The sequence below is a fragment of the Lissotriton vulgaris genome, chromosome 9, assembly GCF_964263255.1.
Source record: "Lissotriton vulgaris chromosome 9, aLisVul1.2, whole genome shotgun sequence".
Lineage (NCBI taxonomy): Eukaryota > Metazoa > Chordata > Amphibia > Caudata > Salamandridae > Lissotriton > Lissotriton vulgaris.
Window position 1 is genome coordinate 5,833,253 of NC_141697.1, and position 144,179 is coordinate 5,977,431.

Sequence of the window (144,179 nt, forward strand, 5' to 3'; positions counted from 1 at the left end):
GTGAGCCCCGTTCGTGTCCTTGATGGAACTTGGGACAGACGAGGGGGCTTATTTACGGGGATATTGCACCACCGGAGCATCACTTTTACCAGCGTTCCTGCGGCGCAACGCCCTGCTCCATATTTACAAAGTGACTTTAAGGAACTTTTTGTGGCTGAACGCCGCTTTGTAAATATGGTATCCTTTCACAAATCTTTTTGCATGAAAGGGGCATGCAATGGGTGTCATAGGGGGGTCTAAATCACAACACCTGTTGCTTTTAACGCTGCCCCTGATTTACAAGGAGGTGTGAATCTGAGGCAGCGGCAACAACGAACGCCATACAAGAACAGGCATTAGATTGGCGCAAGGAGGAGAAATATTTTAATTTCTCCTCATTTTTGATTTTTCTATGAGTGCTGCATTCTGGGGAGATGTGAAGGGAGGGGAAGAGAGGTGAAGGGAGGGGGAGAGAGGTGGAGGAAGGGGAGAGAGGTAAAGGGAGGGGCCGGGAGGTGAAGGGAGGGGAGAGAGCTGAAGGAAGAGGGAGGTGAAGGGAGAGGAAAAGAGGTGAAGGAAGGAGAGAGAGGTGAAGGGAGGAGAGAGAGGTGAAGGGAGAGGAGAGAGGTGAAGGGAGAGGAGAGAGGTGAAGGGAGGGGACAGAGGTGAAGGGAGGGGGCGGGAGGTGAAGGGAGGGGAGAGAGGTGAAGGGAGGGGGCGGGAGGTGAATGGAGGGGGAACGAGGTGAAGGAGAGGGATGAAGGGAGGAGAGAGAGAGGTGAAGGGAGAGGAGAGAGGTGAAGGGAGAGGAGAGAGGTGAAGGGAGGGGAGAGAGGTGAAGGGAGGGGGCGGGAGGTGAAGGGAGGGGAGAGAGGTGAAGGGAGGGGGCGGGAGGTGAATGGAGGGGGAAAGAGGTGAAGGAGAGGGATGAAGGGAGGAGAGAGAGGTGAAGGGAGAGGAGAGAGGTGAAGGGAGGGGAGAGATGTGAAGGGAGAGGAGAGAGGTGAAGGGAGAGGAGAGAGGTGAAGGGAGGGGAGAGAGGTGAAGGGAGGGGGCGGGAGGTGAAGGGAGGGGAGAGAGGTGAAGGGAGGGGGCGGGAGGTGAATGGAGGGGGAAAGGGGTGAAGGAGAGGGATGAAGGGAGGAGAGAGAGGTGAAGGGAGAGGAGAGAGGTGAAGGGAGGGGAGAGATGTGAAGGAAGGGGAGAGAGGTAAAGGGAGGGGCCGGGAGGTGAAGGGAGGGGAGAGAGCTGAAGGAAGAGGGAGGTGAAGGGAGAGGAAAAGAGGTGAAGGAAGGAGAGAGAGGTGAAGGAAGGAGAGAGAGGTGAAGGGAGAGGAGAGAGGTGAAGGGAGAGGAGAGAGGTGAAGGGAGGGGACAGAGGTGAAGGGAGGGGGCGGGAGGTGAAGGGAGGGGAGAGAGGTGAAGGGAGGGGGCGGGAGGTGAATGGAGGGGGAAAGAGGTGAAGGAGAGGGATGAAGGGAGGAGAGAGAGAGGTGAAGGGAGAGGAGAGAGGTGAAGGGAGGGGAGAGATGTGAAGGGAGAGGAGAGAGGTGAAGGGAGAGGAGAGAGGTGAAGGGAGAGGAGAGAGGTGAAGGGAGGGGAGAGAGGTGAAGGGAGGGGGCGGGAGGTGAAGGGAGGGGAGAGAGGTGAAGGGAGGGGGCGGGAGGTGAATGGAGGGGGAAAGAGGTGAAGGAGAGGGATGAAGGGAGGAGAGAGAGGTGAAGGGAGAGGAGAGAGGTGAAGGGAGGGGAGAGATGTGAAGGGAGAGGAGAGAGGTGAAGGGAGAGGAGAGAGGTGAAGGGAGGGGAGAGAGGTGAAGAGAGGGGGCGGGAGGTGAAGGGAGGGGAGAGAGGTGAAGGGAGGGGGCGGGAGGTGAATGGAGGGGGAAAGAGGTGAAGGAGAGGGATGAAGGGAGGAGAGAGAGGTGAAGGGAGAGGAGAGAGGTGAAGGGAGGGGAGAGATGTGAAGGGAGGAAAAAGAGATGAAGGGAAGGATGAGAGGTAAAAGGAGGTGAGAGAGGTGAAGGGAGGGGGAGAGAGGTGAAGGGAGGGGGCGGGAGGTGAAGGAAGGAGAGAGAGGTGAAAGGAAGAAAGAGAGGTGAAAGGAGGTAAGAGAGGTGAAGAGAGGGGGGTAGAGGTGAAAGGATGGGGAGGGAGGTGAAGGGAGGGGAAAAAGGTAAAGGCAGGGGAGAAATGGTGAAGGGAGGTGAGAGAGGTGAAGGGAGGGGGCGGGAGTTGAAGGGAGGGGAGAGAGCTGAAGGAAGAGGGAGGTGAAGGGAGAGGAAAAGAGGTGAAGGGGAGGGGTGAAGGGAGGAGCGAGAGGTGAAGGGAGAGGAGAGAGGTGAAGGGAGAGGAGAGAGGTGAAGGGAGGGGAGAGAGGTGAAGGGAGGGAAGAGAGATGAAGGGAAGGATGAGAGGTGAAAGGAGGTGAAGAGAGGGAGGGGGATAGAGGTGAAAGGTGGGGGAGTGAGGTGAAGGGAGGGGGAATAAGGTAAAGGGAGAGGAAAGAGGTGAAGGGAGGGGAAAAGGGTAAAGGGAGGGGAAAGAGCTGAAGGGGGTGAGAGAGGTGAAAGGAAGGGAAGAGAGGTGCAGGGAGGGGGGAGGTGAAGGGAAAGTGGAAGAGGGGAGGGAATGGGTGAAGGGAGGGTAGAGAGGTGAAGGGGAGAGGTGAAGGGAGGGATAGAGGTGAAGGAAGGGGAAGGTGAAGGGAGAGGGGAAGAGGTGAAGGGGATAGGTGAAGGAAGGGGAGGGGAGAGAGGTGAAGGGAGGGTAGAGAGGTGAATGGAAGGAAAGGGGAAGAGGTGAAGGGAGAGAGGTGAAGGGAGGGGGAGAGAGGTGAAGGAAAGGGGGAGAGGTGAAGGGAGAGAGGTGAAGCGAGGGGGAGAGAGGTGAAAGGGGTTTTACACACTGAGGTCCTGAGGTGACCTCTAGAAAGGGGTTTTACATAATGAGCTTCAGTGGTGACCTCTAGGAAGGAGTTTTACATAGTGAGCTCCTGGAGTGACCTCTAGGAAGGGGTTTTACATAGTGAGCTCCTGGAGTGACCTCTAGGAAGGAGTTTTACATATTGAGCTCCCGTGGTGACCTCTAGGAAGGGGTTTCACATAGTGAGCTCCTGTGGTGACCTCTAGGAAGGGACGTTTACACAGTGAGCTCCTGGAGTGACCTCTGGGAAGGGGTTTTACATGGAGAGCTCTGGAGTGGCCTCTGGTAAGGGTTTTACATAGAGAGGTCCTGGAGTGAGTGACCTCTAGGAAGGGGTTTTACACAGTGAGCTCCTGGAGTGACCTCTAGGAAGTGGTTTTACATAGTTAGCTCCTGGAGTGACCTCTAGGAAGTGGTTTTACATAGTTAGCTCCTGGAGTGACTTCTAGGAAGGGGTTTTACATAGTGAGCTCATGGAGTGACCTCTAGGAAGTGGTTTTACATAGTTAGCTCCTGGGGTGACCTCTAGGAAGGGGTTTTACATAGTGACCTCCTGGAGTGACCTCTAGGAAGGGGTTTTACATGGAGAGCTCTGGAGTGACCTCTGGTAAGGGGTTTTACATAGTGAGCTCCTGGAGTGAGTGACCTCTAGGAAGGGGTTTTACATAGTGAGGTCCTGGGTCGACCTCTAGGGAGGGGTGTTACATAGTGAGCTCCTGTGGCGACTTATAGGAAAGAACTTTACTTTGTTTACCACTGAGTGACCTTCTCTCACTGGGGGAATTAGGGGGGCCCGGTTTCTATGACATAGAACAATATACAATGTGTTGGCAGACGGTCCCAACCCTTGCACCATCGCTGCTGTGCCTCTGCCAAGGTCTGCGGAAGCGTGTTTACTCCATGGAGTAGCTATCATCTGTGGCAGGGCGAGGACCCTCTGTGGCGGACAGTGGTCATTGCGGGCCTTCTCCATACACGGTGTACCCCTCCCATGTGTCCTTGCTGTTTTCAGTGAGTAGTGTGCATTACACCCGCTCTGTCTGCAGTAGCGCGTGCATTGCACCGTCTGGTGTATAGATTTGTAATTGTTCTATGAAGATATCTTCTTAGCAGATGCCACAGGAGCCAACTTCTTCTCAGAGACTGGCTCTGGGGCGTCCAGCGTCTGGACACGCGTGAGTCTGGTCTGTGATGGTGCCCCTGGTGACTGCTACCAAGAGCACATTATAAACCAGACCCCCCTGCTCCCACACCTTAAACCCATCCAACTCTCCTTCCCTCTCCCAACTCCAGAATATGAGCAGCTTCTGAAAGACTGTGAACTTAATTCACAACAAGCCGTGACTGAAGGAACCGCGGCTGCAGCTGGGAAGGCGATCAAAGCGCTGCGACGTGTGAGCTTGGGCAGCCAACCTCGAGCAGACGGAAGAGCTGCCAGAGACATGCGAGAAATGAAAAATATCCAGTCTGTAAAGAGAACTATAAACACACCGAGTATGAAAGCGCTATAAATACATCCAGGATATTGGAAATCATAGGCACGTTCCACGCGCGAGCAGACATATAAACACTCCCCAAACCTGTGTCCAGCCTATTAAAAGTCCACAAACATAGGATAAAAAAAGACTTAAATAAGTACAGCTGCAAAGAGAAAGGAAAAAGGCCCTCCCATCCAGGAAAACAGACCCGAGGCGCCCCATTGATGGATGAGATATGAACTAGGCATGTTGTCATAGGTCGGGGCGAGCTGTGTCCCCATGACCCTCCTACCACAGACCGCCGATGACATCTTGGAACTTTACTACCCGATACATTATACACTGACAGTCAAACGTACACCTGACAGAGCACAGAAGGACAGTGGTGCAGACAGTCTGTCCTAGTGTAGGAAGGACAGAGCCCCCCTAGTTTGTACAATGAAATACAGCAATACTCTGGGTTCAGTGGCTCTGCAGGCATCTAGGTGCTGGCGCCACTGCACCTGCCGAACCAATGGAAGGTACAACCCTGAGCAGGACATAGGGGCCGATTCACAGAACTAACTTAAGACAAAATCCTAAACGTACTACTTTTGGTATTCACAGAAGGCATTTAGTAGTAGTAAAGTTAGGATTTTGTCTTAAGTTTGACTTAAGACAAACTTAAGACATACTTAAGACAGACTTAAGACAGTCTTAAGAAAGACTTAAGACAAACTTAAGACAGACTTAAGACAGACTTAAGACAGATTTAAGACAAAATCCTAACTTAAGTCTGTCTTAAGTCTGTCTTAAGTTTGTCTTAAGTCAGTCTTAAGTCTGTCTTAAGTTTGTCTTAAGTCAAACTTAAGACAAAATCCTAACTTTACTACTACTAAATGCTTTCTGTGAATACCAAAAGTAGTAAGTTTAGGATTTTGTCTTAAGTTAGTTCTGTGAATTGGGCCCAAAGTCCCTTTAATATCACATTACAGAGGTGCTGAACTCACCCCAGGCCAGGGGAGCTAGTCAAGGTGTCCCAGTCAGGAGGGTTGTTTCTGGGGCCGTGCCTTACGGCTTGATCCAAACCTGAGGACCAAGGAATACCCCCTTAGCACCTGACCCTCAGAGAGGCGCGGTCAAACAAATCTGTGCTTACTCAGGGAGGTGATGTGGAGCAGACGCTCAGAACTCAGTATGGAAGACAGCAGTTAAAGAATCACTGTCCTGTGGAAACGGACAGCACTTTACTGGAGCACACAGCTAAATACTACACATTTAAGAACATCAATGCCAAGTGCAGTTACCCCCACGGAGTCAACACTTCTGTGTGGTTACTCACAGACTCACACAAATGGCACACTGATGTTTGTGCACCGCCGAGTTAACACTTCTGTGTGGTTAGTTACTCGCAGACTCACACAGATAGCTCCCCGGTGTTTATTCACCGCGGAGTCAACACTTCTGTGTGGTTACTCATAGACTCACAGAGGTAGCACACCGGTATCTGTGCACTGCGGAGTCAACACTAGTGTGTGGTTAATTTCAGACTCACACAGGTAGCACAGCAGTGTTTCTGCACCGTGGAGTCAACACTTCTGTGTGGTTACTTGCAGACTCACACAGATACCCCACCAGTGTTTGTGCACCACAGAGTTAACACTTCTGTGTGGTTAGTTACTCGCAGACTCACACAGATAGCATGCCGGTGTTTGTGCACAGTGGAATCAACACTTCTGTGTGGTTACTCGCAGACTCACACAGATAGCACATCGGTGTTTGTGCACCGCGGAGTCAACACTACTGTGTGGTGACTCGCAGATTCATACAGATAGCAATCCTGTGTTTGTGCACCGCGGAGTGAACACTACTGTGTGGTTAGTTACTTGCAGACTCACACAGATGGCACACCAGTGCTTGTGCACCACAGAGTCAATACTTCTGTGTAAAATGTAAATTGTAAATTGATACTTGTATAGCGCACTACTCACCCGCAAGGGCTTCAAGGTGCTTGTACGAATACCGCTGTGGAACCCATCCTGGCTTTCCCTGTGAGGCGTCCACTCCTGGGCACCCCCAAGGTGGAGGCCAGGCATCCTTAGCGTTGTGGGGGCCGTTGTGGAGATTAAGCAAGCTATTGCCCAGAGTTGCAGAGTGGGACTCCATGATTGGAATAGGCACCAAGGCGAGAATTATCAGGTCCGTGGAATTTTGAGCCCAAGACCCGCCGAGGCGGGGAATTGAACCCTCTTCCCGGGCTAGACCTCTGCATCAGGGTCTGCCGCTCTAACCATTGAGCCACACTTCTCCTGTGTGGTTAGTTACTCGCAGACTCACACAGATAGCATGCCGGTGTTTGTGCACAGTGGAATCAACACTTCTGTGTGGTTACTCGCAGACTCACACAGAGAGCACACCAGTGTTTGTGCACCACAGAGTCAACACTTCTGTGTGGTTAGTTACTCGCAGACTCACACAGATAGCATGCTGGTGTTTGTGCACAGTGGAGTCAGCACTTCTGTGTGGTTACTCGCAGACTCACACAGATAGCACACCAGTGTTTGTGCCCTGCGGAGTGAACACTACTGTGTGGTTACTCGCAGACTCACACAGATAGCACACCGGTGTTTTTGCACCATGGAGTCAACACTTCTGTGTGGTTACTTGCAGACTCACACAGATAGCACACCAGTGTTTGTACACCGCCGAGTCAACATTTCTGTGTGATTAGTTACTCACAGACTCACCCAGATAGCACACCGGTGTCTGTGCACCGTGGAGCCAACACTTCTGTGTGGTTACTTGCAGACTCACACAGATAGCATGCCGGTGTTTGTGCACAGTGGAGTCAAAGTCAAAGTCAAAAGATTTATATAGCGCGCTACATACCCATAGGGTCTCAAGGCGCTTGAGGGGGGGGGGGGGGGAATTACTTGTCGAATATCCAAGTTTTAAGTTGCTTTCTGAATGCTAGGTGGTTCTGAGTGAGGCGAAGATGAGTAGGAAGAGAGTTCCAAGTTTTAGCTGCCAGGTAGGAGGAGGATCTGCCTCCCATGGTGGTTTTGTTGATGCGAGGTACAGTGGCAAGAGCTTGGTTGGAGGATCGTAGCTGACGGGAGGGGGTGTAGAAGGATAGTCGTGTGTTGAGGCATTCAGGTCCAAGTTCATAAAGTGCTTTGTGTGCGTGGGTTAGGAGGCGGAAAGTAATCCTCTTATTTACGGGGAGTCAGTGGAGGTTTTTCAGGTGAGCAGAGATGTGTTCTTTACGCGGGATGTCTAGTATGAGCCTGGCTGAAGCGTTCTGGATGCGTTGGAGTTTTTTCTGGAGCTTTGCGGTGGTACCGGCGTAGAGGGTGTTTCCGTAGTCCAGGCGGCTAGTGACCAGTGCGTGGGTGACCGTTTTTCGAGTTTTGGTGGGGATCCAGCGGAATGTTTTTTTGAGCATGCGAAGAATGTTGAAACAAGATGATGAAACGGCGTTGACTTGTCTGGTCATCGAGAGTGAGGAGTCCAGGATGACGCCCAGGTTCCGTGCGTGGTCTGTCGGGATGGGTGCTTTTCCAAGGGCCTCTGGCCACCAAGAGTCGTCCCAGGCAGAAGGGAAGGTGCCTAAGATGAGGACTTCTGTTTTGTCGGAGTTCAGTTTCAGACGGCTGTGCTTCATCCATTCGGCTACTTCTTTCATTCCTTCGTGTAAGTTGGTTTTGGCGGTGTTAGGGTCTTTGGTGAGTGATAGGATCAATTGAGTGTCGTCAGCGTAGGAGATGATGTTGAGGTTGTGTTGGCGAGCGATGGTCGCAAGGGGGCTCATGTAAACGTTGAAGAGGGTGGGGCTGAGAGAAGATCCTTGTGGCACACCACAAATGACTTCAGTGGCCTCTGACTTGAATGGTGGGAGGCGGACTCTCTGGGTTCTTCCGGTGAGGAACGAGGTGATCCATTCCAGTGCTTTTCCTTGGATTCCGACGTTACTGAGGCGATGTAGAAGGGTGCTGTGGCAGACTGTGTCGAAGGCAGCGGAGAGGTCGAGGAGGATGAGGGCGACCATGTCTCCGTTGTCCAGTAGAGTTCGAATGTCGTCAGTTGCAGCGATGAGTACGGTCTCAGTGCTGTGTTTGGCTCGGAAGCCGGACTGTGAGGAGTCAAGGGATTTGTTGGTTTCGAGGAAGGTGGCGAGCTGGTTGTTGACAGCTTTCTCTATGACTTTGGCCGGGAATGGAAGAAGCGAGATGGGGCGGTAGTTTTTGAGTTTGGTGGGGTCAGCTGTGGGTTTTTTCAGAAGGGCGCTGAGTTCTGCGTGTTTCCAGCTTTCCGGGAAGGTGGCGGAGTTGAGGGAACAGTTGATGACATCTCGGAGGTGTGGTGCTATGATGGAGTCTGCTTTGTTGAAGATGTGATGAGGGCATGGGTCAGTTGGGGATCCTGAGTGGATGGAGTTCATGAGGCGGATGGTGTCCTCAGTGGAGATTGGGTTCCAGTCGTTGAGGATGTTCAGGGGGGTGAAGGTCCTGCAGAAGGTTGGGTGGGTTGGTCTCCGGGTCGGTTGTCGAAGCTGTTGTGGATGTCTGCGATTTTGTTGTGGAAGAAGGAAGCTAGGGAGTCGCAGAGGGCTTGGGAAGGGGTGATGTCGTTGGAGTTGGCTGATGGGTTGGTGAATTCTTTGACGATGTTGAATAGTTCCTTGCTGTTGTGGGCGTTGTTGTTTAGTCGGTCTTGGAATGCGGCTTTCTTGGCAGATCGGATTAGTTGGTGGTGTATGCGGGTGGCGTTTTTGAAGGCGTCCCTGGTGCTGGAGTTTGGGTCTTTTTTCCAGGCCTTCTCGAGGGAGCGACAGAGTTTCTTCGATTTCTTAAGATCATCGTTGAACTAGGAGGCGTTTTTGTTGCCTGGTTTGCTTTGACGTTTTTTCAGTGGGGCTAGGATGTCGGCGCTGTTGGATATCCATTGGGTGAGGTTAGTGGCTGCTTGGTCGGGGTTTGAGGAGTGGACAGGAGGGATTTGAAGAAGCGATGAGGAGATCTGGTTGATGGTGATTTTGTTCCAGTCTCTTCGCATGGTGGGTTGAGGATGGTTGTAGATTGTGGACTTATTGTATGTGAAGTGAACGCAGCTGTGGTCCGTCCAGTGAAGAGCTGTGGTGTGACTGAAGGAGACATGTTTGCTGGAAGTGAAGATAGGGTCTAGTGTGTGGCCAGCAATGTGGGTGGGGGTAGTGACCAGTTGTTTGAGTCCGACGTTGGCAAAATTGTCCAGAAGGGTGGTGGTGCTGCTGTCGTTGCTCTTTTCCAGGTGGAAATTGAGGTCTCCTAATAGAATGTAGTCCTCGGAGGGGAGGGCGTGTGGGGTGATAAAGTCAGTGATGTCGTCACTGAATTGTGCACGGGGTCCTGGACGCCGGTAGAGGAGGGTGCCTCTGAGTGTGGTTTTGGGGTCGATGTGGATCTGGAAGTGGAGGTGTTCGGCGTTGACGAGGTTGGCGTCAGAGCTGGTTGAGATGCGGATGGAGTTCTTATGGACGATAGCGATGCCTCCTCCTGTTTGGTCGGTGCGGTCCTTACGGATGATCTTGTAGCCGTCCGGGATGGCAATGGTGATGTCTGGGGCTGAGGAGGCGTTCATGCATGTTTCTGTAAGGAAGGCAACGTCTGGTGAGATGGTGTCGAGTAGGTTCCAGAGGTCGATGGCGTGTCTGTGGACCGAGCGGGTATTGAGCAGGATGCATTTTAGGTGGTTGGTGTCAGGTCTCTGATTGGTGTTGGTAGATGAGGATCTGGATTTGGTGCCGTCGAACTTGCAGGAGTTGCAAGAGTAGGGTCCATGGGTGAGTCCAGGAGCGGCTTGGACGCAGTTGGGTGAGCGGCCGGGGTTAAGGGCTAGGAGAGTGGAGGCGTCGTAAGTAATGCGGGAGGGCTGGGCAATGCGAGGGCCAGGGGGTATGGTGCTGGACGCGGTCCATCCGGTGTTTGTGCACCGCGGAGTCAACACTACTGTGTGGTTAGTTACTTGCAGACTCACACAGATAGCACACCAGTGTTTGTGCACCACAAAGTCAACACTTCTGTGTGGTTAGTTACTCACAGACTCACACAGATAGCACGCTGGTGTTTGTGCACCCCAGAGTCAACACTACTATGTGGTTATTCTCAGACTCACACAGATAGCACACCGGTGTTTGTGCACAGTGGAGTTGTTGGACAGGCCACGTGAAGGGCCGCTCCCCCTCTGTCCGACCAGGCCCGAGCCCGGCCCCTCAAGTGTCACACACCACCACTTCACGTTTTCCGTCCCCTCTGGGACCCTTGCCTCTGAACATATCGACCTCGTGGGCCCGATCCACTACCGGCCCGCGCACCCAGCCTGGGCGCCATCTTGGACCCTCCACCACGAGGCCGCGTGGCTCCCGATCGACCCCAACCCTGGGCCTGGCCAGGCCTCAGACATCCCGGCACCACCACCCACCCAGGAGGTGAGCGGACTACTTGGCAGGTCAATGGGAGAAAGAGGTGTCGATGGCTCTCCCCCGCCAGGTACCGCTCGCCCACAACCTCCCCGGGCGCTGGCTCCAACCCCCTGCTGGGTGTCTGGACTCCTACATCCCGGACCCCCCGACCTCCAAGTGCGAGGGTCCGGACATCAAAGGGCACCAGCCCTATAACTGGGGCAGCTCCAGAGCAGGAAGGCAGTTGTATCCTGGAGTCGAGAGACGCAGAGAAGAACTCATCCTTGACGGGCTATTGGCGCTGCCGTAGCTCTGCCTTGCGAACTATCGTCCTGCCTGCTGGCGCTGCCGCAACCTTCGTAAACCTTCATCGTCGTCGGGACCTGCTGGCGTGGCCGCGGACCGTTTGTAACCACCATCTTCATCGGGACCAGCTGGCTCCGCCGCGGACCGTCGCTTCCTTCAATCATCTCGGGACCTGCTGGCTCCGCCGCGGCCCGTCCATCTAGAACGCCGAGCTCGATGATTGAGAGCTATTCCATCCATTTGGTAACAAGACTGTCCCGCTACCCTTTTCCCCATCCAGAGACCAGAATCGAGGGGACCCCTGAGTCCAGACCTCCTTGTATCATTTCACCGTACAGAGAATTGCTTATAAAGTATCGTTAAACCTTAACCTGGTGTGGTGTCCGTCTGTGGGGGGGAAGTTACTTGTCTGTACGATCGCTGGAGACGGCTCTCCCCGGAGACCTCTCCCCTTATCCTCGGCCGACCCTCCCGGTCCGTCTAACATTGGTGGCCAGCGGCGCGATCCGAATCACCGCATAATCGTACAGAAAGTAGCTCACCCCACGACGAAATCACGATGACAACCAAAGAAAGCGGATCCACCGAGAAATTTCAGATGGAGAAATTGGACGAGTACAGCCATCGTGAATTAAAACAATTCTGCATCGAACTAGGTATCGCTACCACCGGTCTCAGTACCAAAGATGATTTCAAACATGCCCTAGAGTCCTGGGCAGAAACCGGGACCATCGGAACCACCGACCAAAGCATCGCAGCAGTAGAAAAAAACACCACGGCCCCCGAGGAGCAAAGAAAGGGTCTCTCGCAAGACGAGATCCAGGAACGAGAAAAAACACGGCTACATGAGCTAGAAATGGCCCGGCTCAAAATGGACGTTGAACTTAAGTTGGCCGAACAAAAGCTGAGCTTAGAGCACCTGCGTCTCCGAGAAGAAAGAGAGGAAAAACAGAGACAAAGGGAGCTCGAGGAAAAGAGACTGGCATATGAACACGAGCGCAAGTTAGCTGAGATAGACTTACGCAAGCAGAACAAAGAATTAGGAGTGCCCGAGCAACCCCTCACCCCAGGGCCAACAGTTAAGAAGGTACACATCCCCAAGGATGTCGTTCGAGAATACTTCCGAGAGGACGACATCCAGCAATGGTTCAAGGCCTACGAAATCGCTATGACCGCCCACCGGATCGATCGAAGCGACTGGGGAGCCGGTCTATGGGGGAGATTCCTCAATGAAGGCCGCGATACCCTGCTACAGCTCCCGGACCACCAGATGACCTCCTATGACCACATGAAAGCTGCCCTCCTCACCCGCTATGGGCTCACACCCGAGATGTACCGTCAGAGGTTCCGAGACTGCACCCGCATCCCGGGTACAACTTGGGTGGACTACGTGAACTATTTTAGCCGAGCCTTCGAGGGCTGGATCAAAGGAAGCAATGTCACAACTTATGAACAACTATTCAATCTCATGGTGTGGGAACATCTATCAAACAATTGCTTCATTGAGCTCCGGCAGCACCTCCTCGACACCAAATTGACTGATCCACGGCAGCTCGCAGCCGAAGCTGACCGGTGGGAAATCACCAGAGTGGGCCGAAATGGATCCTATGAACAGAACCGGAACAACAACGGTCAGCACCGTCCCCGAGGAGGAGGAGGGGGCCAAGGGCGAGGAAGAGACAACGCTCCGGCGCGACCGGGATACAGAGCCAATGTCACGTGTCACCGATGCCAACGAGTCGGCCACTATGCAAACGACCCAAATTGCCCACAGTACCAGAGCCCAAGACCCCGCCAGGTGGCCGCTGCTGCCCTGGGGGAAGAACAGATCTCCGAGGAACAGGAAGAATATGAGCAAGAGCATCAAGAATGGGAGCCAGCCGCCATGGCTCTAGCATGCTTAGGGGGGAAAGACATGGTCCCGCGGGTCCCCCTACCCGCTAACACCCGGAAGTACAGCCAATGGGTGAGCATCAATGGACGCCAGGCCGAAGCTCTCCGTGACACCGGGGCCAGTGTAACAGCCGTCCGCTGTCACCTGGTGACCCCAGAACAGTTCCTACCAAACATTCTCTGCCCTGTCCGTTCAGCCGATAACTCGGAAAGTCTGTGTCGGATGGCCTGCGTCCCTTTCGAATGGGGAGGGGTCTCCGGCATGTTGAAAGTGACAGTCCGGGATGATGCCCCCGTAGACTGCCTCCTGGGAAATGACCTTGAAAGTTCTCCGTGGGCAGCCGTAGAGCGAAGAGAACACCTGGGGATGTTGGGCGTCCCGGACTGGGCGTGCGTCACCACCCGGTCCATGGCCGCCCGTGCCAACCCCCGAGCGGAGGAACTCGAATGGCCGGCGCCTCCTCCCCCAGTCACCCCAGTCGAAGACACCGACCGTGCCGTCCCCCCAGAACCAGCTCAACCTCCGGACCTCGCTGGCCTCGACCAGTGGCATCAAGAGGGGGGGCCCACTCAGGAGCAGTTTCGACAAGAGCAGAAGACCTGTCCCTCCCTCGAGGGACTCCGCCAACAAGCCCTCGCCCAGAGCGCAGGGGATACCTCCGGAACACATTGGATTTACTGGGACAATGATCTGCTATACAGTGAGCAAAGGATCGCGGAGCTGGGGGCCAGCCGAGTGCTAGTGGTGCCCCTCCGTTTTAGAGACTTCTTGCTAAACCTGGCCCACGATGTCCCCCTGGCTGGACACCTGGGTCAGGATAAAACCTACAGCCGCCTAGTGACTCACTTCTTCTGGCCCAAAATGAGGAATGATGTACTCCAGCATTGCCGATCTTGCCCCACGTGCCAAGCCAGTGGAAAGAGCGGCCGCAAACTAAAAGCCCCCCTGCAACCATTTCCCGTGGTCACCACCCCGTTCGAGAGGGTCGGGATAGACATTGTGGGGCCCCTGGACCCCCGTACAAGACAAGGACATCGGTTCATCCTGGTACTGGTGGACCACGCCACCCGCTACCCCGAGGCTGTTCCCCTGCGAACCGTGACAGCCCCGGTGGTCGGCCGGGCCCTGATGGGGATCTTCTCCCGTGTGGAGGTCCCCCAGAAGTCCCTCGGCTTCAGCCCGTTTGAACTATTGTATGGACACCCCGTACGGGGACCGCTCAGCCTAGTCAAGGAAGGCTGGGAAATGCCCCCTCTAAAGAACCCTCCAGATGTCTTCAAATACCTCCTAACCCTCCGCAACCAGACCCGCCGGTTCAGAGAGCTGGCAAAAGCAAACTTGGAGACCAGTCAAGAGGACATGAAAAAGTGGTATGACCAAAACGCCTCCTCCATTGAATTTGAACCCGGACAACAGGTATGGGTGATGTCCCCCACCGAACCCTGCGCCTTGCAAGACAGGTGGACGGGGCCCTTCAAAGTAGTCGAGCGCAAGGGGCCCGTCACCTATCTCATCGACATGGAATCTTCACGGAACCCCCTCCGAGTCCTCCACGCTAACAGACTGAAACCCCACTTTGTACGTTCAGAACTCAGCCTCCTGATGGCCACAGACAATGGAGCCGAAGGAGACTCCGAACCCCTCCCTGACCTCCTACGGACTCGGGAGAAAGATGGCTCTGTGGATGGGGTCCGACTCTCGGAGGCCCTCACCCTGGAACAACGCCAAGAATGCCGAGACCTTCTGTTGCAGTTCGCCGGCCTGTTTTCCCTCACCCCAGGTGTCACGTCCTGGTGTGTGCACGACGTGGACACGGGGGACAGCCCCCCTATCCGCCACCGGGCCTACCGCGTACCAGATCGGGTACGGGCCTGCATCCAGGAAGAAATAACCAAGATGCTCACGCTCGGGGTCATTGAGCCCTCAGACAGCCCCTGGGCCAGCCCAGTAGTACTGGTACCCAAAGCAGCCCCTCCCGGCACCACACCGGAACTCCGGTTCTGCATCGACTACCGGGGCTTGAATGCGGTCACTAAAACGGATGCACACCCCATCCCCCGGGCAGACGAGCTAATCGACCGCATGGGAGCTGCCCGCTACCTCAGTATTTTCGACCTGACGGCGGGCTATTGGCAGATCGGCCTCACACCCCGGGCCCAAGAACGATCTGCATTTTCCACTCCTGATGGCCATTATCATTTCAAGGTCATGCCCTTCGGCATGAAGAATGCCCCAGCAACATTTCAGCGGCTCGTCAATCAGGTCTTGGCCGGGCTCGAAGGATTCAGCGCCGCCTACCTAGACGACATCGCTGTGTACAGCCACCATTGGTCCGACCACCTCCACCACCTCCGAGCGGTGCTACAGGCCCTTCAGCGAGCTGGCCTCACGATCAAGGCCAGCAAATGCCAAATTGGTCAGGGGTCCGTAACCTACCTCGGACACCAGGTGGGAAGCGGCCTGGTGGCCCCTCTGCAGCTCAAGATTGCCGCCATCCAGTCCTGGCAGCCCCCCAGCACCCAGACCGAGGTACGCGCCTTTCTGGGACTCACGGGCTATTACAGACGGTTCGTGAAAGACTATGGTACCATCGTGGGGCCCCTCACAGAACTCACGTCCAAAAATCAACCCAAGAAGGTCAACTGGACCCCAGCTTGCCAAACAGCCTTCGAACAACTGAAGGCCGCCATGTGCTCCGCTCCTGTGCTCCAGGCCCCCGACTACAGCCGGGAATTCGTCGTCCAGACGGATGCCTCCGACCACGGCATTGGAGCGGTCCTGTCTCAATTGAACACCGAAGGCCTTGATCAGCCAGTGGCCTTCATCAGCCGGCGACTCCTACCTCGAGAACAACGCTGGAGCACCATCGAGAGGGAGGCCTTCGCTGTGGTGTGGGCCCTCAAGAAGCTCCGGCCCTACCTCTTCGGCACACACTTCCGGGTGCAGACCGACCATCGACCCCTGCAGTGGCTGATGCAGATGCGGGGGGAGAACCCAAAACTACTACGTTGGTCCATCTCCCTACAAGGGATGGACTTCACTGTTGAACACCGGCCTGGGCCAGATCACGCCAACGCGGATGGCCTGTCCCGCTTTTTCCGCCTCGACGAGGAGAGTCCCCAAGAGGATGGGTGACTCTCCCCGCCTTCAGCTGGGGGGGACGCATGTTGGACAGGCCACGTGAAGGGCCGCTCCCCCTCTGTCCGACCAGGCCCGAGCCCGGCCCCTCAAGTGTCACACACCACCACTTCACGTTTTCCGTCCCCTCTGGGACCCTTGCCTCTGAACATATCGACCTCGTGGGCCCGATCCACTACCGGCCCGCGCACCCAGCCTGGGCGCCATCTTGGACCCTCCACCACGAGGCCGCGTGGCTCCCGAACGACCCCAACCCTGGGCCTGGCCAGGCCTCAGACATCCCGGCACCACCACCCACCCAGGAGGTGAGCGGACTACTTGGCAGGTCAATGGGAGAAAGAGGTGTCGATGGCTCTCCCCCGCCAGGTACCGCTCGCCCACAACCTCCCCGGGCGCTGGCTCCAACCCCCTGCTGGGTGTCTGGACTCCTACATCCCGGACCCCCCGACCTCCAAGTGCGAGGGTCCGGACATCAAAGGGCACCAGCCCTATAACTGGGGCAGCTCCAGAGCAGGAAGGCAGTTGTATCCTGGAGTCGAGAGACGCAGAGAAGAACTCATCCTTGACGGGCTATTGGCGCTGCCGTAGCTCTGCCTTGCGAACTATCGTCCTGCCTGCTGGCGCTACCGCAACCTTCGTAAACCTTCATCGTCGTCGGGACCTGCTGGCGTGGCCGCGGACCGTTTGTAACCACCATCTTCATCGGGACCAGCTGGCTCCGCCGCGGACCGTCGCTTCCTTCAATCATCTCGGGACCTGCTGGCTCCGCCGCGGCCCGTCCATCTAGAACGCCGAGCTCGAGGATTGAGAGCTATTCCATCCATTTGGTAACAAGACTGTCCCGCTACCCTTTTCCCCATCCAGAGACCAGAATCGAGGGGACCCCTGAGTCCAGACCTCCTTGTATCATTTCACCGTACAGAGAATTGCTTATAAAGTATCGTTAAACCTTAACCTGGTGTGGTGTCCGTCTGTGGGGGGGAAGTTACTTGTCTGTACGATCGCTGGAGACGGCTCTCCCCGGAGACCTCTCCCCTTATCCTCGGCCGACCCTCCCGGTCCGTCCAACAGGAGTCAACACTTCTGTGTGGTTACTCGCAGACACACACAGATAGCACACCGGTGTTTGTGCACTGCGGAGTCAACACTACTGTGTGGTTATTCGCAGACTCACACAGATGGCACACCGGTGTTTGTGCCGGAGTACAATCAGGCTACCCCTCGGGGTTAGGGTAAGAACAGTTTCCTTTTGCTTCAAGTCTAAGGCAGTAGATATACAAAGTCAATGAGCTTCATATGTGAAGGTGGTCTCTCTGCCCCGGTGTCAGTCACAAGGTTGCAGGTCATGCAGTCACTTATGTTTGGGGGTGCTGTTCCTGTAGTGGTATGTGCCTCCGGCATGAGGTTGGAGAGCCTACGTGTGCAGAGTTCCCAAGATTGAGCGGGGTCTACATGTGCCCAATTAACAAGCAGGAGGAGGGCCTACATGTGCACACTTCACAAGAGGGAGGAGGTCTGCATGTGCAGAGTTCACAAGAGGGTGGAGAGTCTGCATGTACACAGTTCACAAGAGGGAGGGGTGTTTACATCTGCATAGTTCACAAGAGGGAGGACGGTCTGCAAGTGAATAGTTCACAAGAGGGAGGAGGGCCTACATGTGCGGAGTTCACAAGATGGAGGAGGGTCTGCATGTGCACAGTTCACCAAAGGGAGGAGGGTCTGCATGTGCACAGTTCACAAGAGGGTGGAGGGTTTGTAGGTGCACAGTTGACAAGAGGGAGGAGGGCCTGCAGGTGCACAGTTCACAAGAGGGAGGAGGGTCTGCATGTGCACAGTTCACAAGAGGGAGGAGGGTCTGCATGTGCAGAGTTCACAAGAGGGAGGAGGGCCTGCATGTGCACAGTTCACAAGAGGGTTGTGGGCCTACATGTGCAGAGTTCACAATACGGAGGAGGGTATGCATGTGCACAGTTCACCAGAGGGAGGAGGGTCTGCATGTGCGCACTTCACAAGAAGAAGGAGTGCCTACATGTGCACAGTTCATAAGAGGGAGGAGGGTCTGCATGTGCACCATTCACAAGAGGGAGGAGGGTCCCCATGTGCACAGTTCACAAGATGGAGGAGAGTCTACATGTACACAGTTCACAAAAGGAAAGAGTGCCTACATGTTCACAGTTCACAAGAGGCAGGAGGGTCTGCATGTGCACAGTTCACAAGATGGAGGAGGGTCTACATGTGCAAAGTTCACAAGAGGAAGAAGTGTCTACATGTTCACAAGAGGCAGGAGGGTCTGCATATGCACCGTTCACAAGAGGGAGGGGGACTGCATGTGCACAGTTTACAAGAGGGAGGGGGGCTGCATGTGCACAGTTCACAAGAGGGAGGAGGGTCTGCATGTGCACAGTTCACAAGAGGGAGGAGTGCGTACAGGTGCACAGTTCAAAAGAAGGAGGAGGGTCTGCATGTGCAAAGTTCACAAGAGGGAGGAGGGTCAACATGTGCACAGTTCACAAGAGGGAGGAGGGCCTGCAGGTGCAAGGTTCACAATATGGAGGAGGGTCTGCATGTGCACAGTTCACAAGAGAGAGGAGGGTCTGCATTTGCGCATTTCACAAGAAGGAGGAGTGCCTACATGTGCATCGTTCACAAGAGGAGGAGGGCCTGCATGTGCGCAACTCACAAGAGGGAGAGGGTCTGCATATGCGCAGTTCACAAGAGGGAGAGGGTCTGCATATGCACAGTTCACAAAAGGGAGGAGAGTCCTCATGTGCACAGTTCAGAAGATGGAGGAGGGTCTACATGTACACAGTTCACAAGAAGGAGTGCCTATATGTTCACAGTTTGCAAGAGGAAGGAGGGTCTGCATGTCCACAGTTCCCAAGAGGAAGATGGCTTTCCTGTGCACAGTTCACAAGAGGGAGGAGGACCTGCATGTGCACAGTTTACAAGAGAGAGGAGGGTCTGCATGTGCACAGTTCAAAAGAGGGAGGAGGGTCTGCATGTGCACAGTTCACAAGATGGAGGAGGGTCTACATGTTCACCGTTCACAAGAGGCAGGAGGGTCTGCATGTACACAGTTCACAAGATGGATGAGGGTCTACATGTGCACAGTTCACAAGAGTTAGCGGGCCTTCATGTGCACAGTTCACAAGAGGGAGGAGGGTCTGCATGTGCACAGTTCACAAGAGGGAGGGGGTCTGCATGTGCACAGTTCACAAGAGGGAGGGGGGCTGCATGTGCACAGTTCACAAGAGGAAGGGGGTCTGCATGTGCACAGTTCAAAAGAGGGAGAAGGGTCTGCATGGGCACAGTTCATAAGAGGGAGAAGGGTCTACATGTGCACAGTTCACAAGGGGGAGGAGGGCCTGCATGTGCAGAACTCACAATATGGAGGAGGGTTTGCATGTGCACAGTTCAGCAGAGGGAGGAGGGTCTGCATGTGCGCACTGCACAAGAAGGAGGAGTGCCTACATGTGCACAGTACATAAGAGAGAGGAGGGTCTGCATGTGCACCGTTCACACGAGGGAGGAGGGCCTGCATATGCACAGCTCACAAGAGGGAGAGGGTCTGCATGTGCACAGTTCTGCAGAGGGGGGGGGGCCTGCAGGAGCACAGTTCACAAGAGGGAGGAGGGTCTGCATGTGCACAGTTCACAAGAGGGAGGAGGGTCCTCATGTGCACAGTTCACAAGATGGAGGAGGGTCTACATGTGCACAGTTCACAAGAAGGAGGGTCTGCATGTGCACAGTTCACAAGATGGAGGAGGGTCTACATGTACACAGTTCACAAGAGGAATGAGTGCCTATATGTTCACAATTCACAAGAGGCAGGAGGGTCTGCATGTGCACAGTTAACAAGAGGGAGCAGGCCTTCATGTGCACAGTTCACAAGAGGGAGGAGGGCCTTCAGGTGCACAGATCACAAGTTGGAGGAGTTCCTACATGCTCACCATTCACAAGAGGCAGGAGGGTCTGCATGTGCACAGTTCACAAGAGGGACGAGGTCTCCATGTGCACAGTTGACAAGAGGGAGGAGGGCCTGCAGGTGCACAGTTGACAAGAGGGATGAGGGTCTGTATGTGCACAGTCCACAAGAGGGAGGGGGTCTGCATGTGCACAGTACACAAGAGGGAGGAGGGCCTGCATGTGCAGAGTTCACAATATGGAGGAGGGTCTGCATGTGCACAGTTCACCAGAGGGAGGAGGGTCTGCATGTGCGCACTTCACAAGAAGGAGTGCCTACATGTGCACAGTTCATAAGAGGGAGGAGGGTCTGCATGTGCACAGTTCACAAGAGGGAGGAGGGCCTGCATGTGCAAAGTTCACAAGAGGGAGGAGGGTCTACATGTGCACAGTTCACAAGAGGGAGGAGGGCCTGCATGTGCAGAGTTCACAATGTGGAGGAGGGTCTGCATGTGCACAGTTCACCAGAGGGAGGAGGGTCTGCATGTGCGCACTTCACAAGAAGGAGTGCCTACATGTGCACAGTTCATAAGAGGGAGGAGGGTCTGCATGTGCACCGTTCACAACAGGGAGGAGGGCCTGCATGTGCACAGCTCACAAGACGGAGAGGGTCTGCATGTGCACAATTCGCAGGAGGGCCTGCAGGAGCACAGTTCACAAGAGGGAGGAGGGTCTGCATGTGCACAGTTCACAAGAGGGAGGAGGGTCCTCATGTGCACAGTTCACAAGATGGAGGAGGGTCTACATGTGCACAGTTCACAAGAAGGAGGGTCTGCATGTGCACAGTTCACAAGATGGAGGAGGGTCTACATGTACACAGTTCACAAGAGGAATAAGTGCCTATATGTTCACAATTCACAAGAGGCAGGAGGGTCTGTATGTGCACAGTTCACAAGAGGGAGCAGGCCTTCATGTGCACAGTTCACAAGAGGGAGGAGGGCCTTCAGGTGCACAGATCACAAGTTGGAGGAGTTCCTACATGCTCACCATTCACAAGAGGCAGGAGGGTCTGCATGTGCACAGTTGACAAGAGGGAGGAGGGCCTGCAGGTACACAGTTGACAAGAGGGATGAGGGTCTGTATGTGCACAGTTCACAAGAGGGAGGAGGGTCTACATGGGCACCGTTCACAAGAGGAAAGGGGGATGCATGTGCACAGTTCACAAGACGGAGGGGGTCTGCATGTGCACAGTACACAAGAGGGAGAAGGGTCTGCATGGGCACAGTTCATAAGAGGGAGAAGGGTCTACATGTGCACAGTTCACAAGGGGGAGGAGGGCCTGCATGTGCAGAACTCACAATATGGAGGAGGGTTTGCATGTGCACCGTTCAGCAGAGGGAGGAGGGTCTGCATGTGCGCACTGCACAAGAAGGAGGAGTGCCTACATGTGCACAGTACATAAGAGAGAGGAGGGTCTGCATGTGCACCGTTCACACGAGGGAGGAGGGCCTGCATATGCACAGCTCACAAGAGGGAGAGGGTCTGCATGTGCACAGTTCTCCAGAGGGGGGGGGCCTGCAGGAGCACAGTTCACAAGAGGGAGGAGGGTCTGCATGTGCACAATTCACAAGAGGGAGGAGGGTCCTCATGTGCACAGTTCACAAGATGGAGGAGGGTCTACATGTGCACAGTTCACAAGAAGGAGGGTCTGCATGTGCACAGTTCACAAGATGGAGGAGGGTCTACATGTACACAGTTCACAAGAGGAATGAGTGCCTATATGTTCACAATTCACAAGAGGCAGGAGGGTCTGCATGTGCACAGTTAACAAGAGGGAGCAGGCCTTCATGTGCACAGTTCACAAGAGGGAGGAGGGCCTTCAGGTGCACAGATCACAAGTTGGAGGAGTTCCTACATGCTCACCATTCACAAGAGGCAGGAGGGTCTGCATGTGCACAGTTCACAAGAGGGACGAGGTCTCCATGTGCACAGTTGACAAGAGGGAGGAGGGCCTGCAGGTGCACAGTTGACAAGAGGGATGAGGGTCTGTATGTGCACAGTCCACAAGAGGGAGGAGGGTCTACATGGGCACCGTTCACAAGAGGAAGGGGGGATGCATGTGCACAGTTCACAAGAGGGAGGGGGTCTGCATGTGCACAGTACACAAGAGGGAGGAGGGCCTGCATGTGCAGAGTTCACAATATGGAGGAGGGTCTGCATGTGCACAGTTCACCAGAGGGAGGAGGGTCTGCATGTGCGCACTTCACAAGAAGGAGTGCCTACATGTGCACAGTTCATAAGAGGGAGGAGGGTCTGCATGTGCACAGTTCACAAGAGGGAGGAGGGCCTGCATGTGCAAAGTTCACAAGAGGGAGGAGGGTCTACATGTGCACAGTTCACAAGAGGGAGGAGGGCCTGCATGTGCAGAGTTCACAATATGGAGGAGGGTCTGCATGTGCACAGTTCACCAGAGGGAGGAGGGTCTGCATGTGCGCACTTCACAAGAAGGAGTGCCTACATGTGCACAGTTCATAAGAGGGAGGAGGGTCTGCATGTGCACCGTTCACAACAGGGAGGAGGGCCTGCATGTGCACAGCTCACAAGAGGGAGAGGGTCTGCATGTGCACAATTCGCAGGAGGGCCTGCAGGAGCACAGTTCACACGAGGGAGGAGGGTCTGCATGTGCACAGTTCACAAGAGGGAGGAGCGTCCTCATGTGCACAGTTCACAAGATGGAGGAGGGTCTACATGTGCACAGTTCACAAGAAGGAGGGTCTGCATGTGCACAGTTCACAAGATGGAGGAGGGTCTACATGTACACAGTTCACAAGAGGAATAAGTGCCTATATGTTCACAATTCACAAGAGGCAGGAGGGTCTGTATGTGCACAGTTCACAAGAGGGAGCAGGCCTTCATGTGCACAGTTAACAAGAGGGAGGAGGGCCTTCAGGTGCACAGATCACAAGTTGGAGGAGTTCCTACATGCTCACCATTCACAAGAGGCAGGAGGGTCTGCATGTGCACAGTTGACAAGAGGGAGGAGGGCCTGCAGGTACACAGTTGACAAGAGGGATGAGGGTCTGTATGTGCACAGTTCACAAGAGGGAGGAGGGTCTACATGGGCACCGTTCACAAGAGGAAAGGGGGATGCATGTGCACAGTTCACAAGAGGGAGGGGGTCTGCATGTGCACAGTACACAAGAGGGAGGAGTATCTGCATGTGCACAGTTCACAAGAGGGAGGAGGGCCTGCATGTGCAAAGTTCACAAGAGGGAGTTGGGTCTACATGTGCACAGTTCACAAGAGGGAGGAGGGCCTGCATGTGCAGAGTACACAATATGGAGGAGGGTCTGCATGTGCACAGTTCACCAGAGGGAGGTGTGGTTCTGAAATTCTGGACCCTGCTATAATATGGTTCAGAGGCCCAACGCTCGTGTCACAAAATATCATCGTACCATGACGAATTTTGTGTCTACAGACCGGTAATGATTAGGACATTATCCCTATGCATTTGCGTCATGATTGAGTGATGCTAACACCCTTAAATCGTGGTTTCCGTCCCAAACTCTCAGACTCCATTTTGTGAACGGCATCCATCTTGTGGCTTGCCCTCATATAGTCAATTGATTAAGGCCGAGTTTGATCTGAAAGGACACGTCCACCTTAGCTGACTCCCCCATGACCTGGCCGAGCTGACTCCACTGCCTCCAGCTGAACCTGTTCAGGCAGTCCCTCGCCCAGTGGCCGAGTAAGATAGCATCAAGGCACGACATGCCATAAACCATTCACTACATACAAACCATGTTATCCACACGCATACACCTGTCCATGTCTCTTGTTTATGGCCAGTTTTACGATGAGGAGGTGCCCGAGTTTATTGGGGTTTCATCGATATCTGATGGTAGTTCTGGGCCGAGCTGGGTAATCTATCACTAACTGTACACACGAAATTATAGGCTGACCGTCATGACTGTGCTTTTCCTTTTGTTTAATAAATATGTATATGGTTGCATCATAAAACAAAGAATTCTTGCCTGAAGTGTAATATTTTGTATAAAAGGAGATGGCTGGTTCTGTAAAAACGAACAGTCTCCTGAGAATCTACGACCCGTGCTGTTGTACTTTTAGGACACTTGTTACTTGGTTGCAGCCAATAAAACTCGATCTCTGACTTCACCTAGAAGACTCTGTGTTTCTGTGGTCCGGAACAGGAAGAACTCAGAGGTCTTCGGGTGTTATCTCCTGGCACCACCGGGTTCCTAAAAACCCGGCACCTCAGTTGGCGCCCAACGTGGGGCGGTATCAAGCGGTATCGGTCCAAGCCAGATGTTCGTGATGAGCTTCGTGTGAAAATTCCAGAGGACGGCCAGCCACTTTAGCGACCCCTGTATGTCGACGTGGTTCCGAAGGTCTTTGCTGCAAGGTTCCCCACGTCCCGACGGCTACGAAGGACTGCTGCCCTGACTATCGCCCTGTTTTGGACACAGTGATTCTTGGTAGAGCGAAACGATAGACGAGTCTTCTAGTGACGTCATCGATCTTCAATACTTCAGTTAAGTATAAGTGGAGCGTCTCCCAGTCCTTAGTATTGTTCTTAGTTTTGGTATCTTTGAGATACACCTTGTTTGGAACTTGCAAGCGCCAAAACCAAGGGATTCGTGTATTCACGAAAATATCGTATTCAATAATCCTTTGAAGTTTGAAGCTAGACTAGTGAGCGAAGATGCCTGGTCTTAGCAGACTTGGGAACTTGTTTTGTCTTGGTTGTAGTAAGGACTCCCGATTAGAGGATTCGTGTCCGGTTCCTCCGATTGGAACTCCAACATATGAGCTCTATATAAAGCACGGAGTAGGTCCTATCACATATAATGAAGTATGGATGAAATACACCAGAAAGGATGGTGTTTTAAAATGGCCCCAATATGGTAGCTTTGACGCAGAAGTTTTAGATAACCTCGAGGTCAAACTTTTTAAGAAGAAAGCCCGGCCGGCGATGTTTGACTCTTTTCGCTTGTGGCGCAAAGAAGCCAAACAGAAAGAAATGAAATTAGCTAAGAAAAATAAAAGAGGTATGTCAATGGTGCAAGCCGCCATCGCATACAGGGATAATGAGGAAGAGCAAGAGAGTGAACAAATGCTCAGAAGCAAGAAATTAGCAGTAGATAAATGCTACCCAATGTTGCCGCATGAAGGACAAGGTTCAAAGGGAACATCCGAGAAAGATCCATTAATGTCCCATTTACTGAATTCACCACCCCCTGGAACAAAGCAGACCTCGATTTATTTCTTACCTCCTTAACATCCTCGGTTCTGCCCAGTCCCGACTCCATAGACTCCCAAGAAGCCGCACTTGTCAATTGGCTAGAGTCCGCCAGTGACAAGGTTGCCCCCCTCAAGTTAATTAGAACTAAGCACCCTCATGACGCACACCGATGGTTCTCGGACAGCCTTAAATCTTTAAAACTGGGACTCCGTCAAGCCGAGCGTCGCTGGCGTAGAAACTACGACCCCTCAGAAAAACTACTATTCTTAAAACTTTCTGTAGAATACAAACAGGCAATTTCAGTCGCCAAAACTGCTTACTTCTCCACAAAAATTCTTAACTCCGCGCAAAAATCCAAAGAAATTTTTGCCATTGTGGAAGAGCTCCCTCCCCCGGACAGGGTGACCCTTAAACCCCACCCATCCTAGGCTCTATGTGACTCCCTTAATCAATTCTTTACAGACAAGATCAGCAAAATCAAAAATAGTATCTCCTCTGGTTCCCCGGCGATGTCCCTCACAGGGGCTATCCCCCCCTCTAATCCCCATTCCCTGACCCAGCTTCCCCCCATTCTAGAAGGATACTTTCTCTCCCTCCTTAATAAAGTCTCATCTGGCTCCCCAACCGACTACTGCCCTCCTGCGATTCTCCGTGCTGCCTTCTCGGCTTGCCCTGCCCCTCCGCTGGCTCTCCTGAACAACTCTCTCCTGCTCGGTGAGGTCCCCAGCCAGTTTAAGAACGCCGAGGTGGTGCCCATACTAAAAAAAACAACGCCGACCCTGCGGTTATGGGTAACTTCCGTCCCATCTCCCTTCTCCCTTACCTGAGTAAGGTACTTGAGACACATGTGACCAGCGTTCTTAGTTCTTTTATTGAAGAGTCCAACTTTCTAGACTCCCAGCAAGCTGGGTTTAGACCTGCCCATTCGACGGAGGCGGTCATCCTCTCCGTCATGGAGGAACTCCGTAGAGGTGCCGACTCTAATATCAGTCAAGCTCTTATTCTCTTAGATCTATTGGCGGCCTTTGACACGGTCGACCACACCATCTTGGTCGACCGTGTCAAAGAGGCGGGCATCAGCGGGTCTGCCCTTAGCTGGGTTCTCTCTTTTCTGACGAATCGCAACCAGTCTGTCCGACTCTCTCAGTTCTCGGCTGACAAGATGAAGCTCACTTGCGGCGTTCCGCAGGGCTCGTCCTTGTCACCACTTTTATTTAACTTGTATCTCACTCCCCTGATCCCCTCCCTCCGGAGAAGGAATGTCACTGCATTTAATTATGCAGATGACATTCAGCTTGTCTTCAACTTCAACTCCTCGGACGAAGCGATCCAAGACTTTCAGTCCACCCTCTGTCACATCAGTAATTGGATGGGTGCTCACCATCTTAAACTTAACCCCGACAAGACGGAGCTTGTTCTTGTCGGAGGCCCCTCCAATCCCTGGAACTCTACTTTCTGGCCCCCTTCCCTTGGCCCCGCTCCTTGCCCTGCTGACAAGGTGAAAAGCTTGGGAGTTTACATCTCCCATGATCTTTCAATGAAGCACCAGGTCAGTGCCACTGTGTCCTCCTGCTTCTTCCAGCTCAGGAAGATCCTGAAAATAGCCTATTTCCTGACCACCGAGGCCCTTACTTTGGCACTGTTGGCATTAGTCATCTCTCGGATTGACTATGCCAACGCCCTGTATGCTGGCATCCCACAATATCAAATCCAAAGACTCCAGCTGATACAGAATCAGGCAGCTCGCCTGATCTATCATCAACCCAAACACCTCCACGTCCGTCCCCTGCTTAAAGCCCTGCACTGGCTCCCTGTATCGGAGCGTTGCAAGTTCAAACTAGGTTGTTTGACCCATAAATCTCTGCCCGGTATCGGTCCTTCCTTCATCTCGTCTCTTTTGCACCCTTACGCTCCCCCTAGGCACCTTCGATCCTCTCACCATGCGCTGCTCCAGACGCCCAGGTTCAGGCGCAAAAAACATGGTGGTCTCAGATTCTCTTTCCTGGCTCCCTCATTCTGGAACTCACTCCCGTTGGAACTTAGACTCTCTCCCTCTTACCCTCACTTTAGGTCTCTTCTCAAAACTCACCTTTTCTGCAGCACCTATACATAAGCACTCTTTCCCTCCCCTTCTGTACCTCTTCCCAAGTAAGTGAACAGCGCCAAGAAACCGTCCGGTGTAAGTCGCGCTTTATAAGAATTTTTTACATTACATTACATTACATATACATCGAGTATTACTGCACCCCCGAAGCGTTTTGTTATACCGCGCCCCGGCGCACGAAATGCAGCTCTTGCACAAGCACCAGCTCCTCTTCAGCTCGTTCCTACTTCTCCGGCGCAGCCTTCTCAAGGGCCGCCGCCTTTGCTACATACTCCATCTACTGTTTCTGCGACTTTGCCTACTGCTCCGACTGTTTATCATGATGCTACTTCTGCCCCTGCCTCGACTTCCTCTGCCATTGCCTCGACTTCCTCTTTACATCAGCCTGTCTTTTCTGGCACATCTGCCTCTCCGCAAGCTTCTCCTTCTGTTCGACAGAGAGTGGCAAGTACTGTCACTTGTCTGTTCTCACCTTTCTTTGGGTCGCCTAAAACGACCCCTAAAACAGGACGTATACAGTTGCATAGTCAACTGCCTGATTACGAGGAAAGAGAAGTGCTGAATGAGTTAGCACGCAAATGGGTTACTGATACTGTAAAATATGATGTTCAGTCTGTTATGGAAGTCTTCCGTCAGTGGGATGCACCCACTCAGAGATACGTATTCGAAGAAATGTGTGTATATCTTTGCGAAGATTTGGAGACAAATGATCCAAAACGCAAAATGCAGGAATTGTTCCGTATGCGATTCAAGTTTTATGAAGGCATGATTGTAGGTGCCGATGTTGAACGAGCAATAGATTTGTTGTTATCTTATAGGAGCAAGGGAAACGTTTCTAGGTCACTGTATGAGGATGACATGTCAGGTAGGAAAAAGCAGCGACCGTACCCCATGAGAGAGGTTCCTCCAGTTTGGAGGGAAGGTTACGCGAATGCAAATCCACCAATTCCACCACATTTCCAGCGTGTATGGGTACATGTCCCCTGGAAAAGATCTAAAGTTTTAGCACTCAAACAAACATTGCCTGATCCCCGTAAAAATCCTGCAGGGTATTATAAGGAGTTATCACAGACTGCAAGCTCATGTATAATGAATTTAGCAGATGTAGACATGTTGTTCGGGAATGTTGTCCCACAACCCTTATGGAGCAAGATGCGTCATGCAAATCATGATCAAGAACTAGGTGACACATGGGCTAATATTGCCGCTGCTGATGCTAGACAAGTTGGTGGTTCTAAACCCGAGCCTTTGGTAGCTGAACTTCCTGGTAGAATTATCACATATATGAAAACTTTAATGCCTGAATTGCGTGTGAATTGGGACAAGTTGTCCGCGTGCAAGCAGAAAAAAGATGAGAATGTGTCTGACTTTTTCACGAGATTTGAAGAGACTTTCGTCGATCATAGTGGTCAGGATATGGCTACAGAGGGTGGCCAAAGATTTTTTGTAGACAAATTTATGCATAATCTGCTTCCTGAACTGTGTAACAAATTGAAAGATTCAGAGAGTGCTTGGGCTGTTTCCACATCAGCGCAGATTTTGGCCACAGCCCAGTACTACGAAAATAGGCGCAAAGACGAGCTAGATAAAGCAGACAAAAAGACTAAAGATTTGAAAACTAAAGCCCTTCTCCAGCAAGCCTATCCGCCTCGCACTACTAATCAGCCCGATTATCAGCAACCTCAGCAGTATTCGAGAAACTCACAAAGATATGAGTCTTCTCAACAGCGTTTGCCTTATGGTCCGAATCAGTGTGCGTATTGCAAAGAAGAGGGTCATTTCAAGAATAGTTGTCCAGCTCCATCGGGACGTTTGAATGGTGTCTCTGGTTCAAGAGGTAGAGGTGTTCAACAGGCTCCTAGGGGTAGGGGCCGTGGAAATTTCCCCCAGAATACTACTTCTTTCCCGCCTCAGAATTCTATGAACAGCTTTGACCAACAGAATAATGCGTCTTCTAGGACAACTCAGTACTATGCTGATGACTATTACGCAGAAAACGAGAATGAGGGTAATAATTGCTAGGATAGCCATGGACAAAGAGAGGGAGTTGTTTCAGTTCCAGTAGATCAGAATGGACCTTATGTTGAGGTGATTACATCAGGAGTGTCAGAACCTTTTCTGCTGGATACTGGTGCTACGAAAAGTTCTATTATGCACTCAAAACTTCCTGGCGCACCTTTGTCTGGTGAAATGAATGTTTCTGTAGGTTTTTCTGGCGCCCCGGTTAGAAACCCGATTTCTTGTCCTATGCCCCTTTCTGTTGGGCCATGTGAATTAGAAGCACCCCTCATTCTTACAACAGGTTGTGGCGAAAATTTGTTCGGTTTGGATTTGTTGAAGAGATTATATGCGACTTTGTACTGTTCTCCTTCGGGAGTACAACTTACCCTAGGTAAGAAAGTGATTTCCCCAATGTATTTGTCAAAAGAAAATATTCCAACTGAATTGTCATCTCTTCCAGATATACTTTGGGCCACTGGTTCTAATGATGTGGGTCTTTTGGAGATAGCACCATATGTCATAACATTGAGAGCTAACGTTAGGTTGCCACGTATTCCCCAATACAAGATCTGTAGCGAATGTGAAAAAGCTTTGTTAGCGATCGTTTACGATCTGATTGTGAAAGATGTCATTGAAAAGACAACAGGAAACATTTGTAACAGTCCTATTTTGCCAGTTTTAAAGCGTACTGATCCGTCTCAGCCACCTGTGTACAGATTTGTAATTGATCTCAGAGAAGGTAACAAAATCGTTGTGCCACAGTTTCCAGTTGTTCCCGACATTACTGCCCTATTGACAATGGTTCCAGCTTCAGCCACTTGGTTTTCGGTGATTGATTTGAAGAGGATTGCAGGGATATTTTTTGCTTCAATTTAGGAGGACGAAGCTTCCGCTTCAAACGCGCTCCTCAGGGCTACTGTGAAAGTCCATCTATATTCAGTCAAGCTCTGAAATCACAACTTGACACGATTGTTCTACATGATGGTGCGACTCTGATTCAGTATGTAGACGATCTACTGATCGCTGCAGATACTGAAGAGATTTGCAAGGAAGCCACATTGTCGTTGCTGCGTCATTTATGTGACATGAAGCACAAAGTCTCACTTTCGAAATTACAATTTTGTCGACAAGAAGTGACCTACTTAGGTCACATCTTATCGAAGGAGGGAAGGAGACTAACCCCCGAGAGAATACAGGCAATTACGAAATTAGGTGTCCCAAGGACACAGAGAGAAGTGCGTGCTTTTTTGGGCATTACATCATATTGCAGACAATGGATACCAAATTTCTCATTGTTAGCCAAACCTTTGCTGGCACTAATCTGTAAGGATACACCCAATCCTGTGCCTTGGTCTGAAGATTGTCAGAAAAGTTTTCACGAGTTGCGTGATGCGTTGTGTTCGGCTCCTGTGTTGGGCAACCCAGACTACAGTAAACCTTTCACATTATACGTCCATGAGAGGGAAGGTTGTGCATTATCAGTCTTGACACAATCCTTTGGGGACAAACAGCGTCCATGCGTATATTTCTCAGCGACTCTAGATCCTGTAGCTGAGGCATTACCAAGTTGCTTGAGGGCCACTGCTGCAGCAGCTGTCTGTATTCAACAGTCTGCTGGGTTAGTAATGAATAACACTCTGATCGTTGAGGTCCCACATGCAGTAGACATTTTACTAAACAGAACGAAGACACAGCACTTAACTAGTGCTCGACTGTCAAGTTATGAACTGACACTATTAGCGAGTCACATTCACATAAAGAGGTGCGATACACTCAACCCCGCCACGATATTGCCCATTCCAACAGAGACAGATGAGGTCGAAATGCATGATTGCTGTTTTAGGACAGAAGAAGAGACAAAAGGGAGAGTAGACTTATTGGACACTCCCCTTCCTGAATGTAATGATGCTTTATGGGTTGATGGTTCATGTTTCAAGTTGCCAAATGGTGATACGACTGCAGCATATGCGGTGACAACATTACACACAATTGTAGAGACTGCACGCATTCCCCATAATTCCGCGCAGGCAGCCGAGTTAATTGCACTTACAAGAGCGTGTGTGTTGGCAAAAGGAAAGCAAGTGAATGTGTATACTGATAGCCAATACGCCTTTGGCGTGGCTCACAGTTTCGGACGATTGTGGCGTGAACGTGGGTTCGTGACATCGCATGGTGCAAAGATACAGCACGGTCAGTTAGTTAACGAGCTTCTCGAGTCACTGACCTTGCCACTACAAGTTGCGATTGTAAAATGCAGTGCACACAGAAAGATTCAAGATGATGTTGGTCGTGGGAATGCATTTGCAGATGAAGTTGCGAAAGAGACTGCAAGGAACACAATAAGTCGAATATATGTTGTGGGTCCCGCGAGATGGATTGCTGATGTGGGTATGTGTGAGGACACTATTGAAAGTGTGAAGTCCATACAGTCCGAGGTGACTGAGAAAGAGGTGAATGAATGGAGAGAAAGCAAGGGTAGAATGGATGCGAATGGTTGTTGGGTCGAATTGTCAGAACATCAAAGATGGCTGTTACCCGATGCATAAGTACTTGCAGTTGTAACGATGGCTCATGGGATGGCTCACATCAGTATGAAAGGAATCTGTAAGTTGTTGGCCCCAGTATGGCAGAATAGTGGAATCCCGAAATGAGCAGAGAATGTGGTCAAGAACTGTATGGTTTGTTTAAAATACAATCCCGGTAGGGGAACTCCAACTCCAGCTGGTCATTTTGTGCCTCCAATGTACCCGTTCGAGGTTTTTCAGCTCGATTTCATCCACATGGAGAGGTGCAACAATCTGAAATACGTGCTTGTTGTTGTTTGCGCCTTCTCCAGGTGGGTGGAAGCATATCCCCTTAAGGACAACACTGCCTTGTCAACTGCCAAAGCCCTGGTCAAAGAATTCTTCCCTAGGTATGGTATGCCTAGAATTGTCTGGAGTGATAATGGAAGTGAATTCGTGGGACGAGTGATGAAGAGAGTGTGTGAATATCTAGGCATACACCAGAAGTTCCACGCTGCAAATCACCCCCAATCAGCTGGTTTAGTAGAATGCTACAACGGCACCCTAAAACTCAAACTAGCCAAGATCCAAGCCAGCACAGGTCTTAAATGGCCTGACGCCCTGCCTTTAGCACTCCTATCTACAAGAATGACTGTCCATTCTAGACTGGGACTTAGCCCCCACGAAATCATGTTCGTGCGCCCAGCAAACATATGGGGAGTGCCAAGGCCCAAGAAACTAAGTGAGATAGAGCACCCTGTACTGCTCGACTATTTGCACGAATTGACAACTAAATTGCGTGTTTTACACCAACAGGTCCACAGCTCCTCTCCACCGGCGTCTGACGATCCAGGCCACGCCATCGAACCTGGTTCCTGGATCCTAGTCCGGAACTTCAGGCGAACCAAGAACGAGGAGCCTCGCTGGACCGGACCCTTCCAAGTCCTGCTAACTACCCGCTCTGCAGTACTTGTCCACGGAAAAAAACATTGGGTGCACGACGTCCACTGTAAACGGGTCCCGCTGCCCCTTCCATATGACCGGTGGGTCCAGGACGGCGTCGCCGACTCGGAGTCAGAGCCCGTACCACGCTTTGCATCCTTCAGCGATGCACGTTTGAAAGGAACTGGTACGGAAAAAAAGAGCGACCGAATTCTGCAAGGATCTGTGCCACCGTCAATGCAATTGGACACTACTCAGCCCGAACTACTATTTGCAGATCACACAGCACCTGGCCGAAACCGCTATAACTTGAGGCCAAGACCTATGACTATGGACGAATAAAACATTTTTTCCTTTTGATTATACAGCTCTCTCGCCTCAGGAACTTGCTCATTTTTGATTTTCGAACCGCCATCCGGTTCTGCTGCTAGGGTCGCGGTTGACAGTCTGGGGAGTGCAGCTGGAGATGTTTAGGTCAACGGTTCTGGTTGGTCCAAGGGAATTACCCTGGGCTGAACAGAAAGCACTCCTTGGCAGAATCAATCTCCCACCGTGGGCAGCAACTAGAGGATGGAGTTTCCGAGGGTAGAGAGACCTGCTAGATCTACGAACTTTGAAAAAAGACTTTGCGCTATAATGGCAAGAAAACAATTCTTAGTCATATGCATTTTAATGTTGTGTAGCATAATAATGTTTTTTATTGGCTATGCTCTGTTCATCTTTCGAGTTACCTTTGTATACAACACTCAGCCCACACCTCCTCCTACTGTTTCCCCGCATTCTTTTCACCCCCTACCTGAACACGAGTCTGCCAGAAGATTAGAATTTGTAAATAATTCATTTGTCCAACTCCTACACCAGCACCAATCTGTAATGAACACTACGAACTGTTGGATATGTGGACTCATGCCACACACCACTGATAAGGGTATCCCGTATTTTGTCCTGCCATTTAGTTATTTTGGTTCTCTGTGGGCTTTCCAGACCATGTTCCTGTTTTCCCTTGAACCATATGTTCCAGGGAAAAATTCAAACAACAAGGTACTAGTGGCAGGAATCAGAAATATGAGTACAGATATCGACACAGTTAGAACGACTCCCAAAGATGAATTGACGCCTTACAGCAGATGGAATATAACTCAATCTGGAATTTCCTTGGCTGAGAGTCCGAAAGCAAAGAAATCCTCCCCAGTCTGGATAGTACCCCACCAAGGTCACCTATGTCTGCAGGGAAATGGCAACAACCCTAGAGCCCAGTTAGGGAAAAGTGTCTGTACTGAGACTTATGTTTTCTCCTCTCAGACATCCCCTTCATTCTTAGCGGCTAAGGGTACCTACTTCGTCTGCCATGACAAAGCGTATACATGGTTGCCCCCTGACTTCTCGGGCACATGTTTTATCGCGTTTCTGCTGCCACCCACCTACACGGCCGAGGCAGATTACCATAGGACAAGGACAGTTAGGGGTGTCGTGAGTCAAGACGACACTGCCGGTCAAGAGTTTGGAGACTTCGCAAAGGGTTTTCTGCCGTTTTGGTGGCCTATGGTGAACAGCAGGAACCTCCACCAATTGACGAGGGTAGTTGAATCGGCCGTGATTGAAACGGCTGGTGCCCTTAGCAACTTGACTGCAGAGCTCCAGTCAGACCGACTTATGACTCTTCAAAATAGGGTTGCCCTAGATGTCATACTTGCAGACCGCGGTGGTGTATGTAGAGTGATCCAATCCAGTTGCTGCATTTTCATCCCTGATAATGCCCCGACAGTGTACCAGGCCATCTCCAAACTGCACAAAATCTCTGATTCTATTCATGTGGACAAAGGGGACTGGTCCTTACTAGGGTGGTTCTGGGAACTGATATCTGCCTGGGGATGGAAAACACTGATATTCGTTGGGATGATCTTAGCCATTCTGTTCCTGTTCTGCCTGTTTGTACAGTGCGCTCCTGCAATATGTGGCCTCTGTGCTACATCATGTGTTGGGAAGCCTGTGTCAAGGGACAAATTGAGTAACAGGATGATGCTACAGCAGCATCTCCATGACTTCATGAATACAGATTTGGACTCAGATTAGCATGAGTTATTGCCTAATATGAGGGCAAAAGGAGGGTCTGTGGTTCTGAAATTCTGGACCCTGCTATAATATGGTTCAGAGGCCCAACGCTCGTGTCACAAAATATCATCGTACCATGACGAATTTAGTGTCTACAGACCGGTAATGATTAGGACATTATCCCTATGCATTTGCATCTTGATTGAGTGATGCTGTCACCCTTAAATCGTGGTTTCCGTCCCGAACTCTCAGACTCCATTTTGTGAACGGCATCCATCTTGTGGCTTGCCCTCATATAGTCAATTGATTAAGGCCGAGTTTGATCTGAAAGGACACGTCCACCTTAGCTGACTTCCCCATGACCTGGCCGAGCTGACTCCACTGCCTCCAGCTGAACCTGTTCAGGCAGTCCCTCGCCCAGTGGCCGAGTAAGATAGCATCAAGGCACGACATGCCATAAACCATTCACTACATACAAACCATGTTATCCACATGCATACACCTGTCCATGTCTCTTGTTTATGGCCAGTTTTACGATGAGGAGGTGCCCGAGTTTATTGGGGTTTCATCGATATCTGATGGTAGTTCTGGGCCGAGCTGGGTAATCTATCACTAACTGTACACACGAAATTATAGGCTGACCGTCATGACTGTGCTTTTCCTTTTGTTTACCAAATATGTATATGGTTGCATCATAAAACAAATAATTCTTGCCTGAAGTGTAATATTTTGTAAATAAAGAAGATGGCTGGTTCTGTAAAAACGAACAGTCTCCTGAGAATCTACGACCCATTCTGTTGTACTTTTAGGACACTTGTTACTTGGTTGCAGCCAATAAAACTCGATCTCTGACTTCACCTAGAAGACTCTGTGTTTCTGTGGTCCGGAACAGGGAGAACTCAGAGGTCTTCGGGTGTTATCCCCTGGCACCACCGGGTTCCTAAAAGCCCTGCACCTCAGAGGAGGGTCTGCATGTGCGCACTTCACAAGAAGGAGGAGTGCCTACATGTGCACAGTTCATAAGAGGGAGGAGAGTCTGCATATGCACCGTTCACAACAGCGAGGAGGGCCTGCATGTGCACAGCTCACAAGAGGGAGAGGGTATGCATGTGCACAATTCACAAGAGGTAGGAGGGCCTGCAGGAGCACAGTTCACAAGAGGGAGGAGGGTCTGCATGAACACAGTTCACAAGATGGAGGAGGGTCCTCATGTGCACAGTTCACAAGATGGAGGAGGGTCTACATGTACACAGTTCACAAGAGGAAGGAGTGCCTATATGTTCACAGTTCACAAGAGGCAGGAGGGTCTGCATGTGCACAGTTCACCAGAGGGAGGAGGGTCTGCATGTGCACACTTCACTAGAAGGAGGAGTGCCTACAAGTGCACAGTTCATAAGAGGGAGGAGGGTCTGCATGTGCACCGTTCACAAGAGGGAGGAGGGCCTGCAGGAGCACAGTTCACAAGAGGGAGGAGGGTCTGCATGTGCACAGTTCACAAGAGGGAGGAGGGTCTTCATGTGCACAGTTCACAAGATGGAGGAGGGTCTACATGTACACAGTACACAAGAGGAAGGAGTGCCTACATGTTCACAGTTCAAAAGAGGCAGGAGGGTCTACATGTGCACAGTTCACAAGAGGGAGCGGGCCTTCATGTGCACAGTTCAAAAGAGGGAGGAGTGCCTACATGTTTACAGTTCACAAGAGGCAGGAGGGTCTGCATGTGCACAGTTCACAAGAGGGAGCAGTGCCTATATGTTCAGAGTTCAGAAGAGGCAGTAGGGTCTGCATGTGCACAGTTCACAAGAGGGAGGAGGACCTGCATGTGCACAGTTCACAAGTTGGAGGAGTTCCTACATCTTCACCGTTCACAAGAGGCAGGAGGGTCTGCATGTGCACGGTTCACAAGATGGAGGAGGGTCTACATGTGCACAGTTCACAAGAGGAAGGAGTGCCTAAATGTGCTCAGTTCACAAGAGGCAGGAGGGTCTGCATGTGCATAGTTCACAAGTTGGAGGAGTTCCTACATGCTCACCGTTCGCAAGAGGCGCAGGAGGGTCTGCATGTGCACAGTTCACAAGAGGGAGGAGGGTCTGCATGTTCACAAGAGGCAGGAGGGTCTGCATATGCACTGTTCACAAGAGGTAGGGGGTCTGCATGTCCAAGATACAACTGCCGGCTAGATGGAAGGCAGGCTGTCTTATAGTCCAGGAGCTCTTTGATGTCCGGACCCTCAGAGGCAGGAGGCCGGAGGTCCGAGGGCCAGGCGCCTGATTGTCTGGGCGGCTGTGTCTTTGATGCTTTTGGACCATGCGTCCAGGGACTCCCAGATGCTCATCAAGGCCTGGAGCCAGCTCACTAGGGAGCCAAAAGGTGCGATCGAAACCAGCCCTCAGGGATGGTTTGGAGGTGTAAGGACAACCAGTTCCTCTGGAGGGGACCGGAGGCGTGATCAAAGCCTTGGTTTCGGGTACTTGGTGAGTCGTTCACCCCCTGGGCGGGTCGGGGCGCACCGGACGCGCACGCCCAGCTGCAGCGGGGAGCGGCCAGAGGCTGCCGAAAGGGAAGAAGGCGGCCGGCTGGCCGGGGTGGCCAAACATGGAGTCTGATGGTCACGTGCATGGGTCCAGGCACGCGGTCTGGAGGTCGTTTCAGGTCCGATGTAGGAGTCTCGTGTATAGTCCTGGGTGGACGGAAATCAGTTCTGTTCGTTGTTCTGGGTTTATGGGGGTCTGCGAGGGCCACGCCACGAGGCCGGGTCCAACACCCTACAGGCCAATTGGCAGCCATTTTCCCTTCCCGAGATCCCTGACTCCCTGGGCCTAGCATAACCCCAGCCCCAGCGAACCTTAGGCTCCAGACACGACCGCTGGGAGGGTGAGGGCTCCCCGAGTGAGATAAGACAGGGAGTTTCGATTGCACCTCCGGCCTCCCCTGAGAGACTGGTTTCTGTCACACCTCTGGCCATCCCCTGGGAGCCGGTTTCGATCGCAAGTCTGGCCTCCCCGAGTGCTGGCTCCAGACCCTGCTGGGCGTCTGGGAATTACCGGACGCATCTTCCAAGAGATCAAAGGGACAACCGCCGGACCTCACCAACGACCAGCCCCCAAGGCCTAAGACCTCCGCCTGCGAGGGTCCGGACAATAAAGGGCCACTGGACTATATCAAGGCCCGCCCAAGAACTAGCAGGCACTTGTATCCTGGACAAGAAAGCCCTGCTGATTTGATCGCGGCTAACCCTTGGGGAAAACTGAACTTTTGAACTCTTCGAGCCCTGCTGACGCTGTCGCGGCTCATCCTCATAACTACGGAACTGGAACATTGGAGCCCTGCTGACCTCATCGCGGCTCGATCGTGAACCTCAAAGATCTTCATCGAACCTCCCGAGCCCTGCTGACATGGTTGCGGCTCCTCAAGAACTATCCTCCATATCGAGCCCTGCTGGCTTCGTCGCGGCTCGAGGAGTGCTCTGGTCTGGCTGGACCATCGACGCTACCAACACAAACTGAGTTGACCTGAAGTGAGTAGGACATCCAGTACGACTACGATCTCCCGTATCCCCCCGGCTCGAGGATTGCGAGCTGTGCGCAGGGTATGTTTCATACTGGCCGAAAGACTAAGACTGTCCCGCTTCCATTTTAACCGAATCTCTGAGATTTTACGATCCTTCGATAGTTTGTACATAAGAGTGCTGAATCCTTTTTTCTGTTCATAAGGAACTTGTTACTAAAAACATACGGTGTGGTGTCCGTTCTTAAGTGTGGTGTGATCTCAGTGTGTACGATTCGATACTCAAAGTTCTCCCTGGTGAGGACCTCTTGTTAAGGCTCGGCATTATTGGCAGGAGAGGTGGGTCACGGAGAAGTCGGGTGGACATAGCCTGGCCTCTGGGACCGCCCCTTCTAACAGTCTGCATGTGCAGAGTTCACAATATGGAGGAGGGTCTGCATGTGCGAAATTCACAAGATGGAGGAGGGTCTGCATGTACACAGTTCACCAGAGGGAGGAGGGTATGCATGTGTGAAATTCACAAGATGGAGGAGGGTCTGCATGTGTACAGTTCACAAAAGGGAGGAGTGCCTACATGTTCACAGTTCACAAGAGGCAGGAGGGTCTGCATGTTCACGGTTCACAAGAGGGAGGAGGGCCTGCAGGTGCACAGTTCACCAGTTGGAGGAGTTCCTACATTCTCACCGTTCACAAGAGGCAGGAGGGTCTACATGTGCACAGTTCACAAGAGGGAGGAGGGCATGCAGGTGCACAGTTCACAAGAGGGAGGAGGGTCTGCAGGAGCATAGTTCACAAGAGGGAGGAGGGCCTGCAGGTGCACAGTTCACAAGAGGGAGGGGGGCCAGCAGGAGCACCGTTCACAAGAGGGAGGAGGGCCTGCAGGTGCACAGTTCACAAGAGGGAGGGGGGCCAGCAGGAGCACAGTTCACAAGAGGCAGGAGGGTCTGCATGTTCACGGTTCACAAGAGGGAGGAGGGCCTGCAGGTGCACAGTTCACCAGTTGGAGGAGTTCCTACATTCTCACCATTCACAAGAGGCAGGAGGGTCTACATGTGCACAGTTCACAAGAGGGAGGAGGGCATGCAGGTGCACAGTTCACAAGAGGGAGGAGGGTCTGCAGGAGCATAGTTCACAAGAGGGAGGAGGGCCTGCAGGTGCACAGTTCACAAGAGGGAGGGGGGCCAGCAGGAGCACCGTTCACAAGAGGGAGGAGGGCCTACAGGTACACAGTTCACAAGAGGGAGGAGGGCCTGCAGGTGCACTCTTCACAAGAGGGAGGAGCGCCTACATGTGCACAGTTCACAAGAGGGAGTAGGATCTGCATGTGCATAGTTCACAAGAGGGAGGAGGGCCTGCATGTGCACAGTTCACAAGAGGTAGGGGGTCTGCAAGTGCACAGTTCACAAGAGGGAGAAGGGCCTACAGGTGCACAGTTCACAAGAGGGAGGAGGGCCTGCAGGTGCCCAGTTCACAAGAGGGAGGAGGGCCTGCAGGAGCACAGTTCACAAGAGGGAGGAGGGCCTGCATGTGCAAAGTTCACAAGAGGGAGGAGTGCCTACATGTGCATGGTTCAAAAGAGGGAGGAGGATCTGCATGCGCACAGTTCACAAGAGGGAGGAGAGTCTACATGTGCGCAGTTCACAAGAGGGAGGAGGGCCTCTATGTGCAGAGTTCACAAGAGGGAGGAGGGCCTACAGGTGCACAGTTCACAAGAGGCAGGAGGGTCTATGTGTGCACAGTTCACAAGAGGAAGGGGGCTTTCATGTGCACAGTTCCCAAGAGGAAGGAGGGTCTGCATGTGCACCATTCACAAGAGGGAGGAGGGCCTGCATGTGCACAGCTCTCAAGAGGGAGAGGGTCTGCATGTGCACAGTTCACAAGAGGGAGGGAGGAGGGCCTGCAGGAGCACAGTTCACAAGAGGGAGGAGGACCTGCATGTGCACAGTTCACAAGAGGGAGGAGGGTCTGCATGTGCACAGTTCACAAGAGGGAGGAGGGTCTGCATGTGCACAGTTCAAAAGAGGGAGCGGGCCTTCATGTGCACAGTTCACAAGAGGGAGGAGGACCTGCATGTGCACAGTTCACAAGTTGGAGGAGTTCCTACATGCTCAACGTTCACAAGAGGCAGGTGGGTCTGCATGTGCACAGTTCACAAAAGGGAGGAGTGTCTACATGTTCACAAGAGGCAGGAGGGTCTGCATATGCACCGTTCACAAGAGGTAGGGGGTCTGCATGTGCACAGTTCACAAGAGGGAGGGGGCTGCATGTGCACAGTTCACAAGAGGGAGGGGGTCCGCATGTGCACAGTTCACAAGAGAGAGGGGGGTCTGCATGTGCACAGTTCACATGAGGGAGGAGTGCCTACAGGTGCACAGTTCAAAAGAGGGAGGAGGGACAGCATGTGCAAAGTTCACAAGAGGAAGGAGGGTCTACATGTGCACCGATCACAGGAGGGAGGAGGGTCTACATGTGCACAGTTCACAAGAGGGAGGAGGGCCTGCATGTGCAGAGTTCACAATATGGAGGAGGGTCTGCATGTGCACAGTTCACTAGAAGGAGGATTGCCTACATGTGCACAGTTCATAAGAGAGAGGAGGGTCTGCATGTGCACAGTTCAAAAGAGGGAGGAGGGCCTGCAGGAGCACAGTTCACAAGAGGGAGGAGGGTCTGCATGTGCACAGTTCACAAGAGGGAGGAGGTTCCTCATGTGCACAGTTCACAAGATGGAGGAAGGTCTACATGTACACAGTTCACAAGAGGAAGGAGTGCCTATATGTTCACAGTTCACAAGAGTAAGGAGGGTATGCATGTACACAGTTCACAAGAGGAAGGAGTGCCTATATGTTCACAGTTCACAAGAGTAAGGAGGGTCTGCATGTGCACAAGTCACAAGATAGAGGAGGGTCTACATGTGCACAGTTCACAAGAAGAAGGAGTGCCTACATGTTCACAGTTCACAAGAGGCAGGAGGGTCTGCATGTGCACAGTTCACAAGAGGAAGCAGGCCTTCATGTGCACAGCTCACAAGAGGAAGGAGGGCCTACAGGTGCCCAGATCACAAGTTGAAGGAGTTCCTACATGCTCACCGTTCATAAGAGGCAGGAGGGTCTGCATGTGCAGAGTTCACAAGAGGGAGGAGAGTCTCCATGTGCACAGTTCCCCTGAGGGAGGAGGGCCTGCAGGTGCACAGTTCACAAGAGGGAGGAGGGTCTACATCGGCACCGTTCACAAGAGGGAGGGGGGCTGCATGTGCACAGTTCACAAGAGGGAGGGGGTCTGCATGTGCACAGTTCCCAAGAGGAAGGAGGGTCTGCATGTGCACCATTCACAAGAGGGAGGAGGGCCTGCATGTGCACAGCTCTCAAGAGGGAGAGGGTCTGCATGTGCACAGTTCACAAGAGGGAGGGAGGAGGGCCTGCAGGAGCACAGTTCACAAGAGGGAGGAGGACCTGCATGTGCACAGTTCACAAGAGGGAGGAGGGTCTGCATGTGCACAGTTCACAAGAGGGAGGAGGGTCTGCATGTGCACAGTTCAAAAGAGGGAGCGGGCCTTCATGTGCACAGTTCACAAGAGGGAGGAGGACCTGCATGTGCACAGTTCACAAGTTGGAGGAGTTCCTACATGCTCAACGTTCACAAGAGGCAGGTGGGTCTGCATGTGCACAGTTCACAAAAGGGAGGAGTGTCTACATGTTCACAAGAGGCAGGAGGGTCTGCATATGCACCGTTCACAAGAGGTAGGGGGTCTGCATGTGCACAGTTCACAAGAGGGAGGGGGCTGCATGTGCACAGTTCACAAGAGGGAGGGGGTCCGCATGTGCACAGTTCACAAGAGAGAGGGGGGTCTGCATGTGCACAGTTCACATGAGGGAGGAGTGCCTACAGGTGCACAGTTCAAAAGAGGGAGGAGGGACAGCATGTGCAAAGTTCACAAGAGGAAGGAGGGTCTACATGTGCACCGATCACAGGAGGGAGGAGGGTCTACATGTGCACAGTTCACAAGAGGGAGGAGGGCCTGCATGTGCAGAGTTCACAATATGGAGGAGGGTCTGCATGTGCACAGTTCACTAGAAGGAGGATTGCCTACATGTGCACAGTTCATAAGAGAGAGGAGGGTCTGCATGTGCACAGTTCAAAAGAGGGAGGAGGGCCTGCAGGAGCACAGTTCACAAGAGGGAGGAGGGTCTGCATGTGCACAGTTCACAAGAGGGAGGAGGTTCCTCATGTGCACAGTTCACAAGATGGAGGAAGGTCTACATGTACACAGTTCACAAGAGGAAGGAGTGCCTATATGTTCACAGTTCACAAGAGTAAGGAGGGTATGCATGTACACAGTTCACAAGAGGAAGGAGTGCCTATATGTTCACAGTTCACAAGAGTAAGGAGGGTCTGCATGTGCACAAGTCACAAGATAGAGGAGGGTCTACATGTGCACAGTTCACAAGAAGAAGGAGTGCCTACATGTTCACAGTTCACAAGAGGCAGGAGGGTCTGCATGTGCACAGTTCACAAGAGGAAGCAGGCCTTCATGTGCACAGCTCACAAGAGGAAGGAGGGCCTACAGGTGCCCAGATCACAAGTTGAAGGAGTTCCTACATGCTCACCGTTCACAAGAGGGAGGAGGGCCTGCATGTGCAGAGTTCACAAGAGGGAGGAGAGTCTCCATGTGCACAGTTCCCCTGAGGGAGGAGGGCCTGCAGGTGCACAGTTCACAAGAGGGAGGAGGGTCTACATCGGCACCGTTCACAAGAGGGAGGGGGGCTGCATGTGCACAGTTCACAAGAGGGAGGGGGTCTGCATGTGCACAGTACACAAGAGGGAGGAGGGTCTGCATTTGCACGGTTCATAAGAGGAAGGAGTGCCTACAGGTGCACAGTTCAAAAGAGGGAGGAGTGCCTACAGGTGCACAGTTCAAAAGAGGGGGGAGGGTCTGCATGTGCAAAGTTCACAAGAGGGAGGAGTGCCTACAGGTGCACAGTTCACAAGAGGGAGGAGTGCATACAGGTGCACAGTTCAAAAGAGGGAGGAGGGTCTGCATGTGCGAAGTTCACAAGAGTTCAGGAATTCAAGTTCAGGAATTTGTATAGCGCACTACTCACCCAGAGGTTCTCAAGGTGCTTGAGGGAGGGTGGGTGCATTACTTATCGAATAGCCAGGTTTTTAGTTGCTTTCTGAAAGAGAGGTGGTTCTGTGTAAGTCGCAGGTGAGTGGGGAGAGAATTCCAGGTTTTGGCAGCTAAGTTGGAGAAGGATCTTCCTCCCATGGTGGATCTGTGGATGCGCGATATTGCGGCGAGGGCTTGATTAGATGATCGTAGTTGGCGGGTGGGTGTGTAGAAGGACAGTCTTGTGTTGAGGCATTCGGGTCCTAGGTCGTAGAGGGCCTTGTGTGCGTGGGTGAGGAGACGGAACGTTATTCTCTTGTTGACGGGGAGCCAGTGGAGATCCTTCAGGTGACCGGAGATGTGAGCATGACGGGGAATGTCCAGTATGAGTCTGGCTGAGGCGTTTTGGATGCGTTGGAGTTTTTTCTGTAGTTTGGCTGTGTTCCCGGTGTAAAGGGTATTTCCATAATCCAGTTGGCTGGTGACCAGTGCATGGGTGACTGTCTTTCTTGTTTCGGTGGGGGTCCAGCGGAAGATTTTTTTAGCATGCGTAGGATGTTGAAGCAAGAAGATGAGACGGCGTTGACTTGTCTGGTCATCGAGGAGTCTAGGATGAAGCCCAGGTTACGTGCGTGATCTGTAGGTATGGGTGCTGTACCCAGGGCCGGTGGCCACCATGAGTCGTCTCAGGCAGAGGGGGATGATCCTAAGATGAGGACTTCCGTTTTGTCAGAGTTAAGTTTTAAACGGCTGTTCTTCATCCATTCGGCTACTTCTTTCATTCCTTCGTGTAGATTGGTTTTGGCGTTGTTTGGGTCTTTGGTGAGGGAGAGGGTCTGCTGGGTGTCGTCTGCGTAGGAGATGATGTTGAGGTTGTGTTGGCCCACTATGGATGCGAGGGGACTCATGTATATGTTGAAGAGGGTGGGGCTGAGTGAAGATCCTTGTGGTACACCACAGATGACTTCGGTGGCCTCTGATTTGAATGGGGGGAGGCGGACTCTCTGGGTTCTTCCGGCGAGGAACGAGATGATCCAATCCAAAGCTTTTCCTTGTATTCAGACGTTTTTGAGGCGTTGTATGAGTGTGCTATGACATACTGTGTCGAAGGCGGCGGAGAGGTCGAGTAGGATGAGGGCAACTGTTTCTCCGTTGTCCAGTAGCGTTCGGATGTCGTCTGTAGCTGCGATGAGGGCGGTTTCGGTGCTGTGTTTGGCTCGGAAGCCGGACTGTGAAGGGTCGAGGGAATTGTTGGATTCAAGGAAGGCGGCGAGCTGACTATTGACGGCTTTCTCAATGGCTTTGGCAGGGAATGGGAGGAGTGAGATGGGGCGGTAGTTCTTAAGTTCAGAGGGGTCTGCTGTGGGTTTCTTCATAAGGGCGCTGAGTTCGGCATGTTTCCAGCTTTCCCAGAAGGTAGCGGAGTTGAAGGAACAGTTGATGACATCGCGGAGATGGGGTGCGATGATGGAGTCTGCTTTGTTGAAGATGTGGTGGGGACATGGGTCGGTTGGCGATCCTGAGTGAATGGAGTTCATCAGGCGGATAGTGTCTTCAGTGGTGATTGGGTTCCAGGCGAAAAGGTTGTGAGAGTGCTGTTTTGGTTCGGAGGTGGGTGGAGTGGGCTGTTCATCGGACTGGTTTTCAAAGCTGTTATGTATGTCGGCGATTTTGTTGTGAAAGAAAGAGGAGAAAGAGTCGCAGATGTCTTGGGAGGGAGTGATGTCGTTGGTGCCGGCGGTGGGGTTGGTAAATTCTTTGATGATGTTGAATAGTTCCTTGCTGTTGTGGGCGTTGTTGTCGAGTCGATCCTTGAATGCTGATTTCTTGGTGGATCGGATCAATTGGTGGTGTTTGCGGGTGGCGTCCTTGAAGGTGGTCAGGTTGTCAGAGGTTGGGTTTTTTCTTCAGGTTTTCTCAAGGGTACGACATAACTTCTTGGATTTCTTAAGGTCGTCGTTGAACCAGGGGGCCTTTTTGCTACCTTGTTTGATTTGATGGTTTTTCAAGGGTGCTAATGCGTCAGCGCTGTGGGTGATCCATTGTGTGAGTTTGGTGGCAGCTTGATTTGGGTCCGATGATATGGCAGGAGGGTTTTGGTTTAGCGATGTGAAGAGTTGGTCGGTGGTGATTTTGTTCCAGTTTCTTCGAGGAATAGGTTGTGGGGAGTTGTGGGTCGTGGTCTTTTTGTAGCTGAAGTGAACGCAGTTGTGGTCCGTCCAATGGAAAGCTGTGGTGTGATCGAAGGAGATGTGTTTGCTGGAGGTGAAGATAGGGTCGAGCGTGTGTCCGGCAAGGTGGGTGGGGGTGTCAACAAGTTGTTTGAGTCTGAGATTGGCCAGGTTGTCCAGAAGGGTGGTGGTGTTGCTGTTGTTTGTCTTTTCCAGGTGGAAGTTGAGGTCTCCCAGTAGAATGTAGTTCTCGGTGGTGAGGGAATGTGGGCTGATAAAGTCTGTGATGTCTTCTTTGAATTGTGCGCGGGTTCCTGGTGGTCTGTAGATGAGGGTGCCTCTAAGTGTGGTCCTGGGGTCGGTGTGGATCTGGAAATGAAGGTGTTCAGCGGTCGCGAGGTTATCGTCGAAGCTGGTCGTGATTCGGATAGTGTTCTTATGGACGATGGCGATGCCTCCTCCTGTTTGGTTGGTGCGGTCTTTTCGGATGATCTTGTAAGCATCCGGGATGGCTATGGCGATGTCGGGCGCTGATGAAGCGTTCATCCAGGTTTCTGTAAGGAAGGCGATGTCCGGCGATGCAGTGTCGAGTAGATCCCAGAGTTCAGTGGCGTGTCTGTGGATCGAGCGGGTGTTCAGCAGGATGCACTTCAGGTGGTTGGAGTTGGAGCTGTGTTTGGAGGTAGTAGATTTGGTGTGGGTCCTGGTGCAGGTGAACTTGCAGGAGTGGCAGGCGAATGGACCATGGGTGTGTCCTGGGGCAGCCTTGCAGCATTGTGGTGTGCGTCTGGGGTTAAGGGCAAAGAGGTTAGCGGCGTCATACGTTATGCGGGAGGAGTGGGTTTTGCGAGGACCAGGGGGTCTGGTGCTGGGCGCGGCCCAGGCGCGGACGGGCGTAGACGGGCTTACCTTTGGCGCACCTTCGGTGCGCATGGGGCGCGACCGCTGCGCGTGAACGCTGCGCGCGAATGCAGCTGTCATATGCGGATAGTGGAGGGGAGGGGCGAGGGAGGAGCAGCTGGGAGGCGGGAGGCGGGGTGGAGAGCAGGGGAGGGAGGCACAACAACAACAATCAAAACAAAATGGCAGTCAGCCAAAAGCGAAACAGGGTTGGGGCACAATATGTGGAAAACGCGATGAGAATGGCAGTGGAACCGGCACAAGACACAATCAGGCACAAAATCAAAAATACAGGCAGCACAATAGAGCACAGCATTGCAGCGCGCTTAGAAGGACTAGCGCTACGATAATATGCTAATTAGCGATCCCAAAATTGACAAGGCAGCGCAGCACAATTGATCAGCTTATTTAAAACGTTATGTGGCGATCTAGCGCAACGAGGGTGATCAATAAATATTCAAAGAGTATTCAATGCAGGCAGTGGGCGCTACGATACTAGTTTGGCATGCAGGGCAGGGAGCAGCGTGAGGAGCGACCGCTTATGAAGAATCAGGACGGTCACAAGAGGGAGGAAGGTCTACATGTGCACAGTTCACAAGAGGGAGGAGCGCCTGCATGTGCAGAGTTCACAATATGGAGGAGGGTCTGCAGGTGGGCGGACTCGGGAGCCGAGCGGACGCTGATCGTCTCGTCTCCCGGCCCATGAGATGCTCTGACCCGGCCCTGGGCAGATACAGCCCTTCTTTTCTACCGCTCTTTTTTCCAGCACGAAGCGGAGCGAGTGGGGCAGGTGCGGAGAGGCAGCGATCGCTTTGAGGTTGGCAGACAGGCTCGATCTCCCGAGGTGAAGGAGGAGAGGGCAGAGGCGCTCAAGATGGCGGGCGGCACTGCGCCTTGGACTCCACTGACTGCAGCCGCCACTGGGAGGTAGGATTTCATCCTGCGCTACCCTGGCTTGTAGAGACTCTCGCCGCAGCAGCTGGCCTAATTACCACCAGCTTCACTTCGGTGGAGACTCCCACCGAGGGAATCCTCCCAGCGCCTGCCTGACTCTAAGATGGCGGCCGGCGGCGACTTCTGGATGGCGATCGCCGCTTCCACTGGCTCGCCCCAACTTCTCCCCGGCCTCCTGCTAATCCTGTGGCCCTCTCTTGGACTTTTGGCCTGCCTCCCGACCTGCTGCCAGTCTGGGGCCACTGCCAGTATGCCCTGTGGCCCTGCAACTCGGGCCGGATCTCCAGACCACTCACCCCTCCCCCCCCACATGGCACCAGTGTTCTGAATGTGCCGCTGCTCCCGGAGTCCACACTGCTTGCGGGTGATTCCACACACAACCCACCGGCAGCCGTGCAGCGCCCCATGGCCAACGTGTGACCGTACCAACAGCATCAACATGGCCCTCACCACCTGGCGCACTCCATCCCCCACCGAGACGGCTGACTGCAAGCTCTCCAAGATGGTGACGCGCCTGCGGCTGGCCTCCAGCTTCATCTCCCACATTCACTCCTGGACTTCCTGACTTTTTTGTTTTGTCCTGACCATCACTTTGCTGCTGTTTTCGGACAGTTTCGCTGGACTCTAGCCCTCCTCCCTCGTCCGTTAACCCTTTTTCCCGTGGATGATCCTCAAATGTTCCCTCCCTTTTCCGCTTCCCCTTCTCTCCATACCCTTGCACCCCTCCCACCCTCCCTTTGTTCTCTGCCTGCATCCACACTTATGGAACTCTGCTCTTTGACGTATTGTAATAACTCTAATCAATGGTATTTGCTTTAGACCTTGCACCATATACCTTGCCTATGTGACTCTTAGAGTATATCCAGTCTTATCCCCTCCCTATGTATATAGAGATAACTCTAATCACTAGTGTATGCGGTAGACCTTTGTACTCTCTACCATTCCTATGTGTCCATTAGAGTATATCCGGTCTTATCCCTTCCTATGTATATAGAGATAACTCTAATGACTAGTCTCCTATGTGACTTTTAGAGTATATCCATGTGTATCCCTTCCCTTTGTATATAGAGATAACTCTAATCACTAGGACATGCAGTAGCCGCTTTGCTCTCTTCCATTCCTATGTGACTTTTAGAGTATATCCAGTCTTACCCCTTCCCTATGTATATAGAGATAACTCTAATCACTAGTTTATGCAGGAGTCCGCTGTGCTCTCTACCATTCCTCTGTGACTCTTAGAGTATATCCATGTGTATCCCCTCCCTAAGTAGATAGAGATATCACTAGTATATGCCTAGAGTTTATCCATTTGTATCTCCTCCTTGTGTGATTTTATCTCTTGTACATTTGCAATTTTTTCTGTTTGTACCTTTTTTATAACGCATGTAGTCCTAAGTCCGTTTGTTTTCAACTGGTTCTTATGTAAGTCAAAAATTTGCAAATCTGTTTTTCCGATTGTAACCATCAGTCCTTATGGTTGAAACTGGGTCCTATGTAAAGCGCTCTGACGCCTTCGGGTAAAGTTCGCGCTATATAAAATCGCATAAATAAAAATAAAATAAATAAATGTGGACTGTTCACAAGAGGGAGGAGGGCTGCATGTGCACAGCTCACAAGAGGGAGAGGGTCTGCATGTGTACAATTCACATGAGGGAGGACGGTCCTCATTTGCACAGTTCAAAAGATGGAGGAGGGTCTACATGTACACAGTTCACAAGAGGAAGGAGTGCCTATATGTTCACAGTTCACAAGAGGCCGGAGGGTCTGCATGTGCACAAGAGGGAGCGGGCCTTCATGTGCACAGTTAACAAGAGGGAGGAGGGCCTGCAGGTGCACAGTTCCAAGTTGGAGGAGTTCCTACATGCTCACCATTCACAAGAGGCAGGAGGGTCTGCATGTGCACAGTTCACAAGAAGGAGGAGGGTCTGCATGTGCACAGTTCACAAAAGGGAGGAGTGTCTACATGTTCAGAAGAGGCAGGAGGGTCTGCATATGCACTGTTCACAAGAGGGAGGGGATCTGCATGTGCACGGTTCACAAGAGGGAGGTGGGCAGTGGGCTGCATGTGCACAGTTGACAAGATGGAGGAGTGCCTACAGGTGCACAGTTCAAAAGAGGGAGGAGGGTGTGCATGTGCAAAGTTCACAAGAGGGAGGAGGGTATACATGTGCACAGTTCGCAAGAGGGAGGAGTGTCTACTTGTGCACAGTTCACCAGAGGGAGGAGGGTCTGCATGGGCACACTTCACAAGAAGGAGGAGTGCCTATATGTGCACAGTTCATAAGAGGGAGGAAGGTCTTCATGTGCACTGTTCACAAGAGAGTGGAGGGCCTGCATGTGCACAGCTCACAAGAGGGAGAGGGTCTGTATGTGCACAGTTCACAAGAGGGAGGAGGACCTGCATTTGTACAGTTCACAAGAGGGAGGAGGGTCCTCATGTGCACAGTTCACAAGATGGAGGAGGGTCTACATGTACAAAGTTCACAAGAGGAAGGAGTGCCTATATGTTCACAGTTCGCAAGAAGCAGGAGGGTCTACATGTGCACAGTTCACAAGAGGAAGGGGGCTTTCCTGTGCACAGTTCACAAGAGGGAGGAGGACCTGCATGTGCACAGTTCACAAGATGGAGGAGGGTCTCCATGTACACAGTTCACAAGAGGGAGGAGGACCTGCATGTTCACAGTTCGCAAGAGGCAGGAGGGTCTGCATGTGCACAGTTCACAAGAGGGAGCGGGCCTTCATGTGCGCAGTTCACAAGAGCAAGGAGGACCTGCATGTGCACAGTTCACAAGAGGGAGGAGTGCCTACAGGTGCACAGTTCACAAGAGGGAGGAGTGCCTACAGGTGCACAATTCAAAAGAGGGAGGAGGGTCTGCATGTGCGAAGTTCACAAGAGGGAGGAAGGTCTACATGTGCACAGTTCACAAGAGGGAGGAGGATCTACATGTGCACAGTTCACAAGAGGGAGTAGTGCCTGCATGTGCAGAGTTCACAATATGGAGGAGGGTCTGCACTCTGCATGTGCACAGTTCACAAGATGGAGGAGGGTCTACATGTGCACAGTTCACAAGATGGAGGAGGGCCTGCATGTGCACAGCTCACAAGTGGAAGAGGGTCTGCATGTGAAGAATTCACATGAGGGAGCAGGGCCTGCAGGAGCACAGTTCACAGTAGGGAGGAGTTTCTGACGTGCATAGTTCACAAGAGGGAGGAGGGTCCTCATGTGCACAGTTCACAAGATGGAGGAGGGTCTACGTGTACACAGTTCACAAGAGGAAGGAGTGCCTATATGTGCACAGTTCACAAGAGGCAGGAGGGTCTGCATGTGCACAAGAGGGAGCGGGCCTTCATGTGCACAGTTCACAAGAGGGAGGAGGGCCTGCAGGTGCACAGTTCACAAGTTGGAGGAGTTCCTAAATGCTCACCGTTCACAAGAGGCAGGAGGGGCTGCATGTGCACAGTTCACAAGAAGGAGGAGGGTCTGCATGTGCACAGTTAACAAAAGGGAGGAGTGTCTACATGTTCACAAGAGGCAGGAGGGTCTGCATATGCCCTGTTCACAAGAGGGAGGTGATCTGCATGTGCACAGTTCACAAGAGGGAGATGGGCAGCATGTGCACAGTTCACAAGAGGGAGGGGTCTGCATGTGCACAGTTCACAAGATGGAGGAGTGCCTACAGGTGCACAGTTCAAAAGAGGGAGGAGGGTCTGCATGTGCAAAGTTCACAAGAGGGAGGAGGGTCTACATGTGCACAGTTCACAAGAGGGAGGAGGGTCTACTTGTGCACAGTACACAAGAGGGAGGAGGGCCTGCAGGTGCAACGTTCACAATATGGAGGAGGGTCTGCATGTGCACAGTTCACCAGAGGGAGGAGGGTCTGCATGGGCGAACTTCACAAGAAGGAGGAGTGCCTATATGTGCACAGTTCATAAGAGGGAGGAAGGTCTTCATGTGCACTGTTCACAAGAGAGTGGAGGGCCTGCATGTGCACAGCTCACAAGAGGGAGAGGGTCTGCATGTGCACAATTCACAAGAGGGAGGAGGGCCTGCATTTGTACAGTTCACAAGAGGGAGGAGGACCTGCATGTGCACAGTTCACAAGATGGAGGAGGGTCTACATATACACAGTTCACAAGAGGAAGGAGTGCCTATATGTTCACAGTTCGCAAGAGGCAGGAGGGTCTGCATGTGCACAGTTCACAAGAGGGAGCGGGCCTTCATGTGCGCAGTTCACAAGAGCAAGGAGGACCTGCATGTGCACAGTTCACAAGAGGGAGGAGTGCCTACAGGTGCACAGTTCACAAGAGGGAGGAGTGCCTACAGGTGCCCAGTTCACAAGAGGGAGGAGGGCCTGCATGTGCACAGTTCACCAGAGGGAGGAGGGTCTGCATGTGCACAGTTCATAAGAGGGAGGAAGGTCTTCGTGTGCACCATTCACAAGAGAGTGGAGGGCCTGCATGTGCACAGCTCACAAGAGGGAGAGGGTCTGCATGTGCACAGCTCATAAGAGGGAGGAGGGCCTGCAGGAGCACAGTTCACAAGAGGGAGGAGGGTCTGCATGTGCACAGTTCATGAGAGGGAGGAGTGTCCTCATGTGCACAGTTCACAAGATAGAGGAGGGTCTACATGTACACAGTTCACAAGAGGAAGGAGTGCCTATATGTTCACAGTTTGCAAGACGCAGGAGGGTCTACATGTGCACAGTTCACAAGAGAAAGGGGGCTTTCCTGTGCACAGTTCACAAGAGGGAGGAGGACCTGCATGTGCACAGTTCATAAGAGGGAGGAGGGTCTGCATGTGCACAGTTCACAAGATGGAGGAGGGTCTACATGTGCACAGTTCACAAGAGGGAGAAGGGTCTGCATGTGCACAGTTCATAAGAGGGAGGAGGGTCTGCATGTGCACAGTTCACAAGATGGAGGAGGGTCTACATGTGCACAGTTCACAAGAGGAAGGAGTGCCTACATGTTCACAGTTCACAAGAGGCAGGAAGGTCTGCATGTGCACAGTTCACAAGAGGGAGCGGGCCTTCATGTCCGCAGTTCACAAGAGCAAGGAGGACCTGCATGTGCACAGTTCACAAGTTAGAGGAGTTCCTACATGTTCACCGTTCACAAGAGGCAGGAGTGTCTGCATGTGCACAGTTCACAAGATGGAGGAGGGTCTACATGTGCACAGTTTCCAAGAGGAAGGAGTGCTTACATGTTCACAGTTCACAAGAGGCAGGAGGGTCTGCATGTGCACAGTTCACTAGAGAGAGCAGGCCTTCATGTGCACAGTTCACAAGAGGGAGGAATACCTGCAGGTGCACAGTTCACAAGTTGGAGGAGTTCCTACATGCTCACCGTTCACAAAAGGCAGGAGGGTCTGCATGTGCACAGTTCACAAGAGGGAGGAGGGTCTGCATGTGCACAACGCAAGAGGCAGGAGGGTCTGCATATGCACCGTTCACAAGAGGGAGGGGGTCTGCATGTGCACAGTTCCCAAGAGGGAGGGGGCTGCAGGAGCACAGTTCACAGGAAGGAGTAGAGTCTGCATGTGCACAGTTTACAAGTTGGCGGAGGGTCTACATGTGCACAGTTCACAAGAGGGAGGAGGGTCTACATGTGCACAGTTCACAAGAGGGAGGAGGGCCTACATGTGCAGAGTTCACAATATGGAGGAGGGTCTGCATGTGCACAGTTCACAAGAGGCAGGAGGGTCTACATGTGCACCGTTCACAAGAGGAAGGGGGCTTTCCTGTGCACAGTTCACAAAAGGGAAAAGGACCTGCATTTGCACAGTTTACAAGTTGGAGGAGTTCCTACATGCTCGCTGTGCACAAGAGGCAGGAGGGTCTACATGTGCACAGAACACAGGAGGGAGGAGGGTCTCTGTTAGAAATGGGATCCCTGGCTGGCCAGGGCTTGCGCCAAAGTCAATCAGAGACCACCACTCCTAAGTCAGGGCGAGGGAGTTACACGCCAAGATAACCCCTGCTCACCCTCTAGGTAACGTGGCGCGAGCAGCAAGGCTAAACTTGGAGGCGATATGAGTTAAGTGTTGCGCACGCACCCCAGCAACAACACCCAAGGCCCACCACAAAGGAAACTCCACACAAGGTTATATGTTAAAATAGCCTTTGTATTACACCAAAACACATTAGATAAGAACACACACTTTACAATGTGCCAACAGGCACGGGCAGAATTTACAGGGGATATGTACAAGACAGGGCCACATGGACCACTGTCAGGAATCAGAACTTTTAGAACTTAGCACTGGGTAGAATTAGCACTTAGAACACAGAATATAAATCCCTGTAGCACAAAATAGAACATAAAGCACACAACCAGTAACTACTGGTAACAGGTAAGTACCACCTACGCAACCCTAACCACCTTAGGAGAATATTATGTAGGGAACCAGGACCTCACTAGCACCACCTGTACTAGGAGAAAAACAACCACCTATGTATCACAATACCTGTAGGGGTATAAGCACATTATACATGATGCATCACAACACATTCAGAGGTGTAGGGAAGGAAAACACATGAAGCCTACAAACATTCAGAGGTGTCAGAACAAGGCACATGACGCATATTCAACACATTCAGAGGTGCAGCAAAAGAACAATTGCGCAAAACTTACATAAGTCACCACCTGTGACTGTCCCTACGCCCTCTGGCCTTGTTGGGGCTAGGACGCCCTGTGTCCCAGTGTCAGGATCCTAAACGGAGCAGCTGCCTACTAAGTGCTGGGCAGCTGTGTAGATAATGAGGGGGCCACGTGGGAGCCTTGCTGGCTCTGCGCAAGCAATGCCCCATAGTCCCTCTGAGCTTTAAACACACTGTGGGGCAAGGTGGGAGCAGCCCGCTGCCTTCTGGGGCCGCTCTACCACAAGAAAAGGTGCCCCCTGAGCCTCCGTGGCTCTAAAGAGAGAAATGCCCCCACAAGCCTCTCTGGGCTCGCAACTTTGGAGTCCCCCGCCTGGGGATTTGAAGAAACAACTGCCCGCAAGAGCCTCTCAGGGCTCTTCACCAATGCACCTGAGCCCCCTGGGCTTGTGGTACCACTTTGCCCCCTGAAATCGTAGGAGTCCCCTTGATGGACTCGGAATGAAGATAGGCCCCCGGGGCCCTTGTGGTGTGGTACTGAAAATTCTGGACCCATGTCAAATACATCGTCGTATCATGACGATTTTTGTATCAGCAGACTGGTAATGGTTCGAATACTATGCACAAGCATTTCCGTCATGTTCGAGTGACGGAATCACCCTGAAATCGGATTTTTCGTCCGGAACCCTCGGGTTCCATTTTGTGATCGGCAGCCATTTTGTGATTGCCCTCACATAAGGCAATGACTAAAGGCCAAAACCAACCTGAAGGACACGTACACCTTTGCTGACTCCGCTGTGACCTGGGCAAGCTAACTCCACTGCCTGAAGCCAAACCTGTTCGGGCAGTTCCTTTCCCAGTGGCCGAGCGAAATCAGAATCAAGTCAGAAACCGATCACCGCACACAAACCATGCCTAATCTCACACACACCTGTCCCTGTTCCTTCTTAATGACCTGTTTTACGAGGAGGAGGTGCCCGTTTTTATTAGGGGTCCGCCAATATCTGATGAAAGTTCTGGGCCTTGCCGGGTAATTGATTATGGACTGGTCAAACTGAAATGTGGGCTTGTCATCATGACTCTGCTTTTCCTTTGTAGCGAAAATATGTGAATGGTTTACTGTAAAATAAGGAATATTTGCCTGAAGCATATTATTTTGTATATAAGGAGAAGTCTGGCTTTGTAATTTGGAGCAGTCTCCTCAGAACATACATGCTGTTGTACTTCTAGGATACCTGTTACTAGCTGCAGCCAATAAATACGATCTTTGACTTCACCAAGAAGACTCTGTGTTTCTGTAGTCTGAAACAGGAAGGACTCAAAGTCTTTGGGTGTTCTCCCTGGCACCGCTGGGTTCTTAAAAACCCGGTACTTCAGTTGGCGCCCAACGTGGGGCGGTATCAAGCGGTACCGGTCCAAGCCAGAGGTTCGTGAGGAGCTTTGTGTGAAAATTCTGGAGGACGGCCAACCACTTCATCGACCCCTGCATGTCGACGTGGTCCGAAAGTCTTTGCTGCGAGGTTCCCCGCCTCCCGACGGCTATGAAGGACTGCTGCCCTGACTATCGCCCTGTTTTGGACCCTTGATGATTGGTAGAGCAAAACGTTAGACGAGTCTTCTGGTGACGTCATCGATACCGCAGATAAGTATAAGTGGAGCGTCTCCCAGTCCTTAGTTTTGTTTGGTATCCCTTCGAAGGATCGCTTTGTTTGGAACTTGCAGGTGCCAAAACCAAAGGACTCGTGTATTCACAAGACTATCGTATTCGATAATCCTTTTAATTGTGAAGCTAGACTAGAGAGCGAAGATTGAGAAACAAACAGGAGTTACCCTGTCCAATAATTAGCCTACGTGTTGTGTCATGCCCAAAAAAACCGCTAAACCAACATGTCTTCACAGTGATAATACTGGGTTAGAAAAATTCCCATCAGCCCACCATTATTGGCGGAGTGTCGTCATGTGGGATGCAGCCCATAAACCTTGATCTCTCCCAATGCACCTGGTGATGATGCGGAGATAGGTTTTGGAAGGTACTATTCTGAACCACAGTATTTCAAAGGTAGGACCGATGGAGTGCAGTGCTTGTGAAAAAGAAAACAAGTGTGAGTAAAATTGGCTCCTGTGACAAAAAATATGTTTATTAAGCATTGTCCAGGGTCAAGAGTAAAAACAACGCCTTATAGTCTTAAAGAATAACTATGTCGTGGCGTAGTGCATGGAGGTCGACATGTTTCAGCTTATGAGGACACATTGTCCAAGCTTTCTTCAGGACCAATAGATGTTGCGCATCTGCACTATGTGAAAACTTAAGTATATTATCATATATTGGATTAATCCTACCAGAACCTTGAGCCCAAGATATACTCTGGTGCTTATCCAACTGGTCGCGATTTTCCTAAGGAGGAAAAACAGCTGAGTGTAAGAGACATATGTGATATAATGGTGATTAGAAACACAACACATCAGGAGTAGACAGGGCGGTAGAAGACTGTTCTACGCCTATCAGAAGCTACATGAATCTACTGATTTGAAACTCATTCATTTGAGAAATATTAATTTGTCAATTTTCTACTCACCCAGCATTCTGTGGGAGAAAACCTCACCTCACCCGGCACCCACTCGGGAAGAAGGAGGCCCCGCTCTGTTAGAGATGGAAAAGTATAAAGACCTCAAAAGAATATATTGAGGTACAGAGTAAACATACTCCACTAATCCATACATATATATACTAACAAATACCAGTTAATTAAAAAGAGACTCAACCCAAAAAGAGAACATGGTTATGACCAAGCATGGAGGTGACACTGATTGTTAATTGGCTCTACACGTTTAGATGGTAAAATAGTGTCCAGGGGAGGTTCTGGCTATGCCTATACAGAACCATGTCTTGAGAGCATAATATAAGTGTGGCCATAAGGGTAGATTAGTGCATAAAGGCCAACAGAATATTCAGTTTAAAAGAAGGAGAGAAACAGGACTTTAAATAATATCCCTTGTAGCTAGATCTTAAATTTCCAGAGAGCCATACCTGTCCGTCGGTACCTCTATGGCCAGCGTCCGAGCGGGAGTGGAGGTGGTTTAGGCTGAGCATACCTCCTCATTAAATACATACTCTAATTGGATAATCAAGGTCAGCTGACAAAAAACGCGCGAAAACGGCGCTTAATTAGGGGGTCTGTATTTATTATTGGGCATGCGCTGCCTGACTCTAGTGTATGGTTGCAGCCGCCCAAACACTAAATGCGCATGTGCCAGTGACCCTCTCAATGCCATCGCGCTTGCACTCTAGCGCGTTGTGTACTAAGCCACCGAAACAGTGTTACAACGGTGGCGCATGCGCACAAGCACTGTAGCGGAACGCGGTGCGCATGTGCGAAGCGCAAACATCGCTCGCGTGTGTTTACAAAGGTAGCGCATGCGCACAAGCACTGTAGCGAAACGCGGTGCGCATGTGCGAAGCGAGGACATCGCTCGCGTGTATTTATACCATTCAGGCAGTCCTCGTGTCTACGTATTCATGCAGCTTGACACTTGCCCTCAATTGTATATCACGACCTCAAGAGCGAGGGATTCTAAAGAGGACCTGATGTGATTATATATACTAATGGGCACGGCAGGTCTATAAGTGGAAAATGACCATTGGGACTGGAAAAAAGAACTACTGTTCAGTGTTATGCATTTAAGGCATAGACAATGCTCTAATTATATGTGAAAAAATAGAGATCATCTAGGGGAGAAGGTATATGTGATCCCCGTGTATACCTATATGTCTGTGTCTGTAAGTAATTGTTTAGAATCTGATCCAGATATTAAGACACATAGTGTTAAGAATGCAGGTGAGTTAATTATTAGTGCAAAAATGGTCAATTATAAGGACGCCCATGGTATGTCATCATTGAGCCCCTTAGAGTCAGTTTTTAATTGAAAAACCCACTTCTGCTCTATTTTGAATAGGAATTTCGAGACATCACTTATATGAGTAGGGATGTAGGGATGTTCTAGAACTATCCATCTCATGTCATCTGCTGTGTGTTTGCAGGTCAAGAAGTGATTTGTAAGTTTTGTTGCCTGTTTGTGACACCTGATGGTGCTCTTATGCTCCCCAATTCTTAGTTTAATTTTGCGAGTCGTGTACCCAATATATCTGAGAGAACAAGGGCAGGTGATCATATAAATCACATTTTCTGTGTTACAGTTGGTGTGTTTCTTAAGGACCCAAGTCCTCCCTGTACCCAAGTCAATCGTGTTAGTTTTGCTGGTCTGAGGGCAGACACTACATGATCCACATGGATGATGGCCAGTGACCGGAGGAAGATCCCATAGAGTCGTTGGTCTTTCGGTATTCTGTGTCCTAGGTCTCGTGTGGACCAGAGTGTCACGTATGCTGGGCGCTCTCTTGAATGAAAAGAGGGGTAAGGGGATTTTGTGACACTCCTTCTCAGCCGATGTTTGAGCCTGACGCTTCAGCTAGGAGAAAAGCACAACAATATCCAATGAGAGCGGTCCCTCCGGTGTGGAAAGAAGCGGTTGTCGCTGGTGCAGGTAATAATCCACCAGCTGTACCGGCTCATTTTCAGCGTGTATGGGTGCATGTCCCCAGGAAACGCGCTGAAGTCTTAGCTATTAAGCAGTCTTTGCCTGACCCGCGCAAAAATCCAGCAGGGTACTATAAAGAGTTGACTCAGACTGTGGGTTCATGTATCATGAATTTGGCGGACATCGACATGTTGCTTGGAAATGTTGTTCCACAGCCTATTTGGAGTAAGATTCGTCACACAGATCATGCGCAGGAATTGGGCGAAACATGGGTTAATCTTAGAAATGCCGACAACGGGCAAGTAGGCGTTGCTAAACCTGATAATTTGATTGCTGAACTCCCTGGTAGAATTATTACGTATATATAGAAGACTTTAATGCCCGAATTACGTGTTAATTGGGACAAGTTGTCTGCATGTAAGCAGAGGAAAGATGAGACTGTGTCCGATTTCTTCACACGGTTTGAAGAGACTTTTGTAGATCATAGTGGTCAGGATATGGCTACAGAGGGTGGCCAGAGATTGTTTGTCGACAAATTTGTGCAAAATTTGCTTCCTGAATTATGCAATAAATTGAAGGATTCTGAGAGTGCTTGGGCTGTTTCCACATCAGCGCAGATTTTAGCTACGGCCCAGTACTATGAAAATAGGCGCAAAGATGAGTTAGAGAAAGCGGATAAGAAAAATAAGGAATTGAAGACTAAAGTCTTCCTACAGCAAGCTTATCCACCCCGTACTAATAGTCAACACGATTATCAGCAACCACAGCAATATTCAAGGAACTCGCAAAGAAACGAGTCTTCTCAACAACGTTTACCGTATGGACCCAATCAGTGTGCGTATTGCAAAGAAGAGGGTCATTTCAAGAGTAGTTGTCCGGTTTTGTTACAGCGCACGAATGGTACTTCTGGTGCGAGAGGTCGAGGTGTTCAACAAGCTCCTAGTGGTAGAGGGCGTGGAAATTTCCCCCAGAACACACGTTCCTTTCCGCCTCAGAATTCTATGAATAGTTTTGACCAGCAGAATACCGCCTCTGGTAGAATGGCTCAGTACTATGCTGATGACTACTATGCAGAAGATGACAATATGGGAGGTAATGATTGCTAGGACAGCCTTGGACAAAGAGAGGGAGTTGTTTCAGTTCCAGTAGATCAGAGTGGACCTTATGTTGAGGTGATTACATCAGGTGTGTCAGAACCTTTTCTGTTGTATACTGGTGCTACGAAGAGTTCTATAATGCACTCAAAACTCCCTGGCGAACCTTTGTCTGGCGAAATGAATGTTTCAGTAGGTTTTTCTGGCGCCCCGGTTAGGAACCCGATTTCTTGTCCTATGTCTCTTTCTGTTGGACCTTGTGAATTAGAAGCACCCCTCATCCTTACAACAGGTTGTGGTGAAAACTTGCTGGGATTGGATCTGTTGAAAAGATTGTATGCGACTTTGTACTGTTCTACTTCGGGAGTACAACTTACACTGGGTAAGAAAGTGGTTGCTCCGATTTATTTGTCGAAGGATAAACTTCAAACAGAATTGACTTCTCTCCTGGATATTCTTTGGGCTACTGGTCCTAATGATGTGGGTCTCTTGGAAATGCCACCATATGTTGTCACATTGAAAGCCAATGTTAGATTGCCGCGCATTCCCCAATACAAGATCTCTAGCGAAGGTGAAAAGGCGTTGTTAGCGATAATTTACGATCTGATTGAAAAGGATGTGATTGAAGAGACAAGGGGCAACGTTTGTAATAGTCCTGTTCTGCCTGTTTTGAAGCGTACTGATCCTTCCCAGCCACCTGTTTACAGGTTTGTGATTGATCTTAGGGAGGCCAATAAAATAGTCGTGCCACAATTTCCAGTTGTCCCTGATATCACTGCCCTATTGACTATGATTCCAGCTTCCGTGACTTGGTTCTCGGTGATGGACTTGAAGAATGCTTTCTTCAGCATCCCGATTGCCGAGGAGAGCAGGGATATTTTCGGCTTCAGTCTAGGAGGCCGAAGCTTCCGCTTCAAACGCGCTCCTCAAGGCTACTGTGAAAGTCCATCGATATACAGTCAGGCATTGAAAACACAGCTTGACACGATTGTTTTACCTGACGGCGCTACTCTTATTCAGTACGTCGACGATTTGCTAATCGCTGCAGATTCCGAGGAGATTTGTAAGGAAGCCACATTGTCGTTGTTGCGTCATTTATGTGATCTACATCACAAAGTGTCTCTATCCAAGTTACAATATTGTTGACAAGAAGTGACCCATTGCAAAATTAAGAGTGCCAAGGACACAGAGAGAAGTACATGCATTCTTGGGCATTACATCATATTGTAGGCAATGGATACCGAATTTTTCCTTATTGGCCAAACCTTTGTTGGCATTAACTTGTAAAGATACACCAAATCCCATTCTATGGTCTGAAGAGTGTCAGAAAAGATTTTCCGAATTGCGTGATGCATTGTGTTCGGCTCCTGTGTTGGGTACCCCCGACTACAGTAAGCCCTTTACATTGTATGTCCATGAGAAGGAAGGTTGTGCATTGTCAGTGTTGACACAGCCTTTTGGGGACAAGCAACGTCCATGCGCGTATTTTTCGTCGACTTTAGATCCGGTAGCTAAGGCGTTGCCGAGTTGCTTGAGAGCCACTGCGGCAGCAGCTGTTTCTATTCGACAGTCTGCTGGGTTAGTGATGAATAACATGTTAATTGTGATGGTCCCGCATGCAGTGGACACTCTGTTAAACAGAACAAAGACACAGCACTTAACTAGTGCTCGACTGTCGGGTTATGAGCTGACACTGTTAGCGAGTCATGTGCACATTAAGAGGTGCAATACTCTGAATCCAGCCACGTTATTGCCGATTCCAGTAGAGACAGATGAGGTCGAAATGCATGATTGCTGTCTCTGGACAGAAGAAGAAACAAAAGGGAGGATAGATCTTAATGATACTCCTCTTCCAGAATGTGATGGTACTTTGTGGGTTGATGGTTCATGTTTTAAGTTGCCGAATGGTGATGCGACTGCAGCATACGCTGTGACGACTTTGCATACGATTGTTGAAGCTGCACGTATCCCACACAATTCAGCGCAAGCAGCAGAGTTGATTGCACCTACAAGAGCGTGTGTGTTGGCGAAAGGAAAACAAGTGAATGTGTACACGGACAGCCAGTATGCATTTGGTGTGGCTCACGGTTTTGGACGATTGTGGAAAGAACGTGGGTTCCTGATTTCGCATGGTGCTAAGATCCAGAATGGTCAATTGGTGAATGAGCTGCTCGAGTCACTGACCTTGCCGCTACTAGTTGCGATTGTGAAATGCAGTGCTCACAAAAAGGTTACTGATGATGTTGGTCGCGGAAATGCGTTTGCGGATGAAGTCGCGAAAGAAACTGCAAGGGATGTAATGAGTCGAATGTATGTTGCAGGCCCTGCACGATGGGTTGGTGACGTTGGTATGTGTGAAGATACGATTTTTAGTGTGAAATCCATTCAAGCTGAAGCGACAGAGAAAGAATTGAGTGTGTGGAGAGAAAGTACGGGTAAATTGGATGCAAATGGATGTTGGGTTGAATTGTCAGAGCATCAGCGATGGTTGCTACCTGATGCGTATGTGCTTGCAGTGTTGACAATGGCTCATGGAATGGCCCATATCAGTGTGAAAGGGATCTGTAACTTGTTGACCCCGGTATGGCAAAATGCTGGAATACCCAAGTATGCAGAGAATGTGGTCAAGAACTGTATGGTGTGTCTGAAATACAATCCTGGTAGGGGAACCCCAACTCCAGCTGATCATTTTGCACCTCCAACGTATCCGTTCGAGGTTTTGCAGCTAGATTTCATCCACATGGAAAGATGCAACAATTTGAAATACGTACTCGTTGTTGTTTGTGCCTTTTCAAGATGGGTAGAAGCATATCCCTTAAAGGACAACACTGCATTATCCACAGCTAAAGCCCTTGTCAAGGAATTCTTCCCCAGATTTGGAATGCTGAGAATGGTCTGGAGTGATAATGGGAGTGAATTTGTGGGTTGAGTGATGAAGAAAGTGTGTGAAGGGCTAGGCATTCAACAAAAGTTCCACGCTGCAAATCACCCCCAATCAGCTAGTTTAGTAGAATGCTATAACGGCACCCTTAAATTGAAATTGGCCAAAATTCAAGCTAGCTCTGGTTTACAATGGCCAGATGCCTTGCCCCTATCTCTCCTGTCCACAAGAATGACTGTACATTCCCGAATGGGTTTGAGTCCGTATGAGGTTGTGTTTGGCCACCCGGCGTATATTTGGGGCGTGCCAAGACCAACAAAGTTTAGCGAACTTGAACACCCCGTATTCCTTGATTTTCTGTATGAATTGACGGCTAAATTGTGCGTTTTACACCAACAGGTCCACGATACTCTACCTCAGGCCTCTGAAGCTCCAGGACATCCGATCGATCCTGGATCCTGGGTGCTGGTGAAAAATTTTCAGCAAACAAAGAACGACCAGCCCCGGTGGACCGGCCCTCATCTAGTCCTTCTCTCAACAAGATCAGCTGTTCGAGTGGAAGGGAAAAAACACTGGATCCACGGCATTCATTGTAAGAGAGTCCCACTACCTCTTCTGTACGACCGTAGGGTCCAGGAGGGCATCGCTGACTCTGATACTGAGACTGTGTCGCGCTTTATACCTTTTAGCGATGCACGTGTAAAAGGAACAATTTCTGAACAGGAAAGCGACGATATCTTGCAAGAGGCTGTGCCTCCATCAATTCGATTGAACACTACAGAGCCTGAACTCTTATTCCAAGACCAGACAGCACCTGGAAGAAACCGTTACATTTTGAGGCCGAGAACTATGACTATGGACAAATAAAATATCTCTTTTTACTTTTTGATTGTGCAGCTCCCTCGTCTGAGAAACTTGCTTATTTTTGTTTTTCGAACCGCCATCCGGTTCTGCTGCTAGGGTCGCGGTTGCCCAAGTCTTTGGAGTGCAGCTGAAGACGTTAGGTCGACAGTTCTGGTCGGTCTAAGGGAGTTGCCCTGGACTGACAGAAGCACTCTTTAGCATAGAATACCCTACCACCGCGGGCAGCAAATTAAAGAGGATGGAGTTTTTCATGATGGAGAGACCTGCCAAACAAATGAACTTTAAAGACGAATTGTGTATATATATGATGAAGAAAAGATCTTTGATATCTTGTACTTTCATGTTTCTTGGTGTAATGATGTTTTTAATAGGATATGCTCTATTCACTTTTCAAGTGACATTTGCACACACTACACAGCCCATACCTCCTCCTACTGTTTCCTCGCACTCTTTCCACCCTCTGCCTGAACATGAGTCCTCTAGAAGATTAGAGTTTTTAAATAACTCTTTCGTTCAACTGTTACACCAACACCAATTAGTAGTAAACACAACTAACTTCTGGGTGTGTGGTCTTATGCCGCATACAACAGATAAGGGTATCCCATACTTGGTCTTACCATTTAGTAACAATGGTTCTTTGTGGGCATTTCAGACAATGTTCATATTCGCCATCGAACCATACCCCCCACGTTCCACAAAAGGTAACTCAAGCAACAAAGCACTGATAGTAGGAATTGCAAATATGAGCAGAACAATTGACTCGTACAGAACGATTCCTAAAGATGAGTTGCAAGTTTACGTTAGACGGCACATAACAAAATATGGAGTTGCTTTGAGTGAGAACCAGCGAGCAAAGAGATCCTCCTCGATTTGGATTGTACCCCATCAGGGTCACCTATGTCTGCAAGGTAATGGCAAAAATCCACGAGCTCAGTTGGGGAAGAGCGTCTGCACTGAAACATATGTTTTTGCATCTCGAAATTCCCCTTCGTTCTTAGCAGCTAAGGGTACCTATTTCATCTGCAATGATAGAGCCTATACATGCTTGCCCCCTGACTTCTTGGGCACATGCTTTGTCTCGTTCTTGTTGCCCCCCACCTACACGGCCACGGCAGATTACCATAGGACAAGGATAGTTAGAGGTGTCATCAGTAAAGATGACACTGCCGGACAAGAATTTGGTGATTTTGTAAAATGTTTTCTGCCGTTTTGGGGGCCTATGATGAACAGCAGGAACATCAGGCAATTGACAAGAGTGGTTGAATCCACTGTCATCGAAACAGCCGGTGCCCTTAGTAATTTGACTGCTGAGCTCCAGTCGGATCGCCTTATGACTCTTCAGAACAGGGTCGCATTAGACGTCATACTTGCAGATCGAGGTGGGGTATGTAAAGTGATCCAATCAAGTTGCTGCATTTTCATCCCAGACAACGCTCCAACAGTATACCAGGCCATTTCCAAACTGCATAAAATCTCCGAATCCATTCACATGGATAAAGGAGACTGGTCTTTGATGGGGTGGTTCTGGGAACTGATATCTGCCTGGGGATGGAAGATTCTGATAGTCATTGGGATGATCTTAGCCATTCTTTTCCTGTTCTGTCTATGTATACAATGTGCTCCTGCAATATGTGGCCTCTGTGCTACATCGTGTGCAAGGAAACCTGTATCAAGAAACGAGCTAAGTAATAGGATGATGCAACAGCAACATCTCAATGACTTTATGAATATAGACCTGGACTCAGATTAGCGTGAGTATAGGTTATTGCCTATGTAAGGGCAAAAGGAGGCGCTGTGGTACTGAAAATTCTGGACCCGTGTCATAAACATCGTCATATCAGGACGGTTTTGGTATCAGCAGACCGGTAATGGTTCGAATACTATGCACAAGCATTTCCGTCATGTTCGAGTGACGGAATCACCCTGAAATCGGATTTTTCGTCCGGAACCCTCGGGTTCCATTTTGTGATCGGCAGCCATTTTGTGATTGCCCTCACATAAGGCAATGACTAAGGCCGAAACCAACCTGAAGGACACGTACACCTTTGCTGACTCCGCTGTGACCTGGGCAAGCTAACTCCACTGCCTGAAGCCAAACCTGTTCGGGCAGTTCCTTTCCCAGTGGCCGAGCGAGATCAGAATCAAGGCACAACATGTCATAAACCGATCATCGCACACAAACCATGCCTAATCTCACACACACCTGTCCCTGTTTCTTCTTTATGACCTGTTTTACGAGGAGGATGTGCCCGTTTTTATTAGGGGTCCGTCCATATCTGATGAAAGTTCTGGGCCTTGCCGGGTAATTGATAATGGACTGGACAAACTGAAATGTGGGCTTGTCATCATGACTTTGCTTTTCCTTTGTAGCGAAAATATGTGAATGGTTTACCGTAAAATAAAGAATGTTTGCCTGAAACACATTATTTTGTATATAAGGAGAAGTCTGGCTTTGTAATTTTGAGCAGTCTCCTGAGAACATACATGCTGTTGTACTTCTAGGATACCTGTTACTGGCTGCAGCCAATAAATACAATCTTTGACTTCACCAAGAAGACTCTGTGTTTCTGTAGTCTGAAACAGGAAGGACTCGAAGTCTTTGGGTGTTCTCCCTGGCACTGCTGGGTTCTTAAAAACCCGGTACTTCAGTGGGTCTCGCACAACAAATATGGCGCCTCGAGCCTCTCGGGGCTCTTCAACAAAGGTGCCGCCTGAGCTGGAGTCTCCCTCCTAGGGACTCAAAATCACAGTGGCCCCTGGAGCCCTCGTGGCTTCCAAGGTTGTACAACGTTCTCAAAAACCGGTGTCACCGGGTTGCAGGCAATCGGTCCCGCTCGGAGGCGCTGTGCGTTGAGGCCTGAACGCCTCGTAGCGCTCCGGTGCGCCTAGTACTATCACCGAGACAAGAGCCTACTGAGTCTCACGCATTCCGCTTGGGACGCGTACCGCGAAGGGCAGGTGAACCAAAGGGTACGAGTCGTACTCGGCCTGGGCGGCTAGTACTGTGGTGCGCTTCCAATGCACACACTGCGTATGGTCCTCACATACTTAGGGAAAGGCCGAGGCAGAGAGGCGGTGCGAGTCGAGGTGGGGGGTGAGACTCGCACGGCACTCAGTACAGGGCTCAAGAGTCACAAAGGGCGGTGCGAATCAGAGACTTGAACGTGACTCACGCCGCTTGCAGCGCGTCTTACCTTTGTTATCTCTGTGAGTTCGGGGCAGATCGGCAATCGTAGAGGCGACGTCCCACGTCGCTGTGCGGTCTCCCTCATTGGCGAGCTATGGCTCGGTGACCCAGTGAATCCTGCGTCTGGGGGGGGGGCAAGACATGGCAATATGCGGCGTGGCAGCCGCCCAGGTAAAAATACCACGCTCTGAGCGCTAGCAGAAAAATAAAGCACTCCCAAGCGCTAGTGAATACAGAGCTCCCAAGCGCTATAGGGCAACAAAAGTCCAGGACAAAGGTCAGCCCCAAGGTTCCTCAGCAGAGCAAGGCAAGGGGGGCAAGGCTGGGCCAGGGGCCAGCTCACTGGGCCCACCAGGCAGGAAGGCAGTCCCAAGTGGTGGTTCCTTCTGGCGCCCAACAACAGCCCCCCTCAGGTAGGATCAGGCAAGAACAGATTGTAAGGGGACACAGCCCCTTTTTATACACCACATTCCTTTGTCTTTGCTCAGGGTGGGGGAAGAACCAGTTGCAGCTGGTTATGGGAGCACCCTTGATGTGCTCAGCCCCTCACTCTATTCACTGGCAGGGCTAGGGTCATCAGTCGCACCACAGGGGGCGGGGCCAGCATTGTGTGGGGAAAGCCCAGCCCTATTCAGGACCCAGGTGCACTCCTTCCCAGCCATCAACATGCTAATCTCCACACTCACCACCGGGCAGACCCATCCAGACTCCTGGAGCCAGGCTCACCAGCCATCTCCAGCCAATCACACGCCAGCACACTCACTGCACATGCACACCCATGTCTAGAAGGGGCACTTCCACATGAGACACATGCATGCCGCATACATCATTGCGCAGCATTCAATCACATAAGTTCCCACATACCAAACTCGAGCCTGCACACCTCACGCATCAGGAACTACCAGGGCACATACATTCCCCATGCATTCCTATGGGAGGGCAGGCCAACCTTACTCCACGCACTCAGAGTGCGCACGTGAAAGTGCGCAGAAACCAAAAATCACTGCCACCAATTCACATTCATAAGCAAAAAGGTTTAGGGGGGAACCTGCCAGAAGGGCCAAGTCCAACAGTCTCCATGTGCACAGTTCACAAGAGGGAGGAGGGCATTCAGGTGCACAGTTCACAACAGGGAGGGGGTCTACATGTGCACAGTTCACAAGAGGGAGGGGGGCTGCATGTGCACGGTTCACAGAAGCTGTCGCCTCAAGGGAGAGGTAAATCTTATTTCGGGGTCTTCTTGAGGCCCAAGGCTACAGCCTTTCACCCTAACTAAGAGCTTACTTGGGTCGCAGCAGGGATCAGATGGAGGTTGGCACCACTGGGGCGTGGTCACTGGTCACTTCTTGCTCCTCTCCATCCTGGTGCTCTTCAGCTGATGGTTGAACCGCTGAATGCTGTTGTAAGTTTACTTGACACCAAGGTGTTGTGAAGCTTCCTGGGTGAATCTTAGCTGGTTCTTTAGAGTGACGGAGCCCCTCTCTTGTCGCCTTCCACAACTCTTCATAGACTGAGCAGAGGGGGGTCAGAGTGCCCACCATGGGTGCAGATCCAGGGAGTGGGTGCTTCGCTCTGGAGGCACTCTGTGGTGGGTCCAGGGTCACACAGCTTGGCAGCTGGGATACAAGGGGCCAAAGTCCAGCTCTACCGGCTCCTCGAGGGCCCGCATCAGGGGGGTGGCCAGTACCTCCTGCAAGGACAGCTCCAGCCCTCCTCCTAGGAAGTCACCAGCTCTTTCCCTCAAGGTGGGGTCAAGGCAGCTCTTCTCTGGCAGGGAGCTGAGCCTCCAGGTGCTGATCCTTGTCAGCGACCCCGACCGTGGAGCTCAAAGTGCTGCGGGGTCCCTAGCAGGGTCAATGAGAGCGCTCGGCACGCGGATTCGGTGTTTTAGACTCATGTGTGAGTTTGTAGACAGAGTGCATCCACATATTTAGCTTCGAGACTCTCTTCAGACACTTCCTGGTGTTTGCATGTTCCTCCCAAACCCCGAAACTCAGCTGAGACAACCCAACTCCGCCCATGACAAGCAGCTTTCGGTCCTCCAAATCAACATCACAGGTTTGCCCAAAACAAATGATCCAACAAGCTTCTCAGCAAAGCTACCCAACGCCCTGTAGCAACCTCAAGTCCCGTCCACCCCCCTCCCCAACCCTCGGAACCTGACCAAGGATCGTCAAAGAGAAACAGCACAAGTCAGTCACTCAAATAGATCTGCAGTCTGTCGAAACATTTACCAGGCGGACAACAGTCCACATGGACTCCCGTAGGACCCCATCGCAGAGCACACAGCTCTACCATTGTAGATGCCGTATGCATCCAAGGGTCCCAAGGGCTTCCTACCTCCTCAGAGCGAGAGTCTACAGGTGGGAGGCAGCTTCTGTGCCCTAGTTGCTCTCCAACCCTCCAGCCAGTCCAAGTGTCCTCTGGGGTTTGGAAGAGCCGTGTCCTCCCAGAATCCTGCACCCAGAGTTTAGCAGGGAACAGCATGGCGTACTTTAAGTTATGACCTCAAAGAGCACGTTTGACTTCCAGTAAGGATCAGCTCTGTAGTTGTACTTTGCAGTGAAGTCAGGGAAAAAATGTTATGGTAGACTTGTCCAACTTAAGCGGTGGAGCAGCCCTTGCCGCCTGGAGAATGGCATCTCTGTCACCGAAATTGAAGATTCGGTCCAGAAGAGGGTGCGGCGCGGTTACAGGTTACGGAGGACCTCCAGGGACCCTATGAACATGTTCCACAAAGAAGTATTGTGACAGGGAGTGGGGTTGCAAATGTTTCTGAATGAGGTCTTCTACAAAGAGGTCTGCCGCCTGCCCTTCCTCCTGCTCCGAGACTCCCAAAATCTGCACGTTATTTTGGCGCGCCCTCCTTTCACAGTCCTCCAGCTTAGCCGCCAGATCCGAGGTCTGTGCTTGAAGGCGCTTAATCGAAGTTTCTATCACTTTTGTGGATTGTTGAAGGGTGGAGATGGAACCCTCATTCGTCTTGACCCTATCCCACATATTTCTGAGGTCCACACCTATCAGGGTGATCTCATTAGAAACAGTGTCAATTTTCCCTTCGAGCGCCGTGAGAACCCCCTGGATTGCCTCCAATACATCAGCCAAGGTCAAGGTGGTCTCCTCCATCTGGTGCTTTGCGTCTGATGTACCCATGTGTCCTTCTGCCCCTTCTGATCTCGTGTGCGCAAACTTAGCAAGCCGTGCAGCCAGAGGCTGTTTGGTGCCCTTTGCCGCGCCCATGCTTGCTATCCCAGGGCTTATAATAAGAGTCAAATGTGTGTGTGGCAGCTTCCACGCTCGCTGCCACACAGGACACCCAGATCAACGAAACAGCCAGAGGGGCCCACTGCCAGTGTCAGATGATCAGATCACTAACCAAAGCTGTGCCACAAATAACGGGGGGGGGGGTGAGGGTCGAGGAAGTAAGCTTTCAATCCTTCGTGAGTCCCAAGAATATTCACTGCGCCGGTCGCTTCCGCACACCAGGAGGGCCTCCGCAGATCACAGCCCAACCGAGCCACCAAGTAGAGGAGGCAAGAGATCCCCTCGGCACCCTCCGTTCCTATCGGGATGTGGGAAGGTTAGACTTGGCATCTTTTTGCGTGTTTCCCCTGACTTTTTTTCGCTTTATGACCTCCCGGTTTTCACTCTGTTTTTGCTGGCGTAACGTTTCTGGGCACTTTTCGCACGGCTGATCAATGGTAAAGTACAGGTGCTCTGTGTAAATTGTGCTGTGGATTGGTGTTTCCATGATTGGATACTTGATTTACTTGTTAGTCCCTAGTAAAGTGCACTGAGTGTGCCAGGGCCTGTGAATCAAAGGCTACTCGTGGGCCTGCAGCACTGATTATGCCACCCACGTCAGTAGCCCTAAAAAGGTACCTCAGGCCTGCCATTGCAGAGTCTGCATGCAGTTTTTAACTGCCATGTCGAGCTGGCCCGTGCACACACTTGCCAGTCCCCAACCTTCCCTTTTCTTACATGTCAGGCCCCCCTAAGGTAGGCCCAAGGTACCCCTGTGGGCAGGGTGTAGTGTATGTGAAAAGTAGGACATGCCCTGGTGTGTGTGGCATGTCCTAATAGTGAATTACAGGCAATTTCGTTTTTCACAATTGCAAGGCTAGCAGTTCCACGTAGGACAGAATGGGAGGTTTGTTTATAACATTTTATAAACATAACTGGCCTAGGGAATTCAGTAAGAAAATACAATTTAGTATGCCTGAACTCAGAATCTAAAGATGCATCTTTTAGTGAAGATGATTTTTACATTCTGCATTTGAAAATACCACTTTTTGAAAGTGGGTATTTTCTTACTCAGTCATCATGTGTGCCTCTGCTGGAATGGGGATTGCCTGGTTGAGTTTTGGATGACAGAAGGCCGGGTGGCCTGAGGGGCTCCAGATAGTTAAGGTAGGTCAGGAAAGGGCTGAATAGACCTGGGCTGCGATGGGGGAAGGGAAAGGAGATTTCTCTGAACCTGAAAGGGCATGGTCTGCCTCTGACAAATTCCGTCTTCACCTCCTGCCAGGAATTCACATCAGAGAAGGCCCAACTGGTTCTGGCCGGGCACAGACACCCTCTGCCTGAAAGATCGAAGGATTTTTGGACATAAATACTGGGTCCCAGACTCCTGAACTTTAGAACTCATCTGGATCAAGAAGAAGAGCTGCAAAAAGGAACAACTGATTTGCTGGGTTCTGTCTCGGGCAGTGAAAGGCCTAGACTGGACTTTCTGAAACCTAACTCATGAGTCTCTCCAAGGGCTTGAGGTAGAGCTTGACCCCTGTTCACGAAGTCTCAGGAACAGCAAAGACTTCAGTTCTTTGACCCGCAGCACTGGGGACTGTGAGTTTTGTGCTGTAACCCGAAGAACACCAACTCGACAAAGTCTACGACGCCACTGATGACTCCGTGAGCTGAAGGCTCCACAGAAGGCACCGCCGCAGCGCTGCACCACAACTCTGGTCTTACCAACGACACCTGTTGACACCGCCACTGAGCCCCTGCTTGCACTGCAACCTGTGGGCACTGCACTCTGCACCGCCTCGCTTCACGCAGAAGCTTTGGCACCACAGAAGGTTGCCCGCGACGCTGCTCCATGACCATGGTCTCAGCCACGACACCTGTTGATGCTCCAACCGAGACGCTGCTCACACCGCGACCTGTGGGCACTGCACTCCGCACCGCCTTGCTCACGAGGACGCCCTAGCTGGCCTGATGCCATCTCTTCCTGCCGGAATCGATGCCGCTGCTTGCATCGTGGTTCGAGAGTCCTACTCGTAAGTCACATGACGCACTGCCCTCATCCCGCACCGCAGCCTTGGCCTACAGACGCCGGTTCCATTGACTCCAGTTCTTCAGCCGACAACAGTGCTCCAGCAACAACGACGCCGCTGCTTGCACTGTGACCTGTTAGCACCGTGATGAGCACCGCCTTCATCTCACATCGCGACCCTGGTCTCACCGTGGACGTCATCTGATGCTGCCACGAGCCGCTGCTTGCAACGTGACCTGGGGACACCGCACGTCGTACCACTGCACCTAGTACTGCAGTACCCGACCCCTCCCAGTGCCAGAGCTCCAGATTGCACCAGAGAGAAGCTCGACCCGCAACACGAGTGACTTCAAGGGCCTCCACCCACTGCATTTCTCGCAGGTACTGTTTTGCGGGTCTTCCCGACACCGTAGCTGGCCCATGACCCCGCAACCAGCCAGAAGTGGTGGATTTTGTTGTTCACGACGCCGTGGTAGCCTGGAATGAGCTATCTCCACAAGGAACCCCTTTTTAATCAACGTATTTTTGAAGTGGAAACTTTTAAGTATAGTAGGGTGCATTTTTATCATTTTTGGTCTTGTGTTAATTATATAAAAATATTGGATATTTTTCTAAACTGGTGTGGTGTCCTTTTGTAGTGAGTCCACTGTATTACTGTTGGTTATGTACAAATTTTTTACACACTGCTTTTAAGATAAGCCTGGCTGCTCGGGCCAAGCTACCAAGGGGGGGAGCAGGGGTTATTTTAGAAGTGTAACTCCCTTATCCTGACTAGAGTGGTGGTTTTTGCCTAGCTTTGGCCAACGCCCTAGCCTACCAAAAATCCCATTTCTAACAGGTAAATTTTCAAAAAGGCAGTCAGAGAGCGGCCCGAGCCCCAAGAGTCAAATGTAAAGCACCATGGGGGGCGGCCGGAACCCGAATCTTGCCCACAGCACTCACCTCCCCGCGGGCGTGTTATCGGCCAGTTTCTTGATCTCCCAAGCTGGTGCGCACAATATTCGTTGTGCCTCCCACCAGCAGTCGCCCGCACCGGAGCTGCTTGTCCGCCCGCTACACTGGGGCCACGGGGGTCTCTCAATTGACATCACCTCCAGGCGCCGCAAAACACCGCCAACTCTGCCCCAGGTATTCCACCAGGCCGCAGACCGCAGACCGCCGCAGAGCGCTGTGTGACATCACGGCCGATGTCCTGCCACCGCAGCAGCCCCGGATGATGGGAGCAAGTTCTCTGGGCTCCGGTCACCGATTCACTTCGTTCCAACGGCTGGTACAGCAGGTCATCAAGGGGGACTCAGTCGCTAACACCCAAGCAATTAAAATGGATTATAGGGATGGATGAGGGGGATTATAGCTCTACTCAAGGGCGGCCATCTTAGGTGCAGGCAAGCCACGCCCCCGCTAATCATATTTCTTGGTTCAGCCTGACCCTTCCCTCATCCACGCTGAGGGTCAGCTCATAGGGTGACCACCAGTCCATAATTTTAAAGGACTGGCCATAAATTAGCGCTAAAGTCCGTTGTCCGCGATTGACGTCCTAACGGGCTGCATTTTGGCCATAATTTAAGCCTTTCAGCTAGAGGCCAAAGGTTGAAGTGGAAGGGAGGGAGTCTCCTGTGCTGTGTTCCTGAGGAAGGGCAGACAGATAAACAAGAAGCAAGCCTCCCTGTCAGGGTGTCTGCTGCCCCAAAGAAATGCAAATGTGCTCAATTGGTTGAACGGCGTTAATCCATGGAGTCACTTGAAGTTTCCTGATGACCAAGATAATTTCTTTTTTGAGAATTATTGTAAAGTTTTCCCAACCGAGCAGTGGAGGGCCAGCATTTGATGACAGTTATACAAAATGTTTGCACTAGATTAAGCTGCATATTACTGAAATCTATACTTTAGCAGCACTTTTTATGTTTAAGCTAAATGTATGTACACACTTTGTGGCATCCTTTAATAGTGTGTGTGTCATGTATGGTGCACAAGCAAAGAGGTTTGCTCCGTAAATCATATAACAAACCTCACATCACATATGTAAAAAGTCTCTTCAACATTCACAAGAAGCTCATGTCTTTGACATGTGAAGCTTTGACATTCCTACGTCACATCACAGCCTATAGACTCAAATGCAATAGGTTTTCGTACGATTGGTTTTAGGAGCGCACGTATTTCAAAGTGCTTCTGGCTGCATTCATGAAGAAGAAAGGGTTTTGGTGAAGTAAAATATTTGCCTAAGATCACACAACTTAAGTGGGAAGCCGCGATTTATTCAGGTTTTCTAGTTTAACTTTGTACAAATCAGCCAGGAAAGGGGTCTGTGTTTGTCTTTTCTTATATAAAGATTTCGTTTTTACTTCTTTATGCATTTGTCTGTACTTTTTGTATATCATCAACCCAACCCAAAGGTTTTGGAGCATGTTATGAGCACTGCTTACATTACTTCTGGTCACATTAATTGTTAATACGCATGAGAAGAATAAGTGGTTTGCCGAAAATCACAGGGTGTTGAGCCGGTGCCGAGACTCGAACCTGGTTCCCCAGTTCCAAACTCGGCAGCCCAGGAACTAATGCTACATCCTTGGTAGGCCTGAGCGAAGTTACAAAAAGCTCAGCGCAGTTCCACGAGTGGCGGAGTGCAGTGCAAATTGCAGTTTGTGCTGGTATTTCTGCCGCTCGGATAGAAATTCTACCCGAGCGGCCGCTTGCACTCGCAAACTTACTGTTCATGATCGGGAACTTACTGTTCGGAATCGCAAGCGGGAAAAAACTCGGCTGCACTTCGCGAAGCAGAGTTTTCTGCACTCCGTGAGCTCCGCCGAGTGCATTAAACTCCGCAAACTCTGCGAACCGAGTAAAGTTCACCGCCCAAGCCTAATCCTGGGTAGATGGAGGGAGGCTAGCAGAAGCCACATGAAAGCTTGACTCGTTATGGGCTCGAGGTTCCAACAGGAGCTCGAACTGAGTGGGACCAGGTTTCAGCCAGAGCCAGGCTTCAGGCTCGAGTGGCTAAAACGTTTAGTGACTTATCTACCTCTAGAATAGCTACATAATGCCTAAACAGCCAGTGATAGTAGCAGAGGCGTCCGCCTTCCCTTACCTTCATTATGGACTTTTGTTTTATAGATAATGTGTCAGATTAACCTGTGATCTGTATTTATTTAACCCGGTGCACTATTCATTTGACAGAATAGTACAAAAATACTGTCTTCTGGTTTTAAAGGGGATTGAGAAAAATAATGACCCTAGTCAGTGGCGTAAATGTGCTACGTGTGACCGAGAAGCCTGGATTCAAAACCTTGATTTCCTGCACAAATAAATTGTGTGATCCTAGTCAAATGAGTTTACTTCAGGTGTCTAATTTACTTGATAGCAGCATTTGAGAGACCTTCAAATAATTCAGTTTAAAATGGCCTGTGTACAACAAAATCACTTGTGTGTTTTATTAGCCTGAAATATTCTATTATTAATAACAATAATATTGGCCATGATGAAGGGACACCAGATCACTGGTTCACTTTGTTCACTCCTGGTGTTGTCAAGAGAGAGACTGAATGTTTTAAAGTTCATTTTTAGAAGCTTTCACTTCAAATAAATGGAAATGGAATGTTGTAATTTAATGCACTAAACGGAATCACTACCATATGTTTTTAAAACATGTTGCTATTGCAGCCAAAAGAGGCCACATAGTATGATAGTAGCCAGGTATGTAGCAATAAATTCCACCGAACAATTACAGAACAACGCCGGGCTTTTTATAAAGATCTAGTACACATTTTTTTTCTATGTTCTATGGTGAGTGTAAGAACTGACCCCTAATAAACTGTCCCTCCCCAAATCCTGCCCAGTTGATGCTGCGTTAACTGAAAGGAACGCTGTGGTTCTTGAAGGAGAGGGGAAATCATGACAGTGTGTCGGAGATCGGTGCCTTTACACCACTGCTTTTGCAGTTGCCCAGATGTGGCAAGAACGTCTACTGCATAGAAACCCAGAGTGTATGTGTCGGGTGGATTACGAAGGGAGAGCCACATCCCTGGTGCAGTCTTGAAAGTCAACCACCACAATTTCCCACATCTGTGCCCTCCTAGAAAGGGGTAGGATAGAGGGGTGGCTACACCCATGTCCTTTGTCCCGTTTTGCACCAGAGCAGGAGCCAAGGGCTCCCAGAACTGGTTTGAGCTGGACTATGCACAGGGACACCAAATGTGCCCCCAGTGCAGACTTTCTGGCACTCTCAGTGTGTACCCACCCAGCCCCAATACACTAAACACTGTCTGGGAGGTGATCCCACCTCCCTGTGTCAGGAAACCTATTGTCAGGCCTTCCTCTGCTCGGGCTTGCCTCGGCAGTAGGAGGGCAGACTCTTGTCTGTGGCTGGCAGCGTCCATTTTGTGCTGCCCGGGTTTGGAAAGCTGGCACTGGGTATTGGTTTTCAGAAGGGTGGAATCATACCTCCCACACTAGTTACTGTTGTGGAGGTATGATTCCAAGGTGTTTGACACCAAACATGACATCAACAGCCGTTTTAAAGTTAGCATTTACCGCGAGGTTATAATGCAACTTAACCTATATGTCTGGCTGGATCACAGACAACCTCGGAGAATGGTCTCCGAATGCTGCAGAGGGACCCTACTCATGCCGGGATACCCTCTCACTTAAAACCAGCACCCTGCCTTCAGGATTGATAAGGCTTGCCGTAAGGGTGACTGATAGGTATTTAAGTGCAGTGATTTAGACAGATATAGTGAACCTATATCTAAGTAAGTGGTGCAAGCACCAGCTTACACAGGCTGCTGTAGCAGGCCTGTCATGTCATTTTGAAAGGCCTCTCAAGGGTGGCATAATACATGCTGCAGCCCCTGGGAGGCCTCTGGGGTACATTTGCCTTGGGTGCATGGTGTACCATATGCTAGGGACTGATAAGGGTACCCCAGTATCCAATCTGGAGTGTACCTAAAGAACATACATAATGTTAGACTGGCATATCTTGGCTTGATTACCCCTGACTTTTTGCCTCGACCTCCTTTGCTTTTAGATGCTTTGGGTACTTTGCCACTGCTGATCAGTGTCAAAGTACAAGTGTTCCCTGTGTAAAGTGTAATGGTGATTGGTTGGCCATGATTGATATGTTTGCCTTACTAGTAAAGTCCCTAGTGATGTGCACTGTCTGTGCCAGGGCTAGTAATGCAACGGTGCACTGAGAAGGGAACTCAGGCCTGTTGGTACTATGCATTGTACGCTGGATCCCCCTGCTTGAAGAAGACTGTGCTTTGTGCTTTGTGCTGGGTCTTTTTACCCCAAGGGCCCGAGATGAGCTGGCTCCCTGTTTGGAAAAACAGGAACATAAAAGTTTCCGGAGAAGTTTCAAGCAATGCGGTGGGCGCGTGTTGTGGCAGCATGAGACCCTGGAAGGTGTGCCTTGTGATCTTGGACACACAGACAAGTGAGACTCGGATGCGCTGGGTGCATCTCGTGGTGCACCGCAGGTGTTGGTGAAGAGTGCCTGGTCAACGTGTGCATCGAAGGTGAAGTGAGACTCGGCCGCGCAGGGTGCGTGTCGTGGTGCACAGGAGCCATAGGTGAAGAGTGCCTGGTCAACGTGTGCACCAAAGGTGAATTGAGCCAAGGACGCACTGGGTGCGTGTCGTGGTGCACTGCAGGCATTGGTGAAGAGCGCCTGGTCAGCGTGTGCATCGAAGGTGAAGTGAGACTCTGACGCGCAGGGTGCGCGTCGTGGTGCACAGGAGGCGTTGGTGAAGAGTGCCTGGTCAGCATGTGCATCCGAAATGAAGTGAGACTCCGATGCGCTGGGAGCATGTCGTGGTGCACCGGAGCCGTTGGTAAAGAGCTCCTGGTCAGCGTGTGCATCGGAGGTGAAGTGAAACTTGGACGCGCTGGGAGCGTGTCGTGGTGCACCGGAGGCATTAGTGAAGAGCACCTGGTCAACGTGTCAATCGCAGGTGAAGTGAGTCTCGGACGAGCTGGGTGCGTATCGTTGTGTACCGCAGGTGTTGGTGAAGAGCGCCTGGTCAACATTTGCATCGAAGGTGAATTGAGTCTCGGAGACGCTGGGTGCCTGTCATGGTGCACCGCAGGCGTTGGTGAAGAGCGCCTGGTCAGCGTGTGAATCGGAGTTGAAGTGAGACTCGGATGCGCTGGGAGTGTGCCGTGGTGCATCAGAGGCGTTGAGGAAGAGCACCTCGCCAACTTGTCAATCGAAGGTGAAGTGAGTCTTGGACGCGCTGGGTGCGTGTCGTACCGCAGGTGTTGGTGAAGAGCTCCTGGTCAATGTTTGCATCGAAGGTGTATCGGAGGTGAAGTGAGACTCGGGCACGCTGGGAGCGTGTTGTGGTGCACCGGAAGCATTGGTGAAGAGTGCCTGGTCAACATGTCAATCGAAGGTGAAGTGAGTCTTGGACGCTTTGGGTGCGTGTCGTGGTGCACCGAAGTGGGTATCGTGGTGCACCAAAGGTGTTGGTGAAGAGCACCTGGTCAACGATTGCATCGAAGGTGAAGTGAGTATCGGACGCACTTGGTGCCTGTCATGGTGTACCGCAGGCGTTGGTGAAGAGCGCCTGGTCAGAAGCTTTCATTTTAAATAAATGGAAATGAAATGTTGTAATTTAATGTACTAAACTGAATAACCACCATATGTTTTTAAACATTTTGCTATTGAATGCATGGTGTACCGCAGGCGTTGGTGAAGAGCGCCTGGTCAGAAGCTTTCATTTTAAATAAATGGAAATGAAATGTTGTAATTTAATGTACTAAACTGAATAACCACCATATGTTTTTAAACATTTTGCTATTGAATGCCAAAAGAGGCCACATAGCATGATAGTAGCCAGGTATGTAGCAATACATTCCATGGAACAATTACAGTACAGTGCCAGGGGTTTTATAAAGAGTAAGTACACATTTTTTTAAAATTGTTTGTGTAAGAACCGACCCCTAACAAAGTGTCCCTCCCCAACTCCTGCCGAGTTAACGCTGCATTAACTGAAATGAACCCTGTGGTGCTCAGAGGAGAGGGGACATCATGACAGTGTGTCAGAGATCGGTGCCTTTACACCACTGCTTGTGCAGTTGCCCAGATGTGGCATGAACGTCTAATGCATAGAAACCCAGAGTGTATGTGTAGGTGGATTACGGAGAGAGACACACATCCCTGGCGTAGTCTTTTAAGCCCTCCATCAGAATTTCCCACACCTGTGCCATAAAATATTCCTTCAAGGGGCTCAATCCTCCCTGTGTCATAGGGGCTCTCAGATCGAAATCAAGAGACAAAGCCTCGGTCCAACTTACGATGGTCGCAGGAAGTGAACCCTTCCTTGTGGCGCAATATTGCCTGTTGCTAGAAGACAGGTCGAGGAACTTTGTATAGGGTTTCCCAAACTCAGGACAGAGGAATACTCCAGATAGGACCACTTCTGGGGAATTCATTTGTACGCGCCCCATGGTGGTCGACAGCACCTCGAGAGCTCTCCGCCAGTATTAAAAGAGTATGGGGCAAGACAAGGCATATGAAGCCAATGGGCGTCTAAATGCACCCGGCGAGCAGGCAGCTGCGGCTCACGGATATGCTTTGTTACTTCGGACAGGTGTAAAGTAGGCTTAGATCAGAATATTAAACTGCATATACTTAAAATGAAAGCCGCTGGATACTTCGTGGGGATATGCCAATAGTTTAGCTCATGTAGAGGTTTGGCTTTGTCAGTCTCCCAGTTAGCACGGAGAGAAGACCTGGAGTGGTGCCTGTGCTGCAGGAACCTCAGAACACTCGTCCTCTCAGTGTGCCAGAAGTCCCTTCAGTGTAGTGCGTCTGGTACACCTCATGTGGGGTTGGTGCTAGGAGGCGGACATGAAATAGGGCATTTAATGATTGTTTAAGGGTTTCTTCAGAAGGCATTGACCAGGGTGAAGACTCTAGTCTGACATAAGGGTTTGAAAATCTAGTAGCTCGCTGTCAACATACAAATCCCCCCAATTTTCAGAGCCGCCAGTAAGCCGCAGATGGAGTCGTCCTGAGTGAAGCCGTCATGTGTGAGTGGGAAGGCTTAGCAAAGGTAACGTAAGGTTTCTTTGTGTTATCAAGTTTACAAGTTCTAGCAAGAAAAGAGAAACCTGTGTGGAATAACCCAGGGAGGCGCTGGGCAGGATGGTCTGCAGGAAACAATGACTAGTGCAATAAGACCTCCTTAAAACCTCCACAGGTGAACCCTGCCTCTTGCAGGGCAGACAAGCAGGCAGCAAAACCCCCGATGGAAACTGTGCAGCTCCATGACAGTGCTCTATTTGCTTCCAGCGTCCAGAAGGGCTCATCCACCCCAGTCAAGTCAAGTCAATTAAAACTTTATTCCTCCACATTCTGGCCCTAAAAGTACATTTTACATAAAAACACATGCGTTATAGATCAAAATACACTAGGTTAAAGTAAATTCAGAACAAAAGACATGTTCTAACGACCTGGGTCATAATTGTTAACCCACCATATTATTTCGAATTGCCCTTGATAAGAAACGTGCGACCCCATAACAAACAAATGGGGAAGAAAGCATTTGTAGGTAGATCAGTGCTGGCCTAACTTGTGCAAATTGACAATCTCTTAAAAGTGGTAGGATGCATTTAACTCGCAGCTCGGTATAAAAACCACAAGAGAACATAGGGGCATATTACCAACAACTAGCGATAATTATCGCTATGTTGGTTTAGCGGCGATATTTTTATCGCCGAGCTGCGGTGATTTTTATTGCTTAGGAACCTTGCTATTATCAAGGTTTATCTCCTAAGCGATAAAAATCGGCCGAAATGCATGAATATCGCTGAAAAGTCAGCGATATTCATGCATTACCGAGCTAATGCTCTTAGCCATGTTATCCACCTCCCACTGGATAACATGGCTTAGAACTGCTCAGGGCAGGTGTTAGCTTTTGGAGATATTCGCGCTTAGCGCGAATATCTCCAAAAGTTGGTAATAAGAGATAGCGATGTTAGCGACTGTCTCCAGTCGCTAACATCTTGGCACGCCCACTTTGCATGTCATTAGTGATAAATATCACTGACATGCAAAGCGGGGCCCAAGATGGTCGCTATCTCCTACTAGCTGTCGCTAACTGGTGTTAGCGACAGCTAGGTAATAGGGAGATAATTTTATCTCTGCTTTCTTGGCTTTTAAAGCCAAAAAAGCAGAGATAAACCACCTTGATAATATGCCCCATAGAGTGCAATAGGTCTTGTTCAGAAAAGTTATGTGTGTAGGCATTTATATAGCGCACTGCTACCCGTAGGCGTCCTGGCGCTTCGACCGCCGCGAAACCCTTCCTGGCTTCCCTGAGAGATGGTCCCTTAATGGGTATCTCCAGGGTGAGACCAGGCATCCCCGGCGGTCTGGGGGGCCGTTAGTGAAGATGAGGCAAGCTAATGCACAGAGTTGCCGAGTGTGATCGCTGATCAGAGTGGGCACCGAGGCGAGAGAATTATCGAGTCCGCTGACCCTGGTCCAGAAACCTGCCGCGCCGGGAATCGAACCCTGGTCCCGGGCCGTCCTCTGCTCTCGGGTCTGCCGCCTCTAACCAGTGAGCCACACTACTTCACCTGCACCTGCACATGCACATGGTTGCAAGGAACCTAACTTTGAAAAACCTTTGGGTACAGTTAGGAACCCATGGATACAATTAAATCTAAATCTAGATAAAATAAAGCGTTGATGCAGATTATTAACAAAAGACCACAACGGTTGAGTTAAAATACCAGGACTTAAAATCCTTAAATGTCTACATGTAGGTTTCATAAGTTCATTTGCTTCTCTATCCAGCTGTCTCCTCATTAAAAATGTAGGGTCATATTATCAAGGGCTGCATCGCCGCTTTAGCGGAACTTTTTGTCGCTATAGCGGCGATATTTTCATTATTTTCATATTTTCACTATTAAGAAAGCTGTCGCTAACAGCTGTTAGCGACAGTTTACTGGCAATAGCGCCTGTTTTTTTGCCGCTTTGCATGTCAGCGATATTTATCGCTGATGACATGCAAAGTAGGCATTCCTCACTAAAATAAAAGGGAATCAGTCGCAAACACAACTTCTGACAATTATCAATTCCCGCGAAGCGATAAAAAAAGTCTTGCTAACCGAGATTATCGCTTGATTTTAACGCCTGAGAAAAACTTGACTTAACCATCTTGTCAATGGGGGGGGGGGATTGTTAGGTTAAGTACACACTTGCCTAGTAGCAAGCTTTTCATTAGCGCAGTTAATTTAGTGGTGGTATTTGCACGCTGTTTCTGGTTTTCGCCGCTATCACTGGATATTTTATCGCCTTAGAGATAAGCGTTGCTAATAACACGCTATCTCGGTGATGAAATCCAGCGATAGACGGCGATAAAAAAATGCTGCAAACCTGGGTTAGCGATAATTATCATCTTTTCTCGCTAATATGCCCCGTAGTTTTTAGGGCTCGCCTATTATATCCCGCAGGGTTTAATAGGCGAGTTTATAGCAGTTGAAACAAACTCTTGACCAAGGACTTTGGCAGGCGGATTACTCACAGTGCATGTTCCCGTGCACGCTCTTGCCATTTGCTCCCCCCCCAGCCGCCTCGCATCATCGCATCGGACCCGCCACAGCAATGCCAATAGCTTCAGACTTCACAGGAATGCTCTACCCCGCCCCCCTCTGCCACTTCACGCACTCCACAGAATCAGCCATCCTCCCAGCGCTGTCTGTCCTTCAAAAGCAATTCACAGCAACTTGTTTTACGATTGTTACTGAATTAAACCATAGCTCACTCTCATCGCCCGGGTCTCTACTCAGAGCTGCTCTCCCTCCCTATTATCTTCCTATACAGAAACCAGCCTTTCACTGTTGTCCGAAACACTGCCGTAATTCTACCTGTGACTAACTCACATTATCTGCAGCACTAGCTAAACCCCGCTGTCTCCAACCTAGCACTACTGAACCGTCCGAATTTAAAGAGAACAGTTTCAACAGCGGAACGAGCGCGAGCACCGCAGCTAATAAGTACATCTGAATTGTAAATGGCGCCCGTGAATTGGTTGCTACATTCACAATGCTCCAATCATAGGCCTTCTAACACTTTTTTTTTTTGCTTCCCTTTGTTCCCTCTCTGCAACCCTGACGGGTGTGGAAGGACTCCGGGGAACTCTTCTCTCCACTCAGATTAAAGGTCTTCCTACACCCACCGACTTGTTCGACGAAGCAAGCACTGCTCCACTTCTGTCAAAGTTAACAGTTGTACTTTGACATAGACGTACTGCTGCAGCATGGCATTTGAATAGTGGTGAAAAAGACTGTTGGATCGCTATTTTTCACAATTGTTTACTTTTTTGGAAAAAACTAGTGTCTGACCCCCTTTTCTGATTAAACGTAATACTTTTGCTACTTTTCAACTAATGTAATTTCGTTGATGCTAGCTCATGTTCTCCAGCCTCCGTGGGTTGTGCCTTTAGCAGATAGTGTTTGTGGTTGCTTTACATATTCTGTTACCGCATTTTTATTTTGCACTATACTGAGCTTCAAACATCGCTCTTAAGCAACCTCTTTCGTTCGTGGTGTTGAAACCTTTTTTTACAATCCCACAGACCTGCCGGTGTTCTTCTCTGACGATCCAAAACAAATAACTTGCCCACATTTACCAATGGGGTACTCGGGCCAGATTCGTGTTGTTTTGGATGAGACGGTCCATTCCAAACACCTGGCAGTACATAGTTAATTAGCAGCTCTGCTCCTTTCGGAGAGACCCTCTATTGAAATGTCTAGAGTGGGATAAGAAGAAAAATGAATCAACAATGTAGGTCGATTTTAGGGACTGCCCCTCATGAAGGGCATTCAAAAGTATAAAAGTATGCACCTCTTTGACATTTTGAGTCAGGTTAAATTGAATAATGATTTTCTATATTATAAACATGGTTTGTAAAACAATCCAGACCCCCAAAGTACTTCCCTGAACTTTGATCTTTATTTATTGTACCTATATGTGAGTCACTTGTAGAAGGAAAAACACACAACTAACCTTTTCCCAACAATTACTGTGTAAGTAGTGTACTGTTCTGTATATTTCTGAAAATAGACAGCATTGACACACTATTCAAATGTTAAGTAACAGTTGTATAGTGTGCAGCGCTATTGGAAATGATCAGGTTTATTGTCCACTCTTCAGCAAGAAGCATTGGTACATAGTTTTTTTTGCAAATGCCCTGCTCTCCCCATACTTGTCTAAACCAGCGCACGTCACATTTTGCCCAGAAAGTGTAAATGTTTTCACTTGCTTTGACTTGGTGAGTCACTTGCAAGTAGTGCATGTCTGTATTAGAATTTTATCTTTGTGAGTCTGAAAATGCTAGACTACTGCTCAATTGAGTTAATAGTTTCTGAGTGCTTAAAGTTAAAGTGTTTTTTCTTGTCCCCTCCTTATCAAAAGTCAGGGATTAATTTGCTGTTCTCATTGTAAGAGTGGTAGTATTTCTTCATTTGAGACATGTTAAAGCAAAAATGAATATGCCTGCCGTATTGGTGCCTCGTCTGATGTCAACTGGTAGTCGGACTGGATTTCTTTCGTATTTACAAGCACAGTGAGGGCTGAGCACATATGCTACTTTGGATTCGTTCTGCTGATTACTTTCGTCTTCTTTTCTATTCGAAGATGATAGTCTTGAAATTTATTTTCAGAGTTTTAAGACTTTTAAGAATAAACTTATCCCAAGGGCAGCAAAAGTGTGTGCAAACATGTCATTAATGCTGCTGACATTGATGGGAGCAGGCATTGGCTTGTGTGTAGGGTGGAGGTCACGGATTTATGTTTAGGTGAGGTATGCTGTGTTGAGAAGGAAGCCATTGTGGTTTCATACACATTGTGTTCATGTGCTGCCTTTTCAAGGGTAAAGCTATCATTCTGCTATTCTGCACATTTAGCGCATTATCTTTTTGATGCACAGCAATGCCCATGCCAGTAGGTCTGGCAGTTCATTTGTCTGCTGTGATATCCACTGTTTCTGGTAAGGTTGCACCTCATTTTTCTACATTTAGGCAAGGGTGGAATATAATGGGAGGTAGAAAAGGCTGTACAAAGTCAAGGGTAGATGTAGAAACATTTTCTTTTCCTAATTTGAATCACTTTCTCCATTCTCATCCAGATTGTGAATACTGTATTGTTACCTGTTGGAATCTAGTACTAATACAACTGGGTAACAATTCAGCCACTCAAGTCAATTGTATTACACATATGCTTAGTGATGGCAGTTCATTTCAGTATTTCTTTTAGTCTTGTGTGAGACATTTATGCGTTATTCATAAACTGCCCCGGCATATACTTTGTTTAGAATGTGTCCTATTTTGAATATTTGAGATGGCTGGCAATCTGCTGCTCTCGTCCACCCACCTCCTTCTTTACCTCCCTGTTCTCTTCACCTGTGCGGATCTGCTGCTCTCATCCACCCACCTCCTTCTTTAACTCCCTGTTCTCTTCTCCTGTGCTGATCTGCTGCTCTCTTCCACCCCACCTCCTTCTTTAACTCCATGTTCTCTTCACCTGTGCTGATCTGCTGCTCTCTTCCACCCGCTTCCTTCCTTAACTCCCTGTTCTCTTCTCCTGTGCTGATCTGCTGCTCTCTTCCAACCCACCTCCTTCTTTAACTCCATGTTCTCTTCACCTGTGCTGATCTGCTGCTCTCTTCCACCCGCTTCCTTCTTTAACTCCCTGTACTCTTATCTTCTCCTGTGCTGATCTGCTACTCTCTTCCACCCGCTCCCTTCTCAATCAACCAATCATCGCATTTATATTGCGCACTACTTACCCAGTGGGTCTCAAGGCGCTGGGGGAGGGGGATCTACTACTGCTCGAACAGCCAGGTCTTGAGTTGCTTCCTGAAGGCGAGGTGGTCTTGGGTCAGGCGGAGGTGGGTCGGGAGGGAGTTCCATGTCTTGGCGGCGAGGAAGGAGAAGGACCGTCCCCCTGTGGTGGCTCTACGGTTGCGGGGGACGGTGGCGAGGGCGTGGCTGGTCGATCGAAGCTGGCGTTTGGGAGCGTAGAAGTTGAGGCGGCTGTTGAGGTATCCTGGGCCTTGGCTGTGTAGGGCTTTGTGTGCGTGGGTGAGGAGACGGAAGGTGATTCTCTTGTTGATCGGGAGCCAGTGCAGGTCTCTCAGGTATCCGGAGATGTGGCTGCGGCGGGGGATGTCCAGGATGAGTCGTGCTGAGGCGTTCTGGATCCGCTGGAGTCTCTTCTGGAGTTTGGCGGTGGTTCCGGTGTAGAGGGTGTTGCCGTAGTCCAGACGGCTGGTGACGAGGGCCTGGGTGACCGTCTTCCTGGTCTCGGTGGGGATCCACCGGAAGATCTTACGTAGCATGCGCAGGATGTTGAAGCACGACGAGGAGACGGCGTTGACTTGTCTGGTCATGGAGAGGGAGGAGTCCAGGATGAAGCCCAGGTTGCGTGCGTGGTCTGTTGGTTTGGGTGCGCTGCCTAGGGCGGGGGCCACCAGGAGTCGTCCAAAGCGGCGGGTGAGGATCCCAGGATGAGGACTTCCGTCTTATCTGAGTTCAGTTTCAGGCGGCTGTTCTTCATCCATTCGGCTACCTCTTTCATCCCTTCGTGAAGGTTGGCTCTGGCGGTAGCGGGGTCGTTGGTAAGGGAGAGGATCAGCTGGGTGTCGTCGGCGTAGGAGATGATGTTGAGGTTGTGCTGGCGTGCGATGTCTGCGAGGGGGCTCATGTAGATGTTGAAGAGGGTTGGACTGAGCAAGGAGCCTTGAGGGACGCCGCAGATGACTTCGGTGGCTTCAGATCTGAACGGAGGGAGGCGGACTCTCTGTGTCCTTCCGGCGAGGAAGGAAATGATCCACTCCAGTGCCTTCTCCTGGACTCCGACGTTGCTGAGGCGTTGTACTAGGGTACGATGGCAGACAGTGTTGAAGGCCGCGGAGAGGTCGAGGAGGCTGAGGGCCGCTGTTTCTCCGTTGTCGAGCAGCGCTCGGATGTCATCGGTGACTGCGATCAGGGCGGTCTCTGTGCTGTGGTTGGCCCGGAAGCCAGACTGCGAGGGGTCGAGGGATCCGTTCGTCTCGAGGAAGGCGGCCAGCTGCTTGTTGACGGTCTTCTCGATGACTTTTGCAGGAAACGGGAGCAGCGAGATGGGGCGGTAGTTTTTGAGGTCGGTGGGGTCAGCCGATGGCTTCTTGAGTAGAGCGCTGAGTTCGGCGTGCTTCCAGCTCTCCGGGAAGGAAGCGGTGTCGAAGGATGTGTTGATGATGTCCCCCAGGTGGGGTGCGATGACAGCGTCGGCCTTGTTGAAGACGTGGTGAGGGCAGGGGTCGGTCGGAGATCCGGAGTGGATGGAGTTCATCGTGCGGACGGTGTCTTCGGTGCAGATCGGAGTCCAGGCGCGGAGGGTGGTGGGGGCGGGGGGCGGTGGTTCGGTCGTGGAGTTCGTCGGTTGAGTGCTGAAGCTGTTGTGTATGTCCGCGATCTTGTTGTGGAAGTAGGAGGCGAGGGAGTTGCAGAGGTCTTGCGAAGGGGTGATGTCGTTGTTTCCGGCGGTGGGGTTGGAGAGCTCTTTGACGATGTTGAAGAGTTCTTTGCTGTTGTGTGCGTTGTTGTCCAGTCGTTCCTTGAATGCAGTTTTCTTGGTGGCGCGGATGAGTTGGTGGTGTTTTCGGGTGGCGAGCTTGAGGGCAATCATGTTGTCCTGTGTTGGGTCTCTGCGCCAGGTTCTCTCGAAGGATCGGCAGTTCTTCTTGGAGCTCTTGAGTTCATCGGTGAACCATGGGGCTTTCTTGCTACCGGGTCTGCTGGGCGGGGTCCTCAGGGGGGCGAGCTCGTCTGCGCAGTCGCTGATCCACTTCGTGAGGTTGGTGGCCGCCTGGCTAGGGTTCGTTGTGCTGGTGGGAGGGTTCATGCTCAGGGAGGACGCGAGCTGGTCGGCTGTGATCTTGTTCCAGCTCCTGCGTGCAGTCTGTTGCTGGTGGTGGTGGATCGTGGTCCTTGCGAAGCTGAAGTGGACGCAGCTGTGGTCCGTCCAGTGGAGTCCGGTGGCGTGGCTGAAGGCGATGTCCTTGCTGGATGAGAAGACGGGGTCGAGTGTGTGTCCGAAGTAGTGGGTGGGGGTGGTCACCAGTTGCTTGAGTCCCAGGTTGGCGAGGTTGTCCAGCAGAGTGGTGGTGTTGCGGTCGTTGTTGTTCTCCATGTGGAAGTTGAGGTCCCCGAGGAGGATGTAGTCAGCGGAGCAGAGGGCGTGCGGGCTGATGAAGTCGGCGATGTCTTCGCTGAATTGTGTGCGTTGTCCCGGGGGTCTGTAGATGAGGGTGCCTCTGAGGGTGGTCTTGGGGTTGATGTGGACCTGAAAGTGCAGGTGCTCGGCGGTTGCGAGGGTGTCGTCGGTGTTGGTCTTGATGCGGATGGTGTTCCTGTGGACGATGGCGATGCCTCCTCCGGTGTGGTTGATGCGGTCCCTCCTGATGATCTTGTAGCCGTCTGGGATGGCGATGGCTATGTCGGGCGCTGAAGAGGTGTTCATCCAGGTTTCCGTGAGGAAGGCGACGTCTGGTGACGTTGTGTCGAGCAGGTTCCAGAGCTCGACGGCATGTCTGTGGACGGAGCGGGTGTTGAGCAGGATGCACTTCAGGTGGTTGCTGCTGTTGCTCGTCGAGGTCTTGAGCACTGCTGGAGTGGTGCAGGTCCGGATGCAGGTGAACTTGCAGGCGTTGCAGCAGAAGGGTCCGTGGGTGCGTCTCGGGTTGGCTCGGTAACAGCCCGGGAGTCGGCCGGCGTTGAGGGCGTTGAGTTCGGTGGCGTCTCTAACCCCCTGTTCTCTTCTCCAGTGCTGATCTGCTGTTTCCTTCCACTGCCTCCTTCTCTCACTCCCTGTTCTCTTCTGCTGTGCTGATCTGCTGCTCTCTTCCACATACATCCTTCTGTAACTGCACACACACATACATACAACCACGAACACACACACAACCACGCACACACACATACAACCACACACACAACCACACAAACACACACAATCTCACAAACACACACAATCGCATACACACACAACACACTCAACCCCACACTCAACCCCACACTCAACCACAAACTCAACCACACGCTCAACCACACGCTCAACCACATGCTCAACCACACGCTCAACCACACGCTCAACCACACACACAACCACACACACAACCACACACAACCACACACATCTATCTATCGCCCTCACTCTATCTACCGCCCTCACTCTATCTATCGCCCTCACTCTATCTATCTATCGCCCTCACTCTATCTATCGCCCTCACTCATCTATCGCCCTCACTCAATCTATCGCCCTCACTCTATCTATCTATCACCCTCACTCTATCTATCTGCTATCTATCGCCCTTCCTCTAGCTATCTTTCGCCCTCACTCTACCTATCTATCGCCCTCACTCTAGTTATCTATTGCCCTCACTCTAGCTATGGCATCACCACAGCATCACTATGCGCCACCACAGTATCAATCTGTGCAATCATTCAACAACAACTGGTTTGAATATGTTCTCTCAATGTTTCAAGCTTTATTACAAATGTCACAAAAAGATGTTAGTATTTCACTTCTGTTCTTGGATTTTCGTCACAAAAAATACACTGAACATAATCTTCACAAAAGTTTAAGCTATTGGCATTATAAATTACAATAACTTTTATTTAAGTATTAATTATTTAAAAAAATGTAAAGCCATTGTTATTTGTAATATCAATACATCTAAGTCATGTAAATACAAAACATGTTGCATTACAAATGCTACAGGTGTCACATTTACAAAAGATAAAAGTATTGGCATTGTAAATGACAAAGTTATTCATTTCGCTATTTTCAAAACCAACACATAAATAAAAAATGTGTCATTTACAAGACGAATAGCTCAAACTTTCCTAATGCGAGACCTATTGCATTGCAAATGCTTGTTATATTTTTCCCAGTTTTAGGGTGCAGTTTTCTGGGTTGATTAAATAGCTCAAATTTTTAGCCACCATATCAGGGGTGCTACAGCAATGTTATCTGTCAAGTAGCGCTGCTTTACTTCCTCATGTATAATAAAAGCAGGAATGTTGGAGGCAGTAGCTAGGAGTGTTGGTAAATGTATATTGTCTACCCCTTGAAGTTCATTACAATCCTTGTGACCCCAAACCACGCTACCATACACTGCCACAGCGACACATTTCTCATTGTATCTTTTCAGCAGTGGTTGTACGGGTTTGCTCCCTAGTCTTCTAGCAAAATCCAGTGGGGCTCCAGCGGCTCTTGCCAAGGTATTTTTCTTTAGAGCACCCAAATATGGATCAGTGGGCACACTGGTTATCACTCCTCCTTTACAAGGAAGGGATTTATTCCCCCTTTTTGGGTAACCAAGTGACATTATGTGAGATTTATCAAAGTTGACCGCAAGATCAAGAGCTACCATAAAATCAATAAAAGTATTAACTAACGATTTCAACGCATTTGGGGTCCTGGCAATTAAAACTGCATCATCCGCTTATAAAAGTGCCGGGATTGATTTAGAACCAACTCAAGGAATGTCTAGACAAGAGTTAGACAGCACTGCCCCCAAATTATTAGTATACAATGTAAAAAAAACGTGGAAAGAATGCACCCCTGCCTTTATCCTCTTTTTACCTTCCAAGCATTAAATAAGGAGCCATCCTCATTGTACCCTACAGAGGCAGTTAGATTAAGGTGGGACCAGTGCAATAAACTTACTAAATTCATGTCCATCCCTATTTCTATTAACAAATACCGTAGGTTGAACCTATTTAGCATATCGAAAGCGGACCATAAGTCCTTAAAAGCCAATGACATACGTCCTTTTTTGGCTAGGGTATATTTATTGGTAATCATGAGTAGATTCATACATTGTTCCACTGTACACTTTCCTTTGCGAAAACCAAATTGTAATTCTGACACTTCCTTTTCTTCCAAGCAGGTTGCTAGGCGATCTAATATTACTTTACCCATTATTTTAGCTGGAGAGCCCAACAAAGAAATTGGACGATAACATCCCGCGTCTTCCCTAGCACCTTTTTTAAAAAATTGGCAATATTACCGCTGTTGACCATGAGTGTGGTTGACCTACCCTTATAGCCGCATTGAACACTCCGGTTAACATTTTCACCCATGCACCCGGGTCTGACCTATAGAGGTCCACAGGTCCCATCGGGACCGGGAACTTTCCTGGCGGACAAACCCTCAATCGCTTTCGGAACCTCCTTTACATCCAGAGTTAAATCAAGTCACGGTAGCCTTAGAGTGGAAACAGCTACACTGCGGCACCTGAGCCCGCAAATCAGACACATGAAATGTCGAGGTGCCTGAAGAAGGAACGAGGGATGAGCAAGGGAAGGTTTAATACAATAATCGGGGTAGCACCACCATCTTCACTAGTGCCACGCCGCCCATAACTGAAAGCGGAAGAGAAGACCAAAAAGCAAACTGGGCTCAGAGGGACCCCGTAGCTCTACCTAGATTTCCGTCCTGCAAATCAGCGGGGGATGGTAGATGTTAATCCTTAGGTATCGAGAGGTAACTGAGTCCCAGTTCAATATGGGGTCTAATTGAATATAAACGGGAAACACTTCTTACCAGTTTACGACATGGACAGACCTGGCAATTGTCCAGAGCAACGCAGTCCAAGGGGTCCGGCTGCTCCTCGCCCTTCACAAGCGGTTGTATGATGGAACCACAAATTCCCTAACCCTGCATGCCTAAACAATGCAGTCTTAAGAACAACCACGTCTTAACATACGCATTCCTTTACCACGCATGCCTTTACTACAAATGTTTGTGGTATAGGCATGAATGGTAAAGGGGTATGCGTGGCTAAGGTTGCCACCTCCCTCCCCACCACCCTAAAGTGCAAACTCCCCCCCTCCTCCCGCCCTGAGGTCCAAATACCCCTACCCCCTCCGAACCCCCACGCTGTGCCCTCCCCCTGCCCTGATGCCTAAAACCCTGTCCCTTAACTTGATCCAGCCCAGCCCTAACCCAGCCCTAAAAACTGCCCGCCCTTCCCTTAGCCCCAAAAACAACCTTGACTATCCATTCCCCTCCCCCTGACCTGAGGGATAATACCCTAACTCCTAATTAAAAAAACTACCCCAACACTCCCCTAACCCTAACAACTACACCAACAACCCAGCCCTGAAAACTACCCCCACTCCCCCAGCCCTGAAAACTACCCCCACTCCCCCGCCATGAAAATTAGCTCTACCCCACCCTGAAAACTAGCCCCAAACCCCACAGCCCTGAAAACTACATCCACCCCCAGCCCTGAAGACTACCCCTGACCCCCCACCCCAGAAAACTACCCCTGACCCACCCCAGCCCAGAAAACGACCCCAACTTGTAGAACCGGGAAAAGCCCACCACAAGGAGGAGTGGGTTCTTGGTGGTGTGGGAATCACCTGAGTCTACTCCTTTATTACAATAGCCCGGGCTATGGAACAGAGTCCCAAGCTAGTCAGAGACAAAACCCAAGAGGCTGCTGCTTTACTCCACAGCGAACTAGCCTTATATACATTTTTACTCCACTCTTTTGGCATCCAGTCCACTGCTCAATCAGGGCGGTGTTTGCAGTTGATGACCTGATCAAGGCGATGTTTGTAGTGGATGACCTGATCAAGGCGTTGTTTGTTGTTGATGACCTGATCAAGGCTCGGCATTCAGACCATTGTTCAATCAGCTTGATCAAGGCTCGGTCAGTCAGACCATTGTCCAGACAACCTGATCACGGTGTCAAGGATGTTTACCAAGCAGGAAGCAGAAGATCAAAACAAGCTTGTTTACACAGGGCGTAGGTGTCTCATGGCTTTCTGTTGATGAATTGGCTAACTGCAAAGAACAGGGGGACTTGGGTATGTGATAGTTTTGAGCATCAGCAGAAATGGAGGCTGTAGGCAAGGTTTTGTCACGAGATGGAAAGGAATGGGGGAATGTAAGGAAATTAATCGAACCTAGTGAAAACTGATTTTCTTCAACCCTCCTTTTTCCATTTAGTGGCAAAACATGTTCTTAGGAAATGTCTATCTGCATTAGGTCACCAATCTCTTGTTGAAGCATTATCCTTACCTTGGTGTCACATGTACTGACCGGGGAACTTTTAAGGCCTGTGTACTCATAGCACAAAGCATAGGCAAGCACTGGATACACAGGCACCATGAGATGATGACTGCTATTCCCAGGGCAAGAAAAATGAGGATCCCCCATCCCCATCTGGAAAGGAGGCCCCAAATCTAGCCCATGAGGGACCAGTCGTCTTGTTGTTGATGAATCTCAGAGGAAAGTTTATGCAGACATTGGATAGCTTGATAGACTGATGGAGCGTTATCAGGTATGTAAATACAGCAGCTGGAGCTGATCAGTTTGCATACACCACCACGGTCAGCAAGGATAATGTCAAGTACCATTCGATGTTGTAGTGTCATCAGGCAGTCCGCCTGAAGCTCTGCGGTGATGTTTCCCAATGCCCCTGCTGTTTCATTAATGGTTGCCTCCACCACTCGGGTAAGGTGTCGTATGTTGCGGCTGTTGACCATAGGACCCAAGAACGGCAGGAAACCTTTGAAGAAGTCCCCCGCCTCCTATCCTGCAGTGTAATCGGCTTCAATTACTCCCCTAGGCATACGAAGGTGGAGGTGGGGTTTGGCCAAGTGATGCATCCCAACAGCAGTAAAAGTAGGGGGGAGTAGAAAGGCCAAATAACACACACCTGACCAATTTCCAGGAAGCCAGGTATAAGCAGACTGTCCACAAACAAAATATTTATTTGGAGAAGCGATTAGGAGTGGTGGTGAGTTAATATTCAGTGTACTGACTATCCGACTATCCAACCTCCCGAGTCCCCAGTCCTTTTATGCATACCTGGCCATGCGTGTTGATCACATTGAAAGCCTGCAATTTGGTGGGAACTTTGCGCCTGGACCAAAAGCGGGAAAAGATTATTCTACCTGAGGAGTTGAACACAACCATCTCATTGCGTTCAGCACGAGAGATGTTCAGGATGTCAGATGTCGTAGTAGGGCCTAAAGGATTACTGACATTGCCTGTTCTGTTTCGGGAGAAAGTGTCATAAAAATCGCCAATGATGGAGCTTGTTGTTCCATTGATCGTATATGCATCGGTGATGAGCATCCTCCAAGCCAGACAGGACCCAAAAACAGAAAATGGTAGACGAAATAGGGGACACTGTGTGTCATAGAGTGTGGCATGAGCCCACTTACCCAACAGTTCGAAGTATTAATCACAGGTTGATGCTGATGCAATGACTGTACAAAAGTATTGTTTATGAATTCAAGGCGTTGTGGTAGTTCATGGGGTGACAAGGTGGCGTGGAGATGATCCACAGGTGTCGGTGTCGTAACCAGAGGAGCTGGGGGAGAAGTCGGCAACAGAAGCCATCCCACAACTAGCAGGATGAGGAGAGCAAAAAGAATAACTATTGTGGAAAGGAAACGTTTATTGTTCAGAAGTTTGACATATTTCTTGTGCACTTCAGTTCATTGGACTGCTGCCATTGTGCTCCACCTGTTGTCACTAGCGGCTGTCTGTGATTGGTGGTTGCTTCACTGGATGTGGATACCAAGAGTCCTACGGACTTCCAATTGGTCCAGCATACCAGCACCGGTCTCAGCCGGAGATATCACAGCCCTACAGCCTATTAGACATCATAAACAGTCAAGGGCCAGCCCCTTTTCTTGGTCTCAAGTTGTAGCGAGTGGCAGAAGGTAAGGAGTGGTCTGGAAAGAGAGCTTCTTGTTCCTTCCTCTGATCCTGCAGAGGAGGGATGACTGGACCCCCTAAGATTTGATCAGTTTTGGCTTCCGTAGTGGTGTAATAAAGCTGAGCATCACTGAAAGGGACAAAGGTCGGTACTACTTCTGTGTCGCAATCTGGCAGTCCTTCTTTCACCCATTGGTCGTACGGGAGGGGGAGAGGCACCCTTTTACAATGGGTAGCATGTGTGCAGTTCTTTCTCCCTTTGACTTTTACAGCAGTGCGGGTGGCCAGAAGAACCTACCAGGGGTGCGACTGGCCGGGCTCCAGACACTTGGTACGCTGAAAGTTTCGGATCATCACCCAGTCACCTGGTTGAGTGGTGTGACCTGGGCCTTCGCTCCTGTCGGGGATAGCAGCGTGTACCTGATGATAAAGAGTACGAATCAGGTAATCAGTCAATACTGGGAACTCAACATCAGACAATTTCTCTGGCCGTGGTACGCCCCATACATTAGCTGGTCTACCGAATACCAATTCGTAGGGAGATAATCCTATCCTTGAGTGGGCAATGATCCTTACTGACAAGAGAGCATGGGGTAGGGCATCTACCCAGGTAACACCTGTTTCCGCCACTATTTTGGCTAATTTTAATTTAAGTTCCCCATTGTATTTCTCCACCAACCCGGCTGACTGGGGGTGATTAGCAGCATGAAACTTTTGTCTGACACAAAGCCCGAAACACACAAACTGGACTGCATTGGCTGTAAAATGTTGGCCATTGTCACTCCAAATCAAACGGGGCAACCCAAATCGGGGAAAGTATTCTTTCAACAAAACTTTAGACGTTGTAATAGCTGTGCAATCCTTGGTGGGGTAGGCCTCCACCCATCTGCTGAAGGCACAGACCACTACAAGGACTTATTTCAAATTGTCCATGTGGATATAATCCATCTGGATTTTCTCAAAAGGAAACGTAGGAGGGGAGAAGCCACCAGCGGGGGTAACTGTACCTTTTTCTGATTTGTGAATAAGGCAGATCATATATGACTTAACCACTCGGTCAGCATATAGGGGTATTTTTTCATTATACCATGTTGCCTCTAGTAACTAGCATATTCCCTTTGCACTGATATGGGCAAGGCCATGGGCCATAGTGACAACTAGGGGGACATGACTGTTTGGTATTATCCATTGCCTCCCTTCGGATATACGCACCCAACATCCCTCTATCTCTTTCTCTGCCAGATGTTCCTCCCATGTGTGCAGTTCTTTTGCAGTGGCATGAGATTGAATCTCGGCCACACTCTGACTAGTATTTTCCAACATTCCTCCTACTACCACCCATCTGGCTGGTCCTGTCACAAACATTCCATCTGATTTACTTAGAGCAGTCTGTCTTGCTGTTTGGTCTGCAAGGGCATTGCCTTCCCCTACATCATCAGTCACTTTCTGGTGGGCTTTACATTTAATCACTGCAACTTTTCTAGGTAATGTCAAGGTGTCTAGAAGTCTGTGTATCAGGAGGGCATGCTGTATTCTAGTCCCATGTGAGGTGAGAACATGTCTTTCTTTCCAGAGTCTGCCAAAATTGTGAGCCACCCCAAAGGCGTATTGACTGTCCGTATAGATATTAACAGTCATGTTTTTACTGATTTCACAAGCTCGTGTCAAGGCCATTAATTCAGCCGCTTGGGCCGATGCCTGTGGAATGTGTGCTGTCTCAACTACTGTAACCAGAGTGGTGAGGGCATATGCAGCAGATGTAGTTCCATCCAATCTTTTAAGACATGAACCATCTATGAATTGTGTTCCCTCAGCGTCTGTTAGGGGGGTGTCTTGTAGGTCCACACGACCCTTTGTCTCTTCTTCAGTCCCTAATATTCAGTCATGAGGGTCAGAATTTTTCCCTTTTGTCTCAGTAGGGAGTAGTGTAGCTGGGTATAGAATATTACATCTCCTAATGTCAATGTGACTGGCAAAAAAGTTAGCTCATAACCTGTAAGTCGTGCACTGGTAAGGTATTGTGTCTTGGTGTTGTTGAGCAAGGTATCTACTGCATGTAGGACCATTAATGTCAAGGGTAAAGACATAGCAATACCTGCGCTCTGGTGGACCATAAGTGCAGTAGCAGCAGTTGCTCGTAAACATCCAGGGAGGGCTCAGGTTACTGGGTCAAGTGTAGCCGAGTGCGATGTTTGTCTCCAAAAATCTGAGTTAAGACCGTGCAAGAGCAGCCATGTGTCTCATGGACAAAAAGAAAAAATTGTTTGCCATAGTCTGGGGTGCCCAACACTGGAGCTGTACATAAGGCATCTTTGAGTGTCTGAAAGGCAGCCACATGCTCAGTTGTTCATGGGAAACCTCTCTCTGGCATTTCTTTAGTAGTGAGAGCTAAAAGAGGTTTGACAATGGCCGAGAAGTTAGGGATCCATTGTCTGCAATAGGAAGTGAGGCCTATAAAGGCACATACTACTTTCTGTGTCAAAGGGGGAGTCATGGAGGTAATAAGTGATACTCGGTCAGCGGTAAGTGGTCTTCCCTCCTTTGAGAGGAGGTGGCCGAGGTAGGTCACTTTCTCACAACAAAATTGCAATTTGTTCAAGGAAACCTTATGATTGTGGGAGGCAAGGTGGTGAAGCAGACGTACTTGTAGTTTGTGCTTGGTCACAAAGACGAGCAGAAGTGGCTGCAATTAGGAGGTCATCTACATATTGCAGCAGAGTGGCTCCTGCTGGGAGCGTCAGGGAGTCCAACTGATTCTTGAGAGCCTGACTATAGTTGCTGGGGCTTTCAGTAAAACCTTGGGGGGCGCAGCAGAACCGGAAACTCCGCCCTCCAAGGGAGAAACCAAAAAGATGACTACTGTCCGGATGTATGGGAATGCTGAAAAACGCATTCTTTAGGTCAATAACAGAAAAATGAGTGGCAGTCGCTGGGACCATGGTCAAGAGGGCTGTGATATCAGGGACAATGGGATACTGTGAGACCGTCATTTTGTTGAGAGCCCGCAGATCGATGACAAAGCGAAAGATTTTGGGAGAGGGATCAATAACATTTTTAAGAACTGGAATAATTGGGCTGTTACACTCAAAACCACGTGTCTCCTCAACTACTCCCGTCTTCATGAGAAAAAATCAGCAACAGACTCATCCTTACGTTGTTTACATGCATTTATCTTATCCCAATTAACAGCTATTTCGGGCAAAAGGGTCTTCATCAGTTGCAACAGATGGCCTCGGAGAGCCAGAATAGCCGGATCAGGCTTAGTCCCTCCCTCTCTGTCATTCTCCAACTTCTCAAAGTCGGTCCAGTCACCATGCAAAGCGGCATTATGGTTGGCATGGCGTATTTTGCCCCTTATGTCGGGTGGTACTACTGACCCAAACAATAAGTCAATATCCTCTAAGGTAAGGACACCAGAGGAAACAATCTGACCTAATTCCTGATAGTAAAGAGCCAGATTCTTACAGGGGTCTGGTAATTGGGATTTCAATTGAAGAACATCTGCTCTTTTCCATGGGACATGCACCCACATCCTACGCCAGTGGGCTGGGGCTGCTCCAACAGTCCAGGGAAGGCATGGCTTGGCAGTTCGGGCTGGACTGTTCCCATGAGGCACAGGGTCAGACTGATTTGCATATGGCCATGTCTGAACTGGGGTGGTGTGGAGTACAAAAAAACGATGGATTTAGGCCCATATCTCTGTACTGGGGTAAATGTATGACATTGTTCTGCATTCTGTCCATCATCTGTGGTTTTTGCATTTGTCACCCCGAGTGGGATGGGTATGCTCAGACGTGAGTCCCATGCACTCCACACCACTGGATTCAAGCAAGCCGGGCTGAAGACGGCTGGATTGCCAGAAACCGGTCCTCGGAAGCTTGTTTCCGGTCCAGGGAAGGCATGGCTTGTCAGTTCGGGCTGGACTGTTCCCATGAGGAACAGGGTCAGACTGATTTGCATATGGCCATGTCTGAACTGGGGTGGTGTGGAGTGCAAAAAAACGATGGATTTAGGCCCAGATCTCTGTACTGGGGTGAATGTATGACATTATTCTGCATTCTGTCCATCAACTGTGTTTTTTACATTGTTCACAAAGTGGAGCAGAAGTGGCTGCAATTAGGAGGTCATCTACATATTGCAGCAGAGTGGCTCCTGCTGGGAGCGTCAGGGAGTTCAACTGATTCTTGAGAGCCTGACTGTAGATGCTGGGGCTTTCAGTAAAATCTTGGGGGGCGCAGCAGAACCGGAAACTCCGCCCTCCAAGGGAGAAACCAAAAAGATGACTACTGTCCGGATGTATGGGAATGCTGAAAAACACATTCTTTAGGTCAATAACAGAAAAATGAGTGGCAGTCGCTGGGACCATGGTCAAGAGGGCTGTGATATCAGGGACAATGGGATACTGTGAGACCGTAATTTTGTTGAGAGCCCGCAGATCGATGACAAACCGATAGATTTTGGGAGAGGGATCAATAACATTTTTAAGAACTGGAATAATTGGGCTGTTACACTCAAAACCACGTGTCTCCTCAACTACTCCCGTCTTCATGAGAAAAAATCAGCAACAGACTCATCCTTATGTTGTTTACATGCATTTATCTTATCCCAATTAACAGCTATTTCGGGCAAAAGGGTCTTCATGAGTTGCAACAGATGGCCTCGGAGAGCCAGAATAGCCGGATTAGGCTTAGTCCCTCCCTCTCTGTCATTCTCAATCTTCTCAAAGTCGGTCCAGTCACCATGCAAAGCGGCATTATGGTTGGCATGGCGTATTTTGTCCCGTATGTCGGGTGGTACTACTGACCCAAACAATAAGTCAATATCCTCTAAGGTAAGGACACCAGAGGAAACAATCTGACCTAATTTCTGATAGTAAAGAGCTGGATTCTTACAGGGGTCTGGTAATTGGGATTTCAATTGAAGAACATCTGCTCTTTTCCATGGGACGTGCACCCACATCCTACGCCAGTGGGCTGGGGCTGCTCCAACAGTCCAGGGAAGGCATGGCTTGGCAGTTCGGGCTGGACTGTTCCCATGAGGCACAGGGTCCGACTGGTTTGCATATGGCCATGTCTGAACTGGGGTGGCATGGAGTACAAAAAAACGATGGATTTAGGCCCAGATCTCTGTACTGGGGTAAATGTATGACATTGTTCTGCATTCTGTCCATCATCTGTGGTTTTTGCATTTGTCACCCCGAGTGGGATGGGTATGCTCAGACGTGAGTCCCATGCACTCCACACCACTGGATTCAAGCAAGCCGGGCTGAAGACGGCTGGAATGCCAGAAACCGGTCCTCGGAAGCTTGTTTCCGGTCCAGGGAAGGCATGGCTTGGCAGTTCGGGCTGGACTGTTTCCATGAGGCACAGGGTCAGACTGATTTGCATATGGCCATGTCTGAACTGGGGTGGTGTGGAGTGCAAAAAAATGATGGATTTAGGCCAAGATCTCTGTACTGGGGTGAATGTATGGCATTGTTCTGCATTCTGTCCATCATCTGTGGTTTTTGCATTTGTCACCCCGAGTGGGATGGGTATGCTCAGACGTGTGTCCCATGCACTCCACACCACTGGATTCAAGCAAGCCGGGCTGAAGACGGCTGGAATGCCAGAAACCGGTCCTCGGAAGCTTGTTTCCGGTCCAGGGAAGGCATGGCTTGGCAGTTCGGGCTGGACTGTTTCCATCAGGCACAGGGTCAGACTGATTTGCATATGGCCATGTCTGAACTGGGGTGATGTGGAGTGCAAAAAAACGATGGATTTAGGCCCAGATCTCTGTACTGGGGTGAATGTATGACATTGTTCTGCATTCTGTCCATCATCTGTGGTTTTTGCATTGGTCACAAAGTCGAGCAGAAGTGGCTGCAATTAGGAGGTCATCTACATATTGCAGCAGAGTGACTCCTGCTGGGAGCGTCAGGGAGTTCAACTGATTCTTCAGAGCCTGACTATAGATGCTGGGGCTTTCAATAAAATCTTGGGGGGCGCAGCAGAACCAGAAACTCCGCCCTCCAAGGGAGAAACCAAAAAGATGTCTACTGTCCGGATGTATGGGAATGCTGAAAACGCATTCTTTAGGTCAATAACAGAAAAATGAGTGGCAGTCGCTGGGACCATGGTCAAGAGGGCTGTGATATCAGGGACAATGGGATACTGTGAGACCGTAATTTTGTTGAGAGCTCGCAGATCGATGACAAACCGATAGATTTTGGGAGAGGGATCAATAACATTTTTAAGAACTGGAATAATTGGGCTGTTACACTCATTACCACGTATCTCCTCAACTACTCCCGTCTTCATGAGAAAAAATCAGCAACAGACTCATCCTTATGTTGTTTACATGCATTTATCTTATCCCAATTAACAGCTATTTCGGGCAAAAGGGTCTTCATGAGTTGCAACAGATGGCCTTGGAGAGCCAGAATAGCCGGATCAGGCTTAGTCCCTCCCTCTCTGTCATTCTCCATCTTCTCAAAGTCGGTCCAGTCACCATGCAAAGTGGCATTATGGTTGGCATGGCGTATTTTGTCCCGTGTGTCGGGTGGTACTACTGACCCAAACAATAAGTCAATATCCTCTAAGGTAAGGACACCAGAGGAAACAATCTGACCTAATTCCTGATAGCAAAGAGACGGATTCTTACAGGGGTCTGGTAATTGGGATTTCAATTGAAGAACATCCGCTCTTTTCCATGGGACATGCACCCACATCCTATGCCAGTGGGCTGGGGCTGCTCCAACACCCTGGTTATTGGCGAGCACTGCAGGGATAAAGACGGGAGCTGTCTCTTTCATATGCATAGCTTTGCCATTCGGAGGTGGCGGAAAAGCTGTTGTGTCTCTGAACACAATCATGCTAACAAGGGTTTCATGCATATCATCTCCCTGAACATGACCCTTGGCAATAGTTAGTTTTAAATCAATCAATCCCCGAGGAGTATCTATGAACAATTCTTCGTATCTTTTCATTATAAATGTGCATATATACTCGGCCATGTCTGTTTGTTGTATGGCCGTCCATTGTCTAATTGTTGACCAGATATCTTTAACGCCATAAATATTGCCATTATTTACCCAAAATGCACATTGTTTTCGCATAGCGTCCCTTTCACTACCCCCAGCGAGTTCAGCAGACCTCAAAGACTCCTTTCTAGGGGTACCGAAGAATCCAAACAGGGTATTGGGCATAAAGGAGGACCATCTCGTTCGGTCCGGAGTTGCATAAGGGTCACCAACAGGGGTACCAATAGACTGATTATCAAACAGGCAGGAATGTATGATCAGGTTGGGTCAATAGGTGGGGCGGTATGAACTGTTGGAGGGAGGGGTGCTGGCAGGATGACGGGAGTCAAAGGATCAGGCAGTGGTACAATGGATGGGGCAGCCTGAACCACCACTGGTGGGGTGGAGCGTTAGGAAGATTTTGAGGAAGAACGGGATACATAGGAGCCGGAGCATAGGCAGGAGGTGGACCTTCAAGAATAGCATTCAACAACGAGCCCCCCTTTTCTCCTTCAACCTCAAGGTCCCTGGGAGAATGAGCGGGGTTACATTTTGTCGCCTTAGCCCTATGATGCCTATCTGCCATTTCAACCCCTTCCTGAACCTTATTTTCTAAATGCGCTTTCGCATGATTAGCCATAGACATCCTCGCTTTCTTTTTATTCAACGCTTTCTTTTTTTCTTATTCTTTGATCTATTTCTTTCCTACACAACGCGGTGGCATCAAACATGGCTTGACGAGACCGTTTACGGAGCAGCTGCTCCTCCAGGCTCGAAAGGGCCTGGAGATCAAAGGAGCCAAACTGTGGCCACTGTAATTCCACATTGCTTCGTTTCATGTATTTTACCCATAAGGAAGAAAACATGATAGCAGATGGCCCATATTTAACATACATCTCATAACTTTGAGTTCTTTCTGGAGGAAGACGGCAGGCTGCCTCCAGAAGGGAGTCCTCTGTACATACGCAACAACATAATTTTCGGAACTTACTACTGGCTGGCATATTTTTAGTTCAGGCCGACAACAGTGGGAGAAAAACACTCAGCTCACTGGCTTGGCTTTTGCAAAAGTCAATACAGACAGAAAACAGAGCACAAGTGGTGGATGATCAGTCCACCCTTACCCGAAAATGTTGATCTCTTCTGCAGACGTAGGCACGAGTCCAGATCCAGACAGAGACCGCACTAAGGGGGACACCAGCGGGACGCAGTCAGGTGGCCCAGACCAGATGGGGAAGACCGTGTGCAAGACTTCTGGTCTACTGGATTCAAAATGGTCCCTCGGGTAGGGTAGCTCCGTCGGACTTCCACGACGGGCCCCCTCACGACCACTGGGCCAGACCTACGTCTCTGTGGTGTACCTGTTCAGGCACCATTTGTAAAACCAAGAAAAGCCCACCCCAAGGAGGAGTGTGGGCTTGGCGGTGCAGGAATCACCCTAGTCTACTCTTACCCTCCTTATATAATAAAGTGGACCCAGAAACCTTCGTCTGCAGAGAGAACCACCTTTATTACAATAGCCCGGGCTATGGAACAGAGTCCTAAGCTAGTTAGAGGCAAAACCCAGGAGGCTGCTGCTTTACTCCTCAGCGTACAAGCCTTATATACATTTTTACTCCACTCTTTTGGCATTCACCTGATCAAGGCGATGTTTGTAGTTGATGACCTGATCAAGGCGTTGTTTGTTGTTGATGACCTGATCAAGGCTCGGCTCTCAGAACATTGTCCAGATAACCTGATCACGGTGTCAAGGATGTTTACAAAGCAGGAAGCAGAAGATGAAAACAAGATTGTTTACACAGGGCGTAGGTGTCTCATGGCTTTCTGTTGATGAATTGGCTAACTGCAAAGAACAGGGGGACTTGGGTATGTGATCATTTTGAGCGTCAGCAGAAATGGAGGCTGCAGGCAGGGTTTTGTCACGAGATGGCAAGGAATAGAGGAATGTAAGGAAATTAATAGAACCTAGTGAAAACTCATTTTCTTCAGACTCACCCCCAACCCAGAAAACTACCCCAACCCCCCCAGCCTACAAAACTACCCCAGACTCACCCCAGCCCATAAAATGACCTCGACCCCCAGCCTACAAAACTACCCCGACCTACCCCATCCCTCAAAACAATCTGACCCACCCCCAGTCCACAAAGCAACCTGACCCACCCCAACCCACAAAAAACTACCCCAGACTCCCTCCAAACCCACAAAACTACCCTCGACCATCTCCCAGCCCACAAAACAACCTGACTCACCCCAGCCCAAAAAGTGCCCTGACCCACCCGCAGGCCCACTTACCTCACCGCGGATCTCTCCCTGCTCCCGTCCAATGCAGCGGCAGCTAGACCGTGCACTGCCTTAACCACGCACATGCATGGCTGAGGCGTATGTGTGGTTGAGGCAAGTGTGGTAAACTGGCGCAGTCGGAACACTTGTGGTTAGACCGCAGTGTTGCGACTGTTTCCCTTCACAAGCACGGCCAGCGGACTATTGCACCACCAGAGTTTGACAGGGGGGAGGGGGGGGGCAGGGGGGGAATGCTGCTTGTTCAACCACTCGACCATGCCTCTTCTGTTTCTGGCTTCTTTGCTGCGACATATCTCCAGGTACACAATACACTCTTTTTTTTGTCTGATTGTAGGAACTGTCCCGCCTGTTCTTCTCTTCCTTATTTGTCCGGTTCTTAGTAACGACCCTTTGAACCGTAGCCGTGGCTCTCCCGTCTGATCGCAGCTTTACTCCTGCGCTTTGGTTCTGTCTGATTGGTCGATCAGGCTCCCCGCTCTGATATGAGTGTAGAGCCCGGACGCACACTCCATAGTCAACTCAGGGCTACATAACATTCCCCCGCCCCACATACCCAAACCCGCAAAGGAAACACAGACAATTAGAGTTTGGGTAAAAATTGCTGCAGGATTTATTTACATACAACATATGTAAAGATGGTGGGTTAGCTTACGGGCGATCCAGGACAGGCCGCATTCTCGCCACCTGTCCGCCTGTTTGAGCCAAACAGCACAGTGGCGAACCACCCAACTGCTGTATAATAGAATTAAATACTGACACACCCATTTGCTGGGCGTGACTAGGCAAACCCCCGGCTGCACAGGCCCACAACCGCCCGAAGGACTACTGGGGCGCCGACACGGATTCCTGCACCTCCCATGAGGTTACAGGTTAGGCTCTGGCACCCCTATGTGCCCGCTGAAGTACATCATTTGCACCTCTCTTCTTCCGGATCGCCCCGTAACTCCGCCTGCAACGAAAAACAAGACACATTAAAAACACCCCCCCAACCCCTACTCTTGACACTCTGGGTAAGAGGACGGGAGGGAAAAGAGTGTCCCGCAAGATCGTACGGCGTCCGGGCGGCAAAGAGGCTTAGGAGAAGGGCACTGCAGCATAAGTACCCCTGAAGCCCCTCCCCGCCGCCCGGACGAGATTCTCGGCAGGCCGCCTCCTCCAACCGGTGAGGCGGATGTGCCGGACAGGCAAGTGGGGGCGGGACCGCCCTCCTTGACTAGGTGCCCGCCCTCTTGATGGCCACTGCGTGGCCTCGGGCAGGCGCATAGTCAACTCAGGGCTACATAACATTCCCCCGCCCCACATACCCAAACCCGCAAAGGAAACACAGACAATTAGAGTTTGGGTAAAAATTGCTGCAGGATTTATTTACATACAACATATGTAAAGATGGTGGGTTAGCTTACGGGCGATCCAGGACAGGCCGCATTCTCGCCACCTGTCCGCCTGTTTGAGCCAAACAGCACAGTGGCGAACCACCCAACTGCTGTATAATAGAATTAAATACTGACACACCCATTTGCTGGGCGTGACTAGGCAAACCCCCGGCTGCACAGGCCCACAACCGCCCGAAGGACTACTGGGGCGCCGACACGGATTCCTGCACCTCCCATGAGGTTACAGGTTAGGCTCTGGCACCCCTATGTGCCCGCTGAAGTACATCATTTGCACCTCTCTTCTTCCGGATCGCCCCGTAACTCCGCCACAGCCTGTGCGGTGGTCACCGCTGCCGCACAGGCCCCCCCACCATAATCACCCGTTCTACCTGCATCCTCTGCTCATGAGTGCTTCTTTTAAGTCCAGCAGAAAGAGGTCTAAGTCAACAGGCGTGAGGTGAACACCATCCTCCTCGAAGTACCCCTTGACCTTCTCCTGAATCAAGTCATGTTTAATGAAACCCAGCCCTCTGCGCTGCGTGAACTTTTTCATGGCCGCATTTATGCGCCTTCTAGTTCTCTCGATTGCCTCGCTGGACTTAGCACCCCGCCAGTGTCTCCTGGGCACTAATTCAGACCACCAGATCTCGCATTCGCGCAACATGCTGCCAATGATACCCAGGTCTGTTTTCATCTTGAGAAGCAGAGCGGACTTCCCCACAGAGGTAATGTCATTGCCACCCAGGTGGATTATTAAATGCTGCGGAAGAGGCTCCCCCTGGGCAAGGATCTCGCGCAGGCGAAAGAGTAGGCTATGCCAGCGCATTCCCGGGAATCCCAACCACACGCACTCTATCTCTGAGAAGGTACCACTCCACTGCCTGATGGCAGCCCATCGTGCCAATCTGCTGACCATAGAATGCCCCAAGACCCACACGCGAGCACCTGTCAAAGAAAGACGCGATATGTTCAAGGGTGTTTATTCAAATCACATGTTTATACAACTATACGAGGCACAGCAAACACAATGAACACAAAACTGGAAAAAAAAGGGGATCAAGGCCTAACATAACGCCTATAACATGCAGATTCCCAACGCCCAACCGACTGTACCTGCCCTGGGGACATCCCAGCGCGGAAGGCCGATGTGGCCGCCCCAATGCGGAAGGAGTGACTCGAGAACTTCTTCCCAGCAACCAACAAGCCAGCCCTGTCAAGGCAAGCCAGCATGATCTTGTCCATTTGATATTTTGTTAAAGGGCTGAAATCGGCATGCACTAGGAGGTAACCAGGCCCCGACGGGCGCAATGCTAGGAAGGCCTGCAGCACTGTTACGGGGCAGTAACGGGAGTCCCCAAGGGGGGAGAGTCTAATAAGAGACCCCTTACCAGACTGGTCAGTTTTGGATCTTCTCAGCTTAATAGACAACCCACCCTCGAATTGAATATCCGCCACACCCAGGGCATCCATAGAGGTATCTGACTTGGAGCGAGCCACCAGCTCACTACTCCTGAACGCACCAAAGAAAGCTAGGACAAAAGCAGCAGCGAAGAGGGCCTCTTCGTACCCGGAGTGCACAACTGCTTGCAACATCTGCAACATGGCCTGGAGAGAAGGGAAATCAATGGGAGACCTGCCATCTGGGGCCCTAGGGTCCTCCCGCGCCCAACCTTTCAAGGCCGCCCTAATCGCAAAAGAAGAAGTGGGATCCTGCCCCCCACCCAAACGAGCCTCGTGACCAATGGCCGCTAGGTGGCCGCAAACCCAAGAATGCGATTTCAACTGCTTCTTAGCCCATACTATAAAGGCATGAACCTTCTTCTCCAATGGCAACGTTTGCAAACCCAGGTCAGAGATAACTTTAGTGAACGTAGCACGGTGGCTTGAGTAGCGCTTACGTGTACTCAACGCTAATGATTTTTCGCCCATCTCCCTCATGTGCTGCTCCACTCCAAGATGTGCCAAAGCCTTGGCGCAAAGGGGGTCATCTCCTCTCTCGCCTGGGGGCAAGCAGCCCGGAAACGATCCAGCTGAAAACGAGAGAGAGCGTCAGCTGCGACATTGGTGACCCCCACAATGTGTCTGGCTCTAAATTCGACATTGCAAAACAGGCACCTGCTAGCCAGTTCCCGGAGTAGAGACAGCACCAAGGGGCAACTGGCAGACAACCCATTGATCGCCTGCACCACTGACATGTTATCTGAACAGAACAAGACTTTTCTGTGGAACAGGACCTCAGGCCACAGGTGTAAGGAAATGACAATAGGGAAGAGTTCCAGGACAGCAATGTTGGACGTAATGCCCCGCTTGCGCCATGAATTGGGCCAACCCTGCGCGCACCACTGCTCTCCCAAAATGGCCCCAAAGCCCTCGCGGCCCGAGGCGTCCGTGTACATGTTTAACTCTGGACTCTCCACCCACGGGGACCTCCACTTCACGGTCCCATTAAATCCGGCCAAGAAAACATCCCACATCCTCAAATCCTTCTTGAGACCAGAGGTCAACCTGACAAAATGGTACTGTTTGTTAATCTTAGCAGTGGCTTTGGCCAGGCGCCTTGCAAAGACGCGCCCAACAGGAATCACTCTTGCAGCAAAGTTTAGCTTACCTAGTAGGCTCTGAATGACCCCCAGAGGCGCTTTGTCTCTGCCCAGCAAAGCCTGAATGTCACCCCTCAAGGCCACCACCTTTTCTGCTGGGAGACGGGACACTCCCTGTACAGTGTCTAGCTCAATTCCCAGGAAAGTCAGCACCTGAGCAGGGCCTTCGGTCTTACCAGGCGCCAAGGGCACCCCCAAGCGACCAGCCAGGTCCACAAAACAGTCCAGGCCCTCTTGGCACTCCTGCGTGCCCTCCCTCCCAATGAAAAGGAAATCATCCAGGTAGTGGGACACCGCAGCCACATTGTATTCCTCTGTGAGGGCCCACTGCAGAAAGGTGCTGAAAGCTTCAAAGAAGGCACACGAGACAGCGCAACCCATGGGCATACATTTGTCGAAGTAGTACCCCCCTTTCCATTTGAAGCCCAAGAGATGCTGACTGTCAGGATGGACCGGTAACAGGCGGAAAGCCGCCTCTATATCTGCCTTGGCCAGCCAGGCTCCTTCTCCTGCCCTCCTCACCAAATCTATGGCCATGTCAAGAGAACAGTAGGAGACCGAACAAGCCTCTTCAGGCAACCAAGAATTGACAGAGTTCCCCTCTGGGAAGGACAAGTTGTGTATCAACCTGAAAGCCCCAGGTTCTTTTTTCGGGACAACACCCAAAGGGGACACGACAAAGTCCGGGAGGGGGGGGGACAGGAAAGGCCCAGCCACCCTCCCCAAAACTACCTCCTTGTTGATCTTTTTGTCTACAACCTCTGGGAGCTCCCTCACAGATTTTTGGTTTTCAGCATCTCTGCTGACTCTAGGACCCTGATAGGGGATCTGGAAGCCCTCGAGGAAACCATGAGACAGGATATCCCTATCTTTCCCATTGGGGTATTTATGAAGGAGGGCAAGCAACCTAGGCAAAATGATAGGGGATGGGCCTTTGGACCTAAGATGGGGAGGGTCCCTTGCGGGCAACACAGGTGGACAAAGGGGAGGGATGAGAAAGTCGGGCTGCTGGGGCACCTCAGAACCGGGGGAGGGGGGGAGGAAGTCCCTGGAGATACTACTTGTCTTTGCTGGCAGCGTTGGGGGCGGAGGATCTCTTCTCACATGAAGACTCGGGGTGGGAACCACCGCACCTGCTGCACACATGGGAGAACTTACAGGCTTTCCCCCAAGTACAGTTCCCCGCATTGAACATCCTGCAGGAGGAAGGGGCATACTTCTTGGCGAATTGTTTGTTATAACCGCCCCCCCCACGAAAGGACTGGCGAAAATTACTCTTCTTCTGCGAGAACTGCTTCTCATTATCCGTCTTCCTGACCTGGACAACACTGTTACCACTTTCCACTTTACTTTTGCCCATATGAGCAATCCACAGTCTGACCTCAACCTGGTCCCATTCCAGCTCGGGGCAGACCGACATCTTTTTACGAAACTCGCAGTCGTACAAATACCACCCCATCCCTGATGTTGCTTCCGCTTCATTAATTATGACGCTATTGTATTGGAAAAGACCCTGTGCTTGATCAGGGAAACGCTCAGTTATGACAGCCGCCAGGATGGCGAAGGCCTGACGCCAGTTTTTAATTGACTTCTCAGGCCAGGATTGGAAGCGAGCTTTCTTTTCCTCATCCTTAGACCCCATCCTTCTCACATCTACCCCATCCGCCCCCAGCATGAGGAGCGAGAAAATGTCTATGAACTCCCTCCTCCAAATGCCTTCCTTCGCCGCCTGAGGAACCTGCCATGCCAGGGAGCATTTGCCTGACAGAAGGGGAGCCATGGTCATGAGGGCTGAGGGCGCGGGGATGGGCACCAAAGCTGTCGGTGGAGCCACAGCACTGATAGTTGGCAAGGTTGGAGGAGCGGCAGATGCCCCCACTAGAGGCTGGGCTGCGACAACCGCCGGCAAGAGGGCCACCTGGGGCACACCCTGCACCGGCGGCAGAACCTGTGGAAGAAGAGCTCCCGGCACCAGACTGTTGGGAGAGCTGACCGTCGGGACAATAGGAGAACCGATGGGACCCGCATTAACCCCCCCTTGGGAAAGACTACCACCCCACACTTGAACAACATCTGCCTCCCCGGCGGAAGACAAGGGGGGCACCGCTAAAGGTGGCAAAATCACAGATTGCATAGGAACAGATGTCCGTGACTGTGCAGGGCACAAACTGGCTCTTATTTCAGACATAAAAGACGCCAGCGAGTCAGTAATCTTACCCAGGTCCGCCCGGGTAGCGAATTCCGCACTAGAGGCCACCAAACGAGGAGGTGAGGGGGGGCACACCCGGACCACCGCTGGAGGGGATGCGGGGGCGTGCACTATCACGTTTCTGATCGGGTCAGCCGCCCTGGACTTTGCGGGGGGCTCCGGTGGGAAGTCCTTGACTGTTGGCTTCCTCGTGCGTTTAGACCTCACTGTGGCTGTGTCCTCTGCCACCTCAATTTCAGTTATTTGTGGGGCAGGGGCCGGCCCTGGTGCTTTAGGGGGGTTGGCCAGTAAAAGTCCACTCGCCCACGCCACCCCATTGGCCTTTATCGCATCCAAAAGGGCTTTCATCTGAGGGTCCTGCGACGGTCCTAGCCCAGAATCCTCAACCTGGGATGTCTGAGAGAAAAGAGCGGGGGACCCCTGACTCTCCATGGTGCCTCGAAAGTATCCTGCAAAAGAGATGACCGTGAGCAACGTATACACACGACTTTCGTCAAGCCAGCAGACACCTTCCACCCCTTGTAAGCTCTCACCCCGAAGCCCCCTAAGACACTATACCAGGATGGAAAAAAAGACTTGTCCCTCCAACAAACACCTCCTAGGGAAAACCCACTCGTAGCGCAACATACCTCTGCGAATATCCTCGTGACTTTGATCGAAAGTAACGCACCGATGCAGTCCTCAAAACCAGTAAATTCCTGAAACAACAGAGTGGGCTGTAAGACGCCGGAATTCAAACATAAAATGCCCTTACCGGGACACAATGAGCACCCATGCACCTAAACCGCCGGTAAACGCCCCGGGGGGAGCGGGCCCGAGAATGCAGGAAGCTTGAGAAGTCCTCCACGTGAACACCCAATCGCACACACATAAACATACCTTACACTGTCTCCGCGTAAGCGTGAGCGCAATATGGGCGAGCGGAGGTGCGAGTGAAAAGCGCGCGCTAGATGCTCTGATGCCTGGCAATCCCGGAAGGCCTGGGTGCGGAAGCGACTGCACGCAACGGCCGGAATCTGTAAGAAAAATGAAACAGGCATGTAAATAACCGGGCGCCGCTGAGGCCGCAATGGCCGGTGCGCGCGCCCACACAGAAAGAAAGGCCCATGAGCCAGCCTCGACGACGCTTCCTGGAAAGAAGCCACAAGGTTTGTACATTACGCAAGGGAGAAAGGCCGGCACCAGGCAACAACACCCCAACAGGCCCGGGACCCTAGCAACGCAGGCCCCACCTTCCTCCCCCTCCAAGAAGGCAAACTTCCGCCAGCGCGATCACTCCGCGATCTCGGGAAGGGGGCTACGAAATTGCGGACTCGCGCGCGCCCACCGGGTCCCCCCACCACGCTCAACGTCCTGGCCCTATCGGAAGAAAGAGGCCTTGAGGGCCCGAGGGCCTATCGGTACAAGGAAACATTCGGCCAAATAATGCACAAGAACATAGCCAGCGTAGGACACTTCGGAGGGGCCATCCCCCCAAGATACTGAAAATACTGGCGAAAACCATATTAAATGAAGTATCAGCAAGCGTGAGGCCGCAAGGGAGTCCCGCCAGATCTGCTCGTCGGATCCCGCGCCCACACGGACCGGACCCGCAAGCTAAGCGCTCCTCCCCCCCCGCACCGCCACATACATTGAATAACAGTTAAGTTGTTCCCTGCATCCCTTTGAAAACATTCGCCGCTCCATCAGCAATGTAACACATGGCATCCCGTCATAGCGATAAGCCTACAGTACCAGCATATATACGGCATTGCTAAACATGGATCTACGTAAGCACAATCATAATGAAACGACAATCGAACATGAAGCAGCCTGCAGACTGAAAGCTGGTTCCCCGCATCCCTTCGAAAACATACCCCGCCATCATAAATGTAATAATAACTACAGTACTACATGGATACTGCAATTTGCCTAAACATTGGACACAGATGCACAAATCGAACTTACGAATATGAATAAATCAGCAGACCTAGAATAGTACTTTTAAATAAAACATTGCGCGGCAACATATCATGAGCGACTGGCAGGCAATTGGAAAACACACGCGCACAAACCGAACATTTTACCGTAACCACCGCGTGCAGCCCCCCCCATGAGCAAAACAGCACGCCGACCACACACAAAATGGCCACCCAGACGGGAGTAAGGAGGGCCGGGGAAGGGGAACGGAGGTAATGTGCCCCCGGGGAATACAGGCCCCATCTTGCGGCGACTGCACCCTCACCCCTCCCACTAGGCCGCCCAAATTTACAAAAAGGCCCGAAACCGTGAAAACGGGGCCAGCCGACCAAGGAAACACAGCGGGGCCCGACAAGTACAGGCCGGACCCGCACTGCGCATGGGGACAAAGACCGAAACGGCCCCGGTCGCCCCCCCCCCCCATAGCAGCCCGCTCTAACGGGCCGCCTCGCCAGGCTCGACCTTACCTAGAGGGAGCAGGCGGCAACGCAGGAAGGGGGGGGGATGGGGTAGGCCCGAGGCCACGCTCACCTCGAGACGACGAGAGAAACGAAAAGAGTGTCCCGCAAGATCGTACGGCGTCCGGGCGGCAAAGAGGCTTAGGAGAAGGGCACTGCAGCATAAGTACCCCTGAAGCCCCTCCCCGCCGCCCGGACGAGATTCTCGGCAGGCCGCCTCCTCCAACCGGTGATGCGGATGTGCCGGACAGGCAAGTGGGGGCGGGACCGCCCTCCTTGACTAGGTGCCCGCCCTCTTGATGGCCACTGCGTGGCCTCGGGCAGGCGCAGAGCGGTGAGACTACGGACAAGCTGTGGGCACCTCACTCCCTGGCATCCGGTGCCCGCCTGTCGCCCACCCCATGGGCTCGGCCTCACTCACCGCTTGAGGTTTAGCGCCGTCGACTGGAGGTTGAGGTGATACAGATGCTCTGAACGAGCAGTGTGACACTCACGCTAATGTTTTCAAACTGTTTTCCATCGGGTTTAAAGGGTTCAGAATCATCATCAAACGTTTCTGTTGCTTTCTCTCCAAGAAAGTTTGGGTACATCTGGATGGGGTGAGGCCCTGGCACCGCGCTCAGGGGCATTCATTACTTTTGAGCAAAGATATAAGGTGCCCCCTGAATGTTGCTTACCCAGGGGTAATCACATACAGACCACAGTAAACACACAGTGCTGTTTAAAACACAGCAAAGACATGCAGGGCTAAAGTCGTGGGGTGCGACCTCTCCTTGGAGGAGTCCATAAAAAGGACCTTTTGTCCTGAATTTTGACTCTTTATCCTCAAGTTTTTCCAGTCCTGTCCAGAGCTTGACTCCAGGGCGCGGGGTGGCTCAGTGGACTAATGCATCCACTGCAGGGGCCTGTGTTCGACCTCATGGTCATAGGTTCAAATCCTGGCGGGTCCACTCAGCCTTTCATCCTTCTGAGGTCGATAAAATGAGTACCATTGGGTTGGGTAACAACAAACTTCTGTTATTCAGCCCAAGATGTCGCCGGGTGAACGTACGTTTCACAAATACACATGTTATGTTATGTTATGATCATCCGAGACTGAACGGCGCCCCTGCCCTGCCAGGGCAGTCAGGAGCAGCTTCCCTCGGTGGAGAAGGTGCAGTGGCACCAGGGCCACTGAACCGTGGTTCAGACAGGGGGCGTTTCCCCCTGGCACTGGGGCCCATGACACACGGGCCACGACCCTGGCAGCACCAGGTCCAGTTATATCTATAAAGAGTTGCGCTGTGAGGTGGGGGAGGGGCTCCGCAGCGCTATGGACGCACTGCACAGCCTCCTTAGGGGGGCACAGTCAGGCCTCTGACCCTGCTCTCTGCCGGAAGTGCTGGTGTTAGTTCCCTGCCGCCAGGGTTTTAAAGGCTGTGCTCTGGGCGCCTGGCACCGGACACCTGTCTCGTGGCACCTGGCACGCGCTTCCAATGAAGGGCTTTCCCATTCCTCGAACTGTGATTCACACTCGCTGATTTTTGCCAGATGTGTGTATTTAGTGCTCATCGGCGCCAGTGAGACCAAAGGTTCACGAGGGAATCCCGAGAGCCCAGAAGCTCCAAAGCGGAGGAACCGTCAGACCTCCAGGCGCTACAAAGAGACAAACCGACCTGGGCAAAGTAACTTTACTTCATCGGATCAGAGCACCCCTTGAACCCCAAAGACATGATCTGTCGATACCCCACAGACGGTATGAAAAGAGGAAGGCGCTGTGGGTGGGGGCAACAGGAAGGGGGCGGGGGTAAAGTAGGGGCCGCAGTGTCATCTTAAGAATGCGGACTCGATGGTGAAGACATCTTTGGGCGCCTGCAAGTAAGACATTTGAAGTTTAGAACCCAGTTACAGCAAGCTCAACTATTTGCATAGAATCAAAACTCCAACTGGCCACTGACCACTGCTCGGTGCTCTTTGCAGAGAGGCCAAGGATTGTGGCTGCCCGAGGCCGCCATAGGGGGCCACTCAAGGGGGCGGCACTCTAGTGACAGGGGTGGTGCGGAGTGCAAAAAAACGATGGGTTTAGGCCCAGATCTCTGTACTGGGGTGAATGTATGACATTGTTCTGGATTCTGTCCATCAATTGTGTTTTTTGCAATTTTCACCCCGAGTGTGCTGGGTATACTCAGACGTGAGTCCCAGGCTCTCCACACCACTGGAGTCAAGCTATCCAGGCTGATGAAGGCTGATAGCCAGAAACCGGTCCTTGGATGCTTGATTCCGGTCTGGGAAAGACATGGCTTAGTAGTTTGGACTGGACTGTTCCATGAAGCACAGGGTCAGAGCTGATTTGCATATAGCCATGTCTGAACTGGGGTGGTGTGGAGTGCAAAAAAACGATGGATTTAGGCCCAGATCTCTGTACTGGGGTGAATGTATGACACTGTTCTGCATTCCGTCCATCAACTGTTGTTTTTGCTCTAGTGACATTGGGTTTCCCCGCCCTCCTTCCCCCCCTTACTTGTCCCCAAAGGGGGGATGGCGAGAGGAGGAGTCTCTTGGGGGTCGTGGGGTCCAACGTCACGTCCGGTGCACCAGGCAGGGCGAGGGGTACTTAAGTCCCCCTCGCCATCTTGCCTGCCACTCGCAGCCAAGGCCGGGATATGGCGGAGGGAGTTCATTGATATTTTTACTTTACTAATGCACGGGCGGAGGGTCCAGATACCAGGTAAGTGGGCAGCAGGGACGAGGTTAAGGAAGAGCGCTTTCAGGCATGGCCTGAGAAATCGATTAAGACATGGGGACAGGCCTTTGCTATCCTAGCAGCGGTAGTGATGGAGCGATACCCAGAACAGGGACCGAGTCTGTTCCAATATGCAAGCATCATCACCAACGAGACTGAGACCAATGGCCGCATGGGGTGGTACAAGTACGATTGTGAATTTAGGAAAAAGATGGCCATGTGCCCAGAACTGGGGTGGGGCAAGATGGAAGTACATGGGCAAGGGTAGGTCGGAGCCCGGCGAGAAGGCTACTACTAACCATAAGAAAGGGGAGACGAGCAAGGGACAAAAGCAGGATAAGAAGGGTCAGTTTAGGCAGTCCTTTCGGGGAGGCCGAGGCTGAGGGCAGAAGCAAGGAGCTAGAAGACCCTTCAGTGGGATGTGCAGGCTCTATAATGGGGGGACATGCTCCTGGGGGAAGGCTTGTAGATTCTCTCACACCTGCAGCAAATGTGGTGGTACCCAACCCGCCACCGTTTGTGACAATAGCGAATCCCCCTCGGGGTCCACTAGACACGACAAGTAAGTTCTCTGATCTGTCGATCGCAGCTAGGTCCCCTCCACCATCCCCTCCCTCCTCCTTGGCTATCCCTACTCGCCCCCCTCCAGCTACCAAGGCCACAGTTACAATTCCTCAGCCTGGTGGCTTCAGGGACTTCCCCTGGCCAAAGGCCCGTCGCCAATTGACATTTCGAACTTGCTACCTCTGCTACGAGAGTACCCCAGTGCTAAAGACAGGATTGTGTTAGCACAAGGGTTCCTGGAAGGATTCAAAATTCCTTATCAGGGGCCAATGTTTGGCAGGGATTCTGAGAACCTCGGGTCGACCAGGGATCACCCCGAGGTGGTGGGAGCCAAGATCAGGAAGGAAGTGGCCCTGGGGAGGGTGGTAGGCCCCTTTCAGCAACCCCCCTCCCGAACTTTGTGGTCTCTCCCTTGGGGGTAGTCCCTAAGAAGGAGCTAGGGGCCTTCAGGTTGATCCAGCATCTGTCCTACCCAGAGGGTGACTCAGTGAACTTCTGGCTGGAGGAGAGATCATGGTCGGTCTCGTACTGTTTCCTTGACATGGCTGTCAACATGGTCAGGAGGGCAGGGAAGGGAGCTTGGTTGGCCAAGGCTGGTATCGAGTCAGCATTCCGAGTACTGCCAGTCCACCCGGAGAGCCAGCACCCTCTTGGGTTCAAGTGGCGAGGGGAATTTTTTTCGACAGGTGCATGCCCATGGGCTGTGCGGTGTCATGTGCCTTCTTTGAGGCCTTCAGCTCATTCCTGCAGTGGGCACTCTCACAACAGTTTAACGTCAAGGAGGTGACCCACTACCTGGACGATTTCCTGTTCATTGGGGGAGTTGGTACGCAGGAATGCAGCAGGGGACTACAATGCTTTCAGGATTTGGCTCGAAACCTAGGGGTGCCGTTAGCTCCTGGCAAGACGGACAGCCCGGCGCAGGGTCTCACCTTTCGGGGCATTGAGTTGGACACGGTGATGGGTGAGTCGAGACTCCTTGCTGAAAAAGTGCAGGCATTGCAACAGAACATCCGGTCACTGCTGGGGAAAGACAAGGCACCAATGGGTGTCATCCAGAGCCTCTTGGGCAAACTTAACTTTGCAGCCAGAGTCATTCCGGTGGGGAGGGTGTTTGCCAGGAGATTGGCCAGGGCCACTGCTAAGGTTCACAAGAAGCACCACTTGGTTAAGCTGTCTCTAGGTCTGAAGAAGGACCTAGCTATGTGGGGGGAGTTCTTGTCTCATTTCAATGGCACGGTTATCTGGAGGGCTGCATGGGTTGACAGTCCTGAGCTTAGCTTTCTTCACTGATGCATTAGGGAGGGAGGGCTTTGGGGCAATTCTGGGCGAGCGATGGTGTGCACAGGAATGGCCCAACGCCTGGCGCAAGCGCGGCATTACGTCCATAATCACTGTCGTGGAGCTCTTACCCATCGTCATCGCACTCCGCCTTTGGCCAGGGATCCTGTCAGACAGAAAGGTCCTATTTTGGTCTGACAACATGGCGGTGGTACAGGCAATCAATGGGCAGACAGCCAAGTGCCCGTTGGTGCTGTGCTTGCTGAGGGAGCTAGCCAGAGGGAGCCTGCGCTGCAATATCGAGTGTAGCGCCAGACATATTCAGGGGGTCAAAAATGGGGCAGCTGACGCTCTCTCTTGTTTCCAGTGGCATTGTTCCCGGTGCAGCCATGACACAGGTGACGGTGCCAGGCACAGAGCCCAGTGCAGCCACGACACCGGTGACGCACCTGGCATGGAGCCCCGCTACAGCCACGACACAGGTGACAGCACCCGGCACGTAGCCCCGGCGCAGCCATGAAACCGGTGACTGTGCCAGGCACAGAGTCCGTTTAAAAAAACACAGTTGATGGACAGAATGCAGAATAATGTCATACATTCACCCCAGTACAAAGATCTGGGCCTAAATCCATCGTTTTTTTGCACTCCTCACCACCCTAGGTCAGACAATGGCTATATGCAAATCAGTCTGACCCTGTGCCTCATGGGAACAGTCCAGCCCAAACTACCAAGCCATGTCTTTCCTAGACCTGAATCACCACCAACTTTTGTACCGCTTTTGGCCGCCATAAGTGTGGCAGGGTATGCTCAGACGTGAGTCCCTTGCTCACTTTGCCACTGGATTCAAGCAAGCCGGGCTGAAGACGGCTGGAATGCCAGAAACCAGTCCTCGAAAGCTTGTTTCCGGTCCAGGGAAGACATGGCTTGGCAGTTCGGGCTGGACTGTTCCCATGAGGCACAGGGTCAGACTGATTTGCATATGGCCATGTCTGAACTGGGGTGGCACAGTGAGCTAAAGAACGGTGATGGATTAAACCCAGATCTTTTGACTGGGTGTGAGTGTTTGATTGATTCAGATGCTCCGTGTAGGAGGGTGGATTCATGACTATGGTTACCCCCAACTTTTTGCCTGGTGTTTTGCTGGTTTTCCGACTTAGTTGGCCTGGGACCCTGCCAATCAGGACCCCAGGCCTACTGCTCTCTCTGTAAAATGGATTCCATGTACCCTAGGTACATATCCAATTGGCACTGGGCCACCTTATCAGACCCTGTAACTCAGGGCCTAGGTGTACCCAGGGCCTACCAGGGGCTGCAGCATGTATTACGCCACCCCTGGCTGGCCATCTAAATCTGACACAACTGGCTGCACGACAGCTGGGCAAGGTGGTGTAATCACCCTTTGCTTTAGATATAGTATACCGATATCTAACCCTAAAATGGACACATAGATTCCTATCAGTCACTCCTATGGCAGGCCTTGACAATCCTGAAGGCAGAGTGCTTGGAATTATGTGAGATGGTGCTCTGGCATGAGCTGAGCCCGTTTGCAGCTTGCGGAACCAAGTCCTAATAGCTGTTCCATGATAACGCATACCATATACTCTTAAGTGCATTATAATCCTCGCGGTTATATGCTAACTCTGGTATCGCTTTATCAAAACATGTCGAGTAAGGTGTCATGCGAATTGGAATACTAACCCCTCGCCAATTATGGCGACAGGGTTAGCATTCCACCCTTCTAGAGGGACACAACATGTATGTAACTGTGAACCCCGGTTAAAGTTAACTCGAGCCTCAGCATCACAAAATGGATGCTGCCACCACAGACACAAGTCTAACCTCCTGCTGCTGGGAGTCCTTCCAGCGAGGGAGGCTTGGACAAAGGGTTTCCTGTCAGGGGCGGTGCTAGCACCATCCCAGACAGGGTTTTGTGTATCCTGGGTAGGCAGGGCTTTAGAGGAAGGTGACTGCAAGTGGCACCCCGGTGCTCACTATGCATAGGCCGGCTAGAACCAGTTCCAGTGGCACACCAGCCCCAGACCTGGGGAAAGTCCGGCATGGTAGAGGGGTGTAACCACCCCCCTTCCTGGTCCCACCCATGGGCAGGACCTAGTCGCGTGCCAGCCCCTTTTCCTAGTATAAAGATAGGAGCGGGCCCCCTTCCAAATTAGATCATCTTTGAATCCTGAAACTACTTTCTACGAAAGGAACTCTCGACTTCTTCTCAATATTTCTCCCTTGTGGCTAAGGAGTAGTCACCCTGCATCCGCAGGCACCATCCAAGCATCGCGGTCTGCTGTAAGTCTCTCCTCCGGATCAAGACTGCCCAGCTCGACGAGAACCGGCTTCCCTGGCACCTCTGACCTCAACCTGCATCATCAGCTCAGCTGAGATTCGTGGGTGTGACGAGACCTCAAGGGACCGGCCATCTTCAGGACTGCACGACGCTTAACCAGCACGACCGCCGAGGGATCCTCGAGTGAGTGCTTTGGGGTCCGAGAAGCCCCAACCCTGAGCAGCTCCAGCACCGAAGTTCAGCCTCCCAGCCTCCACGAGATCTGTGTGGGGTCCTTCTGCTCTTTGCTGCTCACCGCGTTGTCTGGCTACTAGCCCGCTGGCTTGTGGCCTTCCCGACGACGAACGATGACATCGACACCGCTGGTCTGGTTGCTTCAGACTGGCCCTTGCTCCCCTCCAAAAGAGAAGCACCCCGGACCCTCCTGGTCCACTCCAGACGCCATTTTGAGTCCACCGCGTGGGCTTGCATTTGCCAAGACTTGTTGCCCCAATCCTGGGTCCAGCAACGTCGACAGCAGAGACCTTCGTGGGACAGCTCGCACCTCCATCCTGGTCACCGACAACGCCTTCTGGTCCGTGAGACTGCAGAGCCCAGCGTCGCCCACTCACCTGGTCGAGGTGACTCCATCCGGTGCCATCCTGGTGCCCATCTGATCACTGACTAGTGATTCAGGACTTGGTCCCCTCTGCTTACAGGTGTCTTCCATCTTCGATCCAGGCTTGGATCCATCCGAATCTCTTCACTGGTCGCCTGCCAGCAACTTCTTCTTTCAGGCTCCATAGACTGCAACGAGGATTCCCGACGTCTTTCCAGACCTATGCAGCTGCAGCCCCTGGGCTAGGTAACTTCGGCATTTCGGTGCCCCAGCATAGCCTCACTATCCAAGGGTCCAGATCCTTTTTCGTTTCAGCTCTACCTAGTCGGATTCGTCCGATAACACTAACTTTGTAATTCCTAGCAACCATAGACTTTGTCCCGCATCACGCGTGAGAGTGCACACTCTGCACCCGAGTCCCCTAGGCCTCCTGCTAGTAATCTGAAGGTTCAGTAGTCAAGTCCCAGCAATCCCAAAGCCTATTAGTATAGTACTTGCCTGCTAGTAATTTCGCATTCCACTTTTAGAGTATATGGTTTTTCGTGCCCCTCGGGCATTTGTGTAAATTGTGAAACTTTGCGTATTTTCTTAAGAGCTTTGTATTGTGCTTAGCACCCTGTCCTCATAAAGAGTCCAGGGTTGTTGTGTTCTAAATAAATATCCTTTATTTTAATAATAATAATAATAATAATAAGACCATTTCTTAAGCGCCTGGTTACACCTATGACGGTGTGTCCCCGCGCTGAAAAACTACTGCTCCCAGATGAAGCTAAAACCAAGTTACACTAAAATCCTAGATTGTATCAGAAAGCTATTTACTTGGGAAAGAGAAGAGTTTTTAGATTTTGTCTGAATCTTGTTTCGGAGGGCTCCATCCGAAGATTCAAGGGGAGGCTATTCCAGTGTTTGCTAGCCAAGAAACGGAAGGAGTTACCTCCCATTCTGGATCTGTGAACTCGGGGGAGTTTGAATAACATCACTCCAGCAGATCTAAGATTTCGGATAGGGCGATGGGTGATAAGGAGTTTTTGCAAGTAGTATGGACCTTTTCCCTGGGCAATACGATGAGCCATGCATAGTGCCTTAAATTTGATACGCTCCACAATGGGGAGCCAGTGAAGTTTACGCAATGCCGTGGAACCGGAAGCCCTACGTGGAAGGTTCAGTACCAAGCGGGCGGCGGCATGTTGGACACACTGAAGTTGTTGAATGCCTTGTTTGCTCAGGCCAAGGAGAAGGGCGTTGCCGTAGTCCAGGTGCGGCGTGACTAGGGCGTGGATAAGTTTCTTCCTGGCACCAAAGGGGAGCAGGTCGAGAACTTTGCGGAGGGTTTTTAATATTCCAAAGCACTTTCCAGTGATTTTGCTAATTTGTTGCTTGAAGGAAAGCTCCGCATCAATCATTATTCCCAGGTTTCTGACAACCTCTGCTGAGCGGGGGATTGGCCCTAATTCCGTCGGCCACCAGTCCTGCGACCAGGTAGAGAGAGACTTACCGACCACTAGCAGTTCGGTTTTTTCGCCATTTAGGCGAAGGCAGTTGTTGTTCATTCACCCAGCCACTGCTCTCATACAATTGGAAAAATTAATGGCTTCCTCAGGCTGGTTATTAGCAAGCTGAATTATCAATTGGGTATCGTCAGCGTATGTGACGATATCCACACCATAGGATTCCACAATATGTGCTAAAGGCTCCATATAAATATTAAACAGCGTGGGGCTCAAACTTGAGCCTTGTGGAACCCCATGCCTCAGCTTGCGGGGGGATGACTTATAGGGAGGGCAATGAACCTGAAAACTCCTATTTTCCAAGAAGGATCTTATCCATTCTAGAGCTGGTCCCTCTATTCCCATGTCTGAGAGGCGTGACAGCAGCGTTGAGTGCAGCACGGTATTGAGTGCAGCACGGTATCGAAAGTTTCATAACAACTTGTGTGTTGTCCTTTCACTTGGTGTTCAAGGGGTATATGTGATGGTATAACAGCTGGCTTAACACGCCCTCTAGAGTTTAGCCTAAAGACTGCTCTTGTCCATGCTACTAGGATAGCTGGTCTACGGTTGACTTACAACCAATCATCAATAAGGGTTGTTTGGACTGATACAAAGTGCTCACTAGAATAGTGAACATTATATATCAGGCCAACTTCTCACACTCCGTCCATCACCACCCCCTTTTTTACCGCTTTTGGCCGCCATAAGTGTGGCAGGGTATGCTCAGACGTGAGTCCCTTGCTCACTTTGCCACTGGATTCAAGCAAGCCGGGCTGAAGACGGCTGGAATGCCAGAAACCGGTCCTCGGAAGCTTGTTTCCGGTCCAGGGAAGACATGGCTTGGCAGTTCGGGCTGGACTGTTCCCATGAGGCACAGGGTCAGACTGATTTACATATGGCCATGTCTAAACTGGGGTGGCACAGTGGGCTAAAGAACGGTGATGGATTAAACCCAGATCTTTTGACTGGGTGTGAGTGTTTGATTGATTCAGATGCTCCGTCCATCACCACCCCCTTTTGTAAGGCACAGGGTCCCGGCGCAGCCACAACACCGGTGATGGCACCAGGCACTGGGCCCTGGCGTAGCCACGACACCTGTGATGGTGCCAGGCACGGAGACCCGGTGCAGCCATGACACCGGTGACTGTGCCAGGCACGAAACCCCAGCACAGCCACAACACCGGTGATGGTGCCAGGCACAGAGCCCCGGTGCAGCCACGACCCGGTGGCGGCACCAGGCACGGAGCCCTGGTGCAGCCACGACACCGGTGACAGCATCTGGCAGGGAGCCCCGGTGCAGTCATGACACCGGTGATGGTGCCAGGCATGGAGCCCCGGCACAGCCACGACACAGGTGATTGTGCCAGGCATGGAGCCCCTGCGCAGCCACGACACCGGTGACAGCACCAGGCACGGAGCCCCGGTGCAGCCACGACACCGGTGACGGCGCCTGGCACAGAGCCCCCGTCCAGCCATGACACCGGTGACGGCGCCAGGCACGGAGCCCCGGTGCAGCCACAACACCAGTGACTGTGCCAGGCATGTAGTCCTGGCGCAGCCATGACACCAGTGACTGTGCCAGGCATGGAGCCCCGGCGCAGCCACGACACCGGTGACTATGCCAGACAAGGAGCCCCAGTGCAGCCACGACACCGGTGACGGCGCCAGGCACGGAGCCCCGGTGCAGCCACAACACCGGTGACTGTGCCAGGCACGGAGCCCCAGTGCAGCCACGACACCGGTGACTGTGCCAGGCCCGGGGCCCGGAAGCAGCCATGACACCGGTGACGGCGCCAGGCACGGAGCCCCGGTGCAGCCAAGACACCGGTGACTGTGCCAGACAGGGAGCCCCGATGCAGCCACGACACCGGTGACAGCACCAGGCAAGGAGCCCCGACGCAGCCACGACACCGGTGACGGCGCCAGGCGCGGAGCCCCGACGCAGCCACGACACCAGTGACTGTGCCAGGCACGGAGCCCCGGTGCAGCCACGACACCGGTGACTGTGCCAGGCACGGAGCCCCGACGCAGCCACGACACCAGTGACTGTGCCAGGCACGGAGCCCCGACGCAGCCACGACACCAGTGACTGTGCCAGGCACGGAGCCCCTGCGCAGCCACGACACCGGTGACTGTGCCAGGCACGGAGCCCCGATGCAGCCACGACACCAGTGACTGTGCCAGGCACGGAGCCCCGATGCAGCCACGACACCAGTGACTGTGCCCGGCACGGAGCCCCTGCGCAGCCACGACACCGGTGACTGTGCCAGGCACGGAGCCCCGGTGCAGCCACAACACCGGTGACTGTGCCAGGCACGGAGCCCCGGTGCAGCCACGACACCGGTGACGGCGCCAGGCACGGAGCCCCGGAGCAGCCGCAACACCGGTGACTGTGCCAGGGACGGAGCCCCGGTGCAGCCACGACACCAGTGACTGCGCCAGGCAAGGATCCCCAACGCAGCCACGACACCGGTGACGGCGCCAGGCACGGAGCCCCGGTGCAGCCACAACACCGGTGACTGTGCCAGGCATGGAGCCCCGGCGCAGCCACGACACCGGTGACTATGCCAGGCACGGAGCCCCAGTGCAGCCACGACACCGGTGACGGCGCCAGGCACGGAGCCCCGGTGCAGCCACAACACCGGTGACTGTGCCAGGCAAGGAGCCCCAGTGCAGCCACGACACCGGTGACTGTGCCAGGCCCGGGGCCCGGACGCAGCCATGACACCGGTGACGGCGCCAGGCACGGAGCCCCGGTGCAGCCAAGACACCGGTGACTGTGCCAGGCACGGAGCCCCAGTGCAGCCACAACACCGGTGACTGTGCCAGGCACGGAGCCCCAGCGCAGCTATGACACCGGTGACGGCGCAAGACATGGAGCCCCGGTGCAGCCACGACACCGGTGACTGTGCCAGGCACGGAGCCCCAGTGCAGCCACGACACCGGTGACTGTGCCAGGCAGGGAGCCCCGGTGCAGCCACGACACCGGTGACTGTGCCATACACGGAGCCCCAGTGCAGCCACGACACCGGTGACTGTGCCAGGCATAGAGCCCCGGCGCAGCCACGACACCGGTGACTATGCCAGGCATGGAGCTCCGGCGCAGCCATGACACCGGTGACAGCGCCAGGCATGGAGCCCCGGTGCAGCCACGACACCGGTGACTGTGCCAGGCAGGGAGCCCCGATGCAGCCACAACACCGGTGACAGCACCAGGCAAGGAGCCCCGACGCAGCCACGACACCGGTGACGGCGCCAGGCACGGAGCCCCGGAGCAGCCGCAACACCGGTGACTGTGCCAGGGACGGAGCCCCGGTGCAGCCACGACACCAGTGACTGCGCCAGGCAAGGATCCCCAACGCAGCCACGACACCGGTGACGGCTCCAGGCACGGAGCCCCGGTGCAGCCACAACACCGGTGACTGTGCCAGGTATGGAGCCCCGGCGCAGCCACGACACCGGTGACTATGCCAGGCACGGAGCCCCAGTGCAGCCACGACACCGATGACGGCGCCAGGCACGGAGCCCCGGTGCAGCCACAACACCGGTGACTGTGCCAGGCATGGAGCCCCAGTGCAGCCACGACACCGGTGACTGTGCCAGGCCCGGGGCCCGGACGCAGCCATGACACCGGTGACGGCGCCAGGCACGGAGCCCCGGTGCAGCCAAGACACCGGTGACTGTGCCAGGCACGGAGCCCCGATGCAGCCACGACACCGGTGACAGCACCAGGCAAGGAGCCCCGACGCAGCCACGACACCGGTGACGGCGCCAGGCGCGGAGCCCTGATGCAGCCACGACACCGGTGACTGTGCCAGGCATAGAGCCCCGGCGCAGCCACGACACCGGTAACTATGCCAGGCACGGAGCCCCAGTGCAGCCACGACACCGGTGGCGGCGCCAGGCAGGAAGCCCCAGTGCAGCCACAACACTGGTGACTGTGCCAGGCATAGAGCCCCGGCGCAGCCACGACACCGGTGACTATGCCAGGCACGGAGCCCCAGTGAAGCCACGACACCGCTGACGGCGCCAGGCACGGAGCCCCGGTGCAGCCATGACACCGGTGACTATGCCAGGCACGGAGCCCCAGTGCAGCCACAACACCAGTGACGGCACCAGGCACGGAGCCCCGGTGCAGCCACAACACCGGTGACTGTGTCAGGCACGGAGCCCCAGTGCAGCCACGACACCGGTGACTGTGCCAGGCAGGGAGCCCGGTGCAGCCACGACACCAAAGACTGTGCCAGGCACGGAGCCCCAGTGCAGCCACGACACCGTTGACTGTGCCAGGCAGGGAGCCCCAGTGCAGCCACGACACCGGTGATTGTGCCAGGCATGGAGCCCCGGCGCAGCCACAACACCGGTGACTGTGCCAGGCACGGAGCCCCGGTGCAGCCACGACATTGGTGACTATGCCAGGCATGGAGCCTCGGCGCAGCCATGACACCGGTGACTGAGCTAGGCAAGGAGCCCCGGTGCAGCCACAACACCAGTGACTGTGCCAGGCACGGAGCCCCGGTGCAGCCACGACACCGGTGACTGTGCCAGGCACGGAGCCCCAGTGCAGCCACGACACCGGTGACTGTGCCAGGCACGGAGCCCCGATGCAGCCACGACACAGGTGACGGCACCAGGCAGGGAGCCCCGGTGCAGCCACAACACCGGTGACTGTGCCAGGCACGGAGCCCCGATGCAGCCACGACACCGGTGACTGTGCCATACACGGAGCCCCAGTGCAGCCACGACACCGGTGACTGTGCCAGGCAGGGAGCCCCAGTGCAGCCATGACACCGGTGACTGTGCCATACACGGAGCCCCAGTGCAGCCACGACACCGGTGACTGTGCCAGGCAGGGAGCCCCAGTGCAGCCATGACACCGGTGACTGCACCAGGCAAGGAGCCCCGACGCAGCCACGACACTGGTGACAGCGCCAGGCATGGAGCCCCAGTGCAGCCACGACACCGGTGATTGTGCCAGGCACAGAGCCCTGGCGTAGCCACGACACCGGTGACAGCGCCAGGCATGGAGTCTCGGCGCAGCCACAACACCGGTGACTGTGCCAGGCACGGAGCCCCAGTGCAGCCACGACACCGGTGACTGTGCCAGGCACGGAGCCCCAGTACAGCCACGACACCGGTGACTGTGCCAGGCCCGGGGCCCGGACGCAGCCATGACACCGGTGACAGCGCCAGGCACGGAGCCCCGACGCAGTCACGACAACGGTGACTGCGCCAGGCACGGAGCCCCTGCGCAGCCACGACATTGGTGACTATGCCAGGCATGGAGCCCCGGTGCAGCCACGACACCAGTGACTGTGCCAGGCACGGAGCCCCGGCACAGCCACGACACCGGTGACTGTGCCAGGCACGGAGCCCCGATGCAGCCACGACACAGGTGACGGCACCAGGCACGGAACCCTGACGACATTGGTGACTATGCCAGGCATGGAGCCCCGGTACAGCCAAGACACCGGTGACGGCGCCAGGCACGGAGCCCCGGTGCAGCCACGACACCGGTGTCTATGCCAGGCACGGAGCCCCAGTGCAGCCACGACACCGGTGACGGCGCCAGGCAGGGAGCCCCAGTGCAGCCACGACACCGGTGACGGCGCCAGGCAGGGAGCCCCGGCACAGCCACGACACCAGTGACTGCGCCAGGCAAGGAGCCCCGACGCAGCCACGACACCGGTGACTGTGCCAGGCACGGATCCCCGGTGCAGCCACGACACCGGTGACTGTGCCAGGCACGGAGCCCCGACGCAGCCACGACACCAGTGACTGTGCCAGGCACGGAGCCCCGACGCAGCCACGACCCCAGTGACTGTGCCAGGCACGGAGCCCCTGCACAGCCACGACACCGGTGACTGTGCCAGGCACGGAGCCCCGACGCAGCCACGACACCAGTGACTGTGCCAGGCACGGAGCCCCGACGCAGCCACGACACCAGTGACTGTGCCCGGCACGGAGCCCCTGCGCAGCCACGACACCGGTGAGTGTGCCAGGTACGGAGCCCCGGTGCAGCCACAACACCGGTGACTGTGCCAGGCACGGAGCCCCGGTGCAGCCACGACACCGGTGACTGTGCCAGGCACGGAGCCCCGGTGCAGCCACAACACCGGTGACTGTGCCAGGCACGGAGCCCCGGTGCAGCCACGACACCGGTGACTGTGCCAGGCACGGAGCCCAGGTGCAGCCACGACACCGGTGACTGTGCCAGGCACGGAGCCCCGGTGCAGCCACAACACCGGTGACTGTGCCAGGCACGGAGCCCAGGTGCAGCCACGACACCGGTGACTGTGCCAGGCACGGAGCCCCGGTGCAGCCACAACACCGGTGACTGTGCCAGGCACGGAGCCCCGGTGCAGCCACGACACCGGTGACCGTGCCAGGCACGGAGCCCCGGTGCAGCCACGACACCGGTGACTGTGCCAGGCACGGAGCCGTGGTGTGGTCCAAGCGGCGCTGACCGAGCACTGTCTGATCGGGGCCAAACGCCGGACTGAGGGCAGATCCCGCGAGGATCTACTGTTACTTTGCAGTGCACGACGCAAAAGTGCACCCATTTGCACGGGGCTATGCCCTGCGTGAAGCCCCCTGACCCGTTTTCATATTATTCATAGCTGCCAAGCTTTCATATTGCTCATGAGTGACATTTCTGTGGTTTCAGTGTATTTACGAGTGACATTCACCCGCCAAACGTGTGACACTTAGGGCCTGATTACGAGTCTTGCGATTCGAGGACCACCAGACTCGTGGCGGCGCGGCGAGGAGGTCTTGCGGCTGCCACATTACCACCCCAGCGGTCGTGCCGCGCTGGGACCGCCGGATCTTCCAGGGTGGTGGCGCGGCGAGGAGGTCTTGCGGCTGCCACATTACCACCCCAGCGGTCGTGCCGCGCTGGGACCGTCGGATCTTCCAGGGTGGTGGCGCGGCGAGGAGGTCTTGCGGCTGCCACATTACAACCCCAGTAGTCGTGCCGCGTTGGGACCGCCGGATCTTCCAGGGTGGGGGCGCGGCGAGGAGGTCTTGCGGCTGCCACATTACCACCCCAGTGGTCGTGCCGCGCTGGGACCGCCAGATCTTCCAGGGTGGTGGCGCGGCGAGCAGGTCTTGCGGCTGCCACATTACGACCCCAGTAGTCGTGCCGCGTTGGGACCGCCGGATCTTCCAGGGTGGTGGCGCGGCGAGGAGGTCTTGCGGTTGCCACATTACGACCCCAGTGGTCGTGCCGCGCTGGGACTGCCGGCTCTGCCAGGGTGGTGGCGCGGCGGTCCAGAGGCATCCATATGCTTGGCGGGACCGCCGTGGTGGATTTCATGGAGGTCTTTCCTCAATTAAAACAGTAGCAGTGAGGAATGAAAGGGGGCCCTGCAGGACCCCCTGGGGCCTCACGCGTGAGGTTGCACAAGACGCTCCTGGATCGTTCTTTGCCGGCCTGTGTTTGAATGCTTGAGGGGGAGTTTGGGGACAGCCCCCGGCGGGGGGGGCTGTACTGTGATATGTCCACCAGGATACTATAGGCCCCTCTGCTTCAACCTCTTGCTCTACCCGCTCTTTAATCCTGATCTAAGAGCGCGCGCGCACCTGAGCGATGACAGCCAGATCCCGGCGCACATCGTCCAGTCTATGCTCAACCGTGTGATATCAGCCAGGTCCGAGCACTGGCCCTGTATGATGTCCGCCATTCTGTAGGCGCGTGTCTGGGCTCCTGACCCTGAGTTCCTTCGCTGGTGTCTGACCTTCTATAGATCGAGGCCTGGGTTCTGTGTACCTGGATGTCTAGGCCTAGAATCTGACCTTCTATGGGTACGTGTCTGGTCTCTCTGTGTCTGAGTTCCTGAGGTGGTATCTGACCTTCTATAGGTTGGTGTCTGGCCTCCCTGTGTCTGAGTTCCTTGGCTGGTGTCTGACCTTTTACAGGTTGGTGTCTGGTCTCCCTGTGTCTGAGTTCCTTGGCTGGTGTCCGACCTTCTATAGGTTGGTGTCTGGCCTCCCTGTGTCTGAGTTCCTTGGCTGGTGCCTGACCTTCTATAGGTTGGTGTCTGGCCTCCCTGTGTCTGAGTTCCTAGGCTGGTGTCTGACCTTCTATAGGCTGGTGTCTGGCCTCCCTGTGTCTGAGTTCCTTGGCTAGTGTCCGACCTTCTATAGGTTGGTGTCTGGCCTCCCTGTGTCTGAGTTCCTTGGCTGGTGTCTGACCTTCTATAGGCTGGTGTCTGGCCTCCCTGTGTCTGAGTTCCTTGGCTGGTGTCTGACCTTCTATAGGTTGGTGTCTGGCCTCCCTGTGTCTGAGTTCCTAGGCTGGTGCCTGACCTTCTATAGGCTGGTGTCTGGCCTCCCTGTGTCTGAGTTCCTTGGCTGGTGTCTGACCTTCCTGTGTCTGAGTTCCTTGGCTGGTGTCTGACCTTTTACAGGTTGGTGTCTGGTCTCCCTGTGTCTGAGTTCCTTGGCTGGTGTCCGACCTTCTATAGGTTGGTGTCTGGCCTCCCTGTGTCTGAGTTCCTTGGCTGGTGCCTGACCTTCTATAGGTTGGTGTCTGGCCTCCCTGTGTCTGAGTTCCTAGGCTGGTGTCTGACCTTCTACAGGCTGGTGTCTCGCCTCCCTGTGTCTGAGTTCCTTGGCTGGTGTCTGACCTTCTATAGGTTGGTGTCTGGCCTCCCTGTGTCTGAGTTCCTTGGCTGGTGTCTGACCTTCTACAGGTTGGTGTCTGGCCTCCCTGTGTCTGAGTTCCTTGGCTGGTGTCTGACCTTCTATAGGTTGGTGACTGGCCTCCCTGTGTCTGAGATCCTTGGCTGGTGTCTGACCTTCTATATGTTGGTGTCTGGCCTCCCTGTGTCTGAGTTCCTTGGCCTGTGTCTGACCTTCTATAGGTTGGTGTCAGGCCTCCCTGTGTCTGAGTTCCTTGGCTGGTGTCTGACCTTCTATAGGTTGGTGTCTGGCCTCCCTCTGTCTGAGTTCCTTGGCTGGTGTCTGACCTTCTATAGGTTGGTGTCTAGCCTCCCTGTGTCTAAGTTCCTTGGCTGGTGTCCGACCTTCTACAGGTTGGTGTCTGGCCTCCCTGTGTCTGAGTTCCTTGGCTGGTATCCGACCTTCTACAGGTTGGTGTCTGGCCTCCCTGTGTCTGAGTTCCTTGGCTGGTGTCTGACCTTCTATAGGTTGGTGTCTGGCCTCCCTGTGTCTGAGTTCCTTGGCTGGTGTCTGACCTTCTATAGGTTGGTGTCTGGCCTCCCTGTGTCTGAGTTCCTTGGCTGGTTTCTGACCTTCTATAGGTTGGTGTCTAGTCTCCCTGTGTCTGAGTTCCTTGGCTGGTGTCTGACCTTCTATAGGTTGGTGTCTGGTCTCCCTGTGTCTGAGTTCCTTGGCTGGTTTCTGACCTTCTATAGGTTGGTGTCTGGTCTCCCTGTGTCTGAGTTCCTTGGCTGGTGTCTGACCTTCTATAGGTTGGTATTTACAACAAGGGGTGGTGAGGGACAGAGTCTCTGAATTAAGCAGAAAGCTCTCACCCAGTCAAGAGATCAGGGCTAGATCCAACACCGTTTTTTAGCTCACTGCACCATCCCAGTTTCAGAACCTGGCTGTATGCAAATTAGTCTGTTCCTGTCCCAGTGCATGATGGGAACAGGGCAAACCAAACTACAAAAGCCAATTCTTACACTGGGAAGGAAACAAGCTCCCGGGGACCGGTTTCTGGCATTACAGCCGTCTTCGGCCCTGATCTTTAGACTGGGTAAGAGTGGTCTGTTTAACTCAGACACTCTGTTCATCACCACCCCCTTTTGTAAATCGTTTTTGGCCACTATAGGTGTGGCAGGGTATACTCAGACATGAGTCCCTTTCTCACTGCTCCATCAGGATTCAAGCAAGCCGGGCCGAAGAAGGCTGAAATGCCAGAAACCGGTCCCCGGTAGCTTGTCTCCTTTCTGGTGAAGAATTGGCTTGGTAGTTTAGTCTGCCCTGTTCCCATGATGCACTGGGCCAGGGACAGACTGATTTGCATATAGCCAGGTTCTGAGCTGGGATGGGGCAGTGAGATAAATAATGGTGATGGATCAAGCCCTGATCTTTAGACTGGGTAAGAGTGGTCTGTTTAACTCAGACACTCTGTTCATCACCACCCCCTTTCGTAAATCGTTTTTGGCCACTATAGGTGTGGCAGGGTATACTCAGACATGAGTCCCTTTCTCACTGCTCCATCAGGATTCAAGCAAGCCGGGCCGAAGAAGGCTGAAATGCCAGAAACCGGTCCCCGGTAGCTTGTCTCCTTTCTGGTGAAGAATTGGCTTGGTAGTTTAGTCTGCCCTGTTCCCATGATGCACTGGGCCAGGGACAGACTGATTTGCATATAGCCAGGTTCTGAGTTGGGATGGGGCAGTGAGATAAATAACGGTGATGGATCAAGCCCTGATCTTTAGACTGGGTAAGAGTGGTCTGTTTAACTCAGACACTCTGTTCATCACCACCCCCCTTTTGTAAATCCTTCTATAGGTTGGTGTCTGGCCTCCCTGTGTCTGAGTTCCTTGGCTGGTGTCTGACCTTCTATAGGTTGGTGTCTGGTCTCCCTGTGTCTGAGTTCCTTGGCTGGTGTCTGACCTTCTATAGGTTGGTGTCTGGTGTCTGGCCTCCCTGTGTCTGAGTTCCTTGGCTGGTGTCTGACCTTCTATAGGTTGGTGTCTGGCCTCCCTGTGTCTGAGTTCCGTGGCTGGTGTCTGACCTTCTATAGGTTGGTGTCTGGCCTCCCTGTGTCTGAGTTCCTTGGCTGGTGTCTGACCTTCTATAGGTTGGTGTCTGGCCTCCCTGTGTCTAAGTTCCTTGGCTTGTGTCTGACCGTCTACAGGTTGGTGTCTGGTCTCCCTGTGTCAGAGTTCCTTGGCTGGTGTCTGACCGTCTACAGGTCGGTGTCTGGTCTCCCTGTGTCTGAGTTCCTTGGCTGGTGTCTGACCTTCTATAGGTTGGTGTCTGGCCTCCCTGTGTCTGAGTTCCTTTGGCTGGTGTCTGACCTTCAATAAGTTGGTGTCTGGCCTCTCTGTGTCTGAGTTCATTGGCTTGTGTCTGACCTTCTATAGGTTGGTGTCTGGCCTCCCTGTGTCTGAGTTCCTTGGCTGGTGTCTGACCTTCTATAGGTTGGTGGCTGGCCTCCCTGTGTCTGAGATTCTTGGCTGGTGTCTGACCTTCTATAGGTTGGTGTCTGGCCTCCCCGTGTCTGAGATCCTTGGCTGGTGTCTGACCTTCTATAGGTTGGTGTCTGGCCTCCCTGTGTCTGAGTTCCTTGGCTGGTGTCTGACCTTCTACAGGTTGGTGTCTGGCTCCCTGTGTCTGAGTTCCTTGGCTGGTGTCTGACCTTCCATAGGTTGGTGTCTGGCCTCCCTGTGTCTAAGTTCCTTGGCTGGTGTCTGACCTTCTATAGGTTGGTGTCTGGCCTCCCTGTGTCTGAGTTCCTTGGCTGGTGTCTGACCTTCTATAGGTTGGTGTATGGCCTCCCTGTGTCTGAGTTCCTAGGCTGGTGTCTGACCTTCTATAGGCTGGTGTCTGGCCTCCCTGTGTCTGAGTTCCTTGGCTGGTGTCTGACCTTCTATAGGTTGGTGTCTGGCCTCCCTGTGTCTGAGTTACTTGGCTGGTGTCTGACCTTTTACAGGTTGGTGTCTGGTCTCCCTGTGTCTGAGTTCCTTGGCTGGTGTCCGACCTTCTATAGGTTGGTGTCTGGCCTCCCTGTGTCTGAGTTCCTTGGCTGGTGCCTGACCTTCTATAGGTTGGTGTCTGGCCTCCCTGTGTCTGAGTTCCTAGGCTGGTGTCTGACCTTCTATAGGCTGGTGTCTGGCCTCCCTGTGTCTGAGTTCCTTGGCTGGTGTCCGACCTTCTATAGGTTGGTGTCTGGCCTCCCTGTGTCTGAGTTCCTTGGCTGGAGTCTGACCTTTTACAGGTTGGGGTCTGGTCTCCCTGTGTCTGAGTTCCTTGGCTGGTGTCCGACCTTCTATAGGTTGGTGTCTGGCCTCCCTGTGTCTGAGTTCCTTGGCTGGTGCCTGACCTTCTACAGGTTGGTGTCTGGCCTCCCTGTGTCTGAGTTCCTTGGCTGGTGTCTGACCTTCTACAGGTTGGTGTCTGGCCTCCCTGTGTCTGAGTTCCTTGGCTGGTGTCTGACCTTCTATAGGTTGGTGTCTGGCCTCCCTGTGTCTGAGTTCCTTGGCTGGTGTCTGACCTTCTATAGGTTGTTGTCTGGCCTCCCTGTGTCTGAGTTCCTTGGCTGGTGTCTGACCTTCTATAGGTTGGTGTCTGGCCTCCCTGTGTCTGAGTTCCTTGGCTGGTGTCTGACCTTCTATAGGTTGGTGTCTGGCCTCCCTGTGTCTGAGTTCCTTGGCTGGTGTCTGACCTTCTACAGGTTGGTGTCTGGCCTCCCTGTGTCTGAGTTCCTTGGCTGGTGTCTGACCTTCTATAGGTTGGTGTCTGGCCTCCCTGTGTCTGAGGTCCTTGGCTGGTGTCTGACCTTCTACAGGTTGGTGTCTGGCCTCCCTGTGTCTGAGTTCCTTGGCTGGTGTCTGACCTTCTACAGGTTGGTGTCTGGCCTCCCTGTGTCTGAGTTCCTTGGCTGGTGTCTGACCTTCTATAGGTTGGTGTCTGGCCTCCCTGTGTCTGAGTTCCTTGGCTGGTGTCTGACCTTCTATAGGTTGGTGTCTGTCCTCCCTGTGTCTGAGTTCCTTGGCTGCTGTCTGACCTTCTATAGGTTGGTGTCTGGCCTCCCTGTGTCTGAGTTCCTTGGCTGCTGTCTGACCTTCTATAGGTTGGTGTCTGGCCTCCCTGTGTCTAAGTTCCTTGGCTGGTGTCCGACCTTCTACAGGTTGGTGTCTGGCCTCCCTGTGTCTGAGTTCCTTGGCTGGTATCTGGCCTTCTACAGGTTGGTGTCTGGCCTCCCTGTGTCTGAGTTCCTTGGCTGGTGTCTGACCTTCTATAGGTTGGTGTCTGGCCTCCCTGTGTCTGAGTTCCTTGGCTGGTGTCTGACCTTCTATAGGTTGGTGTCTGGCCTCCCTGTGTCTGAGTTCCTTGGCTGGTGTCTGACCTTCTATAGGTTGGTGTCTGGTGTCTGGTCTCCCTGTGTCTGAGTTCCTTGGCTGGTTTCTGACCTTCTATAGGTTGGTGTCTGGTCTCCCTGTGTCTGAGTTCCTTGGCTGGTGTCTGACCTTCTATAGGTTGGTGTCTGGCCTCCCTGTGTCTGAGTTCCTTGGCTGGTGTCTGACCTTCTATAGGTTGGTGTCTGGTCTCCCTGTGTCTGAGTTCCTTGGCTGGTGTCTGACCTTCTATAGGTTGGTGTCTGGTGTCTGGCCTCCCTGTGTCTGAGTTCCTTGGCTGGTGTCTGACCTTCTATAGGTTGGTGTCTGGCCTCCCTGTGTCTGAGTTCCGTGGCTGGTGTCTGACCTTCTATAGGTTGGTGTCTGGCCTCCCTGTGTCTGAGTTCCTTGGCTGGTGTCTGACCTTCTATAGGTTGGTGTCTGGCCTCCCTGTGTCTGAGTTCCTTGGGTGGTGTCTGACCGTCTACAGGTTGGTGTCTGGTCTCCCTGTGTCAGAGTTCCTTGGCTGGTGTCTGACCGTCTACAGGTCGGTGTCTGGTCTCCCTGTGTCTGAGTTCCTTGGCTGGTGTCTGACCTTCTATAGGTTGGTGTCTGGCCTCCCTGTGTCTGAGTTCCTTTGGCTGGTGTCTGACCTTCTATAAGTTGGTGTCTGGCCTCTCTGTGTCTGAGTTCCTTGGCTTGTGTCTGACCTTCTATAGGTTGGTGTCTGGCCTCCCTGTGTCTGAGTTCCTTGGCTGGTGTCTGACCTTCTATAGGTTGGTGTCTGGCCTCCCTGTGTCTGAGATTCTTGGCTGGTGTCTGACCTTCTATAGGTTGGTGTCTGGCCTCCCCGTGTCTGAGATCCTTGGCTGGTGTCTGACCGTCTATAGGTTGGTGTCTGGCCTCCCCGTGTCTGAGATCCTTGGCTGGTGTCTGACCTTCTATAGGTTGGTGTCTGGCCTCCCTGTGTCTGAGTTCCTTGGCTGGTGTCTGACCTTCTACAGGTTGGTGTCTGGCTCCCTGTGTCTGAGTTCCTTGGCTGGTGTCTGACCTTCTATAGGTTGGTGTCTGGCCTCCCTGTGTCTGAGTTCCTTGGCTGGTGTCTGACCTTCTATAGGTTGGTGTCTGGCCTCCCAGTGTCTGAGTTCCTTGGCTGGTGTCTGACCTTCTATAGGTTGGTGTCTGGCCTCCCTGTGTCTGAGTTCCTAGGCTGGTGTCTGACCTTCTATAGGCTGGTGTCTGGCCTCCCTGTGTCTGAGTTCCTTGGCTGGTGTCTGACCTTCTATAGGTTGGTGTCTGGCCTCCCTGTCTCTGAGTTCCTTGGCTGGTGTCTGACCTTTTACAGGTCGGTGTCTGGTCTCCCTGTGTCTGAGTTCCTTGGCTGGTGTCCGACCTTCTATAGGTTGGTGTCTGGCCTCCCTGTGTCTGAGTTCCTTGGCTGGTGCCTGACCTTCTATAGGTTGGTGTCTGGCCTCCCTGTGTCTGAGTTCCTAGGCTGGTGTCTGACCTTCTATAGGCTGGTGTCTGGCCTCCCTGTGTCTGAGTTCCTTGGCTGGTGTCCGACCTTCAATAGGTTGGTGTCTGGCCTCCCTGTGTCTGAGTTCCTTGGCTGGTGTCTGACCTTTTACAGGTTGGTGTCTGGTCTCCCTGTGTCTGCGTTCCTTGGCTGGTGTCCGACCTTCTATAGGTTGGTGTCTGGCCTCCCTGTGTCTGAGTTCCTTGGCTGGTGTCTGACCTTCTACAGGTTGGTGTCTGGCCTCCCTGTGTCTGAGTTCCTTGGCTGGTGTCTGACCTTCTATAGGTTGGTGTCTGGCCTCCCTGTGTCTGAGTTCCTTGGCTGGTGTCTGACCTTCTATAGGTTGGTGTCTGGCCTCCCTGTGTCTGAGTTCCTTGGCTGGTGTCTGACCTTCTATAGGTTGGTGTCTGGCCTCCCTGTGTCTGAGTTCCTTGGCTGGTGTCTGACCTTCTATAGGTTGGTGTCTGGCCTCCCTGTGTCTGAGTTCCTTGGCTGGTGTCTGACCTTCTACAGGTTGGTGTCTGGCCTCCCTGTGTCTGAGTTCCTTGGCTGGTGTCCGACCTTCTATAGGTTGGTGTCTGGCCTCCCTGTGTCTGAGTTCCTTGGCTGGTGTCTGACCTTCTACAGGTTGGTGTCTGGCCTCCCTGTGTCTGAGTTCCTTGGCTGGTGTCTGACCTTCTACAGGTTGGTGTCTGGCCTCCCTGTGTCTGAGTTCCTTGGCTGGTGTCTGACCTTCTATAGGTTGGTGTCTGGCCTCCCTGTGTCTGAGTTCCTTGGCTGGTGTCTGACCTTCTATAGGTTGGTGTCTGGCCTCCCTGTGTCTGAGTTCCTTGGCTGGTGTCTGACCTTCTATAGGTTGGTGTCTGGCCTCCCTGTGTCTGAGTTCCTTGGCTGGTGTCTGACCTTCTATAGGTTGGTGTCTGGCCTATCTGTGTCTGAGTTCCTTGGCTGGTGTCTGACCTTCTATAGGTTGGTGTCTGGCCTATCTGTGTCTGAGTTCCTTGGCTGGTGTCTGACCTTCTGTAGGTTGGTGTCTGGCCTCCCTTTGTCTGAGATCCTTGGCTGGTGTCTGACCTTCTATAGGTTGGTGTCTGGCCTCCCCGTGTCTGAGATCCTTGGCTGGTGTCTGACCTTCTATAGGTTGGTGTCTGGCCTCCCCGTGTCTGAGGGCCCGATGTAGGTAAATCCCATTTACCGATTTTGAAATACCGAATCCTACCGATTCGGTATTTCAAAATCGGTAAATGGTATGTAGGTCCCAACATCTGGATTCGTTACCGAATCCTTAACAATTCTTTAATTACCGATTCGGTAAATACCGAATCGGTAATGCCCATTCATTCCTATGGGCTTTGAAGCCCATGGAAATGATTTGGCATTACCGATTCGGTATTTACCGAATCGGTAATTAAAGAATTGACAAAGGTGCAGGAGGTGTCACTTTGACACCCTCTGGCACCCCCAAAACAGGCACAGGTGCCATGTGGCAGGCATACCTGCCCTAAGGGCAGGTCTGCCTGTCACATGACATAGGTGTGCATGCACACATGTGCATGCACACCGGAATCGGTATTTTACCATGGATTTGTATTCCATGGTAAAATACCGATTCTGTAAGCCATGTGCAGAAGGTACATTGCCTACCTACATTGCATTTTTGGTAATTTTACCGAATCGGTAAATATTACCGAATCGGTAATTATTTTTCCGATTCAGTACATATTACCGAATCGGTAAATTTACCGATTCGGTAATGATACTGATTCGGTAAAATTACCGAAAATGTGCCCCTACATCTCGGTAGCCCTTTACCGATCGGAAACGGCCGAAAATTGGTATTTTCGGCCGATTCGGATCGGTAAAGGGCTACCTACATCGGGCCCTGAGTTCCTTGGCTGGTGTCTGACCTTCTACAGGTTGGTGTCTGGCTCCCTGTGTCTGAGTTCCTTGGCTGGAGTCTGACCTTCTATAGGTTGGTGTCTGGCCTCCCTGTGTATGAGTTCCTAGGCTGGTGTCTGACCTTCTATAGGCTGGTGTCTGGCCTCCCTGTGTCTGAGTTCCTTGGCTGGTGTCTGACCTTCTATAGGTTGGTATCTGGCCTCCCTGTGTCTGAGTTCCTAGGCTGGTGTCTGACCTTCTATAGGCTGGTGTCTGGCCTCCCTGTGTCTGAGTTCCTTGGCTGGTGTCTGACCTTCTATAGGTTGGTGTCTGGCCTCCCTGTGTCTGAGTTCCTTGGCTGGTGTCTGACCTTTTACAGGTTGGTGTCTGGTCTCCCTGTGTCTGAGTTCCTTGGCTGGTGTCCGACCTTCTATAGGTTGGTGCCTGGCCTCCCTGTGTCTGAGTTCCTTGGCTGGTGTCTGACCTTCTATAGGTAGGTGTCTGGCCTCCCTGTGTCTGAGTTCCTTGGCTGGTGTCTGACCATTTACAGGTTGGTGTCTGGTCTCCCCGTGTCTGAGTTCCTTGGCTGGTGCCTGACCTTCTATAGGTTGGTGTCTGGCCTCCCTGTGTCTGAGTTCCTTGGCTGGTGTCTGAACTTCTACAGGTTGGTGTCTGGCCTCCCTGTGTCTGAGTTCCTTGGCTGGTGTCTGACCTTCTATAGGTTGGTGTCTGGCCTCCCTGTGTCTGAGTTCCTTGGCTGGTGTCTGACCTTCTATAGGTTGGTGTCTGGCCTCTCTGTGTCGCAGTTCCTTGGCTGGTGTCTGACCTTCTATAGGTTGGTGTCTGGCCTCCCTGTGTCTGAGTTCCTTGGCTGGTGTCTGACCTTCTACAGGTTGGTGTCTGGCCTCCCTGTGTCTGAGTTCCTTGGCTGGTGTCTGACCTTCTACAGGTTGGTGTCTGGCCTCCCTGTGTCTGAGTTCCTTGGCTGGTGTCTGACCTTCTACAGGTTGGTGTCTGGCCTCCCTGTGTCTGAGTTCCTTGGCTGGTGTCTGACCTTCTACAGGTTGGTGTCTGGCCTCCCTGTGTCTGAGTTCCTTGGCTGGTGTCTGACCTTCTACAGGTTGGTGTCTGGCCTCCCTGTGTCTAAATTCCTTGGCTGGTGTCTGACCTTCTATAGGTTGGTGACTGGCCTCCCTGTGTCTGAGTTCCTTGGCTGGTGTCTGACCTTCTACAGGTTGGTGTATGGCTCCCTGTGTCTGAGCTCCTTGGCTGGTGTCTGACCTTCTATAGGTTGGTGTCTGGCCTCCCTGTGTCTGAGTTCCTTGGCTGGTGTCTGACCTTCTATAGGTTGGTGTCTGGCCTCCCAGTGTCTGAGTTCCTTGGCTGGTGTCTGACCTTCTATAGGTTGGTGTCTGGCCTCCCTGTGTCTGAGTTCCTAGGCTGGTGTCTGACCTTCTATAGGCTGGTGTCTGGCCTCCCTGTGTCTGAGTTCCTTGGCTGGTGTCTGACCTTCTATAGGTTGGTGTCTGGCCTCCCTGTCTCTGAGTTCCTTGGCTGGTGTCTGACCTTTTACAGGTCGGTGTCTGGTCTCCCTGTGTCTGAGTTCCTTGGCTGGTGTCCGACCTTCTATAGGTTGGTGTCTGGCCTCCCTGTGTCTGAGTTCCTTGGCTGGTGCCTGACCTTCTATAGGTTGGTGTCTGGCCTCCCTGTGTCTGAGTTCCTAGGCTGGTGTCTGACCTTCTATAGGCTGGTGTCTGGCCTCCCTGTGTCTGAGTTCCTAGGCCGGTGTCTGACCTTCTATAGGCTGGTGTCTGGCCTCCCTGTGTCTGAGTTCCTTGGCTGGTGTCTGACCTTCTATAGGTTGGTGTCTGGCCTCCCTGTCTCTGAGTTCCTTGGCTGGTGTCTGACCTTTTACAGGTCGGTGTCTGGTCTCCCTGTGTCTGAGTTCCTTGGCTGGTGTCCGACCTTCTATAGGTTGGTGTCTGGCCTCCCTGTGTCTGAGTTCCTTGGCTGGTGCCTGACCTTCTATAGGTTGGTGTCTGGCCTCCCTGTGTCTGAGTTCCTAGGCTGGTGTCTGACCTTCTATAGGCTGGTGTCTGGCCTCCCTGTGTCTGAGTTCCTTGGCTGGTGTCCGACCTTCAATAGGTTGGTGTCTGGCCTCCCTGTGTCTGAGTTCCTTGGCTGGTGTCTGACCTTTTACAGGTTGGTGTCTGGTCTCCCTGTGTCTGAGTTCCTTGGCTGGTGTCCGACCTTCTATAGGTTGGTGTCTGGCCTCCCTGTGTCTGAGTTCCTTGGCTGGTGTCTGACCTTCTACAGGTTGGTGTCTGGCCTCCCTGTGTCTGAGTTCCTTGGCTGGTGTCTGACCTTCTATAGGTTGGTGTCTGGCCTCCCTGTGTCTGAGTTCCTTGGCTGGTGTCTGACCTTCTATAGGTTGGTGTCTGGCCTCCCTGTGTCTGAGTTCCTTGGCTGGTGTCTGACCTTCTATAGGTTGGTGTCTGGCCTCCCTGTGTCTGAGTTCCTTGGCTGGTGTCTGACCTTCTATAGGTTGGTGTCTGGCCTCCCTGTGTCTGAGTTCCTTGGCTGGTGTCTGACCTTCTACAGGTTGGGGTCTGGCCTCCCTGTGTCTGAGTTCCTTGGCTGGTGTCCGACCTTCTATAGGTTGGTGTCTGGCCTCCCTGTGTCTGAGTTCCTTGGCTGGTGTCTGACCTTCTACAGGTTGGTGTCTGGCCTCCCTGTGTCTGAGTTCCTTGGCTGGTGTCTGACCTTCTACAGGTTGGTGTCTGGCCTCCCTGTGTCTGAGTTCCTTGGCTGGTGTCTGACCTTCTATAGGTTGGTGTCTGGCCTCCCTGTTTCTGAGTTCCTTGGCTGGTGTCTGACCTTCTATAGGTTGGTGTCTGGCCTCCCTGTGTCTGAGATCCTTGGCTGGTGTCTGACCTTCTATAGGTTGGTGTCTGGCCTCCCTGTGTCTGAGTTCCTTGGCTGGTGTCTGACCTTCTATAGGTTGGTGTCTGGCCTATCTGTGTCTGAGTTCCTTGGCTGGTGTCTGACCTTCTATAGGTTGGTGTCTGGCCTATCTGTGTCTGAGTTCCTTGGCTGGTGTCTGACCTTCTGTAGGTTGGTGTCTGGCCTCCTTTTGTCTGAGATCCTTGGCTGGTGTCTGACCTTCTATAGGTTGGTGTCTTGCCTCCCCGTGTCTGAGATCCTTGGCTGGTGTCTGACCTTCTATAGGTTGGTGTCTGGCCTCCCCGTGTCTGAGGGCCCAATGTAGGTAAATCCCATTTACCGATTTTGAAATACCGAATCCTACCGATTCGGTATTTCAAAATCGGTAAATGGTATGTAGGTCCCAACATCTGGATTCGTTACCGAATCCTTAACAATTCTTTAATTACCGATTCGGTAAATACCGAATCGGTAATGCCCATTCATTCCTATGGGCTTTGAAGCCCATGGAAATGATTTGGCATTACCGATTCGGTATTTACCGAATCGGTAATTAAAGAATTGACAAAGGTGCAGGGGGTGTCACTTTGACACCCTCTGGCACCCCCAAAACAGGCACAGGTGCCATGTGGCAGGCATACCTGCCCTAAGGGCAGGTCTGCCTGTCACATGACATAGGTGTGCATGCACACATGTGCATGCACACCGGAATCGGTATTTTACCATGGATTTGTATTCCATGGTAAAATACCGATTCTGTAAGCCATGTGCAGAAGGTACATTGCCTACCTACATTGCATTTTTGGTAATTTTACCGAATCGGTAAATATTACCGAATCGGTAATTATTTTTCCGATTCGGTACATATTACCGAATCGGTAAATTTACCGATTCGGTAATGATACTGATTCGGTAAAATTACCGAAAATGTGCCCCTACATCTCGGTAGCCCTTTACCGATCGGAAACGGCCGAAAATTGGTATTTTCGGCCGATTCGGATCGGTAAAGGGCTACCTACATCGGGCCCTGAGTTCCTTGGCTGGTGTCTGACCTTCTACAGGTTGGTGTCTGGCTCCCTGTGTCTGAGTTCCTTGGCTGGAGTCTGACCTTCTATAGGTTGGTGTCTGGCCTCCCTGTGTATGAGTTCCTAGGCTGGTGTCTGACCTTCTATAGGCTGGTGTCTGGCCTCCCTGTGTCTGAGTTCCTTGGCTGGTGTCTGACCTTCTATAGGTTGGTGTCTGGCCTCCCTGTGTCTGAGTTCCTAGGCTGGTGTCTGACCTTCTATAGGCTGGTGTCTGGCCTCCCTGTGTCTGAGCTCCTTGGCTGGTGTCTGACCTTCTATAGGTTGGTGTCTGGCCTCCCTGTGTCTGAGTTCCTTGGCTGGTGTCTGACCTTTTACAGGTTGGTGTCTGGTCTCCCTGTGTCTGAGTTCCTTGGCTGGTGTCCGACCTTCTATAGGTTGGTGTCTGGCCTCCCTGTGTCTGAGTTCCTTGGCTGGTGTCTGACCTTCTATAGGTAGGTGTCTGGCCTCCCTGTGTCTGAGTTCCTTGGCTGGTGTCTGACCATTTACAGGTTGGTGTCTGGTCTCCCTGTGTCTGAGTTCCTTGGCTGGTGCCTGACCTTCTATAGGTTGGTGTCTGGCCTCCCTGTGTCTGAGTTCCTTGGCTGGTGTCTGACCTTCTATAGGTTGGTGTCTGGCCTCCCTGTGTCTGAGTTCCTTGGCTGGTGTCTGACCTTCTATAGGTTGGTGTCTGGCCTCTCTGTGTCGCAGTTCCTTGGCTGGTGTCTGACCTTCTATAGGTTGGTGTCTGGCCTCCCTGTGTCTGAGTTCCTTGGCTGGTGTCTGACCTTCTACAGGTTGGTGTCTGGCCTCCCTGTGTCTGAGTTCCTTGGCTGGTGTCTGACCTTCTACAGGTTGGTGTCTGGCCTCCCTGTGTCTGAGTTCCTTGGCTGGTGTCTGACCTTCTACAGGTTGGTGTCTGGCCTCCCTGTGTCTGAGTTCCTTGGCTGGTGTCTGACCTTCTACAGGTTGGTGTCTGGCCTCCCTGTGTCTGAGTTCCTTGGCTGGTGTCTGACCTTCTACAGGTTGGTGTCTGGCCTCCCTGTGTCTGAGTTCCTTGGCTGGTGTCTGACCTTCTATAGGTTGGTGTCTGGCCTCTCTGTGTCGCAGTTCCTTGGCTGGTGTCTGACCTTCTATAGGTTGGTGTCTGGCCTCCCTGTGTCTGAGTTCCTTGGCTGGTGTCTGACCTTCTACAGGTTGGTGTCTGGCCTCCCTGTGTCTGAGTTCCTTGGCTGGTGTCTGACCTTCTACAGGTTGGTGTCTGGCCTCCCTGTGTCTGAGTTCCTTGGCTGGTGTCTGACCTTCTACAGGTTGGTGTCTGGCCTCCCTGTGTCTGAGTTCCTTGGCTGGTGTCTGACCTTCTACAGGTTGGTGTCTGGCCTCCCTGTGTCTGAGTTCCTTGGCTGGTGTCTGACCTTCTACAGGTTGGTGTCTGGCCTCCCTGTGTCTGAGTTCCTTGGCTGGTGTCTGACCTTCTATAGGTTGGTGACTGGCCTCCCTGTGTCTGAGTTCCTTGGCTGGTGTCTGACCTTCTATATGTTGGTGTCTGGCCTCCCTGTGTCTGAGTTCCTTGGCTGGTGTCTGACCTTCTATAGGTTGGTGTCTGGCCTCCCTGTGTCTAAGTTCCTTGGCTGGTGTCCGACCTTCTACAGGTTGGTGTCTGGCCTCCCTGTGTCTGAGTTCCTTGGCTGGTATCTGACCTTCTACAGGTTGGTGTCTGGCCTCCCTGTGTCTGAGTTCCTTGGCTGGTGTCCGACCTTCTATAGGTTGGTGTCTGGCCTCCCTGTGTCTGAGTTCCTTGGCTGGTGTCTGACCTTCTATAGGTTGGTGTCTAGCCTCCCTGTGTCTGAGTTCCTTGGCTGGTTTCTGACCTTCTATAGGTTGGTGTCTGGTCTCCCTGTGTCTGAGTTCCTTGGCTGGTGTCTGACCTTCTATAGGTTGGTGTCTGGTGTCTGGTCTCCCTGTGTCTGAGTTCCTTGGCTGGTTTCTGACCTTCTATAGGTTGGTGTCTGGTCTCCCTGTGTCTGAGTTCCTTGGCTGGTGTCGGACCTTCTCTAGGTTGGTGTCTGGCCTCCCTGTGTCTGAGTTCCTTGGCTGGTGTCTGACCTTCTATAGGTTGGTGTCTGGTCTCCCTGTGTCTGAGTTCCTTGGCTGGTGTCTGACCTTCTATAGGTTGGTGTCTGG